This window comes from Pseudophryne corroboree, chromosome 10, assembly GCF_028390025.1.
Source record: "Pseudophryne corroboree isolate aPseCor3 chromosome 10, aPseCor3.hap2, whole genome shotgun sequence".
Taxonomy (NCBI): Eukaryota; Metazoa; Chordata; class Amphibia; order Anura; family Myobatrachidae; genus Pseudophryne; species Pseudophryne corroboree.
Window position 1 is genome coordinate 362,784,846 of NC_086453.1, and position 144,179 is coordinate 362,929,024.

A 144,179-nucleotide genomic window follows, 5' to 3' on the forward strand; every position below is an offset into this window, starting at 1 on the left:
TTGAGGTTAATAATACTTTGGGATCAAAATTACCCCCAAATTCTATGATTTAAGCTGTTTTTTAGGGTTTTTTGAAAAAAACACCCGAATCCAAAACACACCCGAATCCGACAAAAAAAATTCGGTGAGGTTTTGCCAAAACGCGGTCGAACCCAAAACACGGCCGCGGAACCGAACCCAAAACCAAAACACAAAACCCGAAAAATTTCCGGCGCTCATCTCTAGACTTCTACATGCGTGTTTCAAAGCTACTTCATCTGTGTACAAACACAATCAGGATGTATGCACAGTGCAATTTAGACACGTGCACAGTATAAAGAAAATGCTCAACTGCACCCAACACAGCATGTGACTCAGAATCAGGCCTTTATTACTCTCTATGAGCTGTAATAAACATTAATGCCTCATAGTCCATGAGGTCACTATCTGCTGTTTTTTTATGGACTGCACAGTGATCAATAACAAACCCTTCATCAGTGAGAACTTTTCTTGCAAATTTCTCATCATATCTGAACACATGTATCTTGTCCTGCCCAACCATCATATAAGTTGAATTTAAAATCCCAAACAATATCAGGGTTCCTTCAGGTTTTAGTAGCTTCACAACTTTTCTGAAATTATTTATATAATCATCTTGGTCTTTGCTGATGAAATCCAAGAAAGCTGTACTGATGACACAGTCTGCTGGTGGGAGCACCTCCGGGTCTGTGAGATTCTCATTGTCAATGTCACATTTCATGATCTTTGTTATTGCTGTCTTCAATGTCATGTCTTTGTCCTGACACTGGTCACTGAAATATACAAACACAATAAAGTTCACTGGGATCTAGGACTAGCCATGTCACCACGTGAGAAATAGGATATAGTTTTATATGGAGACTCAATGGGTGGGAAGGTATAATTTAGGAAGGCATTGTTTGTTTTCTAGAAGTTTTCCTCGAAAATGGTAGAGATTGGTCATTATTCTACATTTTCAATCAGACTCCCCTTTAATCTTTCAGTAACATTTTAAATGGTAGTGGTGGGAAACAGGTGGCCATTGGATACCTCTATCCGGAACACACAGCTCCTACCTGCTTTATTCTCTGCTTAAAACACAGCTAAAATAAATCATAAAGCAGAGAATAAGACTGAAGAAGATCAGAGCATCAGATTTCTTTTTTGCTTATCCTCATACAATATAATTAGGGTATGTCGATCTTAGAGCATTTGTGCTACTTTTGGGTTAGTGGAAGCATTTAGTGACATGTACAATTATGATTGGAATGTGGGCTGGTGTGGGGGTTCTAGGCACCCTAGGCAAAAATTTTAATCACTGCCCTGATTTCGCAATACACCCCTTCAAAACATTTCCATAAAACCACACTTGGTCTATGACAATTTGGACACAGTCATTTTGCACATCCATTTATCAACTCACCCTCACAGTACCCATTAAAACATTTGTCCACACTGTCAGCACCCCCAATCCTCTGCTACCCAGTACCTACTAATCCAATCTCCCTCATTAAGCCCTTTCACAGCACAAATTACCTCCTACCCCATACCCTCCCAGCACATATTTATCATTACACTCCAAGCACTCATTAACCCCCCTCACAGCAAAAATTACCCCCTACCCTTCCCGTCACCTATTTATCCTTTCACGCTCAAAACCAATTAACCCTGTCACCTGTACTTATTAATCCATTCACCCCCAGCACTCATTAACTCCCCTCCTCACAGCACCCATTAACCTCAATCACACACAAAGAACCCATTAAAGTTTCCCTTACTTGCCTGGCTCTTGATGCTCATTCAGCTCCTCATTCTTGTACAGCCTGTGATGCAGAGTTTGCATAATTGGCTGCGCCAGAGGGAAGGGGAAAAAAGCCTGTTGCTCTGGTATTCCGGCACCATCAATTCACTGCCTTTCCGGTGTCGGCATTGTAATCACTGGGATCCTGACAGGTGGTTTTGCAATTGCCTCTCTTTTTGAGTTAACCGTAACAGCTTCAGGCTGCATTTCCCACATAATGAGGGGTTACTAATTCTGCCTAATATCTACTTGGGAAATGCATAGAACCTATTTATTTCATTCTGTGTTATAGATTTGATTCAGGAAGAATATAATTTTTGGATACAGTCCTAGTGAATGGAGAAATTACTAGAATATCATAAAATACATGATATAGGGCCTAATTCAGTAAGGATAGCAAATTCTAATAATCAGCAGAATTTGCTATCCTTTTCCTAGCATACTGACCGGAGTGCCCCCCCACCCCACCCCCTTCAAAAAGCAGAAATTGTGAGTGATCACAATTTCTGCTTGTTAGTAGAAATACTCAAAGCCTCCTGCTGACGCAGCTTACCTGCACCTTCTCCCTGATCACGGCAACTGTGTGTGACGTCATGCAACTGCTGTGATCACGTCCATGACACGCCCACGTTTGTCCGACTCTGCCCCGTTTCCGCCGCACAGCCACTGCAATGCTCCGTATCCTCCCTGGAAACAGAGCGTTGCCCACCCCGCCGCCCAGCGTCCGCCTGTACCTGATTGACAGGCAGAGGCAATTGCATTTTTTCTGCAGCCCCCAACAAAAAGTGTGGATGCATGTGCAGGACGGGTACTGTGCATGCGTCCACGGGGCAATCGTAAAAATTCAGATTGAATCGCATTTGCGATCCAACCTGAAATAGCCCCAAAATAACAAGTGTGATTTACCATACCTGCTGAAATTACATAACTACAACATCTGCATTATTTTAAAGAAATATAGAAACATAGAATGTGATGGCAGTTAAGAAGCATTTGGCCGATCTCGTATGCCCATGTACACGTGCGCGCACGCACACACGCACACACACACACACACACACACACACACACACACACACACACACTCGGGTTTTTTTGGGTTGAATGCCAATTAACCAACCAATATATTTTTTGGGATGTGGGAGAAAATCGGAGCACCAAGAGGAAACTCATTCAAGTATGGGGAGTACATACAAACTCCACAAAGGGCCATGGTGGCAATCAAACCCTCAACCCACTGCCCAAATTAATTGATTAACAATATCTTATTACTCAGCAGAGTTATGTTATGAACCACAAGATTAGTAGTGTCTTCCATTCAGACAAATTAATTTAAAGTAAAGCACTGTGCTTCTTGTAAACTACAATAAACATATAATACAGTGGCTGCATGCTCAGCCGTAAACATTGGGAGACCGATACTTTATAAAATATACCTGTCATTTTATTTTAAACATACATATTAAAATACAAAGAAATCACACAATAAAATACAAATATAATTGTGTGAGACTTGTTCATTAAGTGTCCCTGGTGACTTCTAGGACATATACAGTACAGTTCATCAATGGTCCTTAATGCTCCCTTGTGTTGTTAATCTATGATAGCAATATACTGTGGAACTGTTGTTTTAATATCTTTTCTGCAGCGGGGTACACTGATATTCCACAAGGAATAACATTGGGATGTAGAGTTGGATCTTGATCCAAGGCAACAACAGGCTAAAGCTTTGACTGTTCCCAGGATGCATTGCACCGCCTCCTCTGTAGCCCCGCCTCCAGGCACTGGAGCTCAGTTTGTAAGTTGGTGCCTGCATCTAACAGGTGGTGCTGCGCTAGGCAGTCCTATGCAGCGACCCCACTATAACCACCATGGCAAGAAGCACAGGTCGGATTTACTAAAATCCATTTAACATAGACTCCATAGTATCTGGTGGTGAGGACCAGCTGGGGGGATAAGGCGTTGACCTATAGCCCCTCCTCCAGCTCCGGGCGCCATCTACTGCTGGTGTTCCCACCCTGGAGCTGCATCTCTCTCTCTCACCCACTCCCTGTCAGCGTTTGGGCACCATTTTACAGAGCTGCGCTGATCCTTGGGACTGCCGGGCACTGTCTCCTCTGTAAAGCCACCGGCATTCTCTGCGCTGTGCATTTACAGACACTTAAGTATTTTACATGTAATTTTAGACAGTGTTAGTTAAGAACAAGTGTACTGCTATAGGAATATATAGTACAAGTATTCTGTGATATACATCCAGTGTTCACTGTGCATTGTTTTATATATATATATATATATATATATATATATATGTGTGTGTGATTTACTAGTCCAGTGCAGTTTATTGTTTATCTGTAATATGTCTACATTGTACTTGTGACTGAATGTGCCTGTAGCTGCAGTGTGGTTTCTATTTATGTATCCCACTACTTGCTATCACTATATTTCTATACCCTGGGGGGCTAAGTGCGTCAGGGTCTCATTAATATATAGAGTGCTACAAAGCCTATACTGTTTAGTATTTTTCACTGTGTATTTCAGTCATCCCATACCGCTCAAATCCTCTGTGTGCTGTATTTGCTGACACATAACTAAGGGGGTTATTTGCAGGTATTATATTTGTCTGGCTATTTTGTACTGCTACGCTCTCAGGCTACATTCACTATAATGTCTGCCTTACAGGGCAGGAATCCGCAGATGCTCCTGCATCAGGCAGTGTTGGCACCACTGATTTATCTGAGGGGGAAATAGCTGAAGGTTCAGAAACTGAGTGATGTACATCTCCCAGTCAACCCGCTGCACCTGTGGTCAACCAAGACCCACCTTGGGCAACGTTTTCAAGTATGCTAAATACACTTGTGACACATCTTACGCCCCCTGTGGGACCTTCTGTGCCATTACAGCCACAAATTGTCCCTGTACTGTCAAAGTCGAAAAAAATCATGCTTCATGTTGCCATATGTTAACCCCATGCGCTTGCCCGCTGCACGTGCACATTCTCTCCCGTGCGTGCGCATATTCGCAGTTGCGTAATGGAGCTTCTACGGCCGTGCGCATTGGCGCGTGTTATGTGCATTTACGGTAGAGTTTGTGTGCGTCTAGCGGGCGACTCAATCGTTACATAGTAAATCCAAATAGTATGTTTTATAAGTAATGTTCCCCTTAATAATAACTGTAAGTCTGTTTAATGTAACTGGTCACTGGACAGAGGAATTCCTCTTTGCATGATACGAAGGGTCAGACAGGGTTTGAGCAGTGGTGTTTGGTACATAACTAAAGAACATTTTATTAGAAACAATCCGGTGCTGGTTGGGTAGAGATTAATCGCTCCTGCATATAGTTATGTCTATAAGTAGTTTCTGGACATTTACTATATTTGCGATTCATTGTCCATGTGTTGGGAATCCTGAGATTCCCTCCCACCTGAGCAGTCTGAAATAGTCACAGCCCACCTGTTCAAACAAACCTATGACCTTTTGTTATAATGTAAAGACAGATTCCTGTGTCCAATGAACAATGAGAGTGTAGGGCCCTTTGTAGTGTACTGTATGCAGTGTAAATAGGGAACAGCCAGACTGGACCAGCTCAGTCTTCTTTCCACAATGGTTTTCATAATTGACTAACTGGGAGCTGGATTTCCAGATTGCGCCTGCGATTCATTCCCATGTGTGTAAGTTCTCTCTGTAACCAACTTATTCTCTGTTTGTATTTGCCATATTCTCTCTCTCTCTGTTATTGTATAGGATTAAGACGCTATTGTATATTTATGTGTAGTTATTCTGCTTAGATATTGATGTTAGTCTGTAGTGTATGAACTGTTAACTGTTTTCCCCTTTTTACATAGCTAGATATTGTTAGTAAAGGTGTTGGAACCTCAGCAGGGTGTCTGTGTTTCTCTAGCTAGTACAAAGGGTTTCTGAGTATCTCAATTGCTCAAACAGCTTGCATACTCACAAAGGTTCAGTGTTACACCATTATAGGACCACGTTATTAAGGTTTACAGTGTAAGCATATTCTGTGTTTAAAGTTTATAAAGTTTATTATCTGTGTGTACGCTCGCTGTGTGTATTCCGTACACCCAGCACAGCGTGTGTACTTAATTTGCGTACCACGTGCGAGGTCTTCATACGCAAATAGCGCACGGAGTGCGTAGCACGTGCACGTGGTTTTGCAGCCAATACGGCTACACGGTATTAGTATATAGCTAATGTTAAAAGGTAGATAATAGACTCTATCAATTGGGGGCTCGTCCTTCCTCCACATATCCGCAGTCAGGCGAAAGCGCGCAGATTTTATCGATCAGCAAAGGGAGGAAAGGTAGTATCTTGTAGTGCTGACGAGATAAGTGTCTGCATCGCTACGCTGTAGGAGTGCTGGTGGAATCCGGAACCGGAAGGTAGGAACATTAAGCTATTGTCTTATTTAAATCTGGTTTTAAATTCTATTTGGTGCCAACTGCACACGCAGATTGGATTGCTTGTCTGTTTAAATAGGTTTAAAAGTATTTTTGGTCGCTCTACATGGCTTGATAGTTTTATTTTTAGCTCAGGCCTAGAATAACTTTAGGGGCTGAAATTATGATTTTCTTTGTGACAAAAGAAGCAGCATGGTCTGTCCACCATTTTGTGTAGCCCTCATGGATGTGGAAGGGGGAGGAACAGCGGCCATTTTGGGAAGGTCAATTTTTTTTTCTGAATGGCTGATTTTCAGTTGACTCGGGAAATAATCAGCCATCCATTGTCAAAAAAGAAATCATCATTTAATGAGTTTTTAATGCATTTATCTAATCCATATCATAAATCAATTATAAATAGTTCAGATGGGGATTCATATAAGTTAATAGTAAAATGAATATTTGATTTAGGAAATACACAAATAAAACAAAGTTGTGGGTTTTTTTTGTTTTGTTTCTTTTCTCTTTCCCCAGTGTAGACTGTTTAACTCTGCTACTTGTGAGATGGGCCATTGAAATGCAAATGAACCTGTGTAACTGGGTTTTGGTTTTTTTTCTTTCTCTCCCAGCAGTGAAAGAAATCGCCTTCACAGATGGTTAGAAAGCACATTCATATGCAAATTAGAAGCACTGAATAAGGTCTCATATACAGATGTGTCCACTATTACCTTTCTGAAAAAAGTATCATGGCCTGCCGTTCATGGCACGAGATAAGCTTTCCTCTTAAGATATACACGGCAAGCCATGTGTATCTCCTCTGAAATATAGTGCAGTACCACTTTTCAGACAGCAGGTGGCATTTTCAGAAACTGAGCAAGCAGAAAGTCTGATAAAGAGATTCTAGAGGGAGTAGTTCAGACCTGATTCTAGCAGCATTTTATTTGCAAATGGGCAAAACCATGGGGGTCATTCCGAAATGATCGCACGCTAGGTTGTTTTGCAGCATTGCGATCAGGTCGAAACTGCACATGCGTATGCACCTCAATGCGCATGTGCGTCGTACGGGTACAAAGCGGATCATTGCTGAGCAATGGATTTAACGAAGAATCGATTCGCACAGCAGATCGCAAGGAGATTGACAGGAAGAGGACATTTGTGGGTGGCAACTGAACGCTTTCTGGGAGTGTTTGGAAAAACGCAGGCGTGTCCAAGCGTTTGCAGGGCAGGTGTCTGACGTCAATTCCGGACACGAACAGGCTAAAGTGTTTGCCCCGAATTTACATCAGACACCCACCCTGCAAACGCATAGACACACCTGCGTTTTTCCAAACACTCCCAGAAAACGGTCAGTTGACATCCACAAATGTTTTCTTCCAGTCAATCTCCTTGCGATTGTCTGTGCGAATGGATTCTTCATTAAATCCATTGCTCAGCAACGATCCACTTTGTACCTGTGCGACGCGCCTGCATATTGCGGGGCACACACATGCGCAGTTATATCCTGATCGCAGCTCAGCAAAACAACCTAGCGTGCAATCAGGCCTGCATGACCCCCATGGTTTTGCCCATCTGCTAACAAAATTGCAGCTATGGGGGGGTCATTCCGAGTTGATCGTAGCCCTGCAAAATTTTGCAGGGCTACGATCAGGAACAGAGACATGTGGGGGATGCCCAGCACAGGGCCAGTCCGCCCTGCAGGTCAGTTACGCGCCCCCCCCTCCCTGCAGAAGTGCAAAAGTATTGCACAGCGGCGATGCTTTTGTACTTCAGGAGTAGCTCCCAGCCAGCGCAGCTTTAGCGTGTTGGCCAGGAGCTACTCATTACTACACGGCCCGCAGCGGCTGGTCATCAGCAGCGATCGGGTAAGAATGACCCCCATGAGCCGTATGGGCAGGGCAATTTATCCATCATGCACACGGGAATATCAGCTGCAGCAGCTAATTGTGAAGTATTAATATTTTTCCAATACATCTCTCATACTAACTTCCAACATGTACCTGGCTCAATGTTGCCTATATGTTTAAAAAAATCTTTTTCCTTGTGATTGATAATGTGCTGATGAAGAGTTCATACAAACTCCACACAGAGATTCAATATAGAAATTATGATACTAACTAAAAGGCACTATTGATACTTGTCATTTTTTGCAATTGTTTGGTGGTTAAGGTGCGAGTAGAGAGAATTTTTGGTATTTCAATACCACATATATTTCACTGGGATCCGGTCTGAAGATCGACAGTGTCTGCCATACAAGTGGGTGCTGCGTCTGTCTGCCACAAATCGGTCCAGTGCTGAGGCTGTGTTGCCATAATAAATCACTGGGTGCTCTGTCTGCCATACAAGTGGGTGCTGTGCCTGTCTGCCACAAATCAGTCCTGTGCTTGGGCTGTGCTCCATAATAAGTCACTGGGTGCTCTGCCTGCCATACAAGTGGGTGAAGAAACATGAGACCCAGGGCCTGATCAGCTATAAGCCTGCAGCCGGAATGGCTGAGTCCTGGGGGGGCACCGGCACAATAGATGCTTAGGCTATACCTACTACTGGAAGCTGCAGATTCCATGCAGACAGCATGGAAGACGGCCCTTATAGGAGACAGATGCCAGGGGTATTACTAGACCATTACCCAGCGCTACCCAGAATGAGCATGTAACCCCCTGGCTCTAAGCATATAACCCCTATGGCAAAAAGCATATGTAACCCCTGGCAACGAGCATGTAACCCCTGGCAACGAGCATGTGACCGGGTCAGACTTCCGGTCAGCAGAATCAAGGATGCCGGTGGCTTCTCCTCCCACCTCTAGCCACCAACAGCACCGTGGGCAGCAACATGGACATCCATATGTGCAGGGCAATTTATCCATCAGGCACACGGGAATATCAGCAGCGGCAGCTAATTGTGAAGTATTAATATATCTCCAATACATGTGGGAGTGCCAGCAGTGTCCTCGGTGCAGAGGTGTAGGTGGTGTAATCAGTGCAGGGGGGCTGGCAGTATCCCCAGTGCAGGAGTGTCAGTAGTGCGGGAGATGTCCTCCTTGCACTTGGTTGATGGTACCGTGGACACTTCTGGCACTCCCGCACTGAGGACACCTCAGCAGGAAGCGACTGCTATGCAAAACCATTCACTCCCGCTGACATCGCTGGGCAGGCGGAAAATCACTCAGTATGTATGCGCTGAGTGGTTTTCTGCCCAGCGATATCGGTGATCACACGGGCTCAGCAAGATCACTCAGCACACAGAGCTGCACCAGCGATGTGTGCTGAGCGATCTGTCACTGCCCGTGTTTGCAATAGAGAAAACATGGGTGATGACTAGATCTTTCAAGCATGCAGGGACGCACATCACTATCGCTATAGTCCATACACACATAGCGATTTGTGCTGTATTTCTAAGTGACTCAGCAAATCAATTAGAAAAGCAGCCTAAATCGCTTTGTGTGTGTGATTGTATTCAGGTTGTTCTGATGTACAGTATTGCCAGCTTTAGAGTCCAGTTCTTAATTGTGTAGGTGTGAAAATCTCAGTGTGAGAGGCCTTTGAAGTAGATTCCTTGGGGAATAGAGATACAGCACAGTAACATGTATTCTGGGTGGGGGAAGGGCTGCTGTCCTGGAATTTGAAATAAACAGTGAACTTTTAGCAATTCAGAGCCTCAGTTTATTAATGCAAAAATTGGAGTTATTTGTTACTCAGAGCACAGAGGTGAATGAAGTCTAAAGTGACATTAAAGAATAAGTTAATTAAAACCTAATAGTGCTACAAGGTAACGGAACATATTATAAGACTTTGCAATGATAAAATAATTCCAACTAAATAGTATAAATATACTGTAAGTTAGACAAAACTGAATGCAATCACTTGGATGCTTTGTACAATCCATACACAATTACAGTATACAGTGTTGCAGAGGTGACTACTTTTTTTTTTTAAACAATTTTCAAGATTGCATAACAAATGTAATACTAGGGTGAAGTACATGTTACAGATAAAATATAACAAATTAATTAATTTAAGCAGGTAGTCTAATTTTGATATTTCAAGCATTTGCAGAAAGGATGAGTACGATAGGTAAAGGGCCCTTAATGCAAATTCTATGCATTATTCGTTTGCGTACTGTCTTTTTTGATGTGTCGACATATGGCCTGTCGACCAATATTGGTCGACCTAATGACTGTTAACCTTCTTTTTGTCGACAATATGATCCATTCCAATTACATGCAGCTGGCTTGTCCATTTCTTTCTATAATCACAGGCAGCACAGAAAATAAATGGTCTACATAATTATTACAGGTCTCCAATGTAAGTACGTTTTTCCAAAATGTATTGATGCCATCAATCAGTTGCTCTTTTGTCCTTGGCTTACATTGAGAACGAATATAACTTTTCATTTGAGACCACACTAGCTCGATAGGATTCATGTCCGGTGATCTGTGAAAAGTCAATAAAGGGAGAGAATTTAAAAATGGAATATTTGGCATTTCATGCTTTACAGTGCGGGAGGTGTCCTCAGTCCATGAGTGCTAGCAATAGGTGTGCCGGCAGGGCAGGGGTGTCGGCAGTGCAAAAGGTGTCCTCATTGCAGGAGTGCCGGCAGTGAGGGCGGTGTCCTCATTGCAGGAGTTCAGGGGTGCCAGCAGTGTGGGAGTGCCGGAAGTGTCCTCAGTGCAGGGGTGCCGGCAGTGTCGGCAGTGCAGGAGGTGTCCTTAGTGCAGGAATTCTGGCAGTATCCCCAGTGCAGGAGTGTCAGCAGTGCAGGCAGTGCCGGTGGTGTCCTCAGTGCAGGGGTGTCGGCAGTGTCGGCAGTGTGGGAGTACTGGAGGTGTCCTTAGTGCAGGAGTTCAGGGGTGTCGGCAGTTTGGGAGTGCCAGAAGTGTCCTTGGTGCAGGGGTTCCAGCAGTGTTGGCAGTGTGGGAGGTGTCCTCAGTGCAAGAGTTCAAGGGTGCTGGCAGTGTCGGCAGTGTGGGAGTGTCTGAAGTGTCCTCGGTGCAGGGGTGCCAGCAGTGCGGGAGGTGTCCTCAGTCTAGGAGTGCTGGCAGTATCCCCAGTGCAGGTGTGCCGGCAGTGTCGACAGTGCGGGAGGTGTCCTTAGTGCAGGAATTCTGACAGTATCCCCAGTGCAGGAGTGTCAGCAGTGCAGGCAGTGCCGGTGGTGTCCTCAGTGCAGGGGTGTCGGCAGTGTCGGCAGTGCGAGAGTACTGGAGGTGTCCTTAGTGCAAGAGTTCAGGGGTGTCTGCAGTTTGGGAGTGCCAGAAGTGCCCTCGGTGCAGGGGTTCCAGCAGTGTTGGCAGTGTGGGAGGTGTCCCCAGTGCAGGAGTTCAGGGGTGCTGGCAGTGTCGGCAGTGTGGGAGTGTCGGAAGTGTCCTCGGTGCAGGGGTGCCAGCAGTGCGGGATGTGTCCTCAGTCTAGGAGTGCTGGCAGTATCCCCAGTGCAGGTGTGCCGGCAGTGTCGACAGTGCGGGAGGTGTCCTCATTGCAGGAATTCAGGGGTGCCGGCAGTGTGGGGTTGCCGGAAGTGTCCTCAGTGTAGAGGTGCCGGCAGTGCGGGAGGTGTCCTCAGTCCATGAGTGCTAGCAATAGGTGTGCCGGCAGGGCAGGGGTGTCGGCAGTGCAAAAGGTGTCCTCATTGCAGTAGTGCTGGCAGTGAGGGCGGTGTCCTCATTGCAGGAGTTCAGGGGTGCCAGCAGTGTGGGAGTGCCGGAAGTGTCATCTGTGCAGGGGTGCCAGCAGTGTGGGCAGTGCCGGCGGTGTCCTCAGTGCAGGGGTGCCGGTGACTTATCTACCTGCTGCAACGTTTTCAGCCTGTTCGGTCCTGGCTCTGACGTCAAACACCCGTCCTGGACATGCCTGCGTTTCTCTCACTACACCCGTGTTTTCTTCCCCCCCTTCCCCCGAAAATGGCTGCAAATGGTGAGTTGATGCCCAGGTACCCCCTCCGCCTGTCAATCTTCGTGCGATCATTGCAGCGATCGCTTTTTTCGGTTCTAGCGTCGTTTCCCGTCGATGGCCGTGCGTGCGCATAGCGGCCGTCGCACATGTGCAGTAGGGACCCGATTGCAGCTGTGCGAACGACAACACGCTGCGATTGGGTCATAATGACCCCCTAATTCCAGAACTACTTAGAAACTGCACAACATTTTTTACCATAACAGGCCTGCACAAGTGATCAAAGCCTTGGTATGGGAAAAAAAAACAACCCCCATAGGCGGAGGTTAGTTTGTCGCACGGGCTGAAAAAAGCATCTTCGTCTGATCAACTCGTAATGAGGCCCTTTATTTGGAAATATTTTATCATTGCAAAATCTTATAATATGTTCTTTTACTCTATAGCACTAAGGTTTTTATTAACTTATTATTTAATTTCACTTTAGACTTCATTCACCTCTGTGCTTTGAGCAACATACTGTATAGTAAGCAGGGACGTGCCCACCGCACGTCACTGATAGTAACATCCCCCAGCCAGGATAAAATCTGTAACCCCCAAGGAGTCTACTTCAAAGGCCTCTCACACTGAGATTTTCACACCTACACAATTAGCAATTAGACTTTAATGCTGGCCATACTGATTACAGTGTCTATTTAACAGCAATGTTAGTGCAAAGCTATGTTACGTGATGCACTGGCCACCCAGTGGTGAAACTATCAATTGTCACGAATTGTCACGGCACAATATGACGGCACAAAAGCACAAGGAATATATGTCATGCCAAATTTACTACCATAGCTCTGTTTTCAGAAAGGTAATAGTGGACACATCTGTATGTAATAGTGATTAGTACATATATGTAATATCTATATGTGCGTGCTTACATCAATGTATGTTGTTAGATTAATTTAGAATTGCATTTTCATCTGTGTATTTTCACATCTCACCTTCCTGTTTACCATTTATAATTGATAACGTGCTGAGAAAGATTTGTTGCTATTGGTAGTTAAAAGTAAAAATAATCCGTTAAGGGGTAAAATTGTAAAACACGCACACGGCTTTGCCTAAAGATACAAGGAAAGATCTGTGTGGTGCTCGGTAGATGATTACAGTCAAAGATCATTTACATTGATATAAACGTGTTAGTTGTATTTCTGTGGATATATCTGGCTTGCGTACACATGTCCCTAACAAAGGGCAGGACTAGCGTACGCGACGCAAGGGCCGACGCACGGAGCATATATTACGCAACGGAGCGTCTGGGTACGTCCACGTAATACAAATCACACGATAGTAATGTTTTAGTAGGCGATAATAGCACAAATTGATTTCAGTTTCCAAGATTTAGTTTAAATACCTTACTTTACTGTAATACCTCTGGGGAGAGCTATCAGATTACGGGAAATGATTATTTTTTTCTGATCAGAAAACTATAGAATGATAGTGGATTGAAAACGGTATGAGTGTATTGAACTCCTCTTGGTGAAGTCTTGGTGAATCACGGTCTAGGTGAATACGTGATGAGCACGGTCTAGGTGAAAACGTGCGTGCACGGTCTTGGTGAACACGTGCGACGAAGTGTGATAAAGTTTTCGTGGTATTACACTCCGGCTGTTCTGGAGCACAGTAGGGAGACTCCAATGATCCTACCATTTGTAGGCAACAAGTGTCTATAAGTGATACGATTGGACCGCACGGTTGTATGTGTGACCAATAACGCAACGTGATATGAGGTCGTATATTCATGCGTAAATTGCCCTCATGCGTGTTGTAGGGAGCACATGCAAGCGTGATTTGTGTAAAAAAATAAAGGTAAGGAATTTTCGCTGGTAGGGCCTGCAACGATTACGTGCGTCTGCTAAAAGGGGCGGATTCGTTGTACTCGGAGCAGAAGAAGCTGGTGGAAGAGCTTGGAAAACTTCCACCGTAGACTTCTGTGTTTGGTGCATTTTAGGAAGTTTTTTCTGTGTTAAAAAGGTCCACAATGGAAGCCAAGTGCACAACACAGGGACGTTTAGCAGTCAGGGTTCAGACTGAAGAGGCTTGCAGACCCCGAGGGTCTGCTCGGTTAGTAATGTGGGGGAAGTATGGTCCCCACACTGAGACCTTTTGTGATGAATGGACACGAATGACTGTTGGGATAAAACACCATTTCCTGGGATAGGTAGTTTTGACTCAGAGGTATTGCATAATTTAAGGCGAAGGATCTGTCTCATAAAATCCGGGAGGCAACGAATTAAACATTATGATTGTTTACAAATATGGCAACTCTCACTTTGGTAAGAAAAATATGGCAACAAGAGAGAGGGTGGTTACAGAGAGTGGCACACTGGTGTATGATAAACATGCACTTAGCAACTGTATTATAGATGATAAGAATAATTGTAACGAATGTAACAATGATAAAAGTAAAACTGTTAAATGTACAACTGTTAACCCGTGCAAGTTGCACTCCATGTTAAACTTCCCTCAGGATTACAAGCAAGAAAGTGAGCCCAGCACGAGGTCGACACCATTTCCAGCAGCCATCATACAAGACATCCAGGTGGACGCGACCAAATCGGTAGAGGCAGTAGTCAAACCCCCTTACGGAGGGTCAGGTGAGGTCGTGTCCACAGGTACGTACAGTGTTATATATCACGCACAAACAAATGTATCTCATATTGTAGAACCAACACAAGATGATGTTATAATTGAATTGAACATCAAAAGACACCTGGAGTCACAGGGCAGTAAGCAAATGACAATCAGTAGACAAGCCCTGACAACGAAGCCACACCAGCTTAAGCCCCAAACCCCTGTGAGAAATTCAAATGTGATAGTTTGTTATCATTGTCACAAAGAGGGACATTTTGCAAGAGATTGTAGATCAAGAAATATACAAAAGTCATATCAACCCCCTAGACAACGACATGACCATGATATCCAAAGAAACAGGGAAGCACAGGGAGGTAAGAAGCCTCAGATCCCTGTGGGTAAGTCAAAGGTGATAAGGTGTTATAATTGCCAGAAGGAAGGTCATTTTGCACGTAGTTGTAGGTTTAAAGATCCACAGAAGGTATATCAACCCCCTAGACAAAAACACGAGCAGAGTCATGATACACGAAATTGTAATCAGGGATCATATAGGAAGAAGTTTGGGCCGCACCTGTAATATGTAGTCAGGAAAGGTGATCATTAGGACTGACAGTAAGCCTGAGGTTACAGTTAATGAAATTGGGAGGTCAGTTCCTTGTAGACACAGGAACGGCCGGGTACACGTTTTAATTTATCTGTAAATGTTTATTTTTCCCCATCTCTGACGTTCATCGGCAGAACTCAAACATCACATGACTACTTGGTCTTTGCAGAGGTCTACCTAACCCCAGTGTGACCTACCGACATCGGTGTGTCCTGGCCAGGCACAAAAGGGTGGAGTGTGGAAATACTGGTGGGGGAGACTGTGCAAAGATACCAATGGACGTGTTAGTGTGACAGCCTGATGGTGAACGGAAGATCTGATAATGTTTTTGTTTTTGTTTATGTAACATATATATGAATTGTTCTCTCTCTCTTTTGTTTTTTTCTTCTCTCTCATGTTCTCATGCCTTACAGATGGTATGCCACACATCAGTTAGACAAATGGTAATGCAAGATTTTTGCTCCTTACAGAAAGATCGCTGATTTGGAAGGAATATTGTATCACCGGAATGTTCGTTTGGAAGACTGAGAGACAGCACCTTTGAGATGACAACAGAGCAAGAAGATCAACATGACTATAGGACATAAGACATCGTAACATTTTTCTTTCCCCTCAAAGTATTTTTTTTGTACCCCCATTACAAATTTCTCTTTCTCCTCCTGTAAGATGGACTCGTCCCAAGAGACTGCAGTCCGTGTTTTCCTGTTGACCATGATGTTGACCAGAGCAGTCTGTTTCAGTGAGAGTACCAGTGAGGTCGAGAAAGGATCCGGAATGGGTTCTGATGACTGAGATGGAGGCGTAAATTTCCAATAGCAACACAATCACCGAGAAAAGGCGAGTACCGGAAAACAATCTAGCAGCCATGTTATTTATAGACATTGTGAAGGATTGTTAGCTGAAGAGAACTGCATCTGTAGGCATTGCGACAACATAGTTGAGGATGGGTGCATCAAGAGATGTCAGTCCAGTTTTAATATCCACGTGGACCGGCATCCATTGAGTGACTATCACTCATTAGTGGGTAAAGTGTTAGATCAGACAGACTGTTGGGTATGCTCCCAAGTACCTCAAGGTCATAGCAAATCAGGACTAGTACCATTCCCTTTAACGATAGGAGAGGTACTTGAGTTAAGTGGTGGGAGGCCGGTGGACAAGAGGTTTAATATCTCTAGTCCTCCTAGTTTGAAGCTCCACCAATATCATGTGGATAGGTCCTTAGTATGCTTTAACATTTCCAATCCCCGAAAGCCGGGAAATTGGGAAGTGTCATGGAGTAATCAAACCATGACATTTTCATATAGAGCCGATAGAATGCCCATAGACACAGAGCTTATACGCCAGATAGCCGACAGTGGAAAATATTTCCGGTATAGGTACACTCTAGGAAGTAGGACCATGCGAGTTGGAGAAGTATCACCAGGATACTGTGCACATATCATACAACCAGATATGTGTACTAGACAGATGGGAGAATTAGGGTTAGGAGATTTCACATGGAAAGTTTGTAACATGGTTATGTCATACTCAGTCCCATATGTTCTCCCCGATGATGCATATTTCATATGCGGGAGGAAGGCGTGTAAGTGGCTTGCCCCAAACTCAGAAGGATTATGTTATATTGGAAAAGTACTGCCTGAAGTAATGACTGTATCCCATAGTAAAATGAAAGATATTCACCGTGGTGCCCAAGCTCCTTATACTCACACTCATTACGAGCACATCGTTAAACGGCACCTGATAGAAAGAACAGAGCATCCGGCCTCTGACCTGATCCATGAATCCACCGGGATGCAAGTCCTACTCGCGTTAGATGTCACTTGTACCACCAGAGGAGTGTTAAATTATAGATATATATCTGCGCTTGCAAATATATTAGACAATATCACCGAAATGTATGACGACACATTCAGGTATACGGGGAGAGAGTTACAAGCCTACAAAACAGAACTGGTTCAGCATAGGATGATTCTCAATTACCTCACAGCTGTGACAGGCGGGTATTGTGTTACCCTAGCAACTCAATATGGAATAAAGTGCTGCACGTACATTACAAACAGCACAGAGGACCCGGTCGAGGTCATAGATCAAAAGATGGATGACATTTTACAATTAAAGTGGGAGTTCCGAAGGAGACATAATCTCACTCTCGCTGCTGTGAGTAATGAGCTGACCGGTTGGGTGTCATGGTTGAACCCACGAAATTGGTTCTCGGGTTTAGGAGAATGGGCCCAAGGTATTATCATGGATGTAGGGAAATTTCTCTTGTGTATTCTGGGAGTCATCATATTTGTTGGCCTGATATTTAGATGCGTTCGGATTTTAACGAAGTGTAAAGGTAATACCAGAGTGATAAGTCTGAGGAGCGAGGATACTGTAATAACAACAACAAATTTGATTTATGACCCAACGATAGGGACAATGTTGTGATGAAAATGTGATTCCACGGTCCGTTTCTTTCACCCGTTTCTCCTTTGTTTTCCTCCAAGGTACAAAGACATCCGCTTGGAAGAAGAATTTGACAACCTCTTTTATACAGACCATTGATGGACCATACCACAGACCCCCAATATCCCTAGTGACTTTAACTTTTACGATAGCCCAATACTTTAGAGACTGTAATTTTATAGACAATGGAAAAGCTTTTGCTCGCTATTTATAGCAAAAGCACCGAGAGACATCAGACAACATGTACATCAAGACAAGACATCAGACAAGACCTCAATCGGCGACTGTTTATATAAACTCACATAGTTTACGACTGCATTTATAACGATTGTTTCTTATCTTCATCTCTACAACCTCCAGGTAATGACACACATAGTTGACAGGGAATATAGACACATATATCAGCATTCACATGTTCCCCCATTCATGTATCATCAACTAAATGTGCTCCCCATTTGTTGCAACCAAAAGCCGAAAAGAGCTCGGTAGAGTTTGACAGCCCATCCACAGACCCTTGATACGGGATAAGAAGGATTCAAATGTATACTTCGCAATACCTCGAAGCTTGATTTAAAACACGTACGGCACGATGATACATGACCCCTCAAACATGGATTCATACACACATGCTTCTACTATCTCACTAGGTCATATTTTTCCCACCTTCTCCTCTCCTCCCTTTACCCAATCATAAAAAGGTATTTACATGATGACATATATTTTTCTGTTTAAACTGTTTTAGGAAGTGGCATTTATTGATGACTGCCAAAGGGTGGACTGTCAAAGTCGAAAAATATCATGCTTCACGTTGCCATATGTTAACCCCATGCGCTTGCCCGCTGCACGTGCACATTCTCTCCCGTGCGTGCGCATATTCGCAGTTGCGTAATGGAGCTTCTACGGCCGTGCGCATTGGCGCGTGGTATGTGCATTTACGGTAGAGTTTGTGTGCGTCTAGCGGGCGACTCAATCGTTACATAGTAAATCCAAATAGTATGTTTTATAAGTAATGTTCCCGTTAATAATAACTGTAAGTCTGTTTAATGTAATTGGTCACTGGACAGAGGAATTCCTCTTTGCATGATACGAAGGGTCAGACAGGGTTTGAGCAGTGGTGTTTGGTACCTAACTAAAGAACATTTTATTAGAAACAATCCGGTGCTGGTTGGGTAGAGATTAATTGCTCCTGCGTATAGTTATGTCTATAAGTAGTTTCTGGACATTTACTATATTTGCGATTCATTGTCCATGTGTTGGGAATCCTGAGATTCCCTCCCACCTGAGCAGTCTGAAATAGTCACAGCCCACCTGTTCAAACAAACCTATGACCTTTTGTTATAATGTAAAGACAGATTCCTGTGTCCAATGAACAATGAGAGTGTAGGGCCCTTTGTAGTGTACTGTATGCAGTGTATATAGGGAACAGCCAGACTGGACCAGCTCAGTCTTCTCTCCACAACGGTTTTCATCATTGACTAACTGGGAGCTGGATTTCCAGATTGCGCCTGCGATTCATTCCCATGTGTGTAAGTTCTCTCTGTAACCAACTTATTCTCTGTTTGTATTTGCCATATTCTCTCTCTCTCTCTCTGTTATTGTATAGGATTAAGACGCTATTGTATATTTATGTGTAGTTATTCTGCTTAGATATTGATGTTAGTCTGTAGTGTATGAACTGTTAACTGTTTTCCCCTTTTTACATAGCTAGATATTGTTAGTAAAGGTGTTGGAACCTCAGCAGGGTGTCTGTGTTTCTCTAGCTAGTACAAAGGGTTTCTGAGTATCTCAATTGCTCAAACAGCTTGCATACTCACAAAGGTTCAGTGTTACACCATTATAGGACCACGGTATTAAGGTTTACAGTGTAAGCATATTCTGTGTTTAAAGTTTATAAAGGTTATTATCTGTGTGTACGCTCGCTGTGTGTATTCCGTACACCCAGCACAGCGTGTGAACTTAATTTGCGTACCACGTGCGAGGTCTTCAAACGCAAATAGCGTACGGAGTGCGTAGCACGTGCACGTGGTTTTGCAGCCATTACGGCTACACGGTATTAGTATATAGCTAATGTTAAAAGGTAGATAATAGACTCTATCAGTACTTAATCCGCCTTGGGCGGATACTCTGTCTACCCAGTTACAGCTACTAAATCATTCACTGGTTACACAGAAGTCTACCCCACGAGCCTCTAATAATAAGGGGTCATCTAATAAGTGGGCAATTTTCTCCTCACAATCTTCTAATATTACAGATGATTCTTTCGAAGAGGTTGGGGAATATACTGATCTGTCAGACACTGATAAAGTTGCTTCTGAGGAATCTACAACCCAGGTTGATGTTCCTGACCTAGTGGAAGCTATTAAGCTTAGTGGAAGCTATTAAGCTAATCCTCCAAATGGATGATGAGATTGAACCCACTACTACATCTAAGAAACCTGATAAGCCCAATGTCAGAAGGTTGCTAAAGTAGTATTCCCAGATTCTGACCATTTAGTTGAAATACGTCAGGAATCGTGGACATCACCAGGAAAGAAATTTTCCCTATCCAAAAAGATGTTAGCTGTTTATCCTATCCCTCCGGAGTTTAATAACAAGTGGGAAACTCAACTGCCGGTGGACTCTCATGTCACTAGCCTTGTGGTGTCATCTACTCTGCCGGTCACTACTGTCACCTCACTGAAAGAACCAACAGATAAGTGCGTGGAGGTATGCCTGAAGTCTATTTACTCCCTTACAGGTGCTATACATAGACCCACTATAGCAATGTCATGGGCTGCAAAAGGAATTGAAGCATGGATGCAGGCAATTGAGGATGAGCTACCTCAAAATTTTCCTGATACTGATAGACAATATCTGACTTATGTCAGCTCAGCCTCACACTATTTACAGGAGGTGGCCTCTGAGGCAGGTGTAATGGCGACCAAAGCATCTACTACGTCTATACTGGCGTGCCAAATCTTGTGGTTAAGGTCCTGAAAGGGGGACCTGGACTCCAAGAAGACCCAGGAGGTGCTCCCTTTTAAGGGTGACATCCTTTTTGGGGAGGATTTGAACAAGATTCAGCTAAAACTGCTTTCCTCCCAAGTACTAACCCTTCTGTACCACTTTGCATTCCTTTACACCTCCAGGAAAAGCAAAGGTCAAGTGTACCCCAAACAGGCTTGTGCTGCCAAAACCACTAAGCACAAACGTAAATAATCCTGAGCCGCCTGTCAGCTTGCTTCCAAACAAGACAAGCCTGCTACATGATGGTATGTGCCTCTCCCTGGGGGACCCCACATGGGAGGCTGTTTTCTACAGTTCACTCAGGCCTAGTTAAAGACCACTTGGGTGCAGTAAGTGGTCTCTCACGGGTACGCAGTTTCTTTCAAGAGAAGTCTCCCTCGCCAGTTCTGCTCAATGGTTATTCCTTCAGACCCATTAAAAGCACAAACTCTATACTTGGTTGTGCAATCCCTCCTGGACACAGGAGTGGTGGTGCCGGTACCCCTGCCACAGAAAGGCAGGGGATACTATTCAACCCTATTTTTAGTTCCGAAACCAAATGGGTCTTTCCGGCCTGTACTCAACCTCAAATTTAAGAACAAGTTTGTGAGACTGTCCAAATTCTGTATGAAAACTCTGAGCTCCATAATACTGGCCATGGAACCCGAGGATTGTATTGTATCCCTGGACATACAGGATGCTTATCTGCACATTCCTATTCCCATATCGCATCGGCAGTATCTGCGGTTTGCTATTGGCAACCTACATTATCAATTCCAGGCCCTGCCATTTTGACTGGCTTCAGCCTCTCGGATTCTCACCAAGGTTATGGCCGTAATGATGGCCATTCTCTGCTGTCAGGGAATCAGTATCCTGCCGTATCTGGATGACTTGTTGATCCTGGCGAACTCCCAAGATGTCCTCCTCAGCCATCTGGATCTGACGGTCAAATTCCAACAAGCTCACAGGTGGCCCATCAACTGGAAGAAGTCCTCACTGTTACCTGCTCGGAGCATGGTGCACCTGGGGGCACTGTTGGACAAACACAGTCAGAGACTGTTTCTGTCTACAGAAAAAGTCCTGAAACTTCATGACAGGATCAGATACTTCCTATCTTGCCAAAGGGTGTCGATACACTCTGGGATGCAAGTACTAGGCCTCATGGTGTCGGCTTTCGACATGGTGGAGTACGCTCAATTTCATTCCCACCCTCTGCAGAGGTTAACTCTTTGCAAGTGAGATGGCCTGCCTCACTGGATCAGGTCTCACATGATCTCCTTAACTCCAGAAGTTCATCGGTCAATGAGCTGGTGGCTACAGGACCAACAGTTGAGCAGGGGCCGTCCTTTCTGGATCTCCAACTGGGTCCTCCTGACAACAGACACCAGTCTGAGAGGTTGGGGTGCGATGTTGGAGCCACATTCTCTACAGGATCTGTGGACCAGGGAGGAATCTCTCCTCCAGATAAACATTTTGGAATTGCGGGCAGTGTTCAATACGTTGAAACTTGCCCTGCCTCTGATTCAGAACTGGCCTGTTCAAGTATAATCAAACAATGCCACCACCGTGGCATACATAAATCATCAAGGCAGAACTCGTAGTCGCATGGCAATGATGGAAGTGTCAAAAATACTTCAATGGGCAGAACGCCATCTGCCAGCAATATCGGCAGTGTTTATTCTGGGAGTCCTTAACTGGGAAGTGGATTTCCTCAGTCGTCAGGACATACACGCCGGAGAGTGGAGTCTTTATCAGGAAGTCTTTCAACTCCTAGTGCACAAGTGGGGTCTACCAGATGTAGACCTCATGGCGTCTCGACACAATCACAAGGTTCGGGTCTTCGGATCAAGGACAAGGGATCCTCAAGCAGTGTTCATGTACGCACTGGCAATTTCATGGAACTTTAGGCTGTCCTACGTGTTCCCTCCAGTGTCACTCCTGCCCAGGGTACTACGGAAGTTCAAACAAGAAGAAGGAATGCTTCTTCTAGTCGCACCTGCGTGGCCCAGAGAGCATTGGTTCTCAGACCTACAGGGTCTATCGATAGAGTGTCCTCTTTTACTTTCTCAATGCCCAGACCTCCTCATTCAGGGCCCTTGTGTCTACCCAGACCTGACCAGACTGGCTTTGACAGCATGGCTCTTGAAGCTTCCCCCCTGAAAGCCAAACAATTTTATGAGGCGGTTATCCAAACTATGCTAAAGGACCGTAAACCGGCTTCTGCAAGGATTTATTATAGGGTCTGGAATTCTTACTTCACCTGGTGTGCTGCTAAGAATTATGATGCTTATAAGTTTAGTACTTCCAGACTTCTGGCTTTTTTACATCAAGCTCTGGATTTTGGAGTTCGTCTGTCCTCCATCAAGGTTCACATATATGCCATGTCGGTATAGTTTCAGAGAAAAATTACATCCCTACCTGACCTTCATACATTCACTCAGGGTGTCTTAAGGATTCAGCCTCCCTTGTCCATCCGGTGGCTCCATGGGATTTATCTGTGGTCATGAACGCCCTACAAGAGCCTCCATTTGAGCTTCTTGAGTCGGTGGACCTTAAATGGCTAACTGCTAAGGTCCTGTTTTTGTTGGCTATTGTCTCTGCTAGATGGGTGTCAGACTTAGGAGCTTTGTCCTGTCATCCTTCCTGATATTTCATTGTGACCATGCAGTTCTGAGGACTTGCCCAAGTTATTCACCTAAGGTGGTGTCTTCTATTCACCTTAATCAAGAGATTGTGGTTCCGGCCTTCAACTCTTCTGGAATGTTATCCATGGAAAAATCTTTGGATGTGGTACGGACTTTCTGTACATACATGGACAGGACTGCCTCTATCAGGAGGTCAGATACCCTGTTTGTATTGTTTGGTTTCCACAAACGTGGTTGGCCTGCGAATAAGCAAACACTGGCCAGATGGATTAGAATGGTGATTGCACAAGCCTATGCGCAGACTGGTCATCCAGTTCCTGCTGCTATCAAAACTCACTCTACTCGGTCTGTTGGACCCTCTTGGGCGGCCCGCCATGGTGCGTCCGATGAACAATTGTGCAAGGTGGCTACATATTCCTCAGGTATTATGCCTTTGATACTTCCAACTCCCAGGATGCTTCCTTTGGACGTTGGGTTCATGTACCCGCTACAGTGCATCCCCTCCCATGAGGAACTGCTTTATGACATCCCCGATGTTATTCCCTGTGGAATACCAGTGTACCCCGCTGCAGAAAAGGAGATTTATGGTAGACTTACCATTGTTAAATCTCTTTCTGCGAGTTACACTGGTTTCCACAGGGAGCCCACCAAGATGCACTTAGCTTCTTTGGGTTTGTATGGCATTAGCCACTAGTCCCTTCTCCTGTCATGAGATTGTGGTTCTATGTAACTAACATCTACCATCTTTCTTACCTGCTACTACATTGGACTGGTTAACGAAACTGAGATCCAGTGCCTGGAGGCGGGGCTATAGAGAAGGTGGTGCAATGCATCCTGGGAACAGTCAAAGCTTTAGCCTGTTTGTGCCTCGGATAAAGATCCAACTCTACACCCCAATGTTATTCCTTGTGGAAACCAGTGTACCTTGCAGAAAGAGATTTAACAATGGTAAGTCTACCATAAACCTCCTTTTGCAACTAAGTAGCATTTTTGTTGCACTAGAATTTACAAATAAATGAATTACCTCACTGAATTCACAGGTTTTTAATGCTGACAATGTTCCGCTTAGTCAATGCTGGATGCCGGCGTCCCGGCTAAGTTCAGACACAGAACACTGATTACCGTAGCATGGACGCTTTAATAGTTATCCCTGCACACTTGTAGTGATCCTTCCACTGTGATCAAGCCCCAATTCCTCTTCTCCCGGTGGTGAGGCTATCACCGCCCCAGGCAGGTAACAGTGCTGGTAAGCATTTAGTTCTATTTGTTTAGCTGCCGGATGTTTGTCGCTGCCAGTGCAGACCACAGTGCTGGGTTAGTTTCAGTCACTTACAGCAGCGTATCTCCCTGTGCTGGTGATGCAGTAGAGGTAAGCCAGTGAGTGATAGTGTCATCGTGTTTCATCCCACAATGCACTGGGACTTTCTCAAGACTGCAGACTCCTTGGACCTTTACTCTTTTAAACCTGTGGTTCCTCATTAATTAATTCCAGCTGTATCAAATGATGAGTCTCCATACGTATGTTATCCACATTCATGGATTTCAAAACTAATAAGACTAATAAAACATTCATATAAAATACTCATGGAAATTCTATACCAATACAATAAAAAAATATATCTACTTAAGTATAAGTCTCCCAACTGTAACAAATGACCTCATTAATTGCTTGCTAGAACCTTTCAATTTATATTCACAAACAGTGTTATTTCCTCTGTGATTTCCAAGAGCTCTTTATTCAAGGTCCCAATATAATATATGCTAGTCTATATACATCCTATATTAACACACATATATGAAAAATCTCTGTGGAATTTAACATTATAAATATAAGAAAACATACCTACATATATGTGTAATAATTAAAGTCCTCCATTTAGAATGCTAATTTTCCACATAAATAACCCTTGTAAGTAACAATCTGCCAGATTGGGTTCTACATCCACAGAAAAAACAACTAGTTTTTTCAAAGGATTTTTTCAACTATTTTACATGATTTTCCCCCTCCTTAGTTTTCCCCCACCCTCAAAGAAATCCCCGGTTTGTATATTTAACCTATTATTATGGTTTAGTGGGATAAAAGTGTAGAACAACCTGTTCCTTTTCCAATATCGTCTTCATCCTATATCCATACCAAACATAATAGGTTACATTGGGTTTCATAGGAGATGGCACATACTTAATTAACCATCTAACATGTATAATCCAATGCCTCATTGAGGCCTTGAGGAGTGAGAGTCTCTAGTTTAAAAATCTAAGATGATTCACCTATACAGAGCTGTCTAAACTTATTACCTCTCCTTTTTGTTTTATATTTTTCTACTGTCAGAATTCTCTGAACCTGCTCTTAATAGTTCCAGTGGTTTTCCCTACATATTGTAGGAGCAGGGACCCTGGAGAACATACACACAGTAACTATATTCACATTTCATAAATTGTTTAATTTTAAATGTTTCCCCAGTCACACTGGATTTATACTAGTTGATTTATTTACCATAAATTTGTAAGTTAAGCAGAATTATTGCATTGATAGCTACATAAAAATGTATGTGCTAGCCAATTACCTGGACCTCCTTCCTCTATACCAATCTGAGTTTTCAACATACTTTGGTCTAAAATAACATTCTTCAATATAGGATCCTAATCCAATACTGTGAAGTTATCACTAACAATCTTTTTGATTTTCCATAATTTGATGTTATATTTAGATGAAAATATAATATTTTCAGATATCAACCTATTTTTTATTGGCTTCTTCATGTCAACAGATAAATTCCCCGTCTTTACGTTGTTCAAGCTCTCCCCTTCCACTGTAGTATTAGCTGTCTTTTCTACACAATTTCCTAGCATAATCTTTCGCATAATTAAGGAGTTTATCCAGATATCCTCTCCCCTCGAAATGTACCAGCATTATCCCTATTTGGGAAAAAAGTCCTCATCATAAGCACAATTTCGCCTTAGGTGCACTATTTATTTTTTGGGATATTCCTTATCCATGGTCTATGATGACTGCTAGTAAAATGTACATAGGTAGAGGCACACATGGGCATCATATAATCTATAGAAAATTTATACCATCCCTGGCAGAGAAAGCAACATCCAGAAAGACTACAGTGTCAAAACAAAATGTGTGAGTTAATTGCAAATTAAAATCATTAGTGTTTAAATAATTAACAAATTCCAGTGCTCTGTGTTGACCCCCATTCCAAATTATAAAGAAACCATCTATAAAATGGCCATAGAGGGACAGATCATCTCTATATGGACCATTCCATATAAATTGCTCCTCGAAGCGGCCCATATAGAGATTTGCAAAACTTGGTGCAAATCTGGTTCCCATGGCCGTCCCCAGTGTCTGTAAATAATGTGTCATTAAACAAAAAATAATTATGTGTTAATATACATAATATTGCATCATTTACAATGTCCGTCTCTCTCTTGTTATATTCATGCACCATTTAAATAATATTTTATCATCTTAATTCCTACTTCATGTGGAATATTTGTAGATAGGGCTTGGATGTCGAGTGTAAAATATGTCCAACCCTCCATCAAACAAATTTCAGAGACTTTCTGCAGAATATGCTTTGTGTTTTTAATGTGAGACTTTAGTTTGGTGATGTGGCTCTGCAAGTGGGCATCTACAAATTGTGATAAATTAGAAGTGAGGAACCCAATTCCAGAAATAATTGGATGCCCAGGTGGTGCACTAAGTTATTTGTGAATTTTAGACAAATGATAATAAAATGGGAGTGATAGGATGGGGACACACTAAAAAATTTAATTCTTCCTCTGCTATTCCATCCCCTGCCCGGGGCTAAAATAGTAAGCCATTATATTCAATTTGATAAGGGGAGGTAGGATCACTGGATAACTGTATATAGTGAACACTGTTATGTAGCTGCCTTTCTGCTACTACAATATAGTTCATGCGACCTTGTATAATGATTCCCCCCACTCCCTTATCAGCTGGTTTGATGACCAGCGAATTGATATTTTTCCTTTCCCTTAGTGCCTGTCTCTATTGTTTAGATAAATTCTGCTTAAATGCTAGTGGACAGTCAATGCCAGATTAAGGTTCACATGGGCCTGGAGCTGAAATTTATGAAAGGCCTATTGTGTGCTGCCGCAGCGGACGTGGCTAGTGATGTGGGGGGCATGGCCAGTGGTGTGGGGGTGTGGCCTGCTTCATGGTTTGTATTTAGAGCCTTCCTTCAATTGCCCTGCCCCCTACACACTAAACTTATACAGATGTAGCCACAGTCATCCATGCTGCAGCTCGGCATATTTGCAGCAATCAAGTGTTCCCACGACTAGAACGCTCGTGTGCTTCTAAGTACAAGCACCCATAGGAATACATGAACAGTGTACTAAGCCGCAACTCAGCATGGAATGTGTGCCCATGTGGCCGAGCTGCAGGATGGATGAGTGTGGCAACATCTGTATCAACAGTGTAATATGAAAGTCTACAAACAAAAAAAACCATACTTGTGAACATAACTATAAAGTAAAAATGGTGCTTAGTGATTATATGAATTTGAAACCTCTCTACTAAAGATCATATGGGTCACTAATACCCCTTTCACACCACTTGAGATGGGTTGCACCCAGGATCCTGACATGGGAGCTCCCAGGGTATGCCCTCCCTCAGGCACCCCGCTGCTGCTGTTTGCCATCCGGCATATTGCTGGGTTTGTGATGTCAGCGGTGACGCGGTGGGGGAGGCACATGGAGATCACATGATTTCCAAGCACCGCCCGTACAAACACACACATTAAATGGGAAACTGGGTCACATCAACCCGGCTCCCATTCACACCGCACAGTGAGCCGGGTTGAACATGAGGTCAACCCTGCTCACTACCAGTACCGGTAATACCATCTGTATTTTTCCCTTTCAGACCACACATGAACACGGGTTACGTGCGCTGATTTGCCAATAACCGTGTTCATAGCTGGTGGTCTGAAAGGGGTAGAAGCAATATCATGAATGTGACATCTCTATATACAGTACTGTATATAAAAAAGAGACCCCTAACATTATTAATAGCTACACAAAGAAGATACTAGAGCTAGAACCGATAGTGAGAATTTTTTTTAAAAAAGCCACTATGTACAAAACTACATGTCACCACTTTGTCATGTGGTATCTTGGTGGTGTCATCTGGTAACATGAATCCATTACCACATCTCTCCTCAATTCATAATCAAACACCCATTAGCACATTCATCCACCCACCATATAAGCTCCCACAAAGCTCCCCTCACACAGTACCACCCAAACTACATTCAAACTGCACTCATACTACACTCACACAGCGGAACCCTTACTATGTTACACAGCACCAATACTATGCTCACACAGCATCACCCATACTACTCTCACACAGCTTCACCCTTACAACTCTCAAACAGCTGCACCCATACTATGTCACACATCAACCATACTACACTCATACAGCAGCACTCCTACTACTCTCACAGCACCCATACTCTGCTCATATAGCACCCATAAAACATTCACACAGCAGCACCCATACTACGTCACACACCACCCATACTGCACTCACACATCGGCACCCATACTACTTAACACAGTGGCAACCATACTACACTCACACATCAGCACCCATACTACGCTCACACAGCAGCACCCATACTACTCTCACAGAGTGGCACCCACACTACGCTCACACAGCGGCACCCATACTACTCTCACAGAGTGGCACCCACACTACGCTCACACAGCGGCACCCACGCTATGCCACGCTATGCTCACACAGCGGCAATCACACTACGCTCACAGGGCATCACCCATACTACTCTCAAACAGCGGCGTGCATACTACACTCACACAGAAGCTCCCATACTGCACTCACACAGAAGCACCCGTACTACTCTCAAACAGCAGCACCAATAATATGTCACACAGCGATGCCTATACTATGCTCACAAAGCAGAACACATACTACGCTCACACAGTGGCGCCTATACTACGTCTCATAGCACCCATATTACGCTTATGTAATATAACTATTGGATTATTAATATGTGAAGTGTTATATTTCTGAGGTATATATATATATATATTTATGTATATATTTAACGCAAGTTATATTAAAAGGAGAAATGTGATGTTAATTGATATATATATATATTTGCTTGTGTATGTATGGATATGTAAATATATGTGTATATAGATGGATTTGAAGGGGTTAACTATTTGTAATTTATTTATTAAATGTGCTGTGGGTGCAGGAGTTTTTATAGAACAGCTCTTATTAACGTAGCATGAAATAGGAGATAGAGAGAGGCTGTATAGACTTAGTGGGGCTGTCAGTGGTCTATCTGTCAGGCAATGACCGCTCTGGCAGAACGATCCAGAATGCCACGAGCGCCTCACGAGCGCTACTGACCGGGGGGTATAGCTCGTGGCTTAGGCGGGAAGGAGGGAGGCACGAGCCGTGAGTTGAAGGAGTATAAATAAAGCTCCTCGCTGGCGGAGAGTCAGAATGCTGATCCCCCTTTGGAGTGCTAGCACCTGAGCCTCTGGCGCCACTAAGAGCTGAGCGGTGACCAGAGAGCAAGGGGAGTGCAGCCGGCAAAGGGCAACGGAGAGTGCGGCCAAAACAAAGCGGCCGGAGAAGCGGAGAGCGGAGTCAGAGGTACCTGCCAGCCACCCTCCGGAAGCAGCGGCGGAGAGGAACGGGAGATCGGTTCCCTGCTGTGTTTTGCTGGGTTGTCCAGGCGGCAGAGGAGGACAGCGTGGTCTGGCAGAGTACATGCAGTGGCCTGTTGGAGCCGGGAGCAGCGGCGGAAGAGGCTGAGAGAAGCTCTGATCAGCGCCATAGCAACGGGGGGTGTGGAGACCGGAAGAGGCAGAGAAGCTGACCAGTGCCATGGCAACGACCGACGCAAGATGAGTCTTTTTCTCACAAGAATACAGGGAGACCAGAAGTGTACAACTAAAGCGTGAGTGAAAAAACTATCATGCACCTCACTGACACCCCAGCCTAGCCCAACAAAGTATAATTAACTATAAATTATTCAGTAAATCATATTCAAAGTATATGAACAACAGTGCTAGGCAGCATTAATTAAGCAGAGCATATATACAGTGCGCCTATGGTGAACTATACTTTGGCATGTTAAGAAAGAAAGGAAGGAGAGCAGGAGAGTTTATACTGCAGCATCAGTGAGCAGAGGTGTTGGTGTATTTAACCCGCTACCTACACCAAATACCAGCAGCAACATAACTGTGGTTGTCACTAAGAGTGGAACGGAGTATAATAATATGCTCAAATAACTATGATTTTGTCAGTGGTCAGCTATAAAGTACTGTTTAAGCAAAGGAAAGAGGCAGCATTAAGCCGTCCAGAGGATTATTAGAGACAGAAACTAATATCACACCTACAGTGTGTATATAGCGGATAAAAGCCAAGTCAGTTAGCCCTACGTCACTCACATTGAAGAGTTTATTGTCTAAAACCCAGCCATATTGTATGTTAATCGCAAAGAGACTGGCAGTTTAAAAATTGGAGTATTTAAATTAACTAAGAACCACAGCATATTTCATTAAGTGCCTTTAACCAAGACTTCTCCTTGTTAAAGAGACAGTTTACATTTAAGCTACACCACACCAGGATTGAGGACAATGATGAGCATGCAATACTACGACATATAGCTTGTGAAAGGAATACAGCTGCCAGAAATAAGTATTTTCCCACTTCCAAGGATTTCAGTATAGAATTGTACAGCTACAACCATACTTTTATTACTTGTATGGCAGATAAGGAAGTAGTCTTTTGCTAATACAAGTTACATCTGAGGAAAGGATACTTTTCACCTAACTGACAAAAGAGAAACATAAGTGGCAATATATTACAACTTATTAGACAGCAAGTGTTACAGTAGCATTCTGTATAGATACATACCTTTCTCTCACAGACTGAAAAATAACAGAAAGGAAAGAGGAATATTATTACTAAAGTGTGATGTTAAGTATTTAGAATCATTTATTGTTTCTTCTATAAGTTTTATCGGGTTGATAGTGCACTTTCTTATAAAGAGTACCCGGGTCACTCAAACACCTAACGGTGTTATTTAACAAAGGAGATTTTTTTGTATTGCATGCAAATAACCTGTATAGGTTAAGGAAAAGGGAGGGTATTAGTGAGACAGGATTGGAAAAGTGATGTATTTTACTATGCTTGTGAAATGTGTTTTGTGTTTAAATTTCTTCTAAACCTTTATGAGAAAGAATAAATACTTTTACTTATACTTACCATATGTAATGTGACTTGAAATTTCCATCCGGAGATCCTGGAAAGCAAACAGAAGAACAGGTATAATACTGTATAGAATGTGCACGCATATACATTTATAGACATATTGATATGCAAATTCATTACTAAAAGCGGAAAGGGCTTACCCGGGCAAGCCTAAAATAATTAGCTTGGGTGGAGGCACAGATATTAGGTAACCATCCCTTAATAGAATACATAGACAGCTCTAGTTCAAGGTATTGAGGGTAGGGTTACATTTGGAGGCAAGTCTGCTGAGATATGAGTTCAGTAAGAATGGAGAATTTAACAGAAGAGGATATATACACTTGGTGTATGCAAAAAGAGAAAAATCCTAAAAAATGTATAGCAATAGGAGGAAATTTCTCTGAATTTTCAGATGAAGAAGTCATTAGAACAATTATAGACAAATTATATGGGGTTAAAAGACCTAAGATTGTGGATAAATGGAGAGAAGAAATAGCTATATTAATAGAAGCTGAAAAGGAGTTAGATCCATGTATGATCCCAATGATGATAATGGCAAATGAGGAAATTGGGAGGCGGTGGTATATTATCTGGCCTAAGAGAAAAGATGAGGAAGCCAGTAATGCACACATATCCACTTCTGTGGACACCCCTGAAAGGGAAAATGCAAATAGTAATACACAAGGGAATGGTGCAAATGTAGATGGGTCACAGTTTGAGACAATGGTAGATAGAGTGGTTACCCAGTTAGAACGCTGGCACTATGAAGGGAGCTATAGAAGATTACGAATATTTTCGGGGATAGTACCTGTACCACTAGGTGAAGAAATGTACGAGTCCTGGAAAGAAGCTGCTGTTCAGCAAGCTGAGGAATGGCAATGCCCTGATCAAATAAAAAGGCAAAGAGTGGTTGAAAGCTTAAGGGGGCCTGCCATGGGAATAATACAGGCAGCTAGACGAAGTAATCCGCAAGCTACTCTTGAGACATATTTTGAGGCGTTAGATTATGCCTATGGTACCTTAGAAGATGTAGGGGATTTAACATCTAGGTTGCATCATACTTTCCAGGAACCTGGAGAAAAGTTAAGTGCTTACTTAATAAGATTGGACAAACTTTTATACAAGATAGTAGAAAAGGGTGGAATTACCCGGGATGAAGTAGATAGAAGTAGAATGAAGCAGTTATTGAGGGGAGCCATGACAACTGATTCTGTGGCCCAGAAAATTAGATGTTCGGGAACAAGGGAACCTACTCCTACTTTTAACGAATTGTTAAAAGAAGTAAAGCAGGAAGAAGTATTAATCGAAATGAGAGAAAAAACAATAAAAAAGGTTAAGGTCGTTCAACCCTCTATAGAAGTAAATCCTTTTGAAGATAAGGTAGTTAAAATGATAGAAGAGCAAAATAAGAAAATAGAGCAATTTATAGCCTCTCAAAGTAGCAGAAACTCAGGAAACTCTTCTCAGAAGAGTAATAACAATTCATCTGATCGAGGCATGGGAAGAGGAAACTCTTACAATAATAGAGGAAGAGGATGTTTTAGATGTGGTAGAATGGGACACAGAGCGTTTGAATGTAATGCAAATAATGATGGATCATCTTCAAGAACTTCGGTAACAAATTATAACGCACATAGAGGAAATTCTACGGGGCAGGGAAACGAACAGGGGAGGGCTGTGAACCCCTCACAGTCCCCCTAGAAGTCAGCAACTGTGCAATGGGGAATTCATGGTGGAACGGGACGGTGCCAGAGGGTCTATTGGGGCCTGCCCCCATAGTTTCTGCATCTATTAATGGAGTTAACTGTAAAGTACTTTTAGACAGTGGGTCCCAAGTATCTATAATTTTTGAAACATGGTATAATGATCATATATCAAATGTACCCATACAACCACTTAGTGGGCTAGTCATCTGGGGATTAAGTGTTGAAAAGTACCCCTATTTGGGTTATGTACAAGTAACCCTTGAATTTGATGGGAAAACACCTGAAGAGCCTTTAGAAGTACCCTTTATTGCTCTCATATGTCCTAAAATTCAGGGAGAAAGAAATGGGCCCCCTGTGATTGTGGGGACTAACACTCAATTATACCATGTACTATCAAATTGGTGCCGGGATGAAGATAGACGAGTTATGGATGTAGGACATACTTTGCTGGTACAACCAGGAACCAATCTCAGTGAAAGTGGGAATGAATTTGATGTTTGTTTTCAGGAAAGTGACATGGTAAAAGAAGACAAGGTTTCTCTAATTAAAGAATTAGAATATAGAAAACAAGCGTTCTCAACAGGAGAATGGGACTTAGGAGAAGCAAAAGGAGTAGAGCATGGCATAAAGTTAAATGATATAAGTCCTTTTAGAGAACGTTCCCGTAGGATAGCACCTGCGGATTTTGAGGACGTTCGGTTACACCTGAAGGGATTACTGGAGAACCAAATCATTATTGAGTCCCGCAGCCCATATGCCTCTCCAATTGTGATAGCAAAAAAAAAAAATGGAAAAATCCGTATGTGTGTAGATTATAGGACACTAAATTCTCGAACTGTACCAGACCAGTACACAGTTCCTAAGATTGACGAGGCATTAGATTGTTTACAAGGGAGCAGGTGGTTTTCAGTACTTGATCTAAGAAATGGGTTTTATCAGATTCCTATGTGCCCAGAAGACAGAGAAAAAACAGCCTTTATCTGCCCATTGGGATTCTTCGAATTCTTAAAAATGCCGCAAGGTATAAAGGGAGCTCCTGCTACTTTTCAAAGGACTATGGAGAAAGTTATAGGGGACATGAATTACAGAGAAGTTATTGTCTATCTAGATGATATTATTGTTTTCGGAAATTCCCTAGCCGAACATAACTCCCGTCTATTAAAAGTGTTGGATAGATTAATAGAGGGAGGATTGAAGCTATCCATCGATAAATGCCAGCTATGTAGGTCCTCTGTGAAATATTTGGGACACATTGTAAGTAGGGAAGGAGTGTCAACTGACCCTGCCAAAGTTGATGCAGTGAGGAATTGGCCCCGTCCGACTAAATTGAAAGAACTTAGATCTTTTTTAGGGTTCTGTGGTTATTACCGCCGTTTTGTCCCGAACTATTCTAAAATTTCAAAGCCTCTTACTGATTTGACTAAAGGGTATCCCCCAAATAATAAAAAGAAAACCACTAAAACAATATCCAACCAATGGTTCAAACCAAGTGAACCATTTGGAAACAGATGGGATCCTAAATGTGAAATGGCTTTTCAAGCTCTAAAAGAAAAACTGACGGGTGCTCCAGTCCTGGCATATGCTGATCCAACCCTTCCATATGTTCTCCACACAGATGCTTCACTAGAAGGAATAGGAGGGGTATTATATCAGAAGCACCAAGGTGAACTGAAACCTGTGTCTTTTACTAGCCGGGGCTTATCCATTAGTGAAAAGAACTATCCTACCCATAAGTTGGAATTTTTGGCTTTAAAGTGGTGTGTGGTAGAAAAATTCCATGACTATTTGTATGGTGTACCTTTTGAGGTACACACCGACAATAACCCCTTAACTTATATACAAACAACAGCAAAACTCGATGCTACTGGACACAGGTGGCTTGCAGCATTGGCCTTGTATAACTTCTCTCTAAAATATAGACCTGGAATAAATAATATTGATGCTGACTCGTTGTCTAGGATCCCCAACCAGGGTAGTAGTGACGTTGAAGAAGAATGGATTGAAGTGCCTATGGGAGATGTAAAAGGGATATGTCATCAAATACAAATTGGGGAAATGATGCCAGGAGAAATGTTGAGTCCTCTAGGAGCCACTTCTGAAGCTATCCCATTATCATATTGTTGGCTGAGTAATTTAGAGTTAGAAGGGTTGCCTAGACTCCGGAGAGGCCAGATACAGGATGATCAAAATCAAGATCCAGACATAAGAGATGTAATAAACAAAATGAAACAGAGTTGGAGTTCTAGGCCCCCATTAGTTACCAAAGAAGCTAAGTTATTGGAGCGACAGAGGAACAAGTTATTCCTAACAGATGGGTTATTATATCGTGTAACTAAGAAATCTGAAGGAGGTGAAAGGAAACAGTTAGTACTGCCTAAAAAGCATAGGAGTACAGTAATGAAAGCTTTGCACAATGACCATGGCCATTTAGGGTATGACAAAACCTTTAAGCTAATATCGGATAGGTTTTATTGGCCTGGAATGAGGGAAGAAGTAGAGGCCTATTGTAGGAACTGTGGAAATTGTATAGTTCGGAAAACTGTAATTAAACAAATTGCCCCTTTGGTAAATTTTAAAAGTAGTGGGCCTATGGATTTGATATGCATGGATTTTTTGACACTAGAAGTAGAACCAGGAAAGAAATGCCACATATTGGTGATAACTGATCATTTCACCAGATACGCCCAGGCGTATGTTACACCAAATCAAAAGGCATCAACAGTGGCAAACACATTATGGACCAAATTTTTTATCCACTATGGTTTTCCAAACAGACTTCACTCTGACCAAGGCAGAGAATTTGAAAGTAAACTAATAAAGGAGCTTTGTGTAACCTGTGGAATAACTAAATCTAGGACAACTCCCTATCATCCTCAAGGTGACCCTCAACCTGAGAGGTTCAACAGAACCTTATTGGATATGTTGGGAACATTGAACCCCTTTGATAAAAAGTACTGGAAAAGGCATACTGACCGGTTAGTTCATGCATATAATTGTACCCAAAATGAAGCCACAGGGTATTCTCCATATTATTTAATGTTTGGTCGGGAAGCCAGGCTTCCCATAGATGTATGTATGGGGATATCCACTAGTGACAAACCTGCTATTTCCCACATAAAATACATAAGGAAGTTGCGAGAAGAATTACAGGAGGCTTATGATATCGCTGAATGTGCAGCCAGGAAATTAGGATTAAAAAATAAAACTAGATATGACAGGAAAGTCCGTGACCATGAGTTAGTTCCAGGGGATCGAGTCTTATTAAGACATCTAGGAACACCTAGAAAGTTTAAAATTTCAAATAGGTGGAGGGAAGATCCTTTTGTAATTGTTGAGAAACTTTCAAACTTACCTGTATATAAGATCAAGCTTGAGGCGGGAGATGACCGGATATTGACATATCATAGGCAGCATCTTTTGCCTATCGGGAAAGAAGTTCGGTTAGAAAGGCTTGAACTAAACGATACTACCAGCACAACTAATGAAAGAACGGGAAATAGAAATGTAATACATAATGAATTGAGTATCATAGATGACATAGATGATGAACCAGAGATACAAGGATATTATTATAAAGATGAGTCTTTAGATTTTGACAAATTTACTGATGACCATGTTACTGAGGGTCCCCTAGAACATGTGGGAGGTAAAATTCAAGAGTTTAATGATGACAATATCTGGGAAGGAGATCTGGAATATTGTAATGCTGAAAATTCAAGAGTATCAGATGAATCTAATAGGGTTTTATATCCTTATAGTGAAATAGAGAAGAAGCAGATATGGGATAAGCCAAAAAGGGTATGTCAACCCCCATCTATGCTTACTTATGATGAGTTGGGAATACCTAGCATTGTACCCAGAATAATACATCCAAATATGATAGATATATGGCCTTACTATGGATACTTACCAATACAAACTTAGAGTTAATAATAAATAAAAAATTGGTGATCCATTTGCTTGAGGATTTTTTGAAATGAATCACCAAGGGGAGAGTGTAATATAACTATTGGATTATTAATATGTGAAGTGTTATATTTCTGAGGTATATATATATATATATTTATGTATATATTTAACGCAAGTTATATTAAAAGGAGAAATGTGATGTTAATTGATATATATATATATTTGCTTGTGTATGTATGGATATGTAAATATATGTGTATATAGATGGATTTGAAGGGGTTAACTATTTGTAATTTATTTATTAAATGTGCTGTGGGTGCAGGAGTTTTTATAGAACAGCTCTTATTAACGTAGCATGAAATAGGAGATAGAGAGAGGCTGTATAGACTTAGTGGGGCTGTCAGTGGTCTATCTGTCAGGCAATGACCGCTCTGGCAGAACGATCCAGAATGCCACGAGCGCCTCACGAGCGCTACTGACCGGGGGGTATAGCTCGTGGCTTAGGCGGGAAGGAGGGAGGCACGAGCCGTGAGTTGAAGGAGTATAAATAAAGCTCCTCGCTGGCGGAGAGTCAGAATGCTGATCCCCCTTTGGAGTGCTAGCACCTGAGCCTCTGGCGCCACTAAGAGCTGAGCGGTGACCAGAGAGCAAGGGGAGTGCAGCCGGCAAAGGGCAACGGAGAGTGCGGCCAAAACAAAGCGGCCGGAGAAGCGGAGAGCGGAGTCAGAGGTACCTGCCAGCCACCCTCCGGAAGCAGCGGCGGAGAGGAACGGGAGATCGGTTCCCTGCTGTGTTTTGCTGGGTTGTCCAGGCGGCAGAGGAGGACAGCGTGGTCTGGCAGAGTACATGCAGTGGCCTGTTGGAGCCGGGAGCAGCGGCGGAAGAGGCTGAGAGAAGCTCTGATCAGCGCCATAGCAACGGGGGGTGTGGAGACCGGAAGAGGCAGAGAAGCTGACCAGTGCCATGGCAACGACCGACGCAAGATGAGTCTTTTTCTCACAAGAATACAGGGAGACCAGAAGTGTACAACTAAAGCGTGAGTGAAAAAACTATCATGCACCTCACTGACACCCCAGCCTAGCCCAACAAAGTATAATTAACTATAAATTATTCAGTAAATCATATTCAAAGTATATGAACAACAGTGCTAGGCAGCATTAATTAAGCAGAGCATATATACAGTGCGCCTATGGTGAACTATACTTTGGCATGTTAAGAAAGAAAGGAAGGAGAGCAGGAGAGTTTATACTGCAGCATCAGTGAGCAGAGGTGTTGGTGTATTTAACCCGCTACCTACACCAAATACCAGCAGCAACATAACTGTGGTTGTCACTAAGAGTGGAACGGAGTATAATAATATGCTCAAATAACTATGATTTTGTCAGTGGTCAGCTATAAAGTACTGTTTAAGCAAAGGAAAGAGGCAGCATTAAGCCGTCCAGAGGATTATTAGAGACAGAAACTAATATCACACCTACAGTGTGTATATAGCGGATAAAAGCCAAGTCAGTTAGCCCTACGTCACTCACATTGAAGAGTTTATTGTCTAAAACCCAGCCATATTGTATGTTAATCGCAAAGAGACTGGCAGTTTAAAAATTGGAGTATTTAAATTAACTAAGAACCACAGCATATTTCATTAAGTGCCTTTAACCAAGACTTCTCCTTGTTAAAGAGACAGTTTACATTTAAGCTACACCACACCAGGATTGAGGACAATGATGAGCATGCAATACTACGACATATAGCTTGTGAAAGGAATACAGCTGCCAGAAATAAGTATTTTCCCACTTCCAAGGATTTCAGTATAGAATTGTACAGCTACAACCATACTTTTATTACTTGTATGGCAGATAAGGAAGTAGTCTTTTGCTAATACAAGTTACATCTGAGGAAAGGATACTTTTCACCTAACTGACAAAAGAGAAACATAAGTGGCAATATATTACAACTTATTAGACAGCAAGTGTTACAGTAGCATTCTGTATAGATACATACCTTTCTCTCACAGACTGAAAAATAACAGAAAGGAAAGAGGAATATTATTACTAAAGTGTGATGTTAAGTATTTAGAATCATTTATTGTTTCTTCTATAAGTTTTATCGGGTTGATAGTGCACTTTCTTATAAAGAGTACCCGGGTCACTCAAACACCTAACGGTGTTATTTAACAAAGGAGATTTTTTTGTATTGCATGCAAATAACCTGTATAGGTTAAGGAAAAGGGAGGGTATTAGTGAGACAGGATTGGAAAAGTGATGTATTTTACTATGCTTGTGAAATGTGTTTTGTGTTTAAATTTCTTCTAAACCTTTATGAGAAAGAATAAATACTTTTACTTATACTTACCATATGTAATGTGACTTGAAATTTCCATCCGGAGATCCTGGAAAGCAAACAGAAGAACAGGTATAATACTGTATAGAATGTGCACGCATATACATTTATAGACATATTGATATGCAAATTCATTACTAAAAGCGGAAAGGGCTTACCCGGGCAAGCCTAAAATAATTAGCTTGGGTGGAGGCACAGATATTAGGTAACCATCCCTTAATAGAATACATAGACAGCTCTAGTTCAAGGTATTGAGGGTAGGGTTACACTTACACATTGGAACCCATACTACTTAACACAGTGGCACCCATACTGCAGTCACACATCGGAACCCATACTACTTAACACAGTGCACCCATACTACACTTACACAGCAGCACCCATACTTTGTCACACACCACCCATACTACACTCACACAGCGGCACCCATACTATTTCACACAGTGGCACTCACACTAAGCGCACATAGCAGCACCCATACTACTCTCACACACTGGCACCCACACTACGCTCACAAAGCGGCAACTACACTACGCTCACACAGCGGCATCCACACTACGCTCACAGAGCATCACCTATACTACACTCACACAGAAGCACCCATACCACACTCACACAGAAGCACCCATACTACTCTCACAGCAGCACCCATACTACTCTCACACAGCAGCACCAATACTATGTCACACAGCGGCACCCATACTATGCTCACACAGCAGCACCCATACTACGCTCATACAGTGGTTCCCAAGCTACCCTCACTGCAGCACCCATAATACTCTCAAACAGCAGTACCCATACTACGTCACACAGCACCCATAATAGGATCACACAGCGAGACACGTACTACGCTCACACAGCAGCACCCATATTATGCTCACACAGTGGCACCCAAGCTACCCTCACAGTGGTACCCATACTACTTTCACACAGCAGCACCCATAACACTCTAAAACTGCAGTACCCATACTACATCACACAGCGGCACCCATACTGTTCTCACACAGCAGCACCCATACTACACTCACACAGCACCCATACTACTCTTACATAGCGGCACCCATACTATGCTCACACAACGGCACTCATACTACGCTCACACAGCAGCACCTATAAAACTCTCAAACAGCAGCACCCATACTACATCACACAGTGGCACCCATACTACTCTCACACAGCGGCACCCACACTACACTCACACAGTGGCACCCATACTATGCTCACACAGCGGCTCCCATACTACGCTCACACAGCGGCACCCACACTACACTCACACAGCAGCACCCATAAAACTCTCAAACAGCAGCACTCATACTACATCACACAGCGGCACCCATGCTACGCTCACACAACGGCACCCATACTATGCTCACATAGCGTCACCCATAGTACACTCACACAGCAGCACCCATAATACTCTCACACAGCAGCACCTATACTACTTCACACAGCAGCACCCATACTTCACTCACACAGCAGCACCCATACTACTCTCATACAGCGGCACCCATACTACTTCACACATTGGCACCCATACTACACTCACACAGCAGCACCCATAATACACTCACACAGTGGCACCCATACTACTCGCACACAGCAGCACCCATACTATTTCACACAGCAGCACCCATACTACACTCACACAACAGCACCCACATTATGCTTACACAGAGCACCCATACTATTTCGCACAGTGGCACCCATACTATTCTCACACAGCGGCACCAATACTACTTAACACAGTGGCACCCATACTACACTCACACAGCAGCACCCATACTATGTCACACACCACCCATACTACACTCACAGAGCGGCATCCATACTACTTCACACAGTGGCACCCATACTATTCTCACACAGCTGCACGCATACTACTCTCACACAGTTGCACCCACACTACGCCCACACAGCGGCACCCACACTACGCTTACACAGCGGCACCCATGCTACTTCACACAGTGGCACCCATACTATTCTCAAACAGCTGCACGCATACTACTCTCACACAGTTGCACCCACACTACGCCCACACAGCGGCACCCACACTACGCAAACACAGCGGCACCCATACTATTCTCAAACAGCAGCACCCATACAACATCACACAGCGACACCCATACTACTCTCAGACAGTGGCACTAATACTACGCTCATACAGCGGCACATATACTGCGCTCACACAGCGACACCCATACTACACTCACACAGTGGCACCCACACTATGCTCACACAGCGGCACTCATACTATAATCACACAGCAGCACCCATAAAACATCACACAGTGGCACCCATCCTACTCTCTCATAGCAGTACCCATACTATGCTTACACAGCAGCACCCATACTATGTCCACACAGCAGCACCCATAATATGCTCACATAGCGGCACCTATACTACACTCACACAGCAGCACCCATACTACTCTTACACAGCGGCACCCATACTATGTAACACAGCAGCACCCATACTCTGCTCACACAGCGGCACCCATACTACTCTTACACAGCAGCACCCATACTACTCTCACACAGCAGCACCCATACTATGCTCACACAGCGGTACCTATACTACTCTTACACAGCACCCATACTACGCTCACACAGCAGCACCCATACTATGCTCACATGGCTGCACCCATACTACTCTCACACAGTAGCACCCATACTACTCTCACACAGCAGCACCCATACTACTTTTACACAGCAGCACCCATACTTCTCTTACCCAGCGGCACCCATACTACTCTTACACAGCAGCACCCATACTACTCTCACACAGTGGCACCCATACTACGTTCACACAGCGGTACCCTTACTATGCTCACACAGCGGCACCCACTCTACGCTTACACAGAGGCACGCATACTACTTCACACAGTGGCACCCATACTACACTCACACAGCAGCACCCATACTACTCTCACACAGTTGCACCCACACCACGCCCACACAGTGGCACCCACACTACGCTCACACAGCGGCACCCACACTACGCTCAAACAGTGGCACTCATACTACTCTCACACAGTGGCACTAATACTACACTCACACAGCAGCACACATACTGTGCTCACACAGCGACACCCATACTATGCTGACACAGCAGCATTCATACTTCGCTCACACAGCGGCACCCATAAAACATCACACAGCAGCACCCATACTATGCTCACACAGCAGCAACCATACTATGTCCACACAGCAGCACCCATAATATGCTCACATACCGGCACCTATACTACACTCACACAGCAGCACCCATACTACTCTCATACAGTGGCACCCATAATATGCTCACAGAGCAGTACCCATACTACACTCACACAGCAGCACCCATAAAACTCTCATACAGTGACACCCATACTATGCTCACACAGCAGCACCCATACTACTCTTACACAGTGACACCCATACTAAGTCACACAGCAGCAACCATACTATGGTCACTCAGCGGCACCCATACTTTGCTCACGCAGCGGCACCCATACTACTCTTACACAGCAGCACCCATACTCCTCTCACACGGCAGCACCCATACTATGCTTACACAGCGGTACCTATACTACTCTTACACAGCACACATACTACACTTACACAGCGGCACCCATACTATGCTCACATGGCTGCACCCATACTGCTCTCACACAGCAGCAACCATACTACTTTTACACTGCAGCACCCATACTTCTCTTACCCAGCGGCACCCATACTACTCTCACACAGTGGCACCCATACTACTCTTACACAGCACCCATACTACGCTCCCATACTATGCTCACACATCGGCACCCATACTACTCTTACACAGCACCCATACTACGCTTACACAGCAGCACCCATACTACTCTCACACAGTGGCACACATACTACTCTCACACAGCGGCACCCATACTACTCTCGCACAGTGGCACCCCTACTACACTCGCATATCGGCAACCCATACTATGCTCACACAGTGGCACACATACTACACAGCACCCAAATTATGCACACACAGTGGCACCCATACTACACAGCACCCATACTATGCTCACAGTCACCATTAACTTCCCCCCACCTAGCACTCAGTAACCCAACAATTTCTACATCCCAATTCCCATTAACACATTCACCCCATACACCTCACACCCCCATACAAACATACACCTCACACACCCATACAAACACACACCCCACACCCCCATACACACACTTCATCCCCCCAACACATACAACTCACACACACACACACACACACACACACACACACACACACACACACACACCCCCTTATTCAGTAACTGTTTGTGCCTCACAGGAGCTCCTAGCCCATCTGGTGCTTCAGTGTAATGGAAAGCTGATGCAAGGCAAGATCACTGAAATTCTGTTCTTCTAACACTGCAAGGTCTTGTGATAACTCTACTCAGCCCTTACATTATACAATAATTAAGGAGACAACATTTACAAAATAAAGGAAAATAACTCTGTACAACAAATGTGCATCTTGTAAATAATCCCAAAATGTGGAAAAGTAATAGATCAAAATTAAGGTTGACTAATTGGAGCCTTTAATTTGAGTCCATAATATGAAATAATTGAGAAGAACCTCTCTCTAATGCTGGGTACACAGTGCACACTAGAATATATATCTACTAGAGATGACCGGGTTCAGACAAGGCACCCCTGGAATTATATGGCAGACATGTATACATAGGTGTGTTGGGAAAACCTAATTTTCTCTGGCAGTTGTAGGACATGTTGAAATGTCACGTTCCACTGGATTATGATTCTGTCTCTTCTGAGTCTTCTTAGTCTGGCTGACTTTGTCCACAAATGTGGTCTCTTCCCACTTTATTGGAAAACACTTTGTCAAACTTGGAATTTCCATTTCTACATTTGCGGCTATATATTTTCACAAATCTGGTTGTGATGTTGAAGCTTGTTTCATATTCTGTACTAGGCTTTAATTTAAACTTTAAACCGAGCACACCTATATTTTTACAGCATACAGGACTGGGCTACAGTAATCTATTATGTTTGAAGCCCCCTTTATTTTTACAACATACAGGACAGGGACACAGCGTTACTTTATGTTTACAGTGCACAACAGGGACACAGCATGCCTTTATTTTTACAGCATTCAACAGGGAGACAGCATTCCTTTATTTTTACAGCACCGCTATATTTTTACAGAATACAGGACAGGGCCATGGTGTTCGTTTATATCTATAGCACCCCTATATTTTTACAGCATACAGGACAGGGCCGCAGTGTTCCTTTATTTTTACAGCACCCCTGTATTTTTACATCATACAGGAAAGAGCCTGAGCACCCCAGAATTTTTACACCACTCCTGTATTTTTACAGCATATAGGACAGGGCCACAGCACCCCTGTATTTTTACAGCACCCCTGTATTGTTACAGCATACAAGACAGGGCCACAGCACCCCTATATTTGTACAGCATACAGGACAGGGACACAGCACCCCTGTATATTTATGGTACTCGACAGGGCCACAATGCCCCTTTATTTTTACAGCACACAGAACATATTCCCTGTAGAGCACAGGACTGCAACACCCCTTTACAGCATCCCAAACAGCACAGGACACACCAGAACAGCAACCCTGTAAAGCACAGGACAGCAGCAACACTAACAGCACAGTATAGCAGTACAGAACACCACACCAGAACAGCACAGGACAGCAGCACCCCTAACAGCACAGTACACCAGCACAGGACACCACCCCAGAAGTGCACAGGACAGCAGGACCTCTGTACACCACCACCCACAGACAGACGTCTGCCTCCCTCACTCTCCAAGTCCAGAGTAAAAACAGCAGCGACATGCGGCTCCTTATATGGAATCCAAAACCCATGAGAATCCAAAAGCGGAATGATGACATTTTGCCTTGTTCTGGTAACCAAGTGTAGCGGGAAGTCCCAAGCTGGACTCAGATCCGGGCTCAGATCCAGAAGTCTGGGGGGTTTGGATCACGGAGATCCGAACCCGCTCATTCCTAGTCTTAACAAACATAACTGAGTTTAAAATTTTTCACTATCCGCAACTTCTATGACTTTATTAATCAAGGTTTCATCAACATTTCTTACTTCGGCATTTTCCATCACTTGTATCTTCCATAGTGTATCTTGTAGACCTGAGCATAGCCATGTAGAGATTCCCCTGCTTGTTGTTTCCTCACATCAAATTTCATTTTTACAACAGAAATTGTACTACTATCGAAGTTATCTGATAATCTCTGCAGAATTTGATCGATATTCTGTCGTTCTTCTTGTGGCCATGAATTAACTTCTCATAATGCAGATCCCTTTAGTTGTCCAATTAGAATCATTACTTGCTGACCACCCATTAAGGGGTAGAGATGAAACATACTTGTCACGTCCGGGTAACTAGAAGCCGTTTCTTACCGGTTAGGTGCCTCCTGAGGTTGGCTCAGTGAGCCGGAGCCAGGCTGTAGTTATGTTTTGCCTGCAGCGCTGGTTTTAGCAGGCCTCCTCAGTGTTTGCACTTGCGGTTGTGCGGTGCTCTCAGTCCTGTCGTGGCTGTCACTGCCGCGCCTGTGGTCTCTGGCTGGATGTGCGTCCTCCGTGTGCTCCGGCCACCGCTTCCATCCCTGTGGCTGCTGGGCGCGTGGACTTCTGCTGTTGGGGCCTCCGCCACCATTATTGTCTCACACATGGGTTCTAAGTTCCTATTTCCCCTTCTGCATTTAGTCTATGGGCGCAGCCATGATAGATTTGGAACACATGTTATCATTTCACCTATCCACAGTGCTGACAGAACCGGAGCCTAATTGTCCACCAATCCCTACTCACCTGCAGGTATAAATATCCTGTCTCAGCACCTAGGGGGTTGTCAGTGCTTCAATTGTCTCCAGCGTTTCCATTGTGCAGTCCTCTGTGGATTCTCTTGTAGACTCTTTCTGCATTAGCCTGACTCTCTGGTGGTTTCCCTCTGCGGTGCTATTCCAGTCTCCTGTGTTTATGTCCTTCGGTGCAACCTGCCTCTATTGTTCCCGCACCCAGCATTAACTATATTACATGCTCCGGCTTCCCAGCAGCCACTTCCCAGTAGTTTACAGTGTTCCTGCGAACCCCAGCTTCACCTACAGTTTCCAGCGAACCCCAGCTTCATCTACAGTTTTCCAGCGAACCCCAGCTTCATCTACAGTTACCCCCGACCAGTGGTGCAAGTAGAAAAAATGTCTTACGGGTACTGTGTGCGCGTGCCGAAGGCGCGCGCGAAAAAAAATGGGTGTGGCCAAATGCCACATGGGGCGTGGCCAATGAAAATGGGGGCGTGATACACATATGGGGGAGGGGCAGATACACGTATGACCCCAATAGTGTCAGATACACGTTGCACCACAGTGCTAGATATACATTGCCCCACAGTGCCAGATACATATAACCCCACAGTGCCAGATACACATTGCCCCACAGTGCCAGATACACAAATGTCCCCAGAGTGCCAGATACACAAATGTCCCCAGAGTGTCAGATACACATTGCCTCACAGTGCCAGATACACATTGCCCCACAGTGCCAGATGCACATTGCCCCACAGTGCCAGATACACAAATGTCCCCAGAGTGCCAGATACACATTGCCCCACAGTGCCAGATACACATTGCCCCACAGTGCCAGATACACAAATGTCCCCAGAGTGCCAGATACACATTGCCCCACAGTGCCAGATGCACATTGCCCCACAGTGCCAGATACACATTGCCCCACAGTGCCAGATACAGAAATGCCCCCAGAGTGCCATACATTGCCTCACAGTGTCAGATACACATTGCCCCACAGTGCTAGATACACAAATGCCCCCACTGTGTCAGATATACATTGCCCCCCGTGCCAGATACAGAAATGCCCCTACAGTGCCAGATATGCCCCCAGTGCCAGATATCCTCCAGTGCCAGGTATACATGCCCCCCTGTGCCAGATATCCCCCAGTGCCAGGTATATATGCCCCCCTGTGCTAGATATGCCCCCAGTGCCAGATATCCCCCAGTGCCAGGTATACATGCCCCCCAGTGCCAGATATCCCCCAGTGCCAGGTATACATGCCCCCCCAGTGCCAGATATCCCCCAGTGCCAGGTATACATGCCCCCCTGTGGCAGATATCCCCCAGTGCCAGGTATATATGCCTCCCTGTGCCAGATATGCCCCCAGTGCCAGGTATACATGCCCCCCTGTGCCAGATATCCCCCAGTGCAAGGTATATATGCCCCCCTGTGCCAGATATGCCCCCAGTGCCAGGTATATATGCCCCCCTGTGCCAGATATGCCCCCAGTGCCAGGTATACATGCCCCCCTGTGCCAGATATCCCCCAGTGCCAGGTATATATGCCCCCCTGTGCCAGATATGCCCCCAGTGCCAGGTATATAATATATGCCCCCCTGTGCCAGATATGCCCCCAGTGCCAGGTATACATGCCCCCCCAGTGCCAGGTATAACATGCCCCCCTCCCCTACTCACCGCTGCCGTCGCTGTCCTCCTGTCTGTCATGTGAGGGAAGGAGAGTGCAGCCTGCGCCTCTCGTTCCCCTAAGTCTTCGGCGGGTGTCTCAGTTTAATTCAGCGCCGATCCGTGAGCCAATCAGAGCTCGCGGGTGCGAGCTCTGATTGGCTCACGGATCGGCGCTGAAGTAAACTGAAACACCCACCGGAGACTGAGGGGAACGAGAGGCGCAGGCTGCACTCTCCTGCCCTCACATCAGAGGCGTGTGCGGCGGTGCGGCGTGGGGGAGGGAGGGAAGGAAGAGGAGCGGCGGCCCGTCGGTGTGGGTACGGCGTACCCACGGCTAAATTCTTACGGGTACGCCGTACCCACCCGTACCCGCCCACTTGCACCACTGCCCCCGACCCTTATTATTATTTACAGTTTCACCTGCGATCCCCAGCTTCACTTACAACTTCACTCATTATTCCCAACAGCACAGTATACCTCACTTGGGCTCCCAGGCATTATACCAGGCCCGGCGCTACCCGCTCAGCAAGGTCTGCAAAGCAGGGAGGCGCTGGGTGAGAGAGGCGCTCTCCCTGCTGTGCTACCTTGCTGATGTGCACTGTGTTACTGGCAGTCAGGCAGCTGAAGCAGCAGCAGCGCCGGCAACATACTGAAACTTTCGTCTGCTGATATCCTTCCTGACCTGTCTGTGACTGTGTCAGGGCCCCCCTTCCCTTGCCCCTTGCTCCTCCCGCTGGCTGCTGCACACATGTCAAGCAGGAGGACAGGCAGCAGTGTCGCGCCCCCCTTCCCTGTGACTCGTGGTTGAGTCAGGTATGGACACTGCCTCCAATACACAGGAAGTCATGTGCACTGGAGGAGCAAGCGGAGCGGACATGAGAAGAGGAGCAGCAAGCCACACACTGAGGGAGGACTGGAGCAGTGACTCTGGTAAATAGTGCTGCAGATAAATGTGTGATGAGGAAGTGTCATATTAATGTGTACTGGGGAGGGGGGTGTAGTTAATGTGTGCTGGGGGGGTCATTAATGTGTGCTGGAGGCCATTAATATGTTCTGGGGGGGTCATTCATGTGTGCTGGGGGGTGTAATTAATGTGTGCAGGGGAGGGGGGTGTCATTAATGTGTACTGGGGAGGGGGGTGTAGTTAATGTGTGCTGAGGGGGTTATTAATGTGTGCAGGGGAGGGGGGTGTCATTAATGTGTGCAGGGGAGGGGGGTGTCATTAATGTGTACTGGGGAGGGGGGTGTAGTTAATGTGTGCTGGGGGGGTCATTAATGTGTGTTGGGGGGGTCATTCATGTGTGCTGGGGGGTGTAATTAATGTGTACTTGGGGGTGTAATTAATGTGTGCAGGGGGGGGTGTCATTAATGTGTACTGGGGAGGGGGGTGTAGTTAATGTGTGCTGGGGGGGTCATTAATGTGTGCTGGGGGGTGTAATCAATGTGTACTGGAGTGGGGGTGTAATTAATTTGTGCAGAGGAGGGGGGGTCTCATTAATGTGTGCTGGAGGGTGTCATTAAGTGTGCTGGGAAGGTGGTCTGTGCTGGGGGGTTGTGTCATATTAAAGTGCTGGGGAGTGGCATACTAACAATGTGTGCTGGGGAGGGGAGGAGTGGCCTATTAATGTGTGCTGGGGAAGGGGGTCATATTAATGTCTGCCTGGGAGGGGAGTGTCATATTAATGTGTGCTGGGGAGGGGGGGGGGGGTCATATTAATATGTGCTGGAGAAGGGGGGCTCATAGTGATGTGTGCTGGGGGGAAGTGGCATATGTAAAAGGGTTCTCTGCCTGGCACAAAGTGTAAAAGGGAACGACCTGGCTCAGTGTGCAAAAGGGTGCTCTACCTGGAATAATGTGTGACTGGCTCTGCCTGGTACGATATGTAAAAGAGGGCTCTATCTTACGTAATGTATATTAGGCGCTCTACCTGAGAAGTGGTACTACTGTGTGGCGTAATTTTGAATAATGGAGACTGTGTACCATACTTATTTTACGCCCCTATATTTTTGCGCCGTGCCTGTGGCACACACTGTCCATGTTATAGATCTTGGGGGGGAGGGGGCACCAAAATGTCTACTTACAGTTCTGAGGATGAGATTGGTCACATTTGTATTTGTAGAAAGGCGCAAAATTGATAGTTTGCAGGAGGGCGCTGAACACCCTAGCACCGGCCCTGCATTATACTGAACTTTTAATTTACAGTCTGGATTCTGGTTTTTACCAGTCGTTCTCTATATTACCTCCTGTGACTTCTTGTTGATTTGCACCATATATGACTTTTTATTTAATAAAACCCGTGAAAGACATTTCCAGTTGTCGTGGTCACACCTTTGGGCATTCATTGCTACTGACTAGTGCATGTCTAGGAGTTTACTCACACCTCCCAAAGTCCAGTATCCGTCAGCCCCTACAATTGAGGCTTCCAGATACTGTCACGGGCCCTCAGTTGTGACAGTAAGCACTGACCTAATGGATCCGGTTGGAGATCAAGTCCAAGGGACTAGGCCGATGCAAGAACTGGCAGCCCGTCTCGAACATCAGGAGGCTGCACAAGGCCATGTGATCCGATGTCTCCAGGATCTCTCCTCCCAACTGGATGAGATTCAAGCTACCCTCCTTGGGACAGGGGCGTCCAGTATGCTGACAGTAGTACCTCCGGTGGTATCCCCACCCACCATACCCATTTCTCCTCCACATCTCCACTTGATAACACCTGCCAAATATGATGGATCCCCAAAAGCCTGCAGGGGTTTCCTAAACCAGTTCGAGATCCACTTTGAGTTGCAACCCAGCAGTTTTCCTACAGACCGCACTAAAGTTGCTAACATCATTTCCCTACTCAGTGGCCCCACTCTCGACTGGGCATCACCCCTATGGGAAAGATCAGATACCCTGCTGTCATCCTACTCTGACTTCGTGGCAACTTTCAGACAAATGTTTGATGAGCCAGGTCGAGTGTCGTCAGCTTCTTCTGAGATCCTTCGGCTGCGTCAGGGGACACAAACTGTCGGCCAGTATTTAGTACAATTCCAGACGTTGGCGTCTGAAGTCTCCTGGAATGAGGAAGCCCTCTATGCAGTGTTCTGGCAAGGCCTGTCGGAACGTATCAAAGATGAGCTCACCACAAGAGACTTACCCTCAAAATTAAATGAGCTCATATCGCTCTGCACTAAAGATGACCTATGGTTCCATGAAAGGGCGATGGAGCAAGGCAGGTCAACAGCTCATAAGACTCTTTCTGCTCCTCCTCCTCGTCAGCCATCTCTGTCTAGAGACGAACCTATGCAGATAGGTCATTCACGACTGTCTCCAGCAGAGCGCAGAAGACGTTTATCCAACCACCTTTGCTTATACTATGTTGCACCTTTCCATCTCATTAACGCCTGTCCTGAGCGTTCAGAAAACTCTGAATCCTTGCCCACCAGGGAGAGGGCTGGCTAGGATTAATGTATTCCTCTCCATCTTCTAGTGACTGCAACCTCTCAGTTTCTCTTCAGCTGGCTCAGTGTACAAAGAATCTCATTGCCTTATTGGATTCTGGAGCAGCCGGAAACTTTGTTACTGAGAAGTTCATTAGGCAGAGGTCTGTACCCACTGTTGGACTATTATCACTATCTCTTTAACTGCCGTGGATGGCAGTAGGATTCCTGATGCAGTGATTACCTCCAAGACCACACCTATCTTTCTGAAGGTAAGGGTTCTGCACACAGAGTTGATTTCCTTCTTGGTAATCCCAAAGGCCACTCATCCTGAGGTTCTAGGCCTCCCATGGCTTCACCTGCATAATCCTCAAGTCGATTGGAAGTCGACCCATATCCTAGGATAGGGTCCTTCCTGTTCCAAGACATGTCAACAAAAAGTGCTTCCAGATTGCAAGTCCTCCTCTAAGTCTCCTGATGTTCCTGATGTTCCACCTTCTCCATATCAGGACTTTATGATGTTTTTAGCAAATCTTCAGTGGATATCTTTCCTCCTCATAGAGAATGGGACTGTCCTATCGATCTCATTCCAGGGAAAACTCCTCCTCGTGGACGCACATATCCTTTGTCGTTGCCTGAGACCTACTCCATGGAGGAGTATATCAAGGGAAATCTGGCTAAAGGATTCATTCGGCCCTCATCCTCTCCAGCCAGTGCAGGCTTCTTCTTCGTAAAGAAGAACGATGGCAGCCTGCGGCCTTGTATTGACTACCGGGGTCTGAACGACATCACAGTGAATAATCGGTACCCTCTGCCACTCATCACCGAGCTGTTTGAACGTGTTAGTGGAGCCACTATCTTCACTAAGTTAGATCTGAGGGGTGCTTATAATCTCATCCGAATCCGAAAAGGTGACGAGTGGAAGACCGCTTTTAACATCCGTGACGGATATTATGAGTACCTTGTCCTGCTTTTCAGACTCAGCAATGCGCCAGCAGTATTTCAACACTTTGTGAATGAAATCTTCAGAGACATCCTTTATCGTCATGTTGTGGTTTATCTCGATGATATCCTTATCTTTGCAAATGATTTAGAGGAACATCGGTTCTGGGTGAAAGAGGTCTTGACCCGTCTCTGAACCAATCACCTGTATTGCAAACTGGAAAAGTGCATCTTTGAAGTTAAATCCAGTCCATTCTTGGGGTATATCGTATCTGGTTCCGGCCTGGAGATGGACCCCGAGAAGCTTCAAGCGATCCAAGAGTTGCCGATTCCTGTAACTCTCTAGGGCATCCAGAGATTCCTAGGGTTTGCCAATTACTACAGGAAATGTATTCAAGACTTTTCGACCATTGTAGCGCCTATTACAGCTCTTACCAAAAAAGGTGTCAATCCTTCCAAATGGCCAGAAGAAGCCGTCCAAGCCTTTCTTTTGTTGAAAAGAAGATTAATCTCTGCTCTGGTTTTGAAACAACCTGATACCAGCTTGCCCTTCATCCTTGAGGTGGACGACTCTTCTGTTGGAGTGGGCGCAGTATTGTCTCAAAGAGCTAACGATGGTCATGTACACCCTTGTTGCTTCTTTTCACGAAAGTTCTCTCCCGCTGAGCGCAACTACGCCATTGGCGACCAAGAACTTTTGGCGATCAAGCTCGCTTTGGAAGAATAGAGGTACTTATTAGAGGGAGCTTCTCATACCATCACCATTATGACGGATCACAAGAACCTCCTATATCTTAATGGCGCTCAGTGTCTTAACCCTTGCCAAGCCAGGTGGGAACTTTTCTTTTCTAGATTTGACTTAAAGTTGCAGATTTGTCCAGGTTCACAGAATCTCTGTCAGGAATCGACTCACCAAGCTGACATCTGTCCGCCGCTGCGGACTCCGTCCTGGGTCCCTGCGTCCATCTGTCATCCGCGTCTCTGCCATCAGACGCCATCCTGGGCCTGGGAGCGCTCCTGTGACAGCGGGCGTGTAGCACGCCGCGTTCCCGCTGGGCCGCGGCATGGGCGCCGCCATGACAGCCTCCAGCAGTCAGCATAAGGCGGCCAATCCGGTGCTTGGCCGCACCCACTTTTCCTCACTCCACCAATGACTGTGCAACAGGGGGTATATATGAAGCTGCAGGATCAGTCTGCAGGCATCCTGAACTTTGTGTCACTCCTGCGACTCATGTGTAAGGATCTGGTTCCTGTTTCCTCCGTGTACCTGGATACCTACCTGCTGTTCCGTGTTCCTGGCTTTCTACCTGAGACTTTGTACTCCTGGTTACTTTTCACAGCTCCGTGGAACTTCAAGCCCCAGCAATACCTGCATCCATCTACAGGCTTCACACTCATCACCATCTCTGTGTGCTTCAGCCTAGCAGTAGAGACTGACTCCAGGTGTGTTCCATCTCCCCACCTGTGATGCAGCTTGCTCGCTGCCAGTGCCTCATCACCTGCACTGTGGACATAGTCAGACTCCTGCCTCTGCTACCAGGTTTGCCATACAACACCATCTCTGCTGGTTCCATGTTTTAATCTGCTCTGGTTTCCATACCAGAATATTCTCTGCCAAATTATCACTCATCTGTTATCATCACTACCGGTTATTATTTCATCAGTCACCATTCATTCTGTTACCATAGACTCTCAGCTATTACGCTGTACAATTGACATTTGCATTTTTACTGTTATTTTCTGCTGCCGTTTGTGAATCATCTGTATAATAAATATCATTGCGCTCATGCGCAGAAACATAATCCAGCCTCCTCGTTTTCTCCCATCCACCTCCACTGACCCACTAGCGCCCCCTCCGGGGACACAGACAAAACCAAGTCTGACAGTAAGTTCAGGATCGATGGACTCGGATGGTGGACGGAGTGTGGGGTCAGAGGCCTTGCAAAATCTGGTCTCCCGTCTGGATGGTCAAGAGGCTGCGCAGCAGCAGATGTTCCAGTTCCTGCAAGGGATGTCCTCCCGGATAGATACACTACAGCAATCCCTGCCTAGTGTACACACTTCTACAGTTCCTGTTACTCCAGCACCTGCCAGTACTGTGAGTTCCTCTATGCCGGCTGCATCAGCTCCAGTGTCACGTCTGCACCTGCCCGTGCCAAGCAAGTATGATGGCAGCCCAAAGTTATGTCGCGGGTTTCTCAACCAATGTGAAATCCAGTTTGAATTGTTGTCACATAATTTCCCCACGTCAAGATCCAAGGTTGCCTACATCATCTCTCTACTTTCTGGATCTGCTTTGAGTTGGGTGTCTCCTCTGTGGGAACGTGCCGACCCTCTGATTAACAACTATACAGAATTCGTGTCAACCTTCAGACGGATCTTTGACGAGCCTGGTCGTGCAACATCAGCTTCTGCAGACCTAATCCAACTTCGTCAAGGTACCCGTAGTATGGGACAATATGTCATCCAGTTCCAGACGTTGGCCGCAGAGATTCAGTGGAACAATCAAGCCCTGGTAGCAGCTTTCTGGCATGGACTCTCTGATCGGATCAAGGACAAACTGGCAACCCGCGATCTTCCTGTACAATTGTCTGATTTAATTTCCCTGTGCATCAAGTTGGACTCTCGCATCCGCGAACGCAACAATGAACGTGCTCGGAGTGAACCACGCAGATCAAGGATGATACCTTCCGTACAGTTCCAGTCTCCACCCTCTGATGAGCATATGCAAATAAATAGGTCCCGCCTAACTCCTGAGGAGCGGTCAAGAAGACTTCGTGAGAGACTTTGTCTTTATTGTGCGGCTGCAGGTCACCAGATTAATTCCTGCACAGTGCGTTCGGGAAACGCCAGATCCTGACTTGTAAAGGAGGAGTCAAGTTGGGATCTTCTAGACAAGCTCCTTCTAATCAAGACCTTATCCTTCCTGTGACTTTAGAGACTTCAGTTGGGCTTCAGTCTGCATCAGCATTAGTGGACTGTGGAGCCGCAGGAAATTTCATCACCCAAGCTGCGGTAAATAAATTTTGCTTGCCTGTATGTGAACTTTCTTACCCAGTCTACATTACCGCCGTGGATGGTAGCCGAATCTCCAAGGGGAATATTTCTCACCAAACTGCACCAGTGGTTTTGGGAGTTGGGTTCCTACACTCAGAATTAATAAAGTTCTTAGTCATTCCTCAAGCCACCCAGGAGATCGTTTTGGGCATGCCCTGGCTCCAGCTACACAATCCACAGTTTGACTGGTCAACGTTACAACTTACTTCATGGGGTTCACATTGCCATCAGTCCTGTTTAGCCCAAGTTTGTCCAATCAAGTCTACTGAAGTAAAAACCCAGTCAAGTCTTCCTGCGGCTTATCAAGATTTCTCTGATGTCTTCAGTGAAAAGGCCGCGGATGTCCTGCCGCCCCATAGAGAATGGGATTGTCCCATCGATCTCCTTCCTGGCAAGAAGCCACCTAGGGGGCGTACCTACCCGTTATCTGTTCCCGAAACTGAAGCGATGAGCGACTACATCCGGGAGAATTTACAGAAGGGATTCATCCGTCCTTCATCATCACCCGCTGGTGCAGGCTTCTTCTTTGTTAAAAAGAAGGATGGAGGACTGCGTCCATGCATTGACTACCGGGGTCTCAATGACATTACCATTAAAAATAGTTATCCATTACCACTCATTACCGAATTATTTGACAGAGTTAAAGGAGCCCGCATCTTCACCAAGCTAGATCTCCGCGGTGCCTACAACCTCATCAAAATCCGGAGTGGTGACGAATGGAAGACAGCTTTTAACACTCGAGATGGTCATTACGAGTACCTGGTAATGCCATTCGGGTTGAGTAATGCCCCAGCAGTGTTCCAACACTTTGTGAACGAAATCTTCCGTGACGTTCTGTATAAATACCTCGTTGTTTATCTGGATGATATCCTCATCTTCTCCCAAGATCTTCCCTCTCATCGTCTACAAGTCCGTGAAGTCCTCCGACGTCTTCGTGAGAACCGGCTCTACGGTAAACTATCCAAGTGTACCTTTGAAGTTTCCTCTATACCCTTCCTGGGTTATATAATTTCCGGATCGGATCTCCAGATGGACCCGACAAAGTTGGAAGCCATTGCCAATTGGTCCATTCCAAATTCTCTCAAGTCTATTCAGCGGTTCCTGGGATTTGCCAACTACTATAGGAAATTTATTCGGGGATTCTCCACTCTCATCGCTCCTATTACCAACTTAACTCGGAAAGGGGCAGACCATTCCAACTGGTCAGAAGAGGCTTTAGCTGCCTTCCAGAAGATCAAGCTGGCCTTTATGTCTGCTCCAGTTCGGTCCCAGCCAGATGTAAACAGACCGTTCGAGTTGGAGGTGGATGCCTCTACAGTTGGAGTTGGAGCTGTTCTCTCCCAGAAGGGAACCGATGGGAAAATCCACCCCTGTGGATTTTATTCTCGTAAATTCCTCCCTGCAGAAGCTAACTACTCCGTTGGAGATCAAGAACTACTGGCGATTAAGCTGGCCCTCGAGGAATGGAGGTATCTCCTGGAAGGGGCCAAACATCCGTTCAACATCTACACGGATCATAAAAATCTGCTATATTTAAAGGCAGCCCAGTGCCTTAATCCTCGCCAGTCCAGGTGGGCTATGTTTTTCTCACGTTTTAACTTTAAGCTTCATTTCCGCCCAGGTTCGCAGAATGTTAAAGCTGACGCCTTATCCCGATCTATGGAATCCGAAGAGGAAACGCCTGACTCAGTTCCACATTCCAGAGGTATTTGCTGCATCTCAAGTCTCCCCAGCTCCTCCTCCTGGTAAGACTTTTGTTTCCCCAGAACTCCGTCCCAAGTTGCTGTCTTGGGCCCATCAATCCAAGTTCACTGGTCATCCCGGTGTCCTGAAAACCTTCAAGTTCCTCTCTGAGACATACTGGTGGCCAAAGATGAAAGCTGACATCAAGGATTTCGTAGCATCCTGTCCTAAGTGTGTGCAGCACAAGACTCCTCGTCAGTCTCCAGCAGGTCAGTTACAACCATTGTCTATTCCTAGTCGCCCTTGGTCACACCTGTCCATGGACTTTATCTCCGACCTTCCTCCTTCTCAAGGATACAATACCATCTGGGTTGTAGTGGACAGATTTACCAAGATGGCCCATTTTGTTCCTCTCCAGGGTCTCCCTTCTGCCCCAAAACTCGCCCAAATCTTCCTACGGGAGATTTTCCGCTTACATGGTCTACCCTCAGAAATAATATCCGACCGAGGTGTACAGTTTGTAGCGAGGTTTTGGAGGGCTCTCTGTTCTGCCATGCAGGTTAAACTGAAGTTCTCGTCATCTTACCACCCTCAGACGAATGGGCAGACAGAGAGGGTAAATCAAGAACTAGAGACATTTTTGAGGTTGTATGTTTCATCTTCTCAGGATGACTGGTTTGATCTGCTCCCATGGGCCGAGTTTGCCCACAACTTCCGCTACCACACTGCTACTGAGACAACTCCATTCTTTGCAGTGTATGGGCAACATCCTCTTGTTCCAGATTTCCAAGAACTCCCTCACATGGATGTTCCTGCTGCCACTACTGCCCTGAGTCAGTTTTCTTCAATCTGGAGGAAGATTCACACTTCTCTCAAAAAGGCCTCCAGCCGGTATAAATACTTTGCTGATCGCAAAAGACGTGCAGTTCCTAGCCTGAAACCTGGGGACAAGGTTTGGCTGTCTACCCGGAACCTCCGTCTTATGGTCCCGTCTATGAAATTTGCACCACGTTTCATTGGTCCCTTTCCTGTCGAAAGAGTCATCAACCCTGTGGCCTACAAGCTGAAGTTACCACCTTCTCTGCGAATACCTAATGCTTTTCATGTTTCTCTCCTCAGACCTTTAGTCCTGAATCGTTTCCAAAGAGCTCTTCCAGTTGGTCCCACAGTTCGAACTCAGCGGGGCGTGGAGTTCGAGATTGGCAAGATTCTGGATTCCCGTTGCCGGTATGGACGTCTTCAATACCTTGTCGATTGGTCCGGTTATGGCCCAGAGGAGAGAAGTTGGGTAAATTCGTTGGATGTCCATGCTCCAAGGTTGGTCCGTGTCTTCCATAACACTCATCCTTCCAAGCCACGTGGGTGTTCGGTGCCCACCCTTAAAGGGGGGGGTACTGTCAGGAATCTACTCACCAAGCTGACATCTGTCCGCCGCTGCGGACTCCGTCCTGGGTCCCTGCGTCCATCTGTCATCCGCGTCTCTGCCATCAGACGCCATCCTGGGCCTGGGAGCGCTCCTGTGACAGCGGGCGTGTAGCACGCCGCGTTCCCGCTGGGCCGCGGCATGGGCGCCGCCATGACAGCCTCCAGCAGTCAGCATACGGCGGCCAATCCGGTGCTTGGCCGCACCCACTTTTCCTCACTCCACCAATGACTGTGCAACAGGGGGTATATATGAAGCTGCAGGATCAGTCTGCAGGCATCCTGAACTTTGTGTCACTCCTGCGACTCATGTGTAAGGATCTGGTTCCTGTTTCCTCCGTGTACCTGGATACCTACCTGCTGTTCCGTGTTCCTGGCTTTCTACCTGAGACTTTGTACTCCTGGTTACTTTTCACAGCTCCGTGGAACTTCAAGCCCCAGCAATACCTGCATCCATCTACAGGCTTCACACTCATCACCATCTCTGTGTGCTTCAGCCTAGCAGTAGAGACTGACTCCAGGTGTGTTCCATCTCCCCACCTGTGATGCAGCTTGCTCGCTGCCAGTGCCTCATCACCTGCACTGTGGACATAGTCAGACTCCTGCCTCTGCTACCAGGTTTGCCATACAACACCATCTCTGCTGGTTCCATGTTTTAATCTGCTCTGGTTTCCATACCAGAATATTCTCTGCCAAATTATCACTCATCTGTTATCATCACTACCGGTTATTATTTCATCAGTCACCATTCATTCTGTTACCATAGACTCTCAGCTATTACGCTGTACAATTGACATTTGCATTTTTACTGTTATTTTCTGCTGCCGTTTGTGAATCATCTGTATAATAAATATCATTGCGCTCATGCGCAGAAACATAATCCAGCCTCCTCGTTTTCTCCCATCCACCTCCACTGACCCACTAGCGCCCCCTCCGGGGACACAGACAAAACCAAGTCTGACAATCTCAAGGCTGATGCCCTTTACCGCTCCTGGGAGCAAGAAAATGAATCTGAGTCTACTGACAAGAATTATATTATTAATCCAGTGGCTTTCTCCGCAGTGAGGATGGACTCTATGCCCCTGCCAGGGAAAAGTTTAGTGAAACCGGTCCTCAGAAGGAAGCTCTTGCATTGGGCACATTCCTCTCGCTTTGCCGGACACGCTGGCATACGCAAGACCTTAGAATTAATTTCCAGATCATACTGGTGGCCGACCCTAAAAAAGGACATTGCTGAATTTGTGGCCTCCTGCCCAAAATGTGCCCAGCACAAAGTACCCCGCCAGTCACCCGCTGGGCAACTGGTTCCTTTGTCTGTTCCTCGTCATCCGTGGACTCATCTCTCGATGGATTTCATCATGGATCTTCCTGTGAGTAACAAATTTAACACCATCTTGGTGGTAGTTGACCGGTTTACCAAGATGGCTCATTTCATCCCTCTCACCGGTCTTCCGTCAGCTCCCAAGTTGGCACTAGTTTTCATTCAAGAGATATTCAGGTTACATGGTCTCCCTGTGGAGATAATCTCTGATAGAGGTGTTCAGTTTGTGGCCAAGTTCTGGCGAAGTCTTTGTCAAGCACTCCAAGTCAAGCTGAAATTCTCTACAGCCTATCACCATCAGACCAATGGGCAAACTGAAAGGGTGAATCAGGACTTGGAGGCCTTCCTCCATCTTTATGTATCCTCTTTCCAGGATGATTGGGCTCAACTCCTTCCATGGGCCGAATTCTGCCATAATAATCAGTATCATTCTTCATCTTCCTCCACGCCATTCTTCACCAATGATGGGTTCCACCCGAAAGTACCTGAGTTCCAGCAACATCGGTGCCTGCAGCTAACATCACAATCAGTTTTCAAATAACTGGAAGAATGTTTGTGCAGCCTTTTAAAAATCGTCATCCAGGTACTAGAGATTCGTGGATAGGAAGCGTAGGGCGATCCTTGCCCTTAAAGTTGGTGACCGTGTCTGGCTGTCTACGAAGAATCTATGACTGAGGGTTCCAAGTATGAAATTTGCTCCCCGTTATATCGGAACTTTCCTGATTGAGCAAGTCGTCAATCAAGTGGCCTACAAACTGCAGTTACCTCCGTTCTTGAAAGTTCCTAAGACATTCCATGTTTACCTTCTCAAGCCAGTAATTCTGAGTTGCTTTCATTTAGCGCTTTTCTCTGCTCCCAAAGTCCAGACTCAACGCGGAGTTGAGTATGAAGTCGCCAAGATCCTGGATTTCCGTATTAGATATGGCCATCTCCAGTATCTAATAGATTGGAAGGGCTACGGTCCTGAAGAGCGTTCCTGGACCAACGCTTCTGATGTCCATGCTCGCAAATTGATCCAGGAATTCCATTCCAGATTCCCACGAAAACCAAAGAAGTGTCCAGGGGCCACTCTTGTGGGTGATGTCATGATCCGGGTAACTAGATACCATTTCTTACCGGTTAGGTGCCTCCTGAGGTTGGCTCAGTGAGCCGGAGCCAGGCTGTAGTTATGTTTTGCCTGCAGTGCTGGTTTTAGCAGGCCTCCTCAGTATTTGCACTTGCGGTGGTGCGGCGCTCTCAGTCCTGTCGCGGCTGTCACTGCCGTGCTTGTGGTCTCTGGCTGGATGTGCGTCCTCCGTGTTCCCCAGCCACCGCTTCCATCCCTGTGGCTGCTGGGCACGTGGACTTCTGCTGTTGGGGCCTCCGCCGCCATTATTGTCTCACACATGGGTTCTAAGTTCCTATTTCCCCTTCTGCATTTCATCTATGTGTGCATCCATGATGGATTTGGATCACATGTTATCATTTCACCTATCCACAGTGCTGACAGAACCGGAGCCTAATTGTCCACCAATCCCTACTCACCCGCAGGTATAAATATCCTGTCTCAGCACCTAGGGGGTTGTCAGTGCTTCAATTGTCTCCAGCATTTCCATTGTGCAGTCCTCTGTGGATTCTCTTGTGGACTCTTTCTGCATTAGCCTGACTCCCTGGTGGGTTCCCTCTGTGGTGCTATTCCAGTCTCCTGTGTTTATGTCCTTCGGTGCAACCTGCCTCCATTGTTGCCACTTAACCAGTCGTTCTCTATATTACCTCCTGTGATTTTTTTGTTGATTTGCACCTTATATGACTTTTTATTTAATAAAACCCGTGAAAGACATTTCCAGTTGTCATGGTCACACCTTCGGGCATTCATTGCTACTGTCTAGTGCATGTCTAGGAGTTTACTCACACCTCCCAAATTCTGGTATCCGTCAGCCCCTACAACTGAGGCTTCCAGATACCATCACGGGCCCTCAGTTGTGACAATATTTTTCAACTTGTTCTTGAACTCAGAGAGTTGCCGTCGGAATCTAGATCATCACCTGTGTAGGTTGGGAGCACATGTTCTCAAACTCGGTCCTCAGGACCCCACACAGTGCATGTTTTGCAGGTCTCCTCACAGAATCGCAAGTGAAATAATTTGCTCCACCTGTGGACCTTTTAAAATGTGTCAGTAAATAATGAATACACCTGTGCACTTGCTGGGTTACCTGCAAAACATGCACTGTGTGGGGTAATGAGGACCCAGTTTACAGACCTATGTGCTAGAGTATCTCAGGCATAAAGGGTTTGTGCAATATCTTTTAGATTAACACATTACCATACCCTCAACTGTATTTATCATACAATGCTTGCTTTGGTCACCACAACAATTAACACTGACTTAGCTGACTATATAATAATGAATCATGTTCACAGTACAACACCAATATCACAGTCCATCGGGGTATACCTTCTCCCTTGTTGGTGCACATGTGAAGAATCCTTTGGAGGTTATGTCTCTATTAAATTAATCTTGTTTTCCTCTGAAACAGTAGCTGGTTACAAGGCTCCAGAGGGTTAAACAACACTAACTAGGCTTCCCCAATCTCTCTTTACTTGTATAAATCCACAGAGATTGAAGGGGTTAATGTGTTCTAGCAATAATAGCAGATGTAGCAATATAACCCTGCTCTATCTCTACCTGTTCACTGAGAGAGTAGAAAAGGGAACAGTAAAGTAGCGGTCTCCTGACTAACACCGGTAAGTGCTGCTCCTCACAGGAGTATATGAAGATGAATGGTTTATTAAGAGCTCAGTGCCTATTATCAGCAACTTTATATTCCTGACTGACTCTTGAGGTAAATAAGCAGATGGAAGAAGAAGCTGGGGGTAAATGACAGATGAGAATCACATCTGTTAGTGCTGGCTGCTGAGGAAATAGTTTGGGAATTTGCAGACAATAAATCTATTATAGCCTGTAGTCTGTTGATTACTTCTTCTGTAATCTTCCTGTCATTACTGTCTCTGGGCTGTTATTGTGAACTGGAGATAGTGTATTACTTTACTACAGCACAGTTATTATCTGAGAATATTGTCGGCAATAGTACTAGTGCTGACTAAAATAGCTTTATAACGTAATAGGTGATAAATCACTGTCTCTCTTCTCCAGTAACCTGTGCAGGTGTGATGTGTGGTGCTTATTGTGCTACCTCTCCTGTATATTGAGGAGCCGGGGTGCTGTGAGGTGGTTGTTAGAAGGGGCTGGGGAAGGTGGGGTGCTGTGACAGGCAGTCATTTGCCCAGCTTTCTCTGTCCCTGTTGGCGGGGGTGGCGCATGCGCAGCACGACATTGGGGTATTTTTCTTAGGAAAAATACCCTGATGTTGCTGTGGAGTGTCATCGCAGGGACAGAGCCTACTCGCAAGCTTTGTCCCTACATGCAATAATTGATAGATCCCTACAATGTAATTAATTATCGCAGTGTGAGTTTGTGTGATTTTATCACATGACATCCACACCCAAGGATGCAGATGGTGATAAATAGGCCCCTTAGTCCTCCCCGCATATATCCTCAATTTTCCTTTCCAAAGCTGCCTCTTATTACCCCCTCTATAGCTCTCGGTCTCAGTCAGTTCCTTCCATATAACACTGAGCCCCTTGCAGCACTCACTGACCTCATAGCTCACCCACTGACCCCTCCTCCACAGTCCACTCACTGACTGCACAGCACACACTGACCCCACAGCTCACCCACTGACCCCCTGCCCCACAGTTCACTCACTGACCACACAGCACACACTGGCCTCACTGTACCAACAACAGCACTCAGTGCTCTCATCAGAGACACCCTCACTGTCCCCTTACAGCATTCACTTTCTCCTTCACTGTCTACCATGTGTCACCCTTGTCCCTTTCATAGTTCACTTCACAGCCCTCTCCTTTCCTCTATGATCCACTTCACCGCACCCCCCTTCCCCATCCCCTTCTAACAACCATTCCACAGCACCCCGACCCCTCAATGGCCCTCATTCCGAGTTGTTCGCAGCAGTTCATTGCATCGCAATCGGCGAAAATTTGCAAACTGCGCATGTGTGGGTTCCACATTGTGCGTGCGCAAAGGCAGCGTTACGACGCTTGTGCAAAAATACAAACTGACTTTCAGTACGTACTACTCTGCCGAAAAGAGGGTGTGATGGAAGTGGTGCGGAGGCTTGGCTTCGCAATCTAACGAAATGGGCGTGAAAGTAGGCGGCTAGTGTGGGAGTATGCAAACGGCAGTAGGCGTGTTTTGAGCAAAAATGCATAGCAGATGGTTATAAGTACACAACAAATGTTCGCTAGTTGAACGCAGCCGAGGAGTAATGGGCCCTACTCACTGGCCGAGGTGCCCGACGGCCGATACGGCCGACGAGCGACCCGGCGGCGGGGGGGGCAGTGACGGGGGGAGTGAAGCTTCTTCACTCCCCCCGTTACCCGGCTCCATAGACGTGCAGGCAAATATGGACGAGATCGTCCATATTGGCCTGCATGCACAGCCGACAGGAGACCAGCGATGAACGAGCGCGGGGACGCGCATCGTTCATCACTTAAGTCTCCACACTGAAAGATATGAACGAGATCTCGTTCATTTATGAACGAGATCGTTCATATCTTTCAAAATATCGGCCAGTGTGTAGGGCCCATAAGTCTGCAGCTACTCAGCCCTTGCGAACTACAGCTACAAGTGTGTCTGCCCAAGTTAGCAATTATTTGATAAGTTAAGTCACCTGTTGAGCAATTACTTGCCAAACACTGCAGTTACAAATGACTGTTGTCAGCAATTGTTTTACACATCCCAATTTAACATTTACCATGTCTAAATCTGACACACTCACAAGTAATGTACTTTTTTTTTATTGTTGCTGCAAATACTTTGATGTTACCAGCATGTTTTTAAACGTTTTACCCTTCATCAAGTGTGAATAAACCAACTTATAAACTACATCAGCTAAATGGCAACATGCCATGTTTTCTGCATTGCCATCTTCCTTTGTACATACCAAACAACATAAGCCACATAATGCAGCCTACACTTAATGTTACTTAATAACACACACTTATTTTAGTTTTGGAACATGTGACCCTTTGTAATACTATGGCATGTTGCCCCTAGTAACACCAGTTGATTTCAAATGTTGTTTTTATTTCTTGGCACAGTTAAGTGTTGTGAAAGGCCTAAATTTAGTAAATTTGAGCTTACAATGTTTTTAAGAATATTCTGTTTGTTCCCTTGTACCACAAATGTCAATATGCAATTTACTGTTCACATTTTTCAATAGTGGATAACCTTAAAAAAAACACACAAGCATTTTTTTGTAAATTTTGCTTAACTGAAGAAATTATAGCAATTGAAAAAGCCAACATGGCTAGAAATTAGAGATGAGCGCCTGAAATTTTTCGGGTTTTGTGTTTTGGTTTTGGGTTCGGTTCCGCGGCCGTGTTTTGGGTTCGAACGCGTTTTGGCAAAACCTCACCGATTTTTTTTTGTCGGATTCGGGTGTGTTTTGGATTCGGGTGTTTTTTTCAAAAAACACTAAAAAACAGCTTAAATCATAGAATTTGGGGGTCATTTTGATCCCAAAGTATTATTAACCTCAAAAAACATAATTTACACTCATTTTCAGTCTATTCTGAATACCTCACACCTCACAATATTATTTTTAGTCCTAAAATTTGCACCGAGGTCGCTGTGTGAGTAAGATAAGCGACCCTAGTGGCCGACACAAACACCGGGCCCATCTAGGAGTGGCACTGCAGTGTCACGCAGGATGTCCCTTCCAAAAAACCCTCCCCAAACAGCACATGACGCAAAGAAAAAAAGAGGCGCAATGAGGTAGCTGTGTGAGTAAGATTAGCGACCCTAGTGGCCGACACAAACACCGGGCCCATTTAGGAGTGGCACTGCAGTGTCACGCAGGATGTCCCTTCCAAAAAACCCTCCCCAATCAGCACATGATGCAAAGAAAAAGGTTAGGTGGTATACAATTATGGACGGACTGCCTGCCGAGTGCAGACACAGAGGTAGCCACAGCCGTGAACTACCGTACTGTACTGTGTCTGCTGCTAATATAGACTGGTTGATAAAGAGATGTCGTAGTAGTATGTATGTATAAAGAAGGAAAAAAAACCACGGTTAGGTGGTATACAATTATGGACGGACTGCCTGCCGAGTGCAGACACAGAGGTAGCCACAGCCGTGAACTACCGTACTGTGTCTGCTGCGACTGGATGATAAATGATATAAAAAATATATATATATCACTACTGCAGCCGGACAGGTATATATTATATATTATATAATGACGGACCTGCTGGACACTGTCTGTCAGCAGAATGAGTTTTATTTTTATAGAATAAAAAAAAAAACAACACACAAGTGAAGTCACACGACGAGTGTTTAACTTTTTCAGGCAATCACAATATAAGTATACTACTATACTGGTGGTCAGTGTGGTCAGGTCACTGGTCAGTCACACTGGCAGTGGCACTCCTGCAGCAAAAGTGTGCACTGTTTAATTTTAATATAATATTATGTACTCCTGGCTCCTGCTATAACCTATAACTGGCACTGCAGTGCTCCCCAGTCTCCCCCACAATTATAAGCTGTGTGAGCTGAGCAGTCAGACAGATATATAATATATATAGATGATGCAGCACACTGGGCTGAGCCTGAGCAGTGCACACAGATATGGTATGTGACTGAGTCACTGTGTGTATCGCTTTTTTCAGGCAGAGAACGGATATATTAAATAAACTGCACTGTCTGGTGGTCACTCACTATATAATATTATGTACTCCTGGCTCCTGCTATAACCTATAACTGGCACTGCAGTGCTCCCCAGTCTCCCCCACAATTATAAGCTGTGTGAGCTGAGCAGTCAGACAGATATATAATATATATAGATGATGCAGCACACTGGGCTGAGCCTGAGCAGTGCACACAGATATGGTATGTGACTGAGTCACTGTGTGTATCGCTTTTTTCAGGCAGAGAACGGATATATTAAATAAACTGCACTGTCTGGTGGTCACTCACTAGTAAACTCTCTGCACTCTCTACACTTCTACAGTACTCCTCCTAGTCCTAAGCTCCAGTAAATCTCTCTCTCTTATAATCTAAATGGAGAGGACGCCAGCCACGTCCTCTCACTATCAATCTCAATGCACGTGTGAAAATGGCGGCGACGCGCGGCTCCTTATATAGAATCCGAGTCTCGCGAGAATCCGACAGCGTCATGATGACGTTCGGGCGCGCTCGGGTTAACCGAGCAAGGCGGGAGGATCCGAGTCTGCTCGGACCCGTGAAAAAAACCATGAAGTTCGGGCGGGTTCGGATTCAGAGAAACCGAACCCGCTCATCTCTACTAGAAATTAGCATAAAAAAAATAGTCATAGCAACAAACAGCTGCCAGTGGTGATTTTTACATAACAGAACCCGGTACTGTGGTGCCCCCATCTACTGGCAAAATTCAATTTGTAATCATAACAAAAAATATGTTGTGAACCCCCAGCCAGAGGATACTTTTTTGAAAACTGAGGTAGATTCTGGACACAATACACAAACCCAAACATACACAGCACGCTAGGAAGAGGAAGATGGATCAAGTCTACAGGAAAATATCTCACAGGTTACAAAACAAAAAACAATACAGCAACCCCCTTTCATCCATTCTGGCAACACAAGCCAAAAACAAAATACATAAAGGCAACATGTCAAACATGGGTGCTGGGCATCTGGAGAGACATTACTTTCTCTTCTTTTGCCCCGCCTGATGTTGTTGGTCACGGCTCGGTCTGCGAAGTGACCTTCGAAGGCCCTTACCAGTGGGATCTTCTTCCTGGGCAGGGGGAGGGGAGGGAGCAGATGTGGCTTGCTCCCTGCCATTGTGGGCAAGGTGGCCAGCGATGTCCTGGAGCCCTTGCACAACAGAGCTGGCGAGTTGTTGGAACGAGGAGGCGAGTTCAGCTTGTCCTTGCCTGAGCTCTGCCAGACCTTGGCAGAGTTTAGCTACACCTTGCCCAACACAGGTTGTGTGTTCAGTGAGCCGGACAGGTATCTGGCTTACCTCCCGGATCATCCTGTCCTGAAATTGTGTCAGTTTCTCACCATAACTGGCAATTTCAGACAGAATGGCCGGGATAGTAGAGGGTTGGGCGGGGGGGGGGGGGGCGAGTTGGAATCTGGACCGGTGGAATCTGGTGACCCACACTGGTGGACTCACTAGGTCCCCCCACCTCAGCCTCAGCCAGATAACCCTCCTCTGACTCTACCTGCTCACCTTCCTGTGCTGTGTTATGTTAAAAGCAAATAGAAGAATGAAAGAAAAAATGACACAAATAACATGAAAAAGTCAGAACTTGAAAATAATTTTTTTTTTGTTAAAAAAAAAGTGTTAATTTACCTGGCAAGTCATGTAGATTAACAATTTCAGGCAGGTCCGTGTCCATATGAGACACCCCACCCGCCTCCTAGTAGCTCACACAGTCCATCGCCAGCTCCTCAAGATATGTGTATTCCACAGTGGCAGCGGGACCTCCCCCTGTTGCCCTCGAGGCATTCCACTCCGCAGACCTCTTGCCCTACAGGCGGGACTTGAAGTCGGCCCAATTGCATATGTGATTAGAATTAGGGGTTATGGATATTAAAGTTATGAATACCTGTTTTGTTTGCTTGTACACATGTTATGTATTTGGTTGCTATAGGCAACAACACATATAGGTAAGTTTTTTTTTTAAAGAAATTGGGCATGAAATTGTGTGCCAATATACACTTACCATCTTCTAACTTCCTGTGGGGTGCTGACAGTTGAGCCGACCTCATTCACAGAAACTTTAATGTCCCTCCAGATGCGATCTTTGGTTGCAGCACCCATGTTTTTGCTGCCTCAATGTATTTTGTCCATGGCTTGTGTGACCAGAACTCTAAGCTCCCTCTTAGAAAATGCGGGCGGTCTTTTTCGTTTTTTGGCTATACCCTTTGAGGTATTGTCCTGTACCTCCTCACCATCTTCCTCTTCACTTGCTGGTTGTGTCGTTTGGGTTTGTGATCGTACTCCAGAATCTACCTCCGTTTCCCCAGTATCTGTGTCTGGCAGGGGACTCACAGCATACTCCTGTGTATCAGAAGATGGGGTTGCCCCAGTACTGGGTCCTGCTCTTTCAACAGCACCACTGGCAGCTTGTAGCATCTGACTCCGTAGCGCTAATCTGCGAGATGTCAATGCTGTCATCTGCTGCTGCAGCATCTCCAACTCTGCAGCTATTTCCTCAGGTGTAGCAATGTTGCTGGAGGCATGTGTGTTGGCGCAGCTGTCTGGCGATTTATAGCTGCGTGTGTTTCCAGTGCGGTAATTCGCACAGGTGCGCCAATTATGCTAATTTTTCCAGTAATTACAGTACTATTTAAAGGCCTTGCATGCAGCCTGTGGGTGTATGGTATGACACAATACAGACAAGGCGGACGTGTTGGAAAGAATATTTACGAGTGAGTTATTTAGCAGTATATTGCATACTAATGTGCATTTTCTAGCTTACAAATTTTAATTTGTTGCTTTGCGGACGCCATGTTTTTATCAACTTTAAGAATTTTTGTAAGTTAGTCAGTATATATCAGCAAAGGGTATCTAGGAGGTAGTACTGTTGTTGTTGTTTTTTTTTTTTGTTTTTTTAAGTTACTACATGTATACACAGAGAATATCTAATAGTTGTGTAACATGTAATATGCAGTGTTACCGTTCTAGGGGTGACAGTGTGTTTGCTCCTATTCTCATTGTCCTCTCCTCTCTTTTGTAGGTTGCCAATTTCTGATTTTGTTAGTTATTTGGGATTTCTGAGGCAAAGTTGCCATTTTTTTTCCTTTCTTGAAGTTTTTTTTCCCTTTTCAGAGAAGGTAAGTGGTTTGTCCGTGGGCGAGATGGTGTTCTAGGGGTGACAGTGTGTGTAAAGGACGCAACCCCAGCTGGCTCATGGGGAGTACTTTTTGCCAGCCTGTTTCTGGATTCAGTGCGTTAGTGTAAAGAGACCGGACAGAACTTGGTTATCACCTGTACCGCATGCTGCCTGGATTCCCAATAGAACTGGACATCACATATTATTGTGAAACATTATCCCTCTGTTATATGAGTTTGTGTTTAACAGGGAATAATATGTCTAGCCTGATGTTTTGTACAGAATGCATATGAAGATGTATATATATGAATGTACTGGTTATTGTATTATAGTTTGTAAAATAATGTGTGTCCCACCCCATGTGGCTGCTTTGATAACCTGTGTGTTTGCTGTTGGAGATACAGCCAGTCTCAGATGTCAGTCCATACACCCCCCTCATTCTTCCCCACACAATGGATTCCAGGCCACACAATCAGATTAATTAAGGTTCATTTAGTTAACATCTATTGTGTGCTAGAGGACATGCCTGGGCATGTTAAAGTAGGTCTATCTGAAAGTGTTCTGTAGTCAGCCCCTTTAATGTAACCCACCCAATACAGAGCCAGAAGGTGTCGCCTTATGGTAGGACAGACACAGGTTTGAGGATAACAGAGGCTATTGAAACAGAGTGTGCTAGAGGACATGCCTGGGCATGTTAAAGTAGGTCGATATGAAAGTGTTCTGTAGTCAGCCCCTTTAATGTAACCCACCCAATACAGAGCCAGAAGGTGTCGCCTTATGGTAGGACAGACACAGGTTTGAGGATAACAGAGGCTATGGAAACAGAGAGTGCACGGAAGTTCCTGGCCTGAGAGGAGTGATGTGTTTGGCTTCTGAAAGCTACTGGGAAGATAGTGCTGCCAGTGTGCTGAGGCCTAGAAGCATCATTGGGATCTGCTGGTTTCAAGAGGCTACTGGACGTGCACTGAGGGTGAGATCTACACAGAAGGACAGAGAGAGTGGATGTACCTCTGTAGTGGAGACACTGACTAGGCATTGCGGTGCCGTCAGTGGCAAAGGGCACTGTGTGAGCTGGTATCCCAGACCAGGGGACTCAGAACTACTACTGTCATGTGACATCAGGAGACTGTAATTCTAAACTACTGTGGGGACTTAGTAAGTAAGATACCATACTGGCATGTAATAGTTACTGTTTAGTGTACTGTGTGTGTATATTTACAATAAAGGGCATTTGCCACTTTACTAAACTGTTTACCTAAGTGATCAGAGAATCCGTATCTTCACAGTGTGTTTGCTCCTATTAGCGTTGTTTTTAGTTTTTGTTTTTGTTTTCTTAATGTCAAAAGTTGGTGTGCCAAAGTATGCAGTTTGTTGTGTTATTCCTTTTCAGGTTTTTTATTTTTTGTTTGTAAGTTACATGTCGTTCCCATTGTTTGTTTGTTTTTTTTCTTGTTTTTTTCTTTTAAATATTCTGGGTTTGTTGGTTGTCTTTCTTTAATTTATTTTAGATTGTTTTCCATCAATGTTGTAGGTAAATGTAGTTTCATGCTTTTTTTTTTGTTTGTTTGTTCCGGATTTTCATCAGTAAGATATGGAGTACACTCCTGCAGTAAGTGTTTGACCTGCCATATACATAATTGTTTATTTACCAATGTGTGTTAATGGCTGGTGTGTTTTAATGTTTCCTACCTTCATTTGAAGTTGGTGATGTCCGTATATGTTGGTGCGGAAGCAATCCCACCCCAACAGGCGGAAGCCCTCCCACCCCAACCGGTTCCTCATCCTTCAAGACAACGGAGGCGTGCAAGGCCACCAATTTTCAGAACCCGTGTCACCCTTTTTGGGATGCTTGATGATGTAGTATTGCACAGATACAAGCTGCCACCTCATCTAATCCTAGACACACTCTCCATAATAGAGAGTGATCTAGAACAATCCATTAGGTATCCTACAGCAATACCAGCATTGACACAATTCCTTGCTGTGTTACATTTTTTGGCCACAGGATCATACCAGCATGTAGTTGGTGACCTGATTGGCATGTCGCAGGGCCAGTTCAGTAAGGTCCTGCGGCGTGTCAGCCCAGCATTTATTCGATGAGTAAAGCAATTTATATCAATGCCTTTGGATGCTGGTGCCCTGGCTGTGGTGAAGTGGCAATTTCAGGAAGGGGGTAGTTGCTTCCCACACGTTATTGGGGTTGTGGATGGGACACATGTTGCCATAGTTGCACCAAGACATAATGAAGAAATCTCTAGGAACAGGAAACTGTTCCACTCTCTGAATGTGATGTTTGTTTGTGGCCCATCCCTCCAGATCCTGTCCCTGAATGCTAAGTTCCCCAGGAACTCCCATGATGAACATGTCATTCGACAATCGGGGATATGGCAAATATTTAGAATGATGTAAGGCCAAGACATGTGGCTATTGGGTCAGTGTTGTTGTAGGTGTTTTTGATCATGCCAGTTTTTTTTTATTTTTAGGTTTTAATTGTGCTTATCTCCTTTTTCTCTTCTCATATTCGAAAACAGGAGATCGTGGATATCCTTGCACCCCCTGGCTCATGACTCCTTACAGCAAACACAGGCCAGGACCACAGTCGGCATTTTACTCCATGCTTACTGCCACTAGGCAGCTGGTGGAGTGCTCAATTGGGGTTCTTAAAGGGCGTTTTCGTGTGCTCCACCGCACTGGTGGCGAGATCATGTATTCGCCGGAGATGGTGAGTAAAATTGTGGTCCTGTGCGCTATTCTCCATAACATCGCTGTAAGAAGAAGCGTAGAGCTTCCCCACGCGGAGGAATTGCCGGATGAGGAGCCAGGGGTTGGACGGGCCTTCTGTGGGGGGGGGGGGGGTGCTAACCAGCGTAGTCATGGCGTAAGGGCTCAAATTGTGCGGCATTATTTCAGGTATGTTTATGTTATGTTTTTTTTTCCCAATCTGTCTGTACGTGTTTTTTTTTTTTTTTGGTCTGATGGCATTTAGCTGGCTTGGTATAGTTCTGTGTGTGTTGCTAGTGTTTTGTGAGTATTTTATAGTGTCTGAGTACAGAATTTATCTTTAATGTTCTCCTTATCACGTTTGTTGTGTAATATTGTTTTATACAATGGTATTACTGTTTAATTCTTATTTTTTTTGTGTTATTAAACAACAATAACAGCAGCCTTTTTTCTTTTGTTTTTGTATGTTTGGTTTGTGCATCTGTTTACCATACAAATGCCACAACATCTGTTCCTACAAATAAACAACTTTGTGACATTGTGTAGATGATTGTTCCAGCAAAATGTGGTGAGTAAACTGAAGAAATAACTTATTTGTGTATTTTCTGATCCCATAAAAAACTATCTATATATGTGTGTGTATATATCTGTCTTTCATTTTCTCTCTCTGTCTGTCTATCTATCTATCTAACTCTCTCTCTCTCTCTCTCTCTCTCTCTCTCTCTCTCTCTCTCTCTCTCTCTCTCTCTCTCTATATATATATATATATATATATATATATATATACTTATATGTTTAAACATTTTTGAAATATATTAATGGTATATGTGTGTGTGAATGTATCTATATAACTATCTAGGGAGATATATATAAACATTGTCAAGTTTAGTTCATTTTGCTTTTATCCTACAAACCTACAATGCTATTAATTTAGATGCAGGATTTTATTTAAAAAAACTGTGGATAATAAGTGTGTGTGTGGGGTGGTCTTCAGTATGCCGGCGGTCGGGCTCCCGGCGACCAGCATACCGGTGCCGGGAGCCCGACAGCCGGCATACCGACACTTATTCTCCCTCGTGGGGGTCCACGACCCCCCTGAAGGGAGAATAAAATAGTGTGGCGCGCGTAGCGTGACGAGCGCAGCGAGCCCGCAAGTGGCTCATTTGCGCTCGCCACACTGTCGGTAAGCCGGCGGTCGGGCTCCCGGCGCCGGTATGCTTGTCGCCGGGAGCCAGACCACCGGCATATCATAGTGAACCCGTGTGTGTGTGTGCGCGTGTGCGAATATCCACTGATGTGAACTAAATGAATACACACTGTCCTGCACAATAATGTACACATATTAATAAAGTTTAATGAAGATGACACCATAAGAATACAACAAATCAAATGCAACCACACACTATAAATATCTGCCAATGTATGGAAAACGCAATTGGCACCATGCGCGCAGCCGCTTTCACACATAGGGAGCTGAGCGTGCTGATTGCGGTGTTTGACTGCCGCGTAGGCCGCGCAGGGCCCTTTATCACCAATCGGGTTAGCGCGAGGCCTACGCAGAGGTCCGTCGCATACTGCGAACGTGGACCCGGACACGGCGCAGTATAACACAGTTGGAGCGGCGGTGGAGTGACCTCTGCGTCGCCAGACAGAGCTGTTGGCGGAGCTGCGCCAACAAATCTGCTGACGCCGCCGACGCAGTAAGTTAAACGCATTACAATGTGTAAACATGTGTATTAAGCTGAGATTAGTAGCAGAAACATTAAATGTAAAGGCTGCACATTTTCTCTAAGAAGTGCTACAGTGAGACTATTAGCAGACTGTGTAATTAAACTATTGTAGCACCAACATACCACACTTAACCAGTTTCAAGATTGTGTGTGGTTAGGGCTTTCAGTACTGACTGGGTAGCAAAGTGCTTGTGAAAAAATAATAATTTTGTTGTACTGAGTCGCTACACAGGCTGTAGGATGAACACATAAATAACTTGCTCTGTGTATTAAAAATGGAACAGAACAATGTAATTTTGAAATGCTGATGGGAATTTTATTGACAAAAAATCCTAATTTTAACATATGTCATTCTAGGGCAAGCACAACGGCAAGCTGCGGCTGGAAGCCAAACAATACCCCCACCAGCCCAATCTCCTTCCCCCCTCAAGTTCCCGAACCCCAACAAAATATATCCCCTTCCTCATCCACAACCTCCCCCTCTCCAAACCCCTCCCCCTCTCTTTCCCAAACCCTCCTGTCCGGCCCCCTCCCCCTCTCTGACACAAACCCCCTCTTCGCCCCCCTCCCCGTCTGTGGCACAAAGCCCCTCTCCACCCCCCTCCCCCTCTCTGACACAAACCCCCTCTTCGACCCACTCCCCCTCTGTGGCCCAACCCACCTCTCTGCCCCCCTCCCCCTCTGTGGCACAAACCCCCTCTCCACCCCCCCTCCCCCTCTCTGACACAAACCCCCTTTTTGACCCCCTCCCCCTCTGTAGTCCAACCCACCTCTCTACCCCCCTCCCCCTCTGTGACCCAACCCACCTCTCCGCCCCCCTCCCCCTCTCAATCAGACCCACCCTCTGGAAGCAGCTCCCCCATCCAGCCTCCTTCCCCCATCCAGCCTCCTTCCCCACCCACAGAATGGGCAGCAGAGGCCCCGGAGTAAGTTCAGGGAGGATCACATGTGGCTGAGGAGAGTAAGTTTACACACATTTACATATAATGTGTTACCTACTTTAAATTCATAATCAAATAAATGCAGTGTTGTACTGGTCCCAATCTTGGCCCAAGGTCAAATGTTTGTCAGCTTCATCATGGTATGGATGTTGCATTTACATTTGTGTGAGGATCATTAGATGTACAGTGTCTACATCTGCAATGTTTAGGCTGCCCACTCTAGGTCGACACTCATTAGGTCAACAGGGTTGCCTGGACAACAGGGTTTATATGTGCTAGCTTATCAGCAAAACAGTTAGACCCGAGTGGAGTTTGGTATGTTTTTGGACTTTTAAACTTGTGCCTGGGTATTCCAATATTTGAACAGTCAACTCGCATGCTTCACTTTGTTTGCCAGGCTTAGGACACAGTGAGTTGATACACTTCCGCTTACATCGTAACCATTTCCCATTGCAATTGGAGTACATGTGCCGCATGAAGGGGAAAAAAATGTAATTTATCCATACATAACATGTTGATCTTGTGACATTTGGAATTAGCACATGTCGACCTACAGAGGCTGACGTCCAGCCAAAGCTAAATAGAAAATGACTGCCCAACAATAGTGTATTGCAAAAGCAAACATAAAATATACAGTGTCACATGTAACGGGTGTGGATCGACAATGTTTAGGCCCAGCAAAATGCAACAGGCAAGAACACAGTCTGGAACTGGATCCTTAGGCTGCACATGCTTGAAATTTGATCCACTGGTGTTTTCCCCTGTATCCCTGTGTGACAGTTCAAGTCTGGGGACATGTGTTGTTAAAGTGACATGGTAAAAATGTTGATTATCCAAAAAAATAAGAAAACAAAGCTGTTTGGCAGGATTTCAGGGAGTGTGGGCATGCTAGGATATGTTGTCCTTCTGAAGATGTTGATATGCAGTGTGATGATGCAGGGCCAACCCCAAAAAATACAAGTCTGGGTCACTCCAGATGTGAATGAATCCCAGCATGGTGTGGTACACTTTGAACATGTTTTATAATTTAAAAATACATTGCTGAGCATGCTTGTGTGTTGGTCGGCTACTATTTTTTCATTACAAGAACCATGATGTAGTGACTTTGCCATTAAAGTGTGCTTTGTGGCTTGCTTGTGTAATAGGTAATGTAAGTAAGTTAGTAAATTTTTTTTTTTTTTGCTCTTCATTTCAGATGGTGCAGTTGGAGATCCCACAAGCCTGCCTGGCATCCTGGCCAGCTTAAAGGGGAACTTGAAGGCCATGCTGGCCGATGTTGAGCGCCTTCAACAATTTTTTTTAAAGTTTACATTTTTTTTATGTTTGTTAACAAAAAACAACAACATTTTTTTATGTTCACCAATAAAACATTTTGTTTACAGTTAAGCGGTTGTTGTGTTTATTAATGCAATAAAGGAACAGCATATTGCCTAGCAGAAATTGGTTACCTTAAAAAATCAAACATCAAACTTAAGATTAGTCATTTTATAAAAAAAATTTAAACAAAAAAAAATGACAGTTAGGAGCTTATTTTTAGTAAAACATGTGAACACATTTATTCACACACTACACCTCCACACAAAAAGCTGCAAATTAACATTAGGCCAGGCACAGTTTACACATCTATTTCACTTATTTAAAAAAAAAAACATGGTAATGGTCAATTATGCCTACAAAGTTTTCTGCAGGTATTCTTTGAAGACTTAATTGGTCATGACCATAATCATTCATTACACTAATTGGAATCGTAATTGAGGAAGGCTTGTTGAGTTTGAATTGAAAGGTGTAATTTAACTTGGAAAAAAAACACATTGCTGTGCGTTTTTTAGCCAAAGCATGTGAAATTTTAAGAAGAATGTGTAAATCTACGAGAAGTTTGGATTTATACGATGAGGTATGTGGTAATGCAATGGGATTGCATTAGTGCAATGTCATTTGGCATATGCCTACTTTGTGTAATACTGCATACGAAAAAGCAAAAATACGTTGGGGGCGTATATTCGCTATTGTGCAACGTTTTTGCAATATTGCGTATACCTTGTGCGAACGAAAAAAATAGCAAACAACTGTGAATGACCCCCAATATCCACTCACAGCACTCCCACCGAAGCCTTTACTTTCCTTCCCAAGCACTCCCCACCTTTAATAACTACATTACAGCCCCCCTGCCCCTCCAATGCACACCACCCAGCACTCGCCCTCCTTCCATGCCCATGTCAAAGTACCCATCCCCATTTTTCTGTCCAGCTATCACAGAACTCCCCCTCACTATCCACCCAACACAGCATCCCCCTAAAATGTCCATCTCACATCACTTCCTAACCCTTCCAATGTCCACATCACAGCATCTCCCTTCAATGCACTTTCCCCCTTCAACAACCTCCACATATCAACCCCCTACTCAGAACACCTCAGTGTCCGCCCCACAGCACTCTCTCTCTCCCCCACCCAGTCCACAGCAATCTCCCTGGCTCCTCCAATAACCACCCCTCAGCAGCACAAACCTACCTGCTCTACTTTTGCCTAGTCTCCTGTAGCTCCTCAGCTCTTCTTGTCTGATGATGGCAACCTCCCCAGCAGTGGCACGCAGCAGCCCGATGCACATGCTTAGTCACAGCCGACTGTCAGTGAGGGAGGAGCTCAGGGGAAGTAGAGCTGCCTGGCTATCTTCTCTTTTTGTGTTATAGTGCAGAGCGGCCAGGCAGGGAGTATCCTCTCTACCTACCTCCTTCCTGCCTCACACAGCTAGTCATGTGCAAGCAGAGCATGGCTACCGGTGGCCCAGGAGCTAATATGGCAGATGGCACCATGCCCCCCATCCCAGCCCACCACTGGCTGCATTTAACCTATAAAAGTAGATGCCAGTACTTTAATTGATCTGACTTAATAATATGCTCATTCATTGACCACAAGAAGTCAATAATGAACACCCAACAGAATGGTTTCCGATACTGCAGCCAGACTCATGACGGGTATGTGCTATAAGGCTCCTTTTGATTAATTCAGGTCTATATTCTGCAAAGAGCAACTCCATGTCCCTCAGTAAAGGTTTTTTTATTTTTACCTATTGCTCTCCTTCAGGAGAGATGGGAAGAAGAATCCATATGGATTAAGGCGATGAATGAAGTTGAAACCCAGGGATTTGGGCAAGTTGTTTATTTCAAATGAAAAAGTTAAACAGTAATGGGATTAGTAATATTGGCTAAGTCTGTTGTAATACATATAACAGGAGACCATGGAGGTCATTCAGATCTGATCGCTGTGCTGTGTTTTTTGCTGTCCTGCATTCAGATTGTCGCCACCTACAGGGGGAGTGTATTTTTGCTGTGCAAGTGTGTGATGCTATGTGTATGCCGAGCTGCTCACATTCTGTGTGTGAAGTCTCTGCGCAGCCCAGGACTTACTCTTCCAGTGCGATTGGGGCCAGAGCTGACGTCAGAAACTCACTGAAAATGATTGGGAACGCCTGTGTTATCTAGAGCACTCCGAGTAAACGGTCAGTTACCACCCACAAACTGTTTTCTCCTGTCAATTACCTTGCGAACGCCCATGTGAATGGATTTTTTGCAACTCTTGTCTCTGTCCGACGATCCCCGTTATTGTTGTCCGACGTGCATGCGCACTCCAGTGCATACGCATGTGCAGTTAGAATCTGATCGTCCGCTGTGCAAAAAACGCACAGCAGCGATTAGATCTGAATTACCCCCAATGGCATGAGCTGTACAACAGATATTTCTTTCATCCCAGGATAAATGAGGCCCAGTGTAAAGCATTTGGAATAGGTTACTGAGTACTGACACTGGGGTTACACTTGATAGATGTTGTGGAAAATATGTTTTCTTACCTGTTTCCTTCTAGACATTTAATATATGGCATTACGTGAGACCAATCAAACGCTCCGGTACGTGTGTTAATCCATTTGTTCACCTCCATAATACATTGCTCAGAGACCTTCAGCACAAGGATCTGTTTGAAATATCCACTGGCTGTATATAGATGATGAATGTAGGAACCAAAACTGATGTCAATCAAAATGTCTCCCTTAATGTGACCTGCAGGGAAAGATCCAGTGATTACAGAGTGTAATATAATATGTAGCATCTACAGTACTCTACTATGCATCATTCTGTAATGTCCTGTTACAGGTAGAGATGTGCGGGTTCGGATTTACGTTTTATTTTTATTTATTTTCACAAAATGTATTTCAAGTTTGGATTTATCCAGCTTTATCTTGTTGGTTATCCAAAACAAGTGAGAACCCGCACATCCCTAGATACAGGTAAGCCACGTCCTCACAGCACACCTGTTGCTCCTTCAGGGTAATGTATGAGGTACGTAAGTTCTTCTTTGATCAGCATTTCCAGTAACTGGGGACACTTTTCCAGCATAAACACACAGACATTTATACTAGAGATGAGCGCCTGAAATTTTTCGGGTTTTGTGTTTTGGTTTTGGGTTCGGTTCCGCGGCCGTGTTTTGGGTTCGACCGCGTTTTGGCAAAACCTCACCGAATTTTTTTTGTCGGATTCGGGTGTGTTTTGGATTCGGGTGTTTTTTTCAAAAAACACTAAAAAACAGCTTAAATCATAGAATTTGGGGGTCATTTTGATCCCAAAGTATTATTAACCTCAAAAACCATAATTTACACTCATTTTCAGTCTATTCTGAATACCTCACACCTCACAATATTATTTTTAGTCCTAAAATTTGCACCGAGGTCGCTGTGTGAGTAAGAAAGATAAGCGACCCTAGTGGCCGACACAAACACCGGGCCCATCTAGGAGTGGCACTGCAGTGTCACGCAGGATGTCCCTTCCAAAAAACCCTCCCCAAACAGCACATGACGCAAAGAAAAAAAGAGGCGCAATGAGGTAGCTGTGTGAGTAAGATTAGCGACCCTAGTGGCCGACACAAACACCGGGCCCATCTAGGAGTGGCACTGCAGTGTCACGCAGGATGTCCCTTCCAAAAAACCCTCCCCAAACAGCACATGACGCAAAGAAAAAAAGAGGCTTTTTACTGATATTTGGTGTTTTGGATTTGACATGCTCTGTACTATGACATTGGGCATCGGCCTTGGCAGACGACGTTGCTGGCATTTCATCGTCTCGGCCATGACTAGTGGCAGCAGCTTCAGCACGAGGTGGAAGTGGATCTTGATCTTTCCCTAATTTTGGAACCTCAACATTTTTGTTCTCCATATTTTAATAGGCACAACTAAAAGGCACCTCAGGTAAACAATGGAGATGGATGGATTGGATACTAGTATACAATTATGGACGGGCTGCCGAGTGCCGACACAGAGGTAGCCACAGCCGTGAACTACCGCACTGTACTGTGTCTGCTGCTAATATATAGACTGGTTGATAAAGAGATAGTATACTCGTAACTAGTATGTATGTATAAAGAAAGAAAAAAAAACCACGGTTAGGTGGTATATACAATTATGGACGGGCTGCCGAGTGCCGACACAGAGGTAGCCACAGCCGTGAACTACCGCACTGTACTGTGTCTGCTGCTAATATATAGACTGGTTGATAAAGAGATAGTATACTCGTAACTAGTATGTATGTATAAAGAAAGAAAAAAAAAACCACGGTTAGGTGGTATATACAATTATGGACGGGCTGCCGAGTGCCGACACAGAGGTAGCCACAGCCGTGAACTACCGCACTGTACTGTGTCTGCTGCTAATATATAGACTGGTTGATAAAGAGATAGTATACTCGTAACTAGTATGTATGTATAAAGAAAGAAAAAAAAACCACGGTTAGGTGGTATATACAATTATGGACGGGCTGCCGAGTGCCGACACAGAGGTAGCCACAGCCGTGAACTACCGCACTGTACTGTGTCTGCTGCTAATATATAGACTGGTTGATAAAGAGATAGTATACTCGTAACTAGTATGTATGTATAAAGAAAGAAAAAAAAACCACGGTTAGGTGGTATATACAATTATGGACGGGCTGCCGAGTGCCGACACAGAGGTAGCCACAGCCGTGAACTACCGCACTGTACTGTGTCTGCTGCTAATATATAGACTGGTTGATAAAGAGATAGTATACTCGTAACTAGTATGTATGTATAAAGAAAGAAAAAAAAACCACGGTTAGGTGGTATATACAATTATGGACGGGCTGCCGAGTGCCGACACAGAGGTAGCCACAGCCGTGAACTACCGCACTGTACTGTGTCTGCTGCTAATATAGACTGGTTGATAAAGAGATAGTATACTACTAATATTATATACTGGTGGTCAGGTCACTGGTCACTAGTCACACTGGCAGTGGCACTCCTGCAGCAAAAGTGTGCACTGTTTAATTTTAATATAATATTATGTACTCCTGGCTCCTGCTATAACCTATAACTGGCACTGCAGTAGTGCTCCCCAGTCTCCCCCACAATTATAAGCTGTGTGAGCTGAGCAGTCAGACAGATATATAATATATATATAGATGATGCAGCACACTGGCCTGAGCCTGAGCAGTGCACACAGATATGGTATGTGACTGACTGAGTCACTGTGTGTATCGCTTTTTTCAGGCAGAGAACGGATATATTAAATAAACTGCACTGTGTGTCTGGTGGTCACTCACTATATAATATATTATGTACTCCTGGCTCCTGCTATAACCTATAACTGGCACTGCAGTAGTGCTCCCCAGTCTCCCCCACAATTATAAGCTGTGTGAGCTGAGCAGTCAGACAGATATATATAATATTATATATAGATAATAGATGATGCAGCACACTGGCCTGAGCCTGAGCAGTGCACACAGATATGGTATGTGACTGAGTCACTGTGTGCTGTGTATCGCTTTTTTCAGGCAGAGAACGGATTATAAATAAAAGTGGTGGTCACTGGTCACTATCAGCAAAACTCTGCACTGTACACTACTGAGTACTCCTAATGCTCCCCAAAATTAGTAAATCAAGTGTCTCTCTAATCTATTCTAATTCTAAACGGAGAGGACGCCAGCCACGTCCTCTCCCTATCAATCTCAATGCACGTGTGAAAATGGCGGCGACGCGGGCTCCTTATATAGAATCCGAGTCTCGCGAGAATCCGACAGCGTCATGATGACGTTCGGGCGCGCTCAGGTTAACCGAGCAAGGCGGGAAGATCCGAGTCGCTCGGACCCGTGAAAAAAAAACATGAAGTTCGGGCGGGTTCGGATTCAGAGAAACCGAACCCGCTCATCTCTAATTTATACCCCTTTTACACTGCCAATTTTATCCTGGGATTTTGCACGTGAACGCGCATTTTTGTCAGTGTAAAAGGGTACACTTTCAATTTCCCGGGACGAGCATCCCAGGATCTCATTCCAGGTCTCGACCTGGGTTGAATCTGGGACCATCCCGGGAAGCTGTGCAGTGTAAACAGGTATACCAGGTAAAGGTGACCCGGCACCCATTCTCTGCATAGGAGGAGGTGGTGCTTGGAGAAGATTATCTCCAAGCACCGCCTCCGGGAGAGTCAGCGGTGATGTCACCGACCTGGCAATATGCCGGGTCGGGCCGCTAATGTAAAAGGGTCATTCCCGGGAATGTGTCCTGGGAAATATCTGGGACACATTCCCGGGAATGACCAGAGCCTGAGAGTGTAAAAGGGGTATTACAGACCTGAGAAGTGTCATAAAGCAGGCTGAGGGCTAAATAAGCTAGAAGCCACATAAGCGCCCTGGATTTTGTGACTATTGTTAAGGACAGGACAGGGCTAGCATTAGTGATGTAATTTTTAGGTCAGGTGCCTTTGTCTGCCTATTAGTGAACTTGTAGGAGGAGTTGTTAGATTAGTACTTATAGGCAGGTCTGGGGGCCATCTTTCCTTTGTCATTTGGAAGCAGTGAGTATATGTGCCTTCACTGTGATGCATATTTAGTGCATATAATTTTTCCCATTACTCTCTCATCCCGCTTGTTCCCCTTTCATTGTGTGCCCTTTCATTGTGTGCTTCCCTCATTTGCCTCCTACCTACAATGCCCCGTCCTCGTATGTCTGTGCACCCCCACCTGGCTGAGGCTGCACACTTATCGCTGCCGGATATTGTTGGCCTCATGTCTGGGTGGTCCCCTCCACTCCTGCCTTGCTTAATGCGCCTGCTGGGTCTTGGCCGCGGCCTGCAGTTGGCGTCCGCTCTCGTCTAGCGGCCGTGGCGGCTGGTGGTGGGCGTGGCTTAGCAGCCTCGCACGCCGTGGATGGGGCTCCACTGGATCTGGCGCTGCCCTTGGCTATATCTCCCACCGCATGCCTGGCCGACGCATTGCGTGGTGCCGCGGGTAATGTAGTCCCTCCCATGTGCAGGTTGGTGGGCTCCCCTGCGGATGACTGGGGTTTAGGTGGGACTCTTTCATTCCCCTCTCTGGGTCAGGGTGTAGCACAGGATTCAGTTGCTGGGCTGGCACTTGGTACTAGGTGTGTGTCCAGCATGCTGTTTTCCCACACTGGCGCGATCAGTTTCTACTGACCAGCACTTCTTAGGGGTTCTTCCGGGGTTGCTTTCAGATTCCCAGATAATACTGCCTCATTCCATGGGCTTGTTTCCTGTTGTTGGTGCACCACCTGCTGGCCAGCACTTTCTATTGCATGTGGTTTCTAGCCACAGTGCTCTGTCCGCCAAATTTTCAGTGCTAGGCACTGTCTCCCAGGCAGTACCTTCTGGTTTACTGTCCATTATGGCAGTGTCCGGGGCTTGGTCAGGTGCCCAGTCTATCCCCATCATGAGTGCTACCGTTTCACCCAACTTTGCCGCGTCTCGGGCCCCAATGTTTTCCGCTTATTTTCCTGTGATGTCTCCCATTTGCAAGGAGTGCCACCTTCCTGGTCGGCCACGGGGGCACCCGGGTCAGTCCCCCCCTCCTTTTCCAGGGTACTACACTCTGGGTCTTTTCCCACACTGCTTTTAAGCAGCCTTCATATTAGACTTCACCATTTGCGCCTGCTCCTTATGCACTGCCTTCTGGTTTACTGTCTTTTACAGCAGTGTCCGGGGCTACGTCTGGTGCCCAGACTATCCCCATCATGAGTGCGGCCATTTCGCTTAACTTTGCCGCATCTCGGGCCTCTCTGTTTTCCCCTTTATATTCCTGTGATGGTCTCTCATTCGCAAGGAGTTCTGCCTTCCTGATTGGCCACGGGGGCTCCTGGGTCATTACCCCATCCTTTTCCAGGGTATTACACTGTGGGTTTTTCCCACACTGCTTATAAGCAGCCTCCATATTAGACTTCACCATTCGCGACTGCTCCTTATGCACTGCCTCCGGGTTTGGTTGCCCAACTGCCATGGCCTCCCGCCTCCAGTTCATCTATCAGCTTGCCAAGTAGGGCTCAGGTGGCCACACCTACTCCTCCCTCCTTGCTTTCCCATTCATATTCCCCCCACTGCCTTCTTGGCCCCGCCGGCATTAACCGGGTTTGCCCCCTGCCCCCTCCTTCTGTCTCCTCATTAGGTATCGTGACATGACTGGCGTTTCCCCTCTTGTGGTGTCCTCCGAGCCTGCTGCTGTTCCTGCTTCCACTTCCGTGAGAGGGAGTTAGTCTACGCAGATGAGCGAGTCTTCTGGAACAGATGAAGCTGGGGGATCCAGGGTCCCTGAAGAGGAATTGACAGTCCCTGCCCCTGTAGCTGAAGGTGCCGAAGGTCCGTTAGGAACCAGTGAGCTTGTTGTAGTAGATAAAGTCAACCTTTCTGTCAAACTTGACAGTTGTTAACGCCCCCTTGCCCTAGGACCCGCCCCCTTTTAATATTAAATGATAGTGTTTTATATCGCTTAATATAAAATTAATATAAAATTTATAGTGTTCGATATTAAACCGTATTAAAAATTGTCGCGTAACACCAGTCGCAGAGTGTCGCGCAACACCCCGTCGCAGAATGTCACATATGACACACACTTTAAAATACATCTTTTTTTTTTTTTTTTTTTTTTGTAACACAAAATGTTCTTACATTCCAGCAGCTGAAACTTCATGAGTCACACATGTTACAGTTTTAAAAAGGATAATCACTAATGACCGTGTCACAAAGGTCATTTTAAATGCTCAGAAACCCCTCAGAAGCCACGATGTACAATTTAACCATGAACATTCTTAGAAGCAAGGGTTCATCACACATGGCACTAATTTAAAAGATCATTTTAAAATGTCACAAAGGTCATTTTAAATGTCACAGAAACCCCTCAGAAGCCACGATGTACAATTTAACCATGACCATTCTTAGAAGCAAGGGTTCATCACACATGGCACTAATTAAAAGATCATTTTAAAATGTCACAAAGGTCATTTTAAATGTCACAGAAACCCCTCAGAAGCACGATGTGCAAATTTGACCATGACCATTGCTTATAATTTGACCATGACCATTTTCGATTGTTATCTCTGTAGAGGAACATTAGCACCACCTACAGGTTTATGTGTTAACTCAAATCGGATTTTTCCAACTTTTGGATTCATTACATACCATAATGAGATATCATGGTGATGGGTCCTAATCAAATCAGTAAGCCCGTGTATATTTATGGAATCATAAAATAATTTTGTATTCATGTACAAAGACAATATTTTTTGTAATTTTAGCTACAAATCAGTAAGCCAGTGTATATTTATGGAATCATAAAATAATTTTGTATTCATGCACATTAGTTCATAAGAACTTCTGTATAATGCTTTTTATAAATTCATTTTATTATTAAATAATTTATGCGCTTTTTATGAGCCTCATATTCTACAGTATAAGATATACCCATTTGGAATGACTTCCATTCAATCTATACAAGTAGTTTAGACCACTCAGGATTTTTTTTTTTTTTATTTATTTATTTTTTTTTTTTCTTCTGTATATATAATATAAATGTATTTGGTATGCGTTTGATGCACTGTGTATGACATTTAAGAAACAGCTAAAAGATTATATCTTTATTGTAACTGAAAATATTTATCACATTTACTAAATTATAGACTAGAATTTATATATTTAAAAGTCCCGCCCAAGCATCTTGGAAATGTGGGACGGCGTACCACAGGTTGGTGGGGGCCATATGGCTCACAGCCAGTGTTATAAGAACAGACCACATCACTGAAGTGCACTGAGAAGAAATTTCAACTGAAGCCGCACAGCTATACACACTTGAAGTTATAATGGTAAGTGTTGTTGTTATTATTATTATTATTATTATTATCATAATTATTATTATTATTATTATATTTATACATATTGCATTTTTTTATTTTTTTTTATTTTTTATTTTTTATTTATTTTACAAATATGGCTCTGAATGCTGTTTAAATATGTTGTTTCTATGCCACGATATACACACTGTTACACGATTCTGTCCTGCCATTGCATCCTTTGTTTTTAGGCATACATGTATAATATGTTAATATTTCAAACCTATTGTACAAAGCGCATTATGCACTCATATGTGAAATGCATCGCTAAACAGCAACATCAATGTGGGTATACCACATTGATGTAGTTGTTTAGCGATGCATTGTAACACATAGAACATATAGTTTTAATAATGTGGCTGTCTGAATGTTATTTAAATATGTGGTAATAGCGACATCTAGTGGTTCATTTTGGGAATGCGCCAACACAATATTTCAACTAAAATTAACCGTCTCTCATTTTCAGAGACAGACAATGCAGAACATCAACAACAAAAACACTTTCATGGTTAGAAACAGATCTTCTTCTTCTGATGATGATGATGCTTTGCCAAGTTATCAAACCTCTCAAAGTAAGCTATGTCTATAAAGGACATTGACGCGTTTTTATTTATATTTCAAGTTTAAATAGTATGAAATTATAGTCAAGGTCTACAATTTGTTCATTTTTAAAAGTTTAAATAGTATGAACGTACAACAGTCTGGATACATTGATAAGTAATTATTAAATAGTAATTATTAAATAATTATTATTTTCTCATTTTTATTTCCCACGATTTGACAGTAATCACAAATACAGAGAATCTCGATTTGTCTGTTGATAGTCCCTTTGGCTTAGACTTCAGCGCTATACCGGATTTTAATAATATTTTGGAATTGGCGCCAGATTGTGAGTAACATGATATCTTTATTTATTTTTCATTTTATTTTTTATTTTTCCACGGCTAAAGAATTAAAAATAAACCTTGTACAGTTGTGCTGATTTGTTGTAAACTGTACACACTTTATATTCTCAGTAATGAATCGCTTTTTCATGTTATTCTAATTTTATACCGTATGTAATATTTTTTATTTTTTTTTATTTTTATTTTTCATTTTTCACCGGCTAAAGATGCCACAAAAATGGATGATGCGACGGCTGATGTTATTCTACGGGATATATTGAACAAACCTGATTATTGTCACAACACATCTATACAGAACAGCAATGTTGTTGATGAGCAACCGTTTTTCCCACACGCGACAGGGGGTCGTGCTAAAACATTCGAATATAAAGCAGGTGTGTAATCAAGCACTGTTATATGGTATATTGTTATGCGTTGATTTAAATGCTGATTTTCAGGCAGCGTTGTTTATATTTATTTTATAATATATGTATTACAGATGACGCTGTAGCAATGCGTTATGCGCCGACGATACCATCAGGATGTGATACAGTAGCGCAAATACCCCGTCTTAGTACAAGCGGGAAAATATCAAAACGCACAACCGCCGCTGAAACGGAAAGCCATCAATTCGCAGCAGCAGGTGTGTAATCAAACACTGTTATATGGTATATTGTTATGCGGTGATTTAAATACTGATTTACATGCAGAGTCGTTTATATTTATTTTATAATATATGTATTACAGATGATGCTGTAGCAAGACGCTATGCTCCTTTGATACCAACAGTCAGTGATACATGCGCGCAGATACACAGACCTAGTACAAGCGGGAAAATATCAAAACGCACAACCGCCGCTGAAGCGGAGAACCATCAATTCGTAACGCCGGCAATTGTACATAAGGACGTTGCTAGGTCATCAGTTATGGCTGTGCATAATGGCTGTATCGTCCCGAACAAACGAAAGCCAGCTCGACCAAGAACGAATGAGAGAAGTCATAATTCAACATTTACAGATCTGAAAAGAAAATTGTCATATTCCGAAAATGATAAGCCGCAACGGAGAAGGATCGCGTTACAAACTGTATCATGCGTAAGTAATGATGTTGCTGTAACATCAAAACACACAGCGTTTAACACTGCAGACCGGGATGTCGCTGGTAATACAAAGACTGTAAAGGTTAAGAGGGCATCGCGTCTCTCAAGAAGTAATGTTAAGCAATTGTCGCAATCCGCTGTAATCACAATTCCAGATACACAGGTTTGTTCTGAAACAGAAACAAGACACATAGCAGGCATTGGTTTGTTATCAAATATTGACTCAAGAAGTAATGTTAAGCAATTGTCGCAATCCGATGTCATCACTATTACCGATACACAGGATTGCTCTGAAACAGAAACAAGACACATAGCCGGTAATCCTGTGATATCAGATATTGATGACATAAATGGGCAAGAGCTTATTACAAACTGTGTAGAGTCAACGACACAAGATCCGCAGAATAGTTCTGATGAAGTATTATCAGCCGTTGCAGGAATACCTGGTGATACTACAACGGTTGATTGTGTAACATCAATGCCCAATATTTTTACAACGACAGCCCTGGTACACGCATCGGCTGATGCTTGTGTACCGGCGCGAGGGCTAGCGCCCGACATAGTTGATGAATGTCAAAATTCAGAACAATTAGGCCAAGACGCTGAAATACAATTTTACGCGCTGTTGGGTAAGATACGGGAAGATGTTGAGAACATGGGCGTAAAAGCCGGATACTTGTTAAAACACATTAAAGGTGTGTGCCACGGTAGTAAATGTAAACAAGACATTGTTAAAGAAGTTGTTGAGACGTATATGAATGTCATGTCAAAATACATAGATCGGTCGGTTAAGACCACTGAATTTATTAAAGCCAACATACATCATTTTGCAGAAATAAATGAAACTGATCCGTGACTAGGCATGCTAGGCAATGGTTTGAAACGTGTTTTAAATTTAAATGACTGTAAAAAAAAACCACGAATTAAACCTTGTTTAACATACAAGATCTCACAGTTATTCCGACGCGCAAAGGTGAAACAGGCTGTAACAACATTAATCAGATCGAGAAAGCGCAAGCGGCACAGGGAACATGCGGTAGGTGGCCAATTGAGAAAACGCAAGCGGCACAGGGAACATGTGGTAGGCGGTCAGCACAGTGCGAGGCGTGTAGATTTAGATCAATCCCCACCCCATGCATTACCGAATGACGAATCACAGGCTGACAATATTGAGCGCGATGCAAGCCCCATATATGATGATGCAGGCCGTGTTGAGTCACCCGGTAATGACGAAGGTCGGCAACATGTATACTTAGAGGCAATTAACAGTTATGAACGACAACGACCGAATTTCAGAGCCGTTGAGTACCACAATCACTATCGGTTTGTTAATTTGGACAGGGTTACATCATTTGTAGAGGGGGTTCGAGCCATTCATACGGCTATACAGGCCATGCTCGATGGTGTCCTTGCGGGCGTGGATCCGGCCGACCGCGTTCAGCTTAGATTGGAGGGGGGTGGGTTACACAATGCCATCTATTCGCATCGTAAGCCGCAAGAAACATTAGACGCTGCCAGTTTTTTGAATCAGATTACAAACACGCTTCAAAGTAACGCTGAATTCTTATTATCCACAGGCTTAAGATTTGTGATCAGTATTTTTAAAAACAGGGCAGGGTCTGGTTTGACTGGGCGTAGTTTACAGCGCCTGCCCCAAAGTTTAATAATAGATAAAAGAAAGAGATATCTCTATGACTTCAGACGCGTAGGTAATAACCTGTGTTTGGCCGCTAGCGTCTGTAAACTTCTGGATAAAGGTAACAATGCCAATGATCATGTAATACAGGAGAGAGCGATCCAACTACATAAAGCTTTGAATCTGCCGCTTGATAAAGCGGTCAGCTTTAGCGATGTTGCAATTTTTGAAAATTATTTAAAAGTATCCATCAATCTCCTCTATTACAGTCAAGGGTCTTGGAAATACTACAGTGCAGACAGTCGTTACAAAGACACGATCTTTGTGCTATATCACGATTGTCACTTTTATGGGATACTCGATATCAAAGCGTTTCTTGGTGCCCGATATTACTGCGTCCGTTGTCATAGCGCTTACCATCATAGAAATAATCACGATTGTCTTTTCTTTTGTAAGGCTTGTCACAGGCCGGCTTGTATTGACGACGGTGTGACGGCTTTAAGGTGTTCGGTGTGTAGGGTATTTTGTCGATCAAACGAGTGTTTAGAGCTACACAAAGCTTTAGCTCTTGATCACAAAATATCCTGTCTTGAACATGTATATTGTGACAAGTGTTGTCTCTACAGGCGAACAGATCATAACTGCAGAGGCCTAAAGTGCCCCATTTGTAAGGTGTTCGTTGATGGGTTTTCGAACCATTTGTGCTATATACAAACCATCAAGCCGGAAGAGCCCACAAAGAAATACATCTTTTATGATTTTGAGTGTATGCAGGAGACGGGTGTGCACATACCAAACTACTGTTACGCTTTAACATTAACGGGTGAGAAAGACTGGGAGTTTAAGGGTGTTGCGTGTATCGAAGACTTTGTAAAGACGTTCATGAAACCAAAATTTGAGCATTACACATTCATAGCCCATAATGCAGGTCGCTATGATGCATATTTTGTGCTGCGCCAGCTGATTAAGGAGAAATTAAAGATTGAATTATTATCTAGAGGCGGCAACATAATGTGCATCACGGTAAAAGATTTGAAGATAAGATTTATCGACTCTTTAAATTTTTTACCCATGCGGCTTAGCAAGTTACCAAAGGCGATGGGGTTTGACGGTACCAAAGGTTATTTCCCACATTTTTTTAACACAGCTGATAACCAAAATTACATAGGAACTATGCCGTCAATAGAGTATTTTGGTCCACAATACATGATGCCTGATGAATTATCTGAGTTTACAGCTTGGTATAAACAGTGCGTACACAAACCGTTTAACTTTCAAAAAGAGCTCGTGCGATATTGTAAAGACGATGTGAAAATATTACAAAAAGCTTGTGATGCTTTCAGATCTGCTGTTATAGCCATGACAGAACAGGAGTTTCTAATAACAAAGAAAAAAAAAAAGGTTGTGGTTAAACGTCACATCGAGGCTTTTCAATTAGTCACGTTGGCGAGCGTATGCATGGCCATGTACCGGTGTAAATTTTTACAGGAAAAGACACTGGCGCTTGTACCGGGTGATAACTATCACAAGACGCAGAAGCGTTACTCAACGCCCGCCATACAGTGGTTAATGTACATAGAACACAAAGAAGGGGTGAGTATAAGACACGCTTTACAAGGGGGTGAGAAGAAAGTTGGTAAATACAGCCTGGATGGTTATGCCGTGATTAACGGAACACCCACTGCATTTGAATTCCAAGGTTGTTTTTACCACGGCTGTGGTGCTTGTTACAACGCCGATGATAAAAACAAACTGACTAAAACGACCTACGGTCAATTACACCACAAGACGCAGGTAAAGTTGCACTACCTTAAACGTTGTGGATTTCAGATACGTGAAATCTGGGGTTGTGAATGGAAGTCTATGCTAGATTCTGATGCGGATCTACAGGCTTTTCTGAAGGGTAAAGATTTACCCGAACCCTTGGAGCCACGTGATGCTCTTTATGGCGGGCGCACAAACGCCATAAAGCTGTATCACAAAACAGGCTGTGATGAAAAAATACACTATTTTGATTTCACCAGCCTCTATCCGTATGTTAATAAAACCAAAACGTATCCTATACAGCACCCACGCATTATTTATAAGGACTTTGGTGATGTCACAAAGTATTTCGGTTTTGCCAGGGTTAAAGTTTACCCACCTCGTGGCCTATTCTTTCCGGTTCTGCCGGTTAAAATGGGCGGCAAGTTAATGTTTCCATTATGTCGCACATGCGCTGAGTCTGGACAGACTGAGCCGTGCGTTCATGATTCAGAAAAACGTGCGCTCATCGGTACATGGTGTACCGTGGAACTAAACTTGGCTGTAGAAATGGGTTACAAGGTATGTAAAATCTATGAGGTGTGGCATTTTGATGAGAGATCTGACAAATTGTTTTCAGGCTACATTAAAACGCACCTCAGGGATAAACAAGAGGCCTCTGGTTATCCCGAATGGTGTACAGACGCCGAGAAACGCCAAGAGTATATAGACGCCTATCAAAAAAATGAAGGCGTGTCTTTACGACCCGAACACATAGAAATCAACCCCGCTAAAAGACAAATTTCAAAATTGTTTTTAAATTCCTTATGGGGTAAATTTGGTCAACGTAGCAACATGCCCAATACGTGTCTAGTGACTGACCCCGACAAACTTTTTGAATACGCGTTCTTACCGTACTATGACGTGTCCGCTTTGGATTTTATTGACGATGATACAGTTATGGTAAATTGGAAGTATTCCAAAGATCATTACACCAGGGGTGCAATTTCAAATGTAACTATAGCCATCTTTACAACGGCTTATGCACGTGTTGAACTGTACAAACTACTGTATAGATTACAAGATAGATGTCTTTATCACGACACCGATTCTGTAATTTTTGTCAGTAGACCCGGTGACTGGAGCCCGCCATTGGGTGATTATTTAGGTGAGTTGACCAGCGAACTGCCCACAGGCACACATATAACAGAATTTGTCTCAGCCGGTCCCAAGTCATACGGCTATCGACTAAACAACGGAAAGACCTGTTTAAAAGTTAAAGGTATAACGCTCAATGTTGATAATGCGCAGCACGTTAACTTTGACAGCCTGAAAGAACTGGTCTTAGATTATCCTTTAAACCCCGAAGGCGATGACCAGAAAAAGGTTGTGATCCGTCAACCCGGTATAGTACGTGTGAAAAAGTGCTGGCAGATAGAGACGCGTACTTTGCAGAAGACGCAAAGGTGTGTTTATACTAAACGGTCTCTTACGGACAACTTCACAACACTGCCGTTCGGCTATTAAGATGGACACCAGATTTCAACACCCTTTCTCATGTATTTTAGCGGGGCCGTCCAATTCGGGTAAAAGTTATTTTGTCAAAACGCTGTTGCAACACGCTGCAACACATATGACTCATGTACCTGATAATGTTGTTTGGTTTTACACCTGTTGGCAACCTATATACGACCAACTTCTGCGTGATTACCCCGGTACGCGCTTTATAGAGGGGTTACCAGAGTCTTTTAGCGATGATCAACTTTTTCCCCCTGATAAGGTTAATTTAACAGTGATTGATGATTTGATGGACGCGGCAAGTAATAATTCTGAGGTTGAGAAGGCTTTCACAAAGTATGTACATCATCGTAATCTCAGTATCCTGTACCTTGTCCAAAACATATTTTGTCAAGGTAAAAAGAGCAGAACTATACATTTAAACACAAAATATATGGTCCTGTTCAAAAACCCCAGGGATAAAATGCAGGTGGGCATTCTGGCTAGACAAATGTACCCATCGAAACATCGTTTTTTTCTCGAATCCTATGAATCCGCGACGGCTGCCCCTTATGGGTATTTGCTGGTTGATTTAAGAAACAACGCTCTTGACGATTATCGTTTACGAAGCGGCTTATTCCCACCAGACAAGCCTGTCGCTTTTGTCATTAAGAAGCGTGGTTCTATAAAGCTATAACAGTACAACCTTTAGTCACTTGTTGCCATTCTAACAACGGTGAACATGTCGGGGCGGATAAGACGTAATTGGGTGCTTTTAAAAACGTTAATTAAAGCAACACCAATCCAAAGAAATGCTATTTTATCCAACGCTTCAAACGATTTAGTCACGGCCATTTGTGAGATAGCGCTCAACACGCTTAAAGGCAAAATACCGCTGTCTCAGCGGCAGCTGAACTACCTTAAAAAGAAGCGTGCGCTTATAAAATCACTTTGTAATAAGAAATGTGCCATTGGAAAAAAGAAGATTCTGGTTAAACAGTCGGGTGGTTTTATCGGCTCGCTGCTTGGTTTTGCTATACCGCTAATTACAGGACTATTGTCTAATCGCTGATGGAGTACGCTGAGAAAATGTATCTGGTGCCTCAGAATCAGATAGAACGTTTACATAATAAAACGAACAGCGACGACATACGTAAAACAGCAACGCACGGTCTAGATGTAGAGATCGTGAAAATACTACAGAATAATGATTTATCAGAATATGAAAAAGCAAAGCGATATACAATGTTGTTGCAGAGATACCTGGTGTTGAGTAAGCAGGCTGATAGTGAAATGTCAACTTTAGCTCTTTTATCACCCGTTGCAAAATCTGTTGATGAATCAAATAATACGACACAGCCTATTGCCCCCGATGCTGTTTATCATGAGCTTTTGAGCGGTGTTAATGACCGGTATAAGAAAAACTGTGAAATACTATTGAGTAAAATGACACGCTCTAAACACATCACAGACTGGAACAGTAAAGGGGAGTTTCTGTACAAAGGTGTCACTGTGCCTGGTTCCAACATGTTAGATTTAATAAGAAGCATCACGCAAAGTAACGGTGTGTCGATCCGTAATATACCGAATGGTTGGCCTGAATTTATGCGGGCTATGTCTGAATTGAATATTCCCTCAACCGTCATAGCCAATGCGGGGAATAGAATGTGTTTAGAACGATTAAAAGCTGAGATGCAGGATGACTCTGATGGCGCTGTGACATCGCCCATGTCGTTACAAACCCTTAACAAAGGGCGAATAAATGTTTTAAGTCCCCCAGGTTTAACAACACCGCACGGTTACTTACTGCCTAGGAAAAGATCCGTAAATCTATTTCAGGATTCACAGTGGCTGAAACTATAACATATAACTAATTTATATTATTTTTATACACTGTATTTTGTGTTGGTATTTTGCGCCACAATGTTTAACTTATGTCAATAATATTTTATGTAATGTTTTAAATGCATCTTTACCGTGTTATATATATATATATACATATATCAATAAAATATGCTTATGCTTTATAAAACAACGTTTTGTTCTTTGTTTCTATTGCTGTAAACGGAAGAAATTTCAAGCACACGATATAAAGTTTAATAAACAACGTTGTTTATTAGAAAAACATCATAGATATGATGCGTTGTACATAAAACGTATCAAACAGAATGTTGATTACAAGTTACACAAACAATACAACGTTGTGCGTAACACGCTTCACACACAGCGTTGTGCGTGAAGCGTTTTATGTACAACGTGTCATAGTTATGACACGTTGTACATAAAACGCTTCACGCACAGCGTTGGTTACAAGTTACACAATTCTGTATATATCTATATTCATAATGACTCAGACAATGGCTTCTTGGGAGTCGTCTTACAAAATTTGAAACAAAACAATCATTACGTTTTGTGTCATCACTAAAACGGGCCAGTACATCCACATATTTGTATTTTTTACACATGTAAAATATAAAGTATATGCAATATTGACCGCAAACGGTGCTGTTAAAATTTTGCAACTGCTTATTTTGGTGATAAACACTTTTTGAATTCAAGTTTAAAAAATTTATTATCGCTTTTGGGAATAGGGGGCTGTCAGGGGCTAACCCGTAAGAATCAAAAAAGTAACATTCACGCTGTTCGTTAAAATAAGCGGCCAGCCAGTGCTCACCCGGCTGCCCGCTGCTATGCGTATTGATTACAAACGCGCAGGGGTATTGCGACAGTTTACTGACCGGCAACATATCGCACGGATACGTTCCTTTAAAAATATGCCTTGTGCTTTGCACGGCGTACAGAATACAGTTTATCTGTAATGTGTTCATTTTTTCAGCAGCATAGTGTTAGTTTATTTCATTTATAGATAATCGTACAGCACATCGCGCCTTTGATTAATCTCGATGATGTTATCAAATAGAGCATATATTATCACATTGACTGTCCGGTCCAACGCTTCTGCAAAGCGGAATTCGGCACGTAGATTGCCTGTTCTTATCAGGGAAAGGTGTTCTCCACACTCCTGTTCTGGTGAAAGGTCAAAAGCAAATAGCGTGTAGCCCCTGATGTACTCTTCGCGGTCAATCAGTATACCATTGTCAGATTTCTGCTTATTTGTGATCTGTATGAGTGACATATACTCTCTTACAGCATTACCGCTTTCAAAGTCGGGTTGAAATGGCTTGGCGGGGTGCGGCGTTCCATCCAGATAAAGGGACGCAAAACTTACATTTTTGTGTTCAAAGCACAGGGGGTTCCTGTTATGTATTCCTGAAAATGATTCGTTATCCACGAAACCGGCTATAACTGTTTTCGGCACTTGTCCTAAAAATAAATTTTCTAGATTAAATACTCTACTGCCTGCTGGTACGCTGTAGATTTTCATCCCAACGCGGTCAATCGCGTATTTCGCGTTACCGTTTAACAGAGCCTGCGCGTGCCCAATCCGCACGGCCGGTGAGACCTGAACTCTTTTCACGAACAGGGATGCAGCTGTGATCTGTATTTTAAAGGCATCCGCCTCAGATGACATTAAGCAGAATGCGTCTTTGTTTCTGGTTAGTTTAATCTTCAGATCAACGGCGTTTAAAATTAGTTTATGTTGATGGAAAAGGTCGCAGTGAAGCGGTCCTAGCAGTTCAACAGTGCGACTCTGCGTTGTTGCGCCTGCTCGTTTTTTGAATCCCGTATTCGGGCCGTCCAGCGCCGTGTTGTTAAATTCACCATCCACATCTTTGTAAAATAGTCCTGTTGTGTGTTTTGTTGACAACGCGTCCGAGCTGTAATTTAATATAGTCTCAATGTACGCGCGGTATGCGTAAAGATTGTTGGATTGTGATATGAGCCTGTCGCCCAGAGTTACATCCACTTGGTTGAATAAGGTCGCTATTGGGTAATTAATAAGCGCGACCCGCGCACCTTGCGGTATCGGCGTGTTATCGGTTCGTACGATCTTGCATGTCACGTACAACAGCGTATTGTTCAGATCGTAGTAGTGTTCACCGCTGGCTGCTATATAAAATTCAAGCGGTGCTGTGTCGGATAACGCCGCTAAAGGTTGAACTTCGACGTATAGACTTTTTTCTATGCTAGTTTGTGTCGGGGGCACGTCAAAAAGATCCAGCTCTGTTTTTGCACATTCAACGGATTCGTGGTGTATGAAAGACATGTTTAAAAAATATCACCAACGGCACTCTTCGGCTTTCTCTTCTTCTTTGAGTTGCGTCGTCTCTGTTTTTTATTTAAAAAGGGTATGTCCCAAGGCGGAAGCGTTATCATACGCTTCCGTTTTCTTTTAGACACGCCTTTTCTTGTATATATTAGTCCTGAACCGTCTTGCTTTGCCTGGTTCGCCTCGTGTATCTTATTCACAACGGCCGTTGTGGCTTGCCCGATAACATCTTTCGCTATATTACGAACCGCTGTCTTCATATGCGGTTTAGCCAACTCTAAACCTCTCCGGAAAAGAGGAACAGCTTTTCTGAAAAGACTTCGAAAAATACCGCCTAAACCGCAGCCGTACATGTATGCGCTGCCGTGAAAACCTGGTAATCCATTACCGGCTTGAGTTTTATAATATTGCGCATAGAGTCCCGGATCGCCATAATTTTTTACAGCGACCATTCTGCTTAGTTAATAAAATTCAGTTTTGCGGCGCCTGAAGTGTAGCTTCACGATCGCTTTCCCAAACTTAAATGCCATGTTCTCGTTTTGGTCGTTCTTTATCTCTATGGCTATCGTGTCAAAATGTGTTTTGCACAATGGTACGTAATCGGGTTTCTCGTATCGTATTGTGACAACCTCATTGTTATAACCCTTCATTTCAACAGTGCGAAGTAGCGGTACATAACTATCCCCGACCCGTTGGTGTTCGATAATGTCTGTGTACACGTACATCGTATATTGGCCGCCTTTGATGTCGGCGCATGGTTTAGAAATATTAGTTTTAGGTTGTAAACCCAGTATCCATGTCAGCTTAGAACCGGCGTGGATTTGATACAACAGTTTACTGTCACATGTTACAACGCGTGCAAATGGATCATACGTTAGTCTTAATCCAACGTCCAGTTTCAGTTGTACAATTTCAGCGTTGATTACGTTCAGTAACGCTTCGATTGTCTCATAAAAACCGGGTTTAATGCACAAACTCGCGACTCTCGCCACCGGCTGTTCCGCCGTTCCATCCCATGATAATTGCAGTCTACAATCTTGTAAATCCAATGTATTCCACGTATGCGGGTATTGTATCTCAGTAAGTGCCACTTCCCATTCGCCATTTAAGTCTATCGGTTTAGCCAACTTTGTCGTATAGTTAGAAATCTTATTTTGCGGGAAGGTAACAGCCGATGCGTTGCTGGGTAAGGTTATGTAGAACGACTTGTCATCCATCGCTCGTCTTGTTAGATACTGATGATCTTTATATGTCTTTTATCACCGATGCTGCGACCCAACTGTTAAATTTTGCGGGGTAACCGCGCCACTTGACTAAAGCGTATTTACGGCCTCTGACCGTCTTATTTTTTAAAATCTTTTCCACTTTGTAAACTCTGTTATAGTTTTTTGGTATGCTTTGAAGCTCTTCGGGGTAAAAACTACCTGTTATAACTTCACCGTACAGATCTGCCAACTTATAAAGCGGTTTAATCCCTTTAGTGTTCACACTATGTACAACAAAAATCTCCTCAGAAAAGCTCTGTTCGTAACCTTTCTGAAATATGTCCTTATATTTAGAAATACGGACGTGGTCACCGATTCCTAAACAAACTGGTGCTTTCTTACTTCTAAAGTAATCACCGTAGGTCGTTTTGAAGACACTCAACGCGTTAGAGTCATTCACATCGTTTGGAGCGCACTTAATCGTTCTATGGTATGTGTTATTATAGCTGCGTATGAAGTCTTGTAAAACGTCTATATATCTGTAGGTATTCTTTGCCGTGAAATAGCGCCACATGCGTGTTTTTAAAGTCCTATTGAAGCGCTCTATAACAGCCGCTTTCACATCGTTATTGGTCGTGAAATGTTTTATACCGTATTTTTCTAACACCTTTTTTAGGCTTCTGTTTAGAAACTCTTTACCATTATCGGTTTGTAGCTTCATCGGCACATCACCGCGCTGGAATATTTTTTCAAAAGCATTAGCGACTGTTGCTGCATTCTTAGCGGCCAGACTTTCACCCCACACCCTCTTACTGAATATATCGATGATTGTTAATATGTATTTAACGCCATCGTTGTATTTTGACAAATCTATCAGCGAGACCAAATCGCATTGCCACTGTTGGTTTATACCCGATACACAAATCATGTTCCTTTTATAGTTTTTTCTTGCTGGCTTGTGCAGCGTGTAGGCGTCTTGTTCTTGTAACCACTTTCTTACGTCGGATCTTTTAAATTTATTTTTAACCGACCCATAATATTTATCAATACCGCTAAAACTACCTGGTTTTAACACTGTGTAATATGCATCTTTCATCCGCCTGATTTGACGCGCCGCGTTGCGTGACATACTGCGACGGGGTGTTGCGCGACACTCTGCGACTGGTGTTACGCGACAATTTTTAATACGGTTTAATATCGAACACTATAAATTTTATATTAATTTTATATTAAGCGATATAAAACACTATCATTTAATATTAAAAGGGGGCGGGTCCTAGGGCAAGGGGGCGTTAACAACTGTCAAGTTTGACAGAAAGGTTGACTTTATCTACTTGTTGTTACTAATTCTTCTTCCTCCAGTTTTTCTTCGAGTTCTTCTGACACAGGGTCTACTGGGTCCCCTAGGCACCAGTGTAAATTGGCTAGGCTCATTGCACATCGCATTCACAAGAAGGATAGGAAAGAAAAGGGGAAGGATGCTGCCATTGCAGCTGACCCTCCTTTGTTTACAGAGATGGTCCATTGTGCGAACACGGTGGTTACTAGGGGTCTGCGTAAACATATGAGGGACAAGATTAGGAGGAGCAAGTATGTCGACATGTTCACCTTTTACAGACAACATGCAGAAGGCATTTGATAAGGCAAAGAAGGTAGGGGGCTTTGGTGAAAATGCTTTTCAGAAGTTTCATCAGTGGCTACGGGTTTCTTGGTCTTTTCAGCTTGCTACGCCGATACCAGGCCAGCAGAATATCCTAATGTGGTCAAATAATTGTTCCTAGACCATGAAATGTACTTAAACTTCAAGGGTTACGCTTGGCATGATTACGATGAGAAGTTTAGTCGTAATCAGGATGGCAACCCAACCTTGCCCATGGGTTTAAAGGATGTGGAGGTCTGGATAGAGGTTACTCAACACAGAAGCCTCCTGTTGACTTTCAGGGCAGTAAGCCGCCCCCGGGCATCTGCCTGAGTCCGGTTGCTGTGGCTAAGGGCAAGTGTTTTGCCTATAATGACGGCAAGTGTGTCAGCTATACCAGTTGTGTTTTTACCACTCCTGTAAAGTGGGTGTGGGGGGTCATCTGGCCAAAGACTGCTCTTCCACTTCTGGTGCCCAGGTCTCCGTGGCTGCCGATACACCCAGAGGTGGTAAGTAAGGCATTTTCCCCGGTTAAGGTTGACAAACTAGTCAAATGGGTGGGTTCTGTTGAAGTCGGAAAAAGAAGACAATACAAACCACACACAGATTGGCACTTCTCAGTGGTAGCGTAAGGATGCAATTGTCGTATATGGATGCACCATGTTTCTTTACCGTACATCATGCATAGAGTCGCACAGCATGCATGTTTTAGCTTGGTGGGTGTATATACGGTAAAAGGCATAATCACTGAGAAATGCCATAAAGATGCACACAGACATATATTCATACAAGAAAAACAATTTGTGTTCCCTAATGTACACTGAGTGAAAAATAATACTACATAATAATAAGATAATATGGAGATCTTAGTTGCATATATCTGCAGATATAGGGTTAAGCCCCCAGGCTGATCGGTAAGGCGTATCCCTCACTGGGGGTCCATAATACTAGGTATGGGTCCGGGGTGCAGGACCCCATCACATCTCAACAGGTCGGCTACCCCAGGTCAGCACACAGGTAAAAATTAATCAGGGTTAATAAGAAGCACATAAGTGCTATGTAAGTGAAGTGTGATTAAAATAATACAAAAACATATGCAAAGTGATAGGGAAAATCATAAATGTTAATAAAGTGTTAGGGTGTGCCGACCTGAAGCCACCCAGCCATACCGACATAGGGGCCACCGCACCCCACACCCACCCCGTAAATAATTACACATATGTCTGGGTCTATATTCCCAGTGTAAGGTCACATGATAATGGCTCCTACAGCATCTGAGAACCAGCTTACCTGGAGACACCCCTAACTTCTTTAATGGCACTCTGAAGTCAGCAACTCCCCCCTAATGCTGACCCATCCATGCCTTTCTAAATTCAATGCACATATACAGTAGTGGCAAGCTGCTCAATCAGATTGTGATGTCACTCAGGTGCTAAAAGGGAGGGGTAATTCTGTGTAAGAAAAAAATATTTGTGTTCCCTAATGCACACTGAGTGAAAAATAATACTACATAGTAATCAGATAATACAGAGATCTTAGATGCGTATATCTGCAGATATAGGGTTAAGCCCCCAGGCCGATCGGCAAGGTGTCTCCGTCACTGGGGGTCCCAAATACTAGGTATGGGTCCGGGGTGCAGGACCCCATCACGTCGGCACAGATCGGCTACCCCAGGTCAGCACACAGGTCCTGCACCCCAGACCAATACCTACGCAACTAAGATCTCTGTATTATCTTATTATTGGGGGTGATTCCAAGTTGTTCGCTCGCTAGCTGCTTTTAGCAGCATTGCACACGCTAGGCCGCCGCCCTCTGGGAGTGTATCTTCGCTTAGCAGAATTGCGAACGAAAGATTAGCAGAATTGCGAATAAATAATTCTTAGCAGTTTCTGAGTAGCTTCGGACCTACTAACGATTAGCGATCAGTTCAGTCAGTTTTGTTCCTGGTTTGACTTCACAAACACGCCCTGAGTTCGGCCAGCCACTCCCCCGTTTCTCTCCAGCCACTCCCGCGTTTTTCCCTGGCACGCTTGCGTTTTTCCGCAAACGCCGTGAAAATGCGGAGTTTCCGCCCAGAAAAACCCACTTCCTGTCAATCACACTCCGATCACTTCAACTATGGAAATTCTTCGCTCTGCCGTGAGTAAATCTACTAAGTTTTGAGCTAAAATACTTAGAGCATGCACACTGCGTACCATGCGCATGCGCATTTTCACATTAATCGCTCCGTTGCGAAAATTGGCAACGAGCGAACAACTCGGAATGACCCCCACTATGTAGTATTATTATTCACTCAGTGTGCATTAGGGAACACAAATAGTTTTTTCTTACACAGAATTACCCCTCCCTTTTAGCATCTGAGTGACATCACAATCTGATTGAGCAGCTTGCCACTATATGTGCATATATTCATACAACACATAAATCACACATAGACAAAACATGTACAGCACCAGACTTATATTATATTGTATTTATACAATAGAATGTAAAACTAGATATATATGTATTATTGGGACGGAACAAGCTAATTATATCATGCTTAGTGTCAAAATGATCAGGTGGATGTGTGGATTAATTTGATAGTTATGGGTAAATTGTAACACATTGCGACGATTAGTTATAAATAAATGTATGAAATATAAAGTCATTCTTATGAGAACAAAGAACTTACTGAGAAAGCATGTGGGCAGAATCCCAGTGGTTAAGCCCTGTATCTGCATCTTCAAACTGGACATTGCTTACATATTAACTGACCAATAACATACAATGAATGAGAAACCTCCCTCTCCTGGGCCAATGGAAGGAGACCGAAACCAACAACCTGTTAACTCCCACTGTTTGATATATGCAGTTTCTAAGGCATAGTTAGTTAGTTAGTTGCTTGCTGTGAGGAAGACATGGAGGAATGTTCTATGGGATAGGGTGATGTATACTGGCTGTATCTTTTTCTTTTGTAACTGTAATTCTGTAAAACTTACCTAGGCTTATACATGTTATACTGAATGATATACTGTACATATGTTATTTTGTATGCAAAACCTTTTTAATATCAAATACATACATATATATATATCTGAGCGTTGGACCTCAGTATACCATGTGTGTGAGTACTTGCTTTCTCTTAAGGGACATAGTGATGTGACGTTCAGCGCACTATTATCGTATATGGTAATAAGATGCACCTTGTGTCCGCAGTATATAGTAACGCTGGTATGTAAATGTTTATTTAAAATAATGGAAATTAACAGTTGGGTGCTCGCAGCCAAGATATCACGTGCTTAATGATGAGCAATACAGATGTGTTATGGGCTACAGGCTAAGGATGGTCGCATCTAATGCCGATGAACCACATCTGTTTTTGGCGCTCTCAGTAAGGCGCTGATATGAATCAAGGGACAATAGATTTCTTTGTTGCCTGTGAGTGTGACAAAAAAATGCACAATACTAGAAATGTTAGTGTGCTCTATATTGTTGCTAACGAGGTTCAATAAGTCATATTGTGTTTGATTCAGATTGGATTGTTTATTTGTTAATTAAATTTAAAGAGCTTTTAAAAGTTGGTGCATGCATCTAATTCACATTGTACGGATATAGCTTGGTTACCATGCTGCGTCTTATTCGCATAGTGCTAACACAGTCCTGAAGTAACAAAGCTTCCTTTGAGGTGCAAAAGATGCACCGTGTGGAAACTTTGTTACCATGCAGTGGGAATTGTCCATCAGGGCAACTTCCGTTGCTTGTATAATTTGGGATTTACTTGTGACAAAAGATAGAGCTAGTGTTTGTGGAACTAGCCGCATGGCTTGGACTCCATTTTGTGTACAAGCACATGGCTTGGAGGGTGGAGGAGAAGTGGCCATTTTAGGTCTAATGTAGTTACAGCTGCACAACCTGCATTGGTCTAATCAAAACCAACATAATTTAAAGTCACCCCCTACCCAACTAGCTAATAGCTGACTTTCAGCTGTTCCTGAAAGGCATTGTTAAACAACCTGTAGCCTTTGTCACAAGTAAACAATATATATATATGTACAAGTCCATCAATTTAAAAGCTACCAATGAATTTATCTAACCCATGCCATAGTCAAATATAAATAGTGTTTCATTTAGCCCTAGTGAGATTAATAGTGAGATTAATACTTAGCTTGATGTAAGAAAAATACATTCAGATGAGAAAGTAAGCATGATTTGTCTTAGAACTGGAAGATACTGAGTGTGTAAGATGAGCCCTTTGACCTAGACATTTGAAATGTTAATTAACTTGTTCAACTATTCTGGAACAGGAGTAGAGTGTGTAAACATCTGTTAAGATGCAAACTAGGCTACTGCGGAAACTACATTTAGTATATGTGTATAAATATATATGCTGTGTTAGGGTTTTATAGAGTAATACATTAGTGTGTGTGTGTGTGTGTGTGTGTGTGTGTGTGTGTGTGTGTATGTGTATATATATATATATATATATATATTATAATAATAATATTATTATTATTATCATATTGAATTGAAGTGTAATACTTCTAGGGGGATATTATCACTCACTGGTAAATGATTCTTTTTTCTGTACAGAACATATTGTGAATTTGTGTGGATTGAAAGTAAGTGTAAGTGGATTGAACCCCAAAAAGCGGGATCCCGTCGGTGGGACACTGAGTAAGCAGAGTCTTGGTAGTGTGGAGGTCAGTGACCTCACGTATTTATTGATATTGAGGCATGTATTGTGTGTGGTTTAAAGGTAAGACGTGCGCAGGAGCGTGATTTTTGGTGTTACGCTCCGGCTGTGGAGCGCAGTTAGTGAATTCGACTACCTTGATAGTAGGGCTTATAGATAACAAGTTTCTATAAGCCGTTCGATTGGACCGCATGTGTGGGTATGTGATACATGGCGCAACGTGATACAATTTACGTAATTTTGCGCAATTGCTGCATCATATGCGCTGTGTTAGCATATGCAGACATGATTTGTGTAAAGAGAAGGAATTTGTGCTGACTCTCTCAGGAAATATTCCTAGTGGAACTCCATAGGAAGGCTTGCTGATGTTTTCCATGTGGAATTCCTGTGGAAAGAAGCCAAAAAGATCAGGCCTTTAACCTCCACTGAAAAAGTTGGGGTATTAATTTATTGCTGTTTATACTTCATACTTCCAGTGCTGAGGGGTCTGGTAGGGTCCTCACTGGGTACACGCGGAAATCACTACAGGAGTGGACCGTGGTACTGTCCAGAGGAGATGGAGTGGGTGAAAAGCGCTCAGAGGACATTTCACCGTCGTCTTGCGTTGGCCACTTAGTGCTTGTGTTTAAAAAGTCCACAATGGGAGCTAAGTGTGCACGCGAGAGGCGCTCAGGAGCCAGGGTTCAGGCTGAGGAGCAGGGTCCGAAAAAATCCACTGGTTATATTAAGTTCATGGGCCAAAAGGGTCCGCTGTTTATATTATGTGTAGGAAGTAAGTTCCGGTGGAAGTCTGCTAGATGGGGTGATCGATAAATTGTTTCTCACCTGGAATTCTAGTGGAACAAAACCCTAAGTAACATTAACAGGAAGCATGGTTGCTTACACGGAGGCTTTTAGTAATGTTTGGTTGGAATGACTATGAATGAGTGAATGTCAATTTCCAGTGATTGGTGGTTTTGATGCTGAGGTATTGCAGGTAGTATGAAAACAAATATGTTTAACCAAAGTCATATAAGATAAGAACGAAAACATAATAACTGATCGAACTCGTAGCAACAATGGGGAGAAGTAAGCAAAAAGAGAAAGCAAGTACATCACCACCGCCATATGTGGATGTGGAAGCAGTTACAGCCAGTATACAAATTATAGAAAATAAAAATATGAAATGAATGTAACCTATAATATGTACTAATGAATGTCAAAAAATTTATTCAAGAGGAGATGGTGACCCGACTCTGGTTTCAGCCATTTCTAATGCACTCAGAGGAGTAATATCCAACAGGTAAAAGAGGAGCTATGGCCTGCAGGAGAAGTGGCTGAGACCAGTGGAACTGGTAAGTATGGTGCCATTCAAGTACATATATAATAAGACCCCCCCCCCCCCCAAAAAAAAAACAAAAAAAAAACAGAAAAGTAATAACACAAATGGAGAATATCCTGTCCGCACATTAGTATTTCCCAGTAGGAAAGCGGACAGAGAAGGGGTAACCCCCATGGTACTTCTTTATAACTATCACCTAAGTAGTATTAATTTCTAGGAAATAGGTAATCAAGATGAGGGCAGCTAGGAAGGCTCTTTCATAGATAAGCTTGGTAAATGTTTGTTGGAACATGTACAGACCCTTAATACGGGATGAGAAGGATTAAATTAATACTTTGCATGATCTAGAAGCATTTTTTTGTAGTACAAGAAAATTCTCTGTTAGGATTGAAGATCACAGGTAAACAATAATTCGGCAAATGGGAGTAATGAGAGAAGTGCAACATTACCCTTTGACAAAAAACTGCTGAAGCAACGACTGGGCCTCTATGATGCTAAACCCTTTTCTTTTCTCCTAGCAGCAGTGGCCCCTGACTAACTTAATTTGCAGAGATTTTGTTGTGTAAATTGAAATGTGTAATACATATATTGTAATCCCGCTCAGGAAGTACAAGGTATGTTAGATACTCCTCAAAGACTAGTGTTGCATTCCACTGTTCTAGATTCATGTCCATCACAGGTAGCGGAAATTATCTTGCAGATACCGGGTTCCCTATGAATTTAGAATGGACAGGACACTGGATCGATGGCTGAGGTAGTCCCAGTAGTGACACTGCAAGCACAAAGGGGGGTAAATCCAAGTAGTTAAGAATCAATTCCCCATAGTGCCCAGTTCAGCTGTCATTTTAATAAAATCCTCTCCACCTCTACAAACTTATCTGTCACCAACCCCTATTCTGTTTTCTTCACTGTTTCTTCTTCAACGTTGCATTCACAAAGGGGGTACAATACATGGACACGACTCTCCCAAGGTTTCATTGACAGCCTTCGTTTTTTCTCCCAGGCCTTGCATAGCTGCTTACTACTCTTTCAGCCCAATAAGAGATCAGTATTGATAGGAATTTATTACTGTGCTCTGATACATTAGTGTCTTCACTGGCGGATACTAAAAACTTTGTTTCATCTCTTCCAGACAGGACACAAGGGGGGAGATTCAAATGTTTGAAAAGTCGTTTTGGTGTCTGTTTTTTCTAGTCTATTAGATAGGAAAAACCAGACTGCCAACTGACGTTTCAAACATTTGAATCTCCCCCAAGGTATCAAAGGATAAAGTGCAGTTGTGTAGGACAAGGGTCAAACACTTAGGACATAGTACTGGTACATGATTTGATAGTTCATGCACCACATGCCGTATCGGTCTTTCAAAATTCTGCCCAAACCCGGTATGTCTCATCAGCACGAGGGAGCTGTCACTGATGACACCAGTATATTACTGCATGTGCCTTGTAATGCACAAAGGGTGGAGGATGAGAATACTGGTGAAGGCAAATTTTGTATGGACACCGATGAGCATGATTGTATGGAATATCTGAATCAGACTTTTACTACGAGACCAGACATAAGTGACAGCCCATTAGTGAATGCAGACCTGATTTTTTTTTCTAGACTGGCAGTAGTTACCACAGACAGACTCAGGAGACTTATACACCGGATATGCTGTTGTAGACCAGGACATGCGAGTTGGCAGAAGATACATCAGCCAATATATATACCAACTCTAGAGATGTTTTTGGAGTGATGCTCATGGTACTCTACATTGCAAACACACAACGATTAAATTGAGATGCAAATTTGTGTTGCCTACAGGAAAAGGAGGTCTGGAAGGTGAAGGGATATGGTCAGGAGTCCTCAGGACTCTGGAGAGATGGACAAGGTAAGACAGTAGCCCCCAGGGCGTATCTCCCAAGCCAAGCTGAGGTGGCACATGGTCTGACTCATAAGGAAGGTATGTGCAAATTGGTAAGAGCTTACTGGTGTGTACCAGGGTTCTCTTCTCAGGCAAACAGGAAAGCAATGTCCTGCCTTACTTGCATGAGGAAGAACATTTGGTAAGGTAGTACCAACAGAGCCATCCCATATTCCTCCTGCAGACGGACCTTTTCAGGTAAATCAAATCGACTTTGTACAGTTAACACCCTGTAGGAATTTGAACCATGTATTGATGTCCACTAGGCAGACCCAGCAACAGCAGTCTGTAGCTGCCTTATAAGGTCCCCAGAGCCAGATTTTCCACTAGGCACCTGCTGGGGGCGGCATGCTAATCCCCCCCCCCTCAATTAGTCTAGCTGATGTCCCACTGGCCACTGGCTGCTTCTGGCAGCGCCGCCCTAGTTAGGAACACAGCAGCCCTGGTTAACTGATAAATTAGTGATCATGTCCGCCCCCGGCTGTGAGCGTGGCCCCCGTCGTGGGTGCTCGCTGCTCTGCTCTATCCTCCTCTGCTGTTAATGTCCCCCTGAGGCTGAGAGCCGCAGTGGCAGCGTCATGGGCGCTCGCCACTCTCTCCTTATTGCTGTCAATTCACTACTGTGGCAAATCGAATTGACAATTACATCAGGGGGGAGGAGGAGAGAGCAGCAAGCACCCGCCCCACGCCGACAGCACTGCTCACAGACTCAGCCTCAGGGGTGGGGGAGGAGGGACATTAACAGCAGAGCGCCTGCAGAGGAGGAGAGAGCAGCGAGCGCCCAAGCCGGCAGCGACGCTCACGGCCTCAGGGGGACATTAATTTACAGCAGCAAAGTCAGTGTGGCCTGCATGTTATGATTAATAATCCAATAATTAATATGTTAAAATAGGTGAGTGTGTGTGTGTGTGGGGGGGGGGGGGGGGGGCGGCGGCGGCAATAATATCGTGCCTAGGGGAGGCCTGACCCTTAAATTCGCCCCTAAAAGTCCCCTGTCAGCCGGGCAGACTCAACATGGGTCACTGTGGCTGCAGACATGTCCCGCCAGCCCCTCACCTCACAGACAGCGTTTCTCATGCTGCCAGGCTCAGGGGCAATATATAAATATCTATCTTATCTACAGTATATACATATATTATATATCAGATGCAAATGGCAGCACTCAGTGGTCTATATTAGTAAAGAATCACATGACCTCAAGTCCTTCTTAGCTCAAATTTTCGGTGTTTCAACTTTTATCAAGAATTCTCGTGAGTCGTGTAATTCTTTACTAATATAGACCATTGAGTGCCGCCATTTGCATCTGGTATAATATGGGCATCTGTTTCCCAGGAGGGCACCATGGCAAGTTTTGATATATAATTGGTGTGCTGGCCTTTTTCTTGTACTGTTTACTGTATACAAAAAATAATAATATATATATATATATATATATATATATATATATATATTGGTCAGAGAGAGAGTATGTGTGTGTACACACACACGTTATGAAAACACACAGGGCATACATACACACAAAGGGGGTCATTCCGAGTTGTTCGCTCGCAAGCTGCTTTTAGCAGCTTTGCACACGCTAAGCCGCCGCCTACTGGGAGTGAATCTTAGCTTATCAAAATTGCGAACGAAAGATTAGCAGAATTGCGAATAGACACTTCTTAGCAGTTTCTGAGTAGCTCGAGATTTACTCGGCATCTGCGATCAGTTCAGTGCTTATCGTTCCTGGTTTGATGTCACAAACACACCCAGCGTTCGCCCAAACACTCCTCCGTTTCTCCAGCCACTCCCGCGTTTTTCCCGGAAACGGTAGCGTTTTTTCGCACACTCCCATAAAACGGCCAGTTTCCGCCCAGAAACACCCACTTCCTGTCAATCACACTCCGATCACCAGAACGAAGAAAAAACCTTATAATGCCGTGAGTAAAATTCCTAACTGCATAGCAAATTTACTTGGCGCAATCGCACTGCGGACATTGCGCATGCGCATTAGCGACTAATCGCTCTGTTGCGAGAAAAAAATACAGAGCGAACAACTCGGAATGACCCCCAAAGTACACACACACACAAAGTACACACAAATGTTATAAAAACACACAGGGCATACACACGCATCCCCCTGCCCCCTTCCTTTCCTCCATAGTTCACATGCAGTTTGCTGCTGCAGGTCAGGATCTCCTCCGTGACTGGGGGGTTGGCGGCGCAGAACCTCCTCCTCCTCCTCCTCCTCACATTTAGGGCTGTCATAGCGTGCTTGCGGTGTGCTGCCTGGCCACTGGCGATTCAGCTGTCTGCGCTCCGCGTTTGGTGGTATGGATATGAAGGTCACCTGTCGCGGATGCGCTAACAGCTGAACCGCAGCTGCAATGGGACGTGGGTGCGCAGCTGGTATAGAGACGGAGACAAGGTTGTCTCCGTCTCTGAAAAAAAAATAGTCTGAGTGGACACAAGGGCGGTGGGGGGGGTTGGGGGGGACTGTGTGCGCTGGCAGTGGGGACACCAGGGGGAAGGAGAACACACAGGCTCCGGCAGCGTGGAACAAGGAGACACCTGTGGGAACACGGGTCTGTGCGCGCCATCTGCAGGGACACATGGGGGGGGACGGACACAGGGGACTTTGTATGCTGGCTGTGATAGCAGTGGGGACACCAATATTCACTCACCGCGGCAGGGTATGTCGGCCAGCGCTACGGCACCCTCCTAAATGTGGTGCCTGCACCTTAGCCTCATACCAGGTCCAGGGTTAAAGATAGGGCCGGCCCTCTCGCTGCCCAATCCTATCTTCTTCAGTGACAGGGGCGTGCTTTCATATGAGCTGAAAGCACGCCCCTGTCAAAGCGGCACTGCTAGTAAGTGCCGCTTATAGGTCTTTTTTCAATGGGCTTTCACTGCCCGAGCTTGGCCCCGCCCTCCCGCTTTCGGACCTCTCTCAGTGACGGCATGAGGCACCAAGATCGGGGCCTCCTAAACACATTTAAAAACCGCTTTTATAGGGTAAAATGATTAAAAAAATACACAGCCTAAAGCAGATACTTATGACACAGAATCTGTGTCATAAGTATCTTCTTTGTATTATTTTAATTACTAATGGCAGGGGAGGCACTGCCTCCCCTGCCTCCCCTTACTGCACGTCCCTGCTCTAGGTAGGAAGCTTTTTGAGCATTGTTTTATATCCTGTTATGGGGACCATGCAGCTTAAGGGGGGGCTAAAACTGTACACCCTGCACCCGTTTCTTTACTTCTTTACCTAACCCAGCAAACTCTCCTCCTAGTCCTTCTTTCTCACACTCACTGTTTACCCCATCTGTGTCACCCTTGTCTATATGCCCCTCCCATTTAGAATGTAAGCTCTCATGAGCAGGGCCCTCTACCCTCATGTGATTTTCCTTTTCTTACTTAAACTATCTTCTACTCCATACTCCCTAGTGATGGTACAGTCCCACATCCTGCTCTAGTAGCATCATGGTGGTCCTGTTTCTGCCACTGCCCTGACATCAAGCTATGAGGGGGGACCCAGATGGTATAACCAGAAATTACATCTGACAAGGGAACCAGCTGGTGAGTTACAGTAGTTTGCACATGGGCTGGTGGCTACACATAGGTGAGGAGATCCTGCATCATGTCTTGGGGTCTGGTGCTGTGCAGCTGGGGATCCTGTGACCCTGGAGTAAGACCTGGGATTGTCTTGGCTGCCAGGGATCCTCTCACCCAACTGTAAGACCCCTCTGTTTGCAGTGCACTCTGTCCTATATAAAGTGTGGTAGGGAAGAGGAATGATATTAATTTTATGTCAGAAAGGGGGTGTTCCAAATTGCTGCCTTGCACTGGGTGACAAAAATCCTAGTTTTGGCCCTGGTCACCCCCACCTACTTTTTAGTTGGTCTTGTCTGAGGCCATTTCAAGTGCTCAATTTGCCCTTCTAGTCCTTGTCCTCTGACAGTGTGATTACACAGGGTTCTTCAATCCTCATTCAATACACTGTAATTACAGTATGTAAGTGGGCAGATATAATGATATCATACATACAGATGGAGCCTAGCTCATCTATCCGTCTCTGGCATTTGGCGTATGGCATTACTGGTGAGTGTAATACTAGTGATCATCCACCAGATTTTGCTTTTAATAATCACTGTTGCGCATGCATGAGGTGTCAAATAAAATACTATAGTGCAAGATTCACCATTGTGCATGTGAGAGGTCTCCATTGAAATACACTATAGCACAAGAACTACTTTACTGTACAATACTGTATGTTACATAGACATGTCAGTGGACAGATATAATGATGTAATGCTTATTCCTAACACTCAATGGCAATCAGTATGTACTGTACACAGTCATGTTCCGTCATCAAAGAAAGAGTCATAGGCATTGTATTTAGCAAATTAAAAAATAATTCTTCACTTTAACAACTGCATAGAAATATATAATCTTAGATACATCATAAAGTTAAATTAATACAATTTATTTATATAGTCTGAGCATTTTATGTAGCGCTGTACAAAGAATATATTTGTCATGCACATCAGTCCCTGCTCCATTAGAGAATACATTCTAAATTCCCCAACACACACCTGTGCACATACAATCCGTCACACTAGGGGTAAGTTGATCAGTATAGTATACACACTGTCAGCATAATATACATACCCTCACTGAATAAATGGTATAAAAATTCCATTGGAAATTTAATAGTATCTTCTCCAAAGACCATGTCTGGTTTGTTAGATAAATATGTTTCCAGATGTTCTCTAGAATCAAAGCCGTGTACAGGATAGAATTTCTGGGCGCTGGAATCCATCTTGTATTACTGTGTCACAGGATGTCTGCCGCTCACGTCTATTAATTTACTGGCTCAGGAATTCTGTTTATATTCACCAGGATCCAGTTATTTATATTCATCAGCAACCAGGATATCAGTGTTATCATATGATTGTTTATCAGCCTCAGGAGCTGTCATGGGAATGCAGGTGACAGTGTGATCATCTCCTAAAGCAAAATATATTATCATACTAATTATTTTTCAATTTATATTTAAAATATTGTTAAATATTTAAGCAAATTAATTAAAGTATTTCTAGAGCAAACACATACTGTGTACAGATATTGGGCCTGTCATTGTGGAATTAAAATTCAAAGCCATAGTCATTTGTTTGAAAAAAGAAAAGAAGTTTGAACAGTGAATGTAGAACACTAATAATAGATACAGATGGAGCCACGGTTATCTTGGCTTCTCTGCGGCACCTAGTCACACCATTGTTTATTAGCGTAAGCCCTTCATCTATTGTTCTCAGCAGCAATACAATACAGAGAGAACAATACATCAGGGGATTAAGTCATTACAGCAGGGGATTAAGGGGATCATTCTGAGTTGATTGCTAGCTATTTCTTTATTGTAGCGCAACGAACAGATAGTCGCCGCCTATGGGGGAGTGTATTTTAGCTTTGCAGGTGTGCGAACGCTTTTGCTGTCGAGCGGTACAAAATAGTTTTGTGCAGTTTCTGAGTTGCCCAGAATTTACTCAGCCTCTGCAATCACTTCAGCCTGTTCGTGCCCGGAATTGACGTCAGACACCCACCCTGCAAACGCTTGGACATGCCTGCATTTTTCCAAACACTCCCATAAAATGGCCAGTTGACACCGACAAATGCCTTCTTCCTGTCAATCTCCTTGCGATCGGCTGTGTGAATGGATTCTTTGTTAAATCCATCACTCAGCAACGATCCGCTTTGTACCCGTACAACGCGCCTGCACATTGCAGTGCATAGCATGCGCAGTTTTGCCGAGTTTTATCCTGATCGCACCGCAGCGAAAAAACCTAGCGTGCGATCAGGTTGGAATGATCCCCAAAGTCAGACTGACCTGGCTCAGTTAATCCTATTAAAGGCCAAAATAAAGGTGACTTTATCTGTATATGCCAACCAGCATATAATTGTGAGAGAGAGTAGACGCAGGTGGGGAATACAAAAAAGAAGAAAAAGAGAAGGAAGATGAAAAAAGAAAGTAGAAATAGAAAAGAAAGAAAAAAAAAAGAAGAGAAAGTGTATATTCAAATAATATAATAAAAATAATACCCAAGAGAATACAGTGATGATGATTATAGTCCTTCAAATCTTTCCACTTGTTACAGTAGTTATCAATAAACCTTAATTTTGTTTCTCAGCAGTCTATTTTTATAAGTGAAGATAAGCGAGTCCCTTGCTGTTTTAGCAAGCATGTATTTGGCTTTTTTAATCAGTATACTATGGTACCCCCTCTGGCATAATATCTTAGCCAAGTCCTTGCTTTGCATTTTAAAGTTAAGATCATTGGAGCAATTTCTCCATAATCTTATAAACTCACCCTTCAGGATATTCTGTATTGGTGGTGGAAAATCATGTCTTTTGTACTGAAGAAGGCTGTTGTTGCAGTTGGCTTCTTATAAAGGTGAGAAAAGAGATTGCCGTCTACATAAATATTAAGAAAGAGGTCTAGAAAATGAATGGCATAGATGAATTTCCTGTTGAGCTTCATCATGAAGTCATGGAATTTCTGTTCCATTGCAAATCAGTAAAATGTCACTGATGTAATGAATAGACATTGGTATAAGTGTGTTAAATTCATCATTGGCATCACTGAAGACATAAACATGTTCCTACCACCATATGAACAGATTTGCATAAGTGGGTGAGCATGCAATGCCCTAGTTTGGAGGAAAAAAATGTTCTTGAAAACAAAATAATTCCTGTTTACTACAAAAAAAATTGATGGCTTCAATTCCCTGTAGATGAATGCTGATGCTATAGAGGGATTTTATGTCTATACTGGCTATCATGTGATGTTTGTTCAGTATGAGGTTGTTTATCCTCTTGGGAAAGTCTGTGGTATCCTGAGCATAAAAGGGTTAGGTGGTTACATGATGCCTGAAATGTGTTCCCCAAGGATGCTCACCTGTTTGGAGAGTCCCTGTAGGCCAGACACAACTGTTCTAACCGGTGGTCCGGTGATATATTCATACATCTTTAGTAGGAATTAAAACATGGGTATCTTGGGGTGGGCTACATGGTGAAATACATTTTTAGGTTTTGTTGTAATGCTGACAGCTTAGGCCTTATTGATGATCTGATTATAGAAGATGGAGAAATTCTCAGTGGTGATGAAGGTAATGTGTCGGTGACACAGTTTATCCTCTAATTGATGTTAGTCTTCCTTGAGATACAGTTCTGTGGGCCATAATACAACATTGCACTCTTTATCTGAAGATATTATCACAACATTTTTTGTTTAATTAAGGGCTTTCTGTTCTCCTTATTAAGACTGTGAATCTTATATGCTCAAGATCTCCTAGTCCTATTTATTACAATATTATTTATGTAAACATTAAATTAATATACTCACTTCTGAACAGATGTTTGTTTGGGGGGTACAATGGGAATTTTTTTTTGCATTTAAGTCATGGATCTGTGGAGGGTTCAGAAAATGTTGGTGTCGGTGAAGCTCCTCTATATTCCTCCATGGCTTCAATTTCCTCAGCAGAAGTTAATAATAATTCATAGGTAGCAGAAGATTCTGAACGAGAAAACCAATAATCAATTGCTGTTTGCCTAATATAGGGGTAGATGTATTAAGCAACAGTGAAAAAAAAGTGACAGTGAGGCTATAGACACCACTTCCCTATCCTCCCTGCTCGACTCCCTTCTCTCTCCTATACTGTCTCTCTCATGCCCTGAACAAGCCACTTCCTATACAATGATTCACTTACTGTACTTCTGCTCTTAACTCTGTCACTCCACAAACCACCATTCACCTTCACAGATCAACACCTGCACCCTGGCACACTAAATGCTCCAGATATACACAAAAATGCTCATGTACTGCTGAGGGACAGTGGAGGAAGTCCTGCTCAAAGGCAGATTTACTCCATTTCAAACTTATGCTCTCATCTTTCAGTGCTGCCATTTTCCTTGCTAAACAGTCATAATCAAGAACCTTGTCTCCTCCCAGTCTTCAAACGCCTGGTGCTACTTTGACACCCACAACTTCCTCCTCTGTCCTACCCCACCTCATCTCCCCTCCTCAATATCTGCTCTTGACTTTGCCACTTACTTCACTTCCAAAATAGATTCCATAAGTCGGGACATCACATCCAACCAAATCATCGGCAAACAGCAACCTCCTCTCCCTTGCCATTCATCCTCATCCCCATTACCAACTCTGACATCTTTCTCCCATGTATATAGTGAGGAAGTCACGGCCCTTATCCATTCGTCCCCACTCCACCTCTCCACCTGACCCTATCCCCTCATGCCTCCTCCACTTCCACTGCCTGTTCCCATCTTGCCCACCTCCTCAATCTCTCTCTCTCATCTAGCAATATCCCCTCTGCCTTCAAGCATGCACTTGTATCCCCTATTCTTAAAAAATCTACCCTTGATTCACACACTCTTTCCTACTATAGACCAATCTCTCTCCTTCCTTTTGCCTCCAAACTCCTTGAACTTATTGTCTGAGACCGCCTTACTGCCTTTCTATCTTCCCACTCACTGCTTAACATTTAGTGTACACACTGGACGAGATTGTGAAAGCTCCTGCTCAGATCGACCATTCTGAGGGAGATCTTTCATAATCTCATCTAGTGTGTATGGGGCTTATCTCGTCCTAGATATCCCAGCACTTTCTTAAACAAAACATATCTAATACTGAGCGGATCATCTTCCCACTTCTCATTATCTGAGTTCCCACAATTTTGTTATCTATTGATGATATTACTATATCCTCTAGCCTCTAAGTATATTTTTTTGAGTAATCCTTGACTCCTCCCTCTCCCTCAAACCATACATTCAGCATCTCTCTCAAACATGTCATTTTCACCTCAAACATATTTCTAGGATCAGAACCTTTCTCACCCAGGATACCACTAAGATCCCTATCCACTCACTGTTCATCTCCAGACTAGACTGCTGTAATCTTCTATCTGGCATCCCTGGCAAATGCCTCTCTCCACTACAATCTATGCTTACTGCTGCTGCCCAGCTCATCTTCCTTGTCACGATCCTCACTGTAGTTCTCATATTTGGTGACTAACCTCTGCCATCTCTATCCTGGATCCTGCATCTTTCTGCTCACTGGGATAAACAAAGTTCTCTGCCTGGACGGTAAAAGTTAACGAGCTCCACCTGTGGTGATTAATCTCCTGTGTGAGTCTGAATTCAGCAATCTGAAGTTTAGGCCTAAAAGCCAGCATCCTCTTTTTGTTTGCAGAAGTTCAGGCTTCAGTGTTCTTTCAGCCTGCTAGGCCTCACTCCACATCACAGCCCAGTCTAGAGTACTCACATGACAGTGACTGTTCACCTGACCCAGAGCTGTCCAATCCTTTGCCAGCCTGAGTCTCTCTGAATCACCTGACACTGCTCACCAATCACCAAGGACCAGGAAGTATAAGTCTGGAGACTTGAGTTGGAAACTCTGCCAGTTCCTTGTGTCCCACATAGCTCTGTGTGAGCTTTGAAGCTGAGCTCCCTAAAGGTAACCCTTGTACTTAAGTTCCTGTAAAAACTCTGTTCCTTTGCTACACAGTTTGGATTACATTTGTGTTACCATTGATATCCAGTATTTTTACAGTTTCATCTTAAAGGCAGAGTTGCAGTATTCCATAGTTTCATCTTCAAGTCACAGTCGCAGTATTGCACAGTCTCAATTTAAAGCCACAGCTGCAGTATTCCATAGTTTCATCTTAAAGTCACAGTCGCAGTATTCCACAGTCTCAATTTAAAACCACAGCTGCAGTATTCTATCGTCTCATCTTAAAGTCACAGCCACAGTGTTCTTCAGCCTCGTCCTAAAGTCACAGCCACAGTCATTATTCTACTTTCAGTTGCGTTTACAATTATATCCGGTACCAGCCCGGATTACAGTTGCATCCCAGTCTCACCGGTAACCAGCCCTGTTCTCAGTCTCACCAGTAACCAGTCCGTCTTACTATCTCGCCAGTAACCTTGAATACATAAGCACCTACTCCTGTGACACTATGGCCCTCATTCCGAGTTGTTCGCTCGGAGTTTTTCATCGCATCGCAGTGAGAATTCTCTTAGTGCGCATGCGCAATGTTCGCACTGCGACTGCGCCAAGTAACTTTACTATGAAGAAAGTATTTTTACTCACGGCATTTTCATCGCTCCGACGTTCGCATTGTGATTGACAGGAAATGGGTGTTACTGGGCGGATGCACGGCGTTTTAGGGGCGTGTGGCTGGAAACGCTACCGTTTCCGGAAAAAACGCAGGAGTGGCCGGAGAAACGGTGGGAGTGCCTGGGCGAACACTGGGTGTGTTTATGACGTCAGCCAGGAACGAAAAGCACTGAACTGATCGCACAGGCAGAGTAAGTCTGAAGCTACTCAGAAACTGCTAACTCGTTTGTAATCGCAATATTGCGCGTACGTCGGTCGCAATTTTAAGAAGCTAAGATTCACTCCCAGTAGGCGGCGGCTTAGCGTGTGTAACTCTGCTACATTCGCCTTGCGAGCGAACAACTCGGAATGAGGGCCTATATCCAGTACAGTCTCACCTATACATTCATCATCATGCTATCAAAGTCCCTGGTGATCCAGTGGTCAGGGTACGCCTTCATCTGCAGAGGCCCGGGTTCTATCACCGGTCAGGGATTGCTCCTTCTTCTCACTGATTCCTACAGACCAGCCTAATATTCACATAGTCCTCCAGTTGCCCGCACAGACTTCACTAACACCGGATTCAGAAAAACCACAGTCATGACATTCCTCACAAAATGTACTGCATGCACCTCTCCTCCCTTACAAGCCCTTCACTGCTTTCCTTCCCCTTCAGAATCCATTGCGAGGGGGCAAACAGGAGGTGATTGCCCCCACATCCTCTCTCTTTGGGGGTCCACTGGCCAGAGCTCCCCCAACCCATTTTTAGTTGATGCCCAGTCTGATGATTGTGACCAGGCTCCATACCTTCACCTGTGGACTAATCAGCAGAGCACAGGAATAAAGGGTCTGGTATCACCTGGCACAATAACTTTTTCTCTAACATCCATAAGGGATACTGGGGCCGCCAGCTAAATAGATCACGTTCTTTGCTGGGAAGTTCCTAATACGTTACCATCTTATGGTCAATTGACGGCTGCTCTGACGGAGGTTCTAACACATAAGCGAGTTTGCTTTTCAACTATTTCTGAGGCATCAACCAAATTCTCTATATCCACCTCGTGCAATTGCATACAGGACCCTGTAGTAAATTCCAGGAACCAGCACGGGGGTAATTATTATTGTTTGTTTTGCCTCTATTAATTTTATATCAGTTATTGTGGAGCCTTCTGTGGACATTTCATATGATATCACACTGGGACGCCAGTGTTAGAATCAATTGACACTCCCTGTAGAGAGCTTCTCTCTCAAGATATCTATTCTGCACTTTAGATACATTGTACGCTGTTTTAAACAGCACGTTTACAAATATAGATACAGTGTCTGATAAAATATTTTCTTTTCAAAAAGTCAAGCTTCATTGAGTCAATCATTCTCCTTGCTAGACTGCATTGAATTGATCAATTAATCAATTTTAAGTGATTTCTGGAGTGCAGAGCATTCAAAGCTGGTACCTGGTCTCGGAAGAACATCTTTGTGAATTTCTACAAGATAGATACCCTGCCCTAAGAGGATACCCAGTTTGGGCAGGTGGTGCTGCAGCCGTCTACCCTCTTTCCCACCCATTCTGGAATTTTTGGGATGTTTCCATCATATTAATTGAACCCCAGTATCCCTTATGGATGTTAGAGAAAATAGGATTTTAATTACCTACCGGTAAATCCTTTTCTAGTAGTCCATAAGGGATGCTGAGCTCAAGCCTCAGTGCGTTAACTTGTCTGCAGGCTTTTCTTTGTGAAAGTTTACCTGTTCAGCTGTTGCTGTTTTGTTGCCAGCCGTTGCTGGTTATTTTATGTTATTGATGTACAGGTGTGTGAATCTCAACTCTCATTATTGTTATGTTCCTTCTCTCAAGTATGTCCATTCTCCTTCGGGCACAGTTTTACCTATACTGGCAGTAGGAAGGGGCATAGATGGGAGGAGCCAGCAAACTCAGTTGAAGAAATTTAATGAGCACCGGCTCCTTTGGACCCATCTATACCCCATCATATTAAGTAAACCCCAGTATCCATTATGGACTATGAGAAAAGGATTTACCAGTAGGAAATTAAAATCCTATTTTTCCTATTTGCGCTGTGCACATGGGGGGTCATTCCGACCCGATCGCTTGCTGCAGTTTGTCGCAGTGCAGTTATCAGGTTGGTACTGCACATGCGCCGGCGCCGGGCAGCCTTCGTTACCTAGCGATCGCCTCTGAGACAGAGGCGGTCGCTTGGTCGAAGGGGGCTGAATGGCGGTATCAAGCCGCCATTTAGGGGGAGCGGTCTGGACAACGCAGGCGTTGCTGGACCATTGGGGGGGCGGGCCACGGTGGCTGCGTGACGTGTCACACAGCCGCTGCGGCCAGCTGGAGTGACGAGCAACTCCCGGCCAGCCACAGGAGCTGCGCTGGCCGGGAGTTACTCCTCAAATACAAAAGCATCGCACAGCGGCGATGCCTTTGTATTTGTGCGGGGGGACCTGCACTGACATGTGGGGTGGACTCGCCCTGTGCTGGGCGTCTCCCCGCATGTCTGAGTTAACGATCGTAGCTGTGCTAAATTTACACAGCTACGATCAACTCGGAATGACCCCCATGATGTCATAACATCACATGCACTGAAGAACAGTGTGTAAGGAATATGCTACTGTCACTGCCTTAAGGAGGAGAAAGGTGAAGATCCAGGTAAGTGGTGGCTGGAGGAGGGGTAGCACAAACACAGGCTGCTGCTGCAGAGATATGGAGGGAGAAACACATGCTGCTGCAGAGACATGGGGGAGAGACACAGGCTGATGCAGAGATATGGGGGAGAGACACAGGCTGCTGCAGAGATATGGAGAGAGAAACACAGGCTGCTGCAGAGATATGGAGGGAGAAACACAGGCTGCTGCAGAGATATGAAGGGAGAAACACAGGCTGCTGCAGAGATATGGAGGGAGAAACACAGGCTGCTGCAGAGATATGGAGGGAGAAACACAGGCTGCTGCAGAGATATGGAGGGAGAAACACAGGCTGCTTCAGAGATATGGAGGGAGAGACACAGGCTGCTGCAGAGATATGGAGGGAGAAACACAGGCTGCTGCAGAGATATGGAGGGAGAAACACAGGCTGCTGCAGAGATATGGAGGGAGAAACGCAGGCTGCTGCAGAGATATGGAGGGAGAGACACAGGCTGCTGCAGAGATATGGAGGGAGAAACACAGGCTGCTGCAGAGATATGGAGGGAGAGACACAGGCTGCTGCAGAGATATGGAGGGAGAAACATAGGCTGCTGCAGAGATATGGAGGGAGAGACACAGTCTGCTGCAGAGATATGGAGGGAGAGACACAGGCTGCTGCAGAGATATGGAGGGAGAAACACAGGATGCTGCAGAGATATGGAGGGAGAAACACAGGCTGCTGCAGAGATATGGATGGAGAAACACAGACTGCTGCAGAGATATGGAGGGAGAAACACAGGCTGCTGCAGAGATATGGAGGGAGAAACACAGGCTGCTGCAGAGATATGGAGGGAGAAACACAGGCTGCTGCAGAGATATGGAGGGAGAAACATAGGCTGCTGCAGAGATATGAAGGGAGTAACACAGGCTGCTGCAGAGATATGGGGGGAGAAACACAGGCTGCTGCAGAAATATGGAGGGAGATACACAGGCTGCTGCAGAGATTTGGAGGGAGAGACACAGGCTGCTGCAGAGATATGGAGGGAGAGACACAGGCTGCTGCAGAGATATGGAGGGAGAAACACAGGCTGCTGCAGAGATATGGAGGGAGAAACACAGGCTGCTACAGAGATATGGAGGGAGAAACACAGGCTGCTGCAGAGATATGGAGGGAGAGACACAGGCTGCTGCAGAGATATGGAGGGAGAAACACAGACTGCTGCTGAGATATGGTGGGAGAAACACAGGCTGCTGCAGAGATATGGAGGGAGATAAAGAGGCTGCTGCAGAGATATGGAGGGAGAAACACAGGCTGCTGCAGAGATATAGTGGGAGAAACACAGGCTGCTGCAGAGATATGGATGGAGAAACACAGACTGCTGCAGAGATATGGACGGAGAAACACAGGCTGCTGCAGAGATATGGAGGGAGAAACACAGGCTGCTGCAGAGATATGGAGGGAGAAACACAGGCTGCTGCAGAGATATGGAGGGAGAGACACAGGCTGCTGCAGAGATATGGGGGAGAGACACAGGCTGCTGCAGAGATATGGAGGGAGAAACACAGGCTGCTGCAGAGATATGGAGGGAGAAACACAGGCTGCTGCAGAGATATGGAGGGAGAAACACAGGCTGCTGCAGAGATATGGAGGGAGAGACACAGGCTGCTGCAGAGATATGGAGGGAGAAACACAGGCTGCTGCAGAGATATGGAGGGAGAGACACAGGCTGCTGCAGAGATATGGAGGGAGAAACACAGGCTGCTGCAGAGATATGGAGGGAGAAACACAGGCTGCTGCAGAGATATGGGGGAGAGACACAGGCTGCTGCAGAGATATGGAGGGAGAGACACAGGCTGCTGCAGAGATATGGAGGGAGAAACACAGGCTGCTGCAGAGATATGGAGGGAGAAACACAGGCTGCTGCAGAGATATGGAGGGAGAGACACAGGCTGCTGCAGAGATATGGGGGAGAGACACAGGCTGCTGCAGAGATATGGAGGGAGAAACACAGGCTGCTGCAGAGATATGGGGGAGAGACACAGGCTGCTGCAGAGATATAGGGGAGAGATACAGGCTGCTGCAGAGATATAGAGGGAGAAACACAGGCTGCTGCAGAAATATGGGGGAGAGACACAGGCTGCTGCAGAGATATGGAGGGAGAGACACAGGCTGCTGCAGAGATATGGAGGGAGAAACACAGGCTGCTGCAGAGATATGGAGGGAGAAACACAGGCTTCTGCAGAGATATGGAGGGAGAGACACAGGCTGCTGCAGAGATATGGAGGGAGAAACACAGGCTGCTGCAGAGATATGGGGGAGAGACACAGGCTGCTGCAGAGATATGGAGGGAGAAACAGGCTGCTGCAGAGATATGGAGGGAGAAACACAGGCTGCTGCAGAGATATGGAGGGAGAAACACAGGCTGCTGCAGAGATATGGTGGGAGAAACACAGGCTGCTTCTGCAGAGATATGGAGTGAGAAACACAGGCTGCTGCAGAGATATGGAGGGAGAAACACAGGCTGCTGCTGCAGAGATATGGAGGGAGAAACACAGGCTGCTGCAGAGATATGGAGGGAGAAACACAGGCTGCTGCAGAGATATGGGGGTATATGCAATTCACGGCGAATCGCGGCAATTTTTCGCCGTTTTTTAATTCGACTTAATTCGACAGGTGAATTCCGGAAAGGTGGCTTCCGGAATTCACCATATTCAATGAAAAACGGATTCGCCAGAATCTCAGGCGAAAATCGGGCGATTTGGCGGATTTTGCCGCGATTTTAAAAAACGGGAAAAAACGTGAAAAACCCGGAAAAAAATATGGCGTGGGGTCCCCCCTCCAAAGCATAACCAGCCTCGGGCTCTTCGAGCTGGTCCTGGTTCTAAAAATGCAGGGGAAAAATTGGGCAGGGATCCCCCGTATTTTTAAAACCAGCACCGGGCTCTGCGCCTGGTGCTGGTGCCAAAATTACGGGGGACAAAAAGAGTAGGGGTCCCCCGTATTTTTAACACCAGCATCGGGCTCCACTAGCTGGACAGATAATGCCACAGCCGGGGGTCACTTTTATGCCGTGCCCTGCGCCGTGGCATTAAATATCCAACTAGTCACCCCTGGCCGGGGTACCCTGGGGGAGTGGGGACCCCTACAATCAAGGGGTCCCCCCCCAGCCACCCAAGGGCCAGGGGTGAAGCCCGAGGCTGTCCCCCCCCATCCAATGGGCTGCGGATGGGGGGGCTGATAGCCTTTTGTGATAATAAAAATATATTGTTTTTTCCAGTAGTACTACAAGTCCCAGCAAGCCTCCCCCGCAAGCTGGTACTTGGAGAACCACAAGTACCAGCATGCGGGAGAAAAACGGGCCCGCTGGTACCTGTAGTACTACTGGAAAAAAAATACCCAAATAAAAACAGGACACACACACCTTGATAGTAAAACTTTATTACACACTACCGACACACACATACTTACCTATGTTGACACGCCGACTGCCACGGTCTCCGACGATCCGAGGTACCTGTGAAAAAATTATACTCACCTTCCAGCGTCCAGAGGTACATCCAGGTCCAGAGATAATCCACGTACTTGGCAAAACAAAAAAACGAACACCGATCCATACCGGACTAAGAAAGGGGTCCCATGCTTTCACATCAGACCCCTTTCTCCCGAATCCCGGGACATCACGTGACTCCTGTCACTGAAGTCCCTTCAGCCAATCAGGAAGCGCTACTTCCGTGGCGCTCATCTGATTGGCTGTGCGCTGTCTGTGCTGTGACAGCGCATCGCAAAGCCGCTCCATTACTTTCAATGGTGGGAACTTTGCGGGTAGCGGTGGGGTTAACCCGCGGTCAGCCGCTGACCGGCGGGTGACCTCACCGCTAGCCGCTAAGTTCCCACCATTGAATATAATGGACTGGGCTGTGCGATGCGCTGTCTGCTCAGACGCGCAGAGCCAATCAGATGAGCGCAACGAAGTTGCGCTTCCTGATTGGCTTTAGAGACCTTTCTGTGACAGCTGTCACTGACAGGTCTCTCTGCATTCGGGGATAGGGGTCTCATGTGTCAGCATGGGACCACTTTCAGTCCGTTTGGTCGGGTATTTGCGTTTTGTTTTTTTCTACAAGTACGTGGATTTATCTCTGGACCATGGCTGAGGTGAGTATATTGATCTTTTATTTTCAGGTACCCCTGGATTCTACATGGAGAAGAGGACCGATGTCGGCGTGTGAACATAGGTAAGTATGTGTGTGTCAACGTATGAAATAAAGTTTTACTTTCACGGTGTGTGTGTCCTGTTTTTATTTGGGTATTTTTTTTCCAGTAGTACTACAGGTACCAGCGGGCCCGTTTTTCTCCCGCATGCTGGTACTTGTGGTTCTCCAAGTACCAGCTTGCGGGGGAGGCTTGCTGGGATTTGTAGTACAGCTGGAAAAAACAATATTCTTTTCATGATCACAAAAGGCTATCAGCCCCCCCATCCGCAGCCCATTGGATTGGGGGGACAGCCTCGGGCTTCACCCCTGGCCCTTGGGTGGCTGGGGGGGGGACCCCTTGATTGAAGGGGTCCCCACTCCCCCAGGGTACCCCGGCCAGGGGTGACTAGTTGGATATTTAATGCCACGGCCGCAGGGCACGGCATAAAAGTGACCCCCGGCTGTGGCATTATCTGTCCAGCTAGTGGAGCCCGATGCTGGTGTTAAAAATACGGGGGACCCCTACGCTTTTTGTCCCCCGTATTTTAGGCACCAGCACCAGGCGCAGAGCCCGGTGCTGGTTTTAAAAATACGGGGGATCCCCAGTCAATTTTTTCCCCGCATTTTTAGAACCAGGACCAGCTCAAAGAGCCCGAGGCTGGTTATGCTTTGGAGGGGGGACCCCACGCCATTTTTTTTTTAGGATTTTACCGTTCCAGCAATAAAAATAAAAATAAAAAAAAATAATATTTAAAAAAATATATAAATAATATTTGTGCCTCCAAAAAAAAAAAAAAAAAGTACCTAATCCCTTCTAATATAAATAGATCTGCTATTCCCAAAAAAAAAAACACAAAAAAAACATGTTTAAATTTTTTTTATTTGTTTTCACCCTCCAAAGTGTGGCGGATTGAAAATGACGAATTTGCTGTCTAAAAGCACTGCTGTCGAATTTCCAAACTTGAATTGAATATGCGAATTGCAGCACTTGTATCATTGCAGAAAAGTCGAATTTGCAAAAATTCGAAATTCAAAAAGTCGAATTTTGAAAGTCCGTTTCTTGGTCGGAAAGCACTGAATTGCATAGGCGAATTTTTTTTTTGGTCGAAAATGACCCGAAATTCGACAATTTCGGGAATTCGACCGCAATTGCATATACCCCATGGAGTGAGAAACACAGACTGCTGCAGAGATATGGAGTGAGAAATAGAGATGAGCGCCGGAAATTTTTCGGGTTTTGTGTTTTGGTTTTGGGTTCGGTTCCGCGGCCGTGTTTTGGGTTCGACCGCGTTTTGGCAAAACCTCACCGAATTTTTTTTGTCGGATTCGGGTGTGTTTTGGATTCGGGTGTTTTTTTCAAAAAACCCTAAAAAACAGCTTAAATCATAGAATTTGGGGGTCATTTTGATCCCAAAGTATTATTAACCTCAAAAACCATAATTTACACTCATTTTCAGTCTATTCTGAATACCTCACACCTCACAATATTATTTTTAGTCCTAAAATTTGCACCGAGGTCGCTGTGTGAGTAAGATAAGCGACCCTTGTGGCCGACACAAACACCGGGCCCATCTAGGAGTGGCACTGCAGTGTCACGCAGGATGTCCCTTCCAAAAAACCCTCCCCAAACAGCACATGACGCAAAGAAAAAAAGAGGCGCAATGAGGTAGCTGTGTGAGTAAGATAAGCGACCCTAGTGGCCGACACAAACACCGGGCCCATCTAGGAGTGGCACTGCAGTGTCACGCAGGATGTCCCTTCCAAAAAACCCTCCCCAAACAGCACATGACGCAAAGAAAAAAAGAGGCGCAATGAGGTAGCTGACTGTGTGAGTAAGATAAGCGACCCTAGTGGCCGACACAAACACCGGGCCCATCTAGGAGTGGCACTGCAGTGTCACGCAGGATGTCCCTTCCAAAAAACCCTCCCCAAACAGCACATGACGCAAAGAAAAAAAGAGGCGCAATGAGGTAGCTGACTGTGTGAGTAAGATAAGCGACCCTAGTGGCTGACACAAACACAGGGCCCATCTAGGAGTGAAACTGCAGTGTCACGCAGGATGGCCCTTCCAAAAAACCCTCCCCAAACAGCACATGACGCAAAGAAAAAAAGAGGCGCAATGAGGTAGCTGACTGTGTGAGTAAGATAAGCGACCCTAGTGGCCGACACAAACACCGGGCCCATCTAGGAGTGGCACTGCAGTGTCACGCAGGATGGCCCTTCCAAAAAACCCTCCCCAAACAGCACATGACGCAAAGAAAAATAAAAGAAAAAAGAGGTGCAAGATGGAATTGTCCTTGGGCCCTCCCACCCACCCTTATGTTGTATAAACAGGACATGCACACTTTAACCAACCCATCATTTCAGTGACAGGGTCTGCCACACGACTGTGACTGATATGACGGGTTGGTTTGGACCCCCCCCAAAAAAGAAGCAATTAATCTCTCCTTGCACAAACTGGCTCTACAGAGGCAAGATGTCCACCTCATCATCATCCTCCGATATATCACCGTGTACATCCCCCTCCTCACAGATTATCAATTCGTCCCCACTGGAATCCACCATCTCAGCTCCCTGTGTACTTTGTGGAGGCAATTGCTGCTGGTCAATGTCTCCGCGGAGGAATTGATTATAATTCATTTTAATGAACATCATCTTCTCCACATTTTCTGGATGTAACCTCGTACGCCGATTGCTGACAAGGTGAGCGGCGGCACTAAACACTCTTTCGGAGTACACACTTGTGGGAGGGCAACTTAGGTAGAATAAAGCCAGTTTGTGCAAGGGCCTCCAAATTGCCTCTTTTTCCTGCCAGTATAAGTACGGACTGTGTGACGTGCCTACTTGGATGCGGTCACTCATATAATCCTCCACCATTCTTTTAATGTTGAGAGAATCATATGCAGTGACAGTAGACGACATGTCCGTAATCGTTGTCAGGTCCTTCAGTCCGGACCAGATGTCAGCATCAGCAGTCGCTCCAGACTGCCCTTCATCACCGCCAGCGGGTGGGCTCGGAATTCTGAGCCTTTTCCTCGCACCCCCAGTTGCGGGAGAATGTGAAGGAGGAGATGTTGACAGGTCGCGTTCCGCTTGACTTGACAATTTTCTCACCAGCAGGTCTTTCAACCCCAGCAGACTTGTGTCTGCCGGAAAGAGAGATCCAAGGTAGGTTTTAAATCTAGGATCGAGCACGGTGGCCAAAATGTAGTGCTCTGATTTCAACAGATTGACCACCCGTGAATCCTTGTTAAGCGAATTAAGGGCTCCATCCACAAGTCCCACATGCCTAGCGGAATCGCTCCGTGTTAGCTCCTCCTTCAATGTCTCCAGCTTCTTCTGCAAAAGCCTGATGAGGGGAATGACCTGACTCAGGCTGGCAGTGTCTGAACTGACTTCACGTGTGGCAAGTTCAAAGGGCATCAGAACCTTGCACAACGTTGAAATCATTCTCCACTGCACTTGAGACAGGTGCATTCCACCTCCTATATCGTGCTCAATTGTATAGGCTTGAATGGCCTTTTGCTGCTCCTCCAACCTCTGAGGCATATAGAGGGTTGAATTCCACCTCGTTACCACTTTTTGCTTCAGATGATGGCAGGGCAGGTTCAGTAATTTTTGGTGGTGCTCCAGTCTTCTGTACGTGGTGCCTGTACGCCGAAAGTGTCCCGCAATTCTTCTGGCCACCGACAGCATCTCTTGCACGCCCCTGTCGTTTTTTAAAAAATTCTGCACCACCAAATTCAAGGTATGTGCAAAACATGGGACGTGCTGGAATTTGCCCATATTTAATGCACACACAATATTGCTGGCGTTGTCCGATGCCACAAATCCACAGGAGAGTCCAATTGGGGTAAGCCATTCTGCGATGATCTTCCTCAGTTGCCGTAAGAGGTTTTCAGCTGTTTGCGTATTCTGGAAAGCGGTGATACAAAGCGTAGCCTGCCTAGGAAAGAGTTGGCGTTTGCGAGATGCTGCTACTGGTGCCGCCGCTGCTGTTCTTGCGGCGGGAGTCCATACATCTACCCAGTGGGCTGTCACAGTCATATAGTCCTGACCCTGCCCTGCTCCACTTGTCCACATGTCCGTGGTTAAGTGGACATTGGGTACAACTGCATTTTTTAGGACACTGGTGAGTCTTTTTCTGACGTCCGTGTACATTCTCGGTATCGCCTGCCTACAGAAGTGGAACCTAGATGGTATTTGGTAACGGGGGCACACTGCCTCAATAAATTGTCTAGTTCCCTGTGAACTAACGGCGGATACCGGACGCACGTCTAACACCAACATAGTTGTCAAGGACTCAGTTATCCGCTTTGCAACAGGATGACTGCTGTGATATTTCATCTTCCTCGCAAAGGACTGTTGGACAGTCAATTGCTTACTGGAAGTAAGTGGGCTTACGACTTCCCCTCTGGGATGACCATCGACTCCCAGCAGCAACAACAGCAGCGCCAGCAGCAGTAGGCGTTACACGCAAGGATGCATCGGAGGAATCCCAGGCAGGAGAGGACTCGTCAGAATTGCCAGTGACATGGCCTGCAGGACTATTGGCATTCCTGGGGAAGGAGGAAATTGACACTGAGGGAGTTGGTGGGGTGGTTTGCGTGAGCTTGGTTACAAGAGGAAGGGATTTACTGGTCAGTGGACTGCTTCCGCTGTCGGCCCAAGTTTTTGAACTTGTCACTGACTTATTATGAATGCGCTGCAGGTGACGTATAAGGGAGGATGTTCCGAGGTGGTTAACGTCCTTACCCCTACTTATTACAGCTTGACAAAGGGAACACACGGCTTGACACCTGTTGTCCGCATTTCTGGTGAAATACTTCCACACCGAAGAGCTGATTTTTTTGGTATTTTCACCAGGCATGTCAACGGCCCTATTCCTCCCACGGACAACAGGTGTCTCCACGGGTGCCTGACTTAAACAAACCACCTCACCATCAGAATCCTCCTGGTCAATTTCCTCCCCAGCGCCAGCAACACCCATATCCTCCTCATCCTGGTGTACTTCAACACTGACATCTTCAATCTGACTATCAGGAACTGGACAGCGGGTGCTCCTTCCAGCACTTGCAGGGGGCGTGCAAATGGTGGAAGGCGCATGCTCTTCACGTCCAGTGTTGGGAAGGTCAGGCATCGCAACCGACACAATTGGACTCTCCTTGTGGATTTGGGATTTCGAAGAACGCACAGTTCTTTGCGGTGCTACTGCTTTTGCCAGCTTGAGTCTTTTCATTTTTCTAGCGAGAGGCTGAGTACCTCCATCCTCATGTGAAGCTGAACCACTAGCCATGAACATAGGCCAGGGCCTCAGCCGTTCCTTGCCACTCCGTGTGGTAAATGGCATATTGGCAAGTTTACGCTTCTCCTCCGACAATTTTATTTTAGGTTTTGGAGTCCTTTTTTTTCTGATATTTGGTGTTTTGGATTTGACATGCTCTGTACTATGACATTGGGCATCGGCCTTGGCAGACGACGTTGCTGGCATTTCATCGTCTCGGCCATGACTAGTGGCAGCAGCTTCAGCACGAGGTGGCAGTGGATCTTGATCTTTCCCTAATTTTGGAACCTCAACATTTTTGTTCTCCATATTTTAATAGGCACAACTAAAAGGCACCTCAGGTAAACAATGGAGATGGATGGATACTAGTATACAATTATGGATGGACTGCTGAGTGCCGACACAGAGATAGCTACAGCCGTGGACTACCGTACTGTACTGTGTCTGCTGCTAATATAGACTGGTTGATAAAGAGATGTAGTAGTAGTAGTATGTATGTATAAAGAAGAAAGAAAAAAAAACCACGGGTAGGTGGTATACAATTATGGACGGACTGCCCAGTGCCGACACAGAGGTAGCTACAGCCGTGGACTACCGTACTGTACTGTGTCTGCTGCTAATATAGACTGGTTGATAAAGAGATGTAGTAGTAGTAGTATGTATGTATAAAGAAGAAAGAAAAAAAAACCACGGGTAGGTGGTATACAATTATGGACGGACTGCCCAGTGCCGACACAGAGGTAGCTACAGCCGTGGACTACCGTACTGTACTGTGTCTGCTGCTAATATAGACTGGTTGATAAAGAGATGTAGTAGTAGTAGTAGTATGTATGTATAAAGAAGAAAGAAAAAAAAACACGGGTAGGTGGTATACAATTATGGACGGACTGCCCAGTGCCGACACAGAGGTAACTACAGCCGTGGACTACCATACTGTACTGTGTCTGCTGCTAATATAGACTGGTTGATAAAGAGATGTAGTAGTAGTATGTATGTATAAAGAAGAAAGAAAAAAAAAACCACGGGTAGGTGGTATACAATTATGGACGGACTGCCCAGTGCCGACACAGAGGTAGCTACAGCCGTGGACTACCGTACTGTGTCTGCTGCTAATATAGACTGGTTGATAAAGAGATGTAGTAGTAGTATGTATGTATGTATAAAGAAGAAAGAAAAAAAAAACACGGGTAGGTGGTATACAATTATGGACGGACTGCCCAGTGCCGACACAGAGGTAGCTACAGCCGTGGACTACCGTACTGTACTGTGTCTGCTGCTAATATAGACTGGTTGATAAAGAGATGTAGTAGTAGTATGTATGTATAAAGAAGAAAGAAAAAAAAAACCACGGGTAGGTGGTATACAATTATGGACGGACTGCCCAGTGCCGACACAGAGGTAGCTACAGCCGTGGACTACCGTACTGTACTGTGTCTGCTGCTAATATAGACTGGTTGATAAAGAGATGTAGTAGTAGTATGTATGTATAAAGAAGAAAGAAAAAAAAACCACGGGTAGGTGGTATACAATTATGGACGGACTGCCCAGTGCCGACACAGAGGTAGCTACAGCCGTGGACTACCGTACTGTACTGTGTCTGCTGCTGATATAGACTGGTTGATAAAGAGATGTAGTAGTAGTAGTATGTATGTATAAAGAAGAAAGAAAAAAAAACCACAGGTAGGTGGTATACAATTATGGATGGACTGCCCAGTGCCGACACAGAGGTAGCTACAGCCGTGGACTACCGTACTGTACTGTGTCTGCTGCTAATATAGACTGGTTGATAAAGAGATGTAGTAGTAGTAGTATGTATGTATAAAGAAGAAAGAAAAAAAAAACACGGGTAGGTGGTATACAATTATGGACGGACTGCCCAGTGCCGACACAGAGGTAGCTGCAGCCGTGGACTACCGTACTGTACTGTGTCTGCTGCTAATATAGACTGGTTGATAAAGAGATGTAGTAGTAGTAGTATGTATGTATAAAGAAGAAAGAAAAAAAAACCACGGGTAGGTGGTATACAATTATGGACGGACTGCCGAGTGCCGACACAGAGGTAGCTACAGCCGTAAACTACCGTACTGTGTCTGCTGCGACTGGATGATAAATAATGATATAAAAAATATATATATATCACTACTGCAGCCGGACAGGTATATATTATATAATGACGGACCTGCTGGACACTGTCTGTCAGCAGAATGAGTTTTTTATAGAATAAAAAAAAAAACACCACACAAGTGAAGTCACACGACGAGTGTTTAACTTTTTCAGGCAATCACAATATAGTATACTATACTACTAACTATACTGGTGGTCAGTGTGGTCAGGTCACTGGTCAGTCACACTGGCAGTGGCACTCCTGCAGCAAAAGTGTGCACTGTTTAATTTTAATAATAATATGTACTCCTGGCTCCTGCTATAACCTATAACTGGCACTGCAGTGCTCCCCAGTCTCCCCCACAATTATAAGATGTGTGAGCTGAGCACAGTCAGATACGAGTGTTTAACTTTTTCAGGCAATCACAATATAGTATACTATACTACTAACTATACTGGTGGTCAGTGTGGTCAGGTCACTGGTCAGTCACACTGGCAGTGGCACTCCTGCAGCAAAAGTGTGCACTGTTTAATTTTAATAATAATATGTACTCCTGGCTCCTGCTATAACCTATAACTGGCACTGCAGTGCTCCCCAGTCTCCCCCACAATTATAAGATGTGTGAGCTGAGCACAGTCAGATACGAGTGTTTAACTTTTTCAGGCAATCACAAGATAGTATACTATACTACTAACTATACTGGTGGTCAGTGTGGTCAGGTCACTGGTCAGTCACACTGGCAGTGGCACTCCTGCAGCAAAAGTGTGCACTGTTTAATTTTAATAATAATATGTACTCCTGGCTCCTGCTATAACCTATAACTGGCACTGCAGTGCTCCCCAGTCTCCCCCACAATTATAAGATGTGTGAGCTGAGCACAGTCAGATATATATACATAGATGATGCAGCACACTGGGCTGAGCAGTGCACACAGATATGGTATGTGACTGAGTCACTGTGTATCGTTTTTTTCAGGCAGAGAACGGATATATTAAATAAAACTGCACTGTCTGGTGGTCACTGTGGTCAGTCACTAGTAAACTCTGCACTCTCTACACAGTTCTACAGTACTCCTAATCTCCAGTAGATCTTGTCAATCTCTCTCTCTCTCTCTTCTAATCTAAATGGAGAGGACGCCAGCCACGTCCTCTCCCTATCAATCTCAATGCACGTGTGAAAATGGCGGCGACGCGCGGCTCCTTATATAGAATCCGAGTCTCGCGATAGAATCCGAGCCTCGCGAGAATCCGACAGCGTCATGATGACGTTCGGGCGCGCTCGGGTTAACCGAGCAAGGCGGGAAGATCCGAGTCGCTCGGACCCGTGAAAAAAACATGAAGTTCGTGCGGGTTCGGATTCAGAGAAACCGAACCCGCTCATCTCTAATAATGACCACCAGCTAATAGCCATGGCAGCTGCTTCGGAGCCACATACAGTATGCAGCAGAGTTCACTGAACTGTCATTTTAGACATGTCTGGAACCCCCCAGGTTCATTGTGATGGTGAGCTGCTCCACTGTAATGTGTCGTTCTGTCCTCACGCACCTTTATAGCTGACTTTCACCTCTCACATTAATGGCACGTGGTGCTCTACAGTTTCCACATTGGTTATTTGCAATGGTGCCATTTGTCCAGTCACAATACACCTCCACCACAGCATCATGTGAACATTTCACAAACTGCGCTTATTCAGTAATACTGCCCCCCTTGTGCTGAAAGCTGATAATCATCCCTTTTTGGAACTCGGATAAATCGCCCCCTTTACCCAGGACAGCAATGAGTGATATGTGCAGATGGCCTATCACACACCTTATATACCCACCAAGCCAGCGCACAACACATGACGTACTTCATGATCTACGCACTATCGACGTCAAATGTAGGAGCTTGTCATAATAATGTGACTTGACAGCGTATAATTATATTACTACTGGCTGAGGTGCCCAGTTTCAACCGGGCAAAGGTTTGCCGGACAAAACATTTAATCGCTTTCAACCCCCTTAGGAGTCAAGTATAGTGGATGGCTGCAAGTAATTCTGTTTATATTCACTAGGACCCAGTTATATATATTCATCAGTAACCAGGATATCAGTGTTATCACACAGTGACGTGCGGTGAGGTAAATGGCTGGAGAGGCACTGGCTTGTATCAGAGCCAGATTTACACACACATATATGAGCCCTATAGTTATATATATTCATCAGTAACCAGGATATCAGTGTTATCACACAGTGACGTGCGGTGAGGTAAATGGCTGGAGGCACTGGCTTGTATCAGAGCCAGAGTTACACACACATATATGAGCCCTATAGTTATATATATTCATCAGTAACCAGGATGTAAGTGTTATCACACAGTGGCGTGCGGTGAGGTAAATGGCTGGAGGCACTGGCTTGTATCAGAGCCAGAGTTACACACACATATATGAGCCCTATAGTTATATATATTCATCAGTAACCAGGATATCAGTGTTATCACACAGTGACGTGCGGTGAGGTAAATGGCTGGAGAGGCACTGGCTTGTATCAGAGCCAGAGTTACACACACATATATGAGCCCTATAGTTATATATATTCATCAGTAACCAGGATGTAAGTGTTATCACACAGTGACGTGCGGTGAGGTAAATGGCTGGAGAGGCACTGGCTTGTATCAGAGCCAGAGTTACACACACATATATGAGCCCTATAGTTATATATATTCATCAGTAACCAGGATATCAGTGTTATCACACAGTGACGTGCGGTGAGGTAAATGGCTGGAGAGGCACTGGCTTGTATCAGAGCCAGAGTTACACACACATATATGAGCCCTATAGTTATATATATTCATCAGTAACCAGGATGTCAGTGTTATCACACAGTGACGTGCGGTGAGGTAAATGGCTGGAGAGGCACTGGCTTGTATCAGAGACAGACTTACACACACATATATGAGCCCTATAGAGGCGTTTGTCAGGGAGGACTGTGCTGTGTTGCACACTGTGCGCACATCACCCAGGTTACATTTTGTTATCTTTCCATTGTACAGAAGCTCCAAACAAAACTGATAACATTACAGTATTTACTAAGCCTAAGATGGAGATAAAGTCGACGGAGATAAAGTACCAGCCAACCAGCTCCTAGCTGTCATTATTCAATCCCAGCCTGTGACATGTCAGTTAGGATCTGATTGGCTGGTACTTTATCTCCATTTACTTTATCTCCATCCAAGTCTTAGTAAATAAACCCCTTAGGGGGCCATGTACTAAGCAGTGATAAAAGTGGAGAAGTGAGCTAGTGTAGAAGTTGCCCGTGGCAACCAATCAGCATTGACGTAACAGTTATAATTTGCATACTATAAAAACATACAGAGTATCTGATTGGTTGCCATGGGCAACTTCTACACTGGCTCACTTCTCCACTTTTATCACTGCTTAGTACATGTCCCCCTAAGTCACTTAACTAACAAGCTGATGCCGCTGTATGGTCAGAACTAAGACCTCAGGATGATTTACAGAATGTAAAAGTCTGGCTAGTAATAAATATGTAAGGCTTAACCTGCCTCTGACGTTTACTATAAATCATTACTGTATTTATCAGGTTACCAGTCTGATGGCGTCTACACAATTTCGGCTTATGGAAGATATCGGCTAGAACCTGCCCAGAGGCATGAGCCTCCAATCTAGCCAATATCAGCCCAGCCTGCACAGTCTATTTTTCTTATGAAGCCGATACCCCAGGAGCGCGCATCGGCATCGCAAGAGCATACACATGGGCCCTCATTCTGAATTGTTAGCTCGCTAGCTGCTTTTATCAGCAGTGCAAACGCAAAGCCGCCCTCTTGGAGTGTATCTTAGCTTAGCAGAAGTGTGAACGAAAGGATCGCAGCACTGCTACAAAAAAAGATTGTGCAGTTTCAGAGTAGCTCCAGACTTACTCCTAGCTAGCGATCACTTCACACTGTTTAGTTCCTGTTTTGCTGTCACAAACACGCCCTGCGTTCAGCCAACCACGCCTCCGTTTCCCCCGCCACGCCTGTGTTTTTATCTGGCATGCCTGCGTTTGTCAGCATACTCCCTGAAAACGGTCAGTTGACACCCAGAAAAAAAACACTTCCTGTCAACCACTTCGCGGCGAACAGTGCGACTGAAAAGGTCGCTAGACTTTGTGTGTAACTACGTCGGCTTTTGTGAAAGTACGACGCACGCGCGCATTACGCACCGTATGCATGCGCAGAAATGCCGATTTTTTGCCTGATCACTGAGCTGCGAACAACGGCAGCTAGCGATAAACTTGGAATAACCCCCATGGTGCAACATGCACTAACTTTACTTATGATTTTAACTATATAGTCAAAATGGTAAGAACAAATTGCACCATGTGTACGGGGCTTAACACACATACAACTGTTTCACATAAAACAACTGCAGCTTACCTAAATTACCAGACAAAACTAGATGTGACCTTTTTGCAGGCTTTGTAAGAAAAGAGTATAGAGGCACCTACACATACTAGAGATGTGCAGCGGGCATTTTTTGTGTTATGTGTTTTGGTTTTGGATTCGGGTCCGTGGTCGTGTTTTGGATTCATAGTGCATTACATATTTCTGGACATTTGATAGCAACTGAACCTCAAATGCTTTACGAGATAATAATGCTGTTTATGCTAATAAAATCCAGGATTTAGTACAAAATGTAACGACAAAGTGAATTGTGTGAACAAGGCGGCAGCTTGGCCTTGTATTTTGTAGAAGGGGACTTTTTTTAATATAAAGGGAAGTAGCAACACACCAAATAACTTTATTGCATTACAAAATAATAAATAAATATAACAATAATTGCACATCCGCTGGGTATCAAACCCCGGAGTGCACGCATTGCGGGTGGACACTGTACTCTTTAGGCCACAGCCAACCATGGTTACAGTAGGCCCTCCAGGTGTATATGTGATGTGTTTTGTCTGATTTGCACACAAAAAATAATAATCGTATTGAAACCGCCAAGCTTGGTGGAAAAGCAGTGGAGACCATCTGGAAGTCATATTAATGAGATATGGACCCAGTGGTACAATGCATTACACATTTCTGGCCATTTGATAGCAACTGAACCTCAAATGCTTTACGAGATAATAAAGCTGTTTATGCTAATAAAATCAAGGATTTAGTACACAATGTAACGACAAAGTGAATTGAGTGAACAAAGCGGCAGCGTGGCATTGTATTTTTTAGAAGGGGACTATTTTTTATATAAGGGGAAGAAGCAACACACCAAATAACTTTATTGCATTAAAAAATAATAAAAAAATATATAAAAAAATATATAACAATAATTGCATCCCCACTGGGTATCGAACCCGGGAGTGCACGCATTGCAGGCAGACACTGTACTCATTAGGCCACAACCAAGCACTGTTAAAGTAGGCCCTCCAGGTGTATGTGTGATGTGTTTTGTCTGATTTGCATAAAAAAATGCGTTGAATCCGCCAAGCGTGGTGGAAAAGCAATGAAGACCATCTGGAAGTCATATTAATGAGATATGAACCTCAAATGCTATATGAGATAATAATGCTGTTTATGCTAATAAAATCCAGGATTTAGTACACAATGTAACGACAAAGTGAATTGTGTTAACAGGGCGGTAGCGTGGCCTTGTGTTTTGTAGAAGGGGACTTTTTTTTATAAAGGGAAAAATGTGATTGGCCAGCATCTCACAAATCACTGCCTACTGTCACAGCATTGAATTCAGCACTGTAGTCTTACCGTGGAGCACTCGCCACCCAGTGGTTAAACTGTGTATTACATGGCTTGGGACACAACGCACACCATAACGTTATTTCCATCTCGCGACTCAGGACTCTAAATAGTGTGCTATGAGCAACGATGAATGAGGATACATCTGTATGTTACATGAGTGGCTGCAAGGAACAAGTATTTATATGTGGTTTTTAGCCATATAAAATAGAGATTTCATAATTGAAAGTTCCCAAGGGATTCTGTATGATTTACAGATGGACAGGATGCTAGTGGTCATAATACCGACAGCGGCATCCTGACCATCAGAATCCCGACATCTCCCCAGAAAGTACCCTAACCCTCCACTGCCCCCTACACTAACCCTCCCTTGTGGGTGCCTAACCCTAACCCTAACCCTCCCCAGTGGTGCCTAACCCTAACCCTCCCCAGTGGTGCCTAACTCTAACCCTCCCCAGTGGTGCCTAACCCTCCCTTCCCCGCTGCCTAAACCTAACCCTCCCTGCTTGGTGGTTAACCCTAAACTCCTCTTTTAAATGCCTAACCCTAATGTCCCCTCCCCGGTACCTAACCATCTCCTTCCTGTCTCTACACCCTAACCTCCTTCTAATGCCTTAACCTAACCTTCCATTCCCCACGGCAGGACTCGAGCGCATCCCGCTAAAAGAACGTTCAGGATTCCATGTGTTTGTAGCGAGTACAGTGAGCCACTGAGCCCGCTGCTTGGCAAATGCTGCGAGCCTGCAAAGGGCGTCATTGTGCTCTCCCCTCTGCCGACATACTGGCAGCTGGGATCCCGGGGTCGGTATGCTGATCGCTGGGATCCCAACCGCCGGTCACCCCAACCCAACCCGTTTAACACTGCATATCTAAGAAAATACTGTGCGAGTTCCACAAATACATATATAAATCCAATCATTGTTTAGATTTTTATAAATATAGTTTTATTTAACAATATCTATGATATAAAATGCAGGTAGCAAACTTACAAGAGATAAAATATATGTAAACTTATCATAAAATATGTTGAAACTGCTATTTTTACATTTTTAATTCAGAATGGGCAAGGGGGGGATTGAGGCTTTTGAAGGTAGGTGATAGACACACCCTATGGCACACACCACACCACCTATGCCAAACATACCACCACAACATTTGTCACAACCCCCATATCACTAATAACACCCCTGCAGCGCTGATCACACCCACTACGGTGGCATACAATAGGCCCTTCAAACATTTCAGCTCCAGGCCCATGTGGACTTTAATCTGGCACTGAGGGTGTGTGTGTGTGTGTGTGTGTGTGTGTGTGTGTGTGTGTGTGTGTGTGTGTGTGTGTGTGTTTCACTGGGGGTCTGTCTTGTTTCACTGGTGGGGAGGGTGTGTGTGTGTTTCACTGTGAGTCTGCGTGTATCATTTCACTGGGAGACTGCGTGTAATATTTTACTGTGGGATGGAGGGTGTGTGTTTGTCATGGTTTACAGGGGGAGGGTGTGTTTGTCATGGTTTACTAGGAGTCTGTGTGTGTCATGTTTCACTTAATTTGGCAGGGGAAGGGGGATGTTGTGTGTTTGAGTCATGTTCCACTGGGTGTGTTTATGCGTTTTTATCACATGTTCCACTGGAAGGTAGTTCCATACATGTCAATAGTACATATAAAGCAAGAATGGAAATTCAGGAAGGCAAGGGGAACACGGATATCTTTTATTTATCTCACTATGGGATAAATGTATGACAGCACGTTATGCATGCTGATACCACTCCCCCCACATGTACTAATGCAGTGGTGCGTGCCTAGTGACAGGGGTGCTATAAATCCCTGTCCATATTGGCGCCGCTACAGATGGAGACACGCTAGTCACGGCTCCATCTGTGACTAGGCGCACCCACTCGGGCATGCCTATCGCCGAGAGCATCTACATCTGCCTAGGCATGCACGCCAATGATGGAGACGCGCCCCCCCTCACTTGAACGGAGAGCGTCTCTGTCTGCGCGCCTGGACAGAGACGCTCAGAATGGGAGCATTTCTGTGCACACCCAGCGTGACTAGATGGACAGATTGCCATAGCCTTTCTCCACTTGTTCATCCTTCACTTCTCATGCACGGGTTGGGATTGAAATGCCAGCGGTTGGGATGCCATCTGTCAGAATACTGACCGCTGCATCTCGCTGATCAGATTCCTATTCAGGATTCCAGTGTTGCATTCCAAGTAATGTCAGGATTCCAGCATCAGTATTCTGACTGAATGCCCGGAGGCAAGGGCAGCCAGGTCCTCATGCCCAGAGGCAAGGGCAGCCAGGCCCTCATGCACAGAGGCAAGGGCAGACAGATCCTCAGGCCTGGAGGCCAGAGCAGACAGAACCTCAGGCCCGGAGGCCAGTGCAGACAGAACCTCAGGCTCGGAGTCGAGTGCAGACAGAACCTCAGGCCCGGAGGCCAGGGCATACAGAACCTCAGGCCCGGAGGCCAGGGCAGACCGAACCTCAGGCCCGAAGGCCAGGGCAGACAGAACCTCAGGCCCGGAGGCCAGGGCAGACCGAACCTCAGGCCCGAAGGCCAGGGCAGACAGAACCTCAGGCCCGGAGGCCAGGGCAGACAGAACCTCAGTCCTGGAGTCCAGGGCAGACAGAACCTCAGGCATGGAGGCCAGGACAATAGGGACCTATCCTGGGGCTTTGGCACATGAGTCCCCTCCTGGGGCTTTGGCACATGAGTCCCCTCCTGGGGCTTTGGCACATGAGTCCCCTCCTGGGGCTTTGGCGCATTAGTCCCCTCTTGGGGCATAGCCACTCAAAACCAATCCTGGGGCACAGCCACTCGAAACTTCCCCTGGGGCATAGCCACTCAAAACCCCTCCTGGGGCACAGCCACTCGAAACCCCTCCTGGGGCATAGCCACTTGGCTGGACAGCTCTAGATGGAGACTCCAGCTGGGAAGCTCTGGGTGGAGACTCTGGCTGGGCACAAAGTCCCTCTGTGAAAGCAGCAACTGGAATACATTTTCAAGGGCCGAACATGTAAAACCTCCTCCAATTTTGGGCCTCTGGCTAGGACAGGAGCATATAAAATATTCAGGGCTGGCACAATATAATCACAGTTTATTATCTCTGTAAAATGCTCGCTCTGCTTCAGAATGAGGGGCACGCGGGCCATGAGGACCACTTGAACCCTTGAAAATCACAGAAACTGGAGGAACAGAATCTGAGTCTGCAGCGACATAGGAAATAGAAGCCCTCTGTGACTTGGAATGACTAGTGAGACATTTTTGAGATTCAGGAGTGTAGGTCCCTGCTGGCTGTTCTGAAGTGGCAGGAGTACTGACATGAATATAATCCTGGGGAAGAGCAAAAATCTTCATAAGGAGTTCAGGCAAAATCATTAAATTCTGTGCATTCTGAGCCCATAGCAGGATAATGTCCATTTGCAGGGAGCATAAGGAAACATTTCCACTGGGGGCGGTAACATGACTAAGACATCCAGGGAATTGTACAGTTATTAATTGATTTAGAGAACTCACAGTGACAGACTCTTCCTTGTTCTCTGGTTTCTATGGCTTGGTCATTCTGTTATGAACTCCCCTGGGTAACGGAGAAACCACAATTGACTGGTGATGGCGGTGAACAAAAAATTAAGTTTATTATAGGTAATCGCAAGAAAGAGGGGTTTGCGGATAAACCATTGATATGAAATAACGCGTGACAAACAGATGGTCACAGGAGCAGGGATACCTGAAATACAGGTGCTGATAACGTAAATGAATCACTGATAGAGCAGGAAACTGGTACGAATTATAATCAAACTAAAGTCCATAATTACAGCAGAATGCAAGCAAGCTTGTAAGTGCAGGGATGTCACATACTGATAAACAGGAGACCTGATGTGAATGAATAACAAACAAATGTCCAGAAATAATAACAGAGGGATGACCTGAACTGGTGAAGAAGTTCTGTTAGAGTAGCAGACATGTGGCTGATACTGGAGTCCAAAAGAATCACAAAATACAGGAACGAGACTGGAAACATGAAAATGGTATCCACAGGACTAACACAGGCATCCAGATATCGGGCAGACAACATTAATGACCCAGAACTGAATGCTGGGCCCAGGGGGATTAAAGAAGACAGGAACCAGGTGTTTTCCATGCTGGTAATTAAATCAGAATACCTGATACCGGACCACAATTCCAAGACAGAACTGCAGTGTCTTAGGCAGAATCCAAAACTGCGGCACACAAATAAGCTCCCTGATGACCCCTGGTGGTAGGGGAACATACTGATCGGGAACAAAGCAAAATAACAGACAGAACATATAACACATTCTTTTCAGTGTGGATTCCCCACTCCTCCTCAAGAATAGCTGGTAAGCCACAGTGAATGTGGATTTGCTCCTTCCACCACTGCCACCACCTTTTGCCTCCCTGACTCCTGTATCCTTGCTAATCAAAACTACTCCTTCATATCACTCCTGCCACCACTGAAGCAACTTTACTGGGCATTGCCCTTTGTTTGTTCTTCTACACTCCATGTGTTGGATAATTGCTCTACGTCAGCCATATTGCCTTGCCTTCCTGGTGGAACTGTATTGCTATCTGTATACCCCCACATACATTGAATGTCCTCTACTTCCATCTTTTTGGTGCTAACTACACTCACTATGTGATATCCACCCATTCTCAGGATATCCATACTGTTCTGTATCTCACCGTGCCCTGTGCTTTAATGATCAAGATGTGACCGATTGACAACTTTGTACTACATATTTGATACAGTTTTCAATTATCAACGCTTTCGGATAAAATTTTGAGGCTTCGTTCAATCCCTATACACCGACCCTACTGTGCAAGTTATAGTTAACAATATCTCTTCAGCCCCTTTCACCCTCAAAAGGGGGACAAGACAGGGATGTCCTCTCTCCCCCCTACTTTTTAATGTAGCTTTAGACCCCTTCATTCGTTATATCACTCATTTGTCTATTTTCCAGGGTATGAAAATTTGTAATCGGGAATTGAAAATTGTGGCATTCGCAGCTGAAATTCTTCTCCTTACCCCCAATCCTAAGCAATCTATCCCCGCCTTATAAGACAGAAATGATTAGTGGCGTGGCCTGAATGCTGCTGAGAAAGGACATGCAGATCAGGAGCTCCTGAGATCCCAGCTCCTTTCTGCCTGCACACCTCTCAGTTTCTAACCTCTGTTGCTCCCTCTCCTTCCTATACACTCAGGCTGCTAGCAGGGACCACTATGAGAGGTCTGCAGAAATGGGAAATGTTTGTGTACACTCCCGCGGATTGCGGCCTACTCACGAGCTGAAGCTGGGAACTAAAGTGCATGCGTGATCTGGGCCTGACTTCCGGGATCGGGAAGGCAGCGCCGCATCACCTCCGGTTGGCTACTAATGCTTGCTGCTACCCCTGGAGTGTTCCCAGCGGCCCCCTGAGTCTGTGTCCCTTGCTTCCTACCTCCATGGCTGCTCAAAGTCTGGGAGTGCTGTGTGGGGTGCTCTGTCTGAAGGGGAGCTGGTATCTGGCAGTGGCCATCTTGGATTCCTATAAAGCAGTGTGTATCTCTTCCTCTGAGCCTCAACCCTAGGCAGGACTGGGACAAGGGGTCTCTTCTATGGTGCTGCTCCTACTGCCCATTCCTCCTCACTACAGTCAATATCAGCTGGAGTCAACCCTGGATTTTTGGGCTCTCTTATTCCATCTCAAGGTACCAGTTTGAGACTTTTCTCTGTTCTGTGTGTACCCAGCCTGCCAAGATAGAGGCGATTAAAGACAAAATGGCCGATATGGAGGACAGGTCAAGGAGGAATAATATTAAAATCAGTGGGATTCCGTAATCAGTGGCTAATTCGGAACTGCAGGACTATGCTATGTCTTTATTCCATAAACTGCTGCCGAAGGTGGAGGACAAGGATCTTCTCATCAACTGAATTCATCGGCT

General features: G+C 44.7%; 1 protein-coding gene and 2 long non-coding RNA genes across 3 annotated transcripts; 1 reads left to right on the forward strand and 2 right to left on the reverse strand.

Moving 5' to 3' along the window:
- Positions 1 to 370: 370 nt before the first annotated feature.
- On the reverse strand, positions 371 to 112,943 carry LOC134965669 (nicotinamide N-methyltransferase-like). Its single transcript, XM_063941994.1, has 3 exons — positions 112,793 to 112,943; positions 79,045 to 79,252; positions 371 to 791 (listed from the first exon to the last, which is right to left on the reverse strand). The coding sequence occupies exons 1-3, from the start codon at positions 112,941 to 112,943 to the stop codon at positions 371 to 373; spliced, it is 780 nt and encodes a 259-aa protein (XP_063798064.1).
- LOC134965667 (uncharacterized) lies at positions 31,653 to 39,641 on the reverse strand. The gene is made up of 3 exons (XR_010188488.1): positions 39,602 to 39,641; positions 36,696 to 36,764; positions 31,653 to 31,689 (listed from the first exon to the last, which is right to left on the reverse strand). It is a non-coding gene; the product is annotated as an uncharacterized LOC134965667 (long non-coding RNA).
- LOC134965668 (uncharacterized) lies at positions 87,487 to 88,164 on the forward strand. The gene is made up of 3 exons (XR_010188489.1): positions 87,487 to 87,648; positions 87,753 to 87,896; positions 88,001 to 88,164. It is a non-coding gene; the product is annotated as an uncharacterized LOC134965668 (long non-coding RNA).
- Positions 112,944 to 144,179: the final 31,236 nt, after the last annotated feature.

Coding starts and splice junctions, on each gene's coding strand:
- LOC134965669 (XM_063941994.1), bottom strand. CDS start 112,943: ATGGATTCCAGCGCCCAGAAATTCTATCCTGTACACGGCTTTGATTCT. Junction 79,253..112,792: donor ATACCATTTATTCAGTGAGG/GTATGTATATTA, acceptor CTTTCCCTGCAG/GTCACATTAAGGGAGACATT. Junction 792..79,044: donor AAATGTCTAGAAGGAAACAG/GTAAGAAAACAT, acceptor TGTATATTTCAG/TGACCAGTGTCAGGACAAAG.